The 144,179-nt window shown below is 41.7% G+C and overlaps 1 protein-coding gene and 2 pseudogenes across 9 annotated transcripts; 1 reads left to right on the top strand and 2 right to left on the bottom strand.

The window, feature by feature from the left end:
- Positions 1-53,315: 53,315 nt before the first annotated feature.
- Positions 53,316-126,830, bottom strand: TAB3 (TGF-beta activated kinase 1 (MAP3K7) binding protein 3). 9 transcript variants are annotated; one of them, XM_059679701.1, is made up of 10 exons: positions 126,666-126,830; positions 110,118-110,221; positions 106,053-106,137; positions 94,362-94,553; positions 87,283-88,708; positions 86,154-86,314; positions 77,436-77,529; positions 72,980-73,063; positions 64,618-64,716; positions 53,316-57,699 (listed from the first exon to the last, which is right to left on the bottom strand). In XM_059679701.1, exons 4-10 carry the CDS (start codon positions 94,461-94,463, stop codon positions 57,551-57,553), a joined length of 2,115 nt encoding a protein of 704 aa, XP_059535684.1. In that variant the 5' UTR covers positions 94,464-94,553; positions 106,053-106,137; positions 110,118-110,221; positions 126,666-126,830; the 3' UTR covers positions 53,316-57,550. The 9 variants fall into 9 exon arrangements, 8 of the variants coding, with proteins under 8 accessions (XP_059535684.1, XP_059535682.1, XP_059535683.1 ...); XM_059679699.1 differs by lacking the exon at positions 126,666-126,830 and adding an exon at positions 126,099-126,555; XM_059679700.1 differs by lacking the exon at positions 126,666-126,830 and adding an exon at positions 125,744-126,082.
- A 3,046-nt stretch (positions 126,831-129,876) lies between these two features.
- LOC132224106 (large ribosomal subunit protein eL32-like) lies at positions 129,877-130,566 on the bottom strand (annotated as a pseudogene).
- A 13,600-nt stretch (positions 130,567-144,166) lies between these two features.
- Positions 144,167-144,179, top strand: part of LOC132224660 (telomeric repeat-binding factor 2-interacting protein 1-like) — a 2,489-nt pseudogene continuing 2,476 nt past the window's right edge.

Below are 144,179 nucleotides of genomic sequence, written 5' to 3'. Positions count from 1 at the left end.
AGAGAGATCCAGAGGCAAGCTGAGCCTTTATTTTATAGCCAGAGGTAAACAAGGTAGTGATCACCATAGTTACAATGTTCTTGTGAATTTCACTTGTTTTGGTAGCACTTGCTGCACCTCCCACAGCCCATTAACGACCTAGGAAAGATCTAGAGAGCATCATAAGGTCTAGCCTAATTATGCTAAGAGGACTGTGCCCTCTAAACTGGGACTTGTTTGTGGCTTTGCCAACAGGTCAGTCTGAGGCTTAACCCTATAGCCACGCCCTACAGTTATATAGTGTGTCTTTTAAATATATATATATTTTTATTGATTTCAGAGAGGAAGGGAGGGGGAGAGAGATAGAAATATCCATGATGAAAGAATCATGGTGGATCGGCTGTCTCCTGCAATCACTGGGGATCGAGCCCACAACCTGGGCATGTGCCCTTGACCAGAATGGAACCTGGGACTTGTCAGTTCGCAGGCCGACGCCCTATCCACTGAGCCAAACCAGCTAGGGCTATAGTGTGTCTTTGAAATAATTAAATATCCTATCCAAAGTCTTTGAAAATGGGATTTTACCCTGTTAAAATTCCAGTAGAAGATTGCTTTGAAGTCACTGTTAATTTATAAACTTAAAATATATTTATTGTAAAGTTTGTCTGATTAGTTATGGAACTGTTGTGCCAGTGAGATATGATTATAAACATTATCCCACATTAACACTTTTTAAAATGTTTTGTGTTGATTTTCGAGAGAGAGGGAGAAAGAGAAATATCAAATCAGTTGCCTCTGCACTGACCCTGATCAGGGGCAAAACCTGCAAATCCGGCATGTGCCCTGATGGGGAATTGAATCAGGGACCTTTTTTTTGATATGTTTTTATTGATTTCTTAGAGAAAGAGATAGAAACATCAATGATGAGAGAGAATCATTGATTGGCAGCCTCCTGCATGCCCCCCCCACCCCCCGGGGATCAAGCCCACAACCTGGGCATGTGCTCTCAACCAGAATTGAACCTGGGACCCTTCAGTCCGCAGGCCAACGTTCTATCCACTGAGCCAAATTAGCTAGGGCTGAACCAGGGTCCTTTTGGTGAACAGGACTTCACTCAGCCAACTGAGTCACACTGGCCAAGGCTCATTGTACACATCTTTTACTTCCTTGGTTAAATCTATTCCTAAGTATTGTTTTTGAAGCTATTTTGAATGGGATAGTTTCCTTTATTTCATTTCCAGATGTTTTGTTAGGGTAGAGAAACACAACTGATTACTGTGTGCAGATTTTTATTTTTGCTTTTTATTTTATGATTTTATTCACTTGGAAATATGATTTAGTATCTTCAAGTAAGATTGATGAGTGTGTGAAGATTAAGGAGAAAAAAATAGGAAAACAAAATTACTGGAGAAAGTCAAAACTATTAGGGACAGTTTGGATGCAGGTGAGGAGTAGGCAGAGCCTTGGAGTTCATCAGTTTTGTGCTGTCCTCTAACTGGGTTACTTCAAAATTTCTATATTCTCATTCATTCTGTCTTTTTAATATATATATACTAGAGGCCCGGTGCACAAAAATTTGTGCACTCGGGGAGGGAGGGGGGGGGGGTCCCTCAGCCCGGCCTGTGCCCTCTCCCAGTCTGGGACCCCTCGGGAGATAACGACCTGCTGGCTTAGACCTGCTGCCGGGTGGCAGAGGGCAGGCCCAATCCCTAGGTGCAGCCCCTGGTCGGGCTCAGAGCAGGGCCATTTGGGGAGTTGGGGCACCGCCCCATGTCATGCACAGAGCAGGGAGGATCAGGAGGTTGCAATGCCACCCTCAGTCACGCTCAGGGTAGGGCCGATTGGGGGGTTGGGGCACCGCCCCCTGTCACACTCAAGGCAGGGTCGATGGGGAGGTTGCGGCGCAACCCCCTGTCACGCACAGAGCAGGGCCCATCAGGGGGTTGGGGCGCTGGCCCCTGTCACTCACAGAGCAGAGCCCATCAGAGGGGTTGGGGCGCTGCCACTCTCACACTCAGGGCAGGGCCGAAGGGGAGGTTATGGCTCTACCCCGTCACACACAGAGCAGGACCCGTTGGGGGGGGCACCGCCCCCTGTCACACACAGAGCAGGGCCGATCAGGGGGTTGGGGCACTGCACCCTGTCACACACAGAGCCGCAGAGTGATCAGGGGGTTGGGGAGCTCCCCCCTATCAGGCACAGAGCAGGTCTGATCAGGGGGTTGGGGCGCCTTCCCCTGTCCCGAACAGAGCAGGGCGGATAGGGAGGTTGTGGCCCCGCCCCCTGTCGCACACAGAGCCGCAGGGCGATCAGGGGGTTCAGGGGGTTTGGGCACTGCCCCCTGTCACACTGATGCCGGTGCCGGGAGGCCTCGCGGCTCCGCTGATCCCCGTGCACTGGGTGTGTGTGTGTGGGGGGAGTGTCCCTCAGCCCAGCCTGCCCCCTCTCACATACTGGGAGCCCTCAGGCATTGACCCCCATCACCCTCCAATCGCAGGATCGGCCCCTTGCCCAGGCCTGATGCCTCTGGCCTAGGCGTTAGGCCCGGGCAGCGGGGACCTGCAGCTGCAGCGGCCCCACGATCGTGGGCTTCGCTTTAGGCCCAGGCAAGGGACCCCTAGCTCCTGGGACTGCTAGCTTCGACCGTGCCCAGCTCCCATCACTGGCTCCACCCCTACTTCCTGCTATCACTGGCCAGGGCGGAAAAGGCACCTGATTCTCCGATCATGGCTGGGGGGCAGGGCAAAGGCGGCCCTGGGGCCCCCCTGGGTTTCCGATCACTGTCAGTGGCAGGGGGCTTCTTCCTGCTTTCCCTTTGGCTTCTCTGCATTGTGCCTACATATGCAAATTAACCGCCATCTTGTTGGCAGTTAACTGCCATCTCAGTTGGCAGTTAATTTGCATATAGCCCTGATTAGCCAATGAAAAGGGTAGCGGTCGTACGCCAATTACCATGTTTCTCTTTTATTAGTGTGTATATATATATATATATATCAACACTAATAAAAGAGAAACATGGTAATTGGCGTACGAGCTACCCTTTTCATTGGCTAATCAGTGAGATATGCAAATTAACTGCCAGCCAAGATGGCGGCCGGCAGCCAGGCAGCTTGAAACTAACATGAGGCTTGCTTGCTTCAGTGACTGAGGACTCCAACGTTCCCCGCCTGCGGCTGCAGGCCTCTGAGCGGGCAGTTTAAGAAACATTGTAACAAATACCTCCGGAGCTGTGGAGGCCTAAGAGCTGGAGCCAAGCCTCAAGGTAAAGCTGGCCCAGAATAAAAAAGAAAAAAAGGAGCAGTTGGGAACTTCAGTCACTCCCAGCCTGAAAACAGCCCTCAGCCCCTCACCCAGACTGGCCAGGCACCCCAGTGGGGACCCCCACCCTGATCCAGGACACCCTTCAGGGCAAACCAGCCGGCCCCACCCATGCACCAGGCCTCTACCCTATATAGTAAAAGGGTAATATGCCTCCTGGCACCGGGATCAGCATGACAGGGGGCAGCGCCCAAACCCCCTGATTGCCCTGCGGCTCTGTGTGTGACAGGGGGCAGGGCCACAACCCCCTGAGCAGCCCTGCTCTGTGCCTGATAGGGGGGAGCTCCCCAACCCCCCCACCACAGGCCCTGCTCTGTGTGTGACGGGGGGTGGCGCCGCAACCTCCCCATCGACCCTGCCCTGAGTGTGAGAGTGGCGGCGCCCAACCCCCTGATCGGCCCTGCTCTGTGGGTGATAGAGGGCGGTGCCCCAACCCCCTGATGGGCCCTGCTCTGTGTGTGACGGGGGCAGCGTCCCAACCCCCTGATTGGCCCTGCTCTGTGCGTGACAGGGGGTGGCGCCGCAACCTCCCCATCGACCCTGCCTTGAGTGTGACAGGGGATGGTGCCCCAACCCCCCAATTGGCCCTACCCTGAGCGTGACAGGGTGGCATCGCAACCTCCCAATCTGCCCTGCTCTGTGCATGACAGGGGGCGGCGCCCCAACTCCCCAATCGGCCCTGCCCTGAGCCCGACCAGGGGCTGCACCTAGGGATTGGGCCTGCCCTCTGCCACCTGGGAGCGGGCCTAAGCCAGCAGGTCGTTATCTCCCGAGGGGTCCCAGACTGCGAGAGGGCGCAGGCCAGGCTGAGGGACCCCCCCTCCCCCCCGAGTGCACAAATTTTTGTGCACCGGGCCTCTAGTATATATATATATATATATATATATATATATATATATATATATATATATATATATATATATGACATATTTTATTGATTTCAGAGAGAAAGGGTGAGGAAGGGAGATAGAAATATCATTGATGAGAAAGAATCATTTGATTGGCTGTCTCCTGCCCCCCACTGGGGATCTAGCCCTCGACCCAGGCATATGCCCTTGACTGGAATCCAACCCAGGACCCCTCAGTCCACAGGCCAATGCCCTATCCACTGAGCTAAATATATTTCATTGTCTTTTATTTGCTCTTCTGTACTGCAGATGCACTGTATTGCATTTAAAATTTTTTTTTACTCATTGATTTCTTTAGCTCCAGAAGTTTTGCTTTTTTTTAAAAAAAAAAAATTCTATCTCTTTGGTAAATTTCTCATTTTGAACATGTATTTTTGTGTGTGTTATCACTGAATTGTCTGTAGTTTATTGTAGTTCCTTGAGTTTCTTCAAAACAGCTCTTTTAAATTCTTTACTAGCTAGATAGCAAAATTTTGTTCTTTTCAACGGTTATTGACGAATTCTTCTTTTGGTGATGACATGTTTCCTTGCTTTTTCATGTTTTTTATAGTGTTGTGTCACTGCTTTCACACTTGAAGCTGCAGATACCACCTTAAATCTTTGTGAGTTGCCTTTATGTAGTTGGGGAATTCCGCTCACTGGCATTGCTCTTTTCTGGGGTTTTCTCTGCTTTTGTGTGAGGACTCCAGCTCCACTCTTCTTGCTCCCTCTTGTGGCAGAATTCTTAATTAAACATGTCTTTTCTGGTTCTTACAACTTAGCAGGCTGGCTGCTAAAAACCTCTTTTGTTTTCCAGAAGGTGGTGCTACAGTTCAAGTTTGTGGTTTCTCCCTTGCCCATAGACCCCATTTCCTGAGCACACTCCTTATCTACCAGATCTTGCTCTGACTGCTGCTCTAGCTGCTTGCCCTCTCTGCACAGGAAGCCAGCAGCAGAGTGGGGGAGGTGTTTGTTTAGCACTCAGGGTAGGGCGTGCCAGCAGAGCTTCTCTGGATGTGGTACCCCCCAGAGGCTCTTGGTTGGACTTCCTCCTGAGTGTAGTCAGCAGAATGGTGTCCCTTTAATGAGTTTTTTTATTTATTTTTAAAATATATTTTATTGAGTTTTTACAGAGAGGAAGGGAGGGGAATAGAGAGTTAGAAACATCGATGAGAGAGAAACATCCATCAGCTGCCTCCTGCCCACCCCCTGCTAGGGATGTGCCTGCAACCAAGGTACATGCCCTTGACCAGAATTGAACCTGAGACCCTTCAGTCTGCAGGCCGATGCTCCAACCCCTGAGCCAAACCGGTCAGGGCCCTTTAATGAGTTTTTTAAAAAATATATTTTTATTATTTTTCAGAGAGGAAGGGAGAGGAAAGAGAGAGAGAGAAACATCAATGATGAGAGATAATCACTGATTGGCTGCCTCCTGCACACCCGACATGGGATTGAGCCCACAACCTGGGCATGTGCCCTGACCAGGAATCAAGCCTGACCTCCTGATCTCAACCACTGAGCCACACCGGCCGGGCTCTTTAATGCAGTTTTATGTTCTGATCGGCCTCTTTCCTTCGCTACACCCCCGATCATGGAGATCCCATTGCTATACTCTGGGTGCTGCTTCAGCTGCATCCTGCACCACCGGAGCAGCTGGGCACTCACTCACTGCTCTCCTTTTCTACTTACTAGTAGAATTTAAGAGCTTAGAATTTAAGAGAGGTTGGTACCACCTGATAGTACAGCCCTGTGCAGTGTTGCCTTAAGCGAGACATAGTCCTGGTAAAGTTCTTACAATCTCTCATGTGTCCAAACTTGTACCGTATATATATTTTTGCTCCAGTGGCATGGTGGACTCTCCCCTTTGAAAGCTGGGCTTCTGTAATTTCTCTCTTTTTCATGGGAATTTTCCCAGGTCAGCACTCTCCAGTTTTTTTTCTCAACTAAAGAGAGGGGTTAGGACAGGTTTGCACAGGTGGGCAAGAATCTTCCCGGGTCCTTGGTGTATGGGTGTTGGACCCCACAACTCCTACAAAAATGCATTTGTTCAGGGATAGACGTCCAATTCTTTTTTAAAATACATATTTTTATTCATTTCAGAGAGGAAAGGGGGAAAGAGAGAGAGAGAGAGAGAGAGAGAGAGAGAGAGAGAGAGAGAGACAGACATCAATGATGAGAGAATCATTGATCAGCTGCTTCCTGCATGCCCCCTACTGGGAATCAAACCCGCAACTCATGCATATGCCCTGACTGGGAATAGAACCATGATCTCCTGGTTCATAGGCTGATGCTCAACCACTGAACCACACTGGCTGGGCTCAGATATATTAATATTTTAAGGATTTTATCACTGCATTTCTGTAAGCATGAATACTGTTGTTATTAAGTGGAAATGCACTCCTTTCTTTCCAAATAATGATTTGGAAAAAAATTATAATGATGAGGACAGCTATTGGCTGGTATACTATCTTCTGTGGCCAGAATTCCAGAGTACTGTTTAAAGTACTTCATGAATATGTTAATACTTCACAATTATGTCAAGTGGGGCTATTCATAGATCAAACTACCTTAGGGGGGAAGAGGTGCATCCAAATTTATCATCTCATATACACATGATTCATGAACACAAAGGTATCAGTAATGCTACCCCCCCAACACACACTCACTCACTCACACTCACATTCAAACTCACACAGACTATGTTAATTCTTCTTCTCTGCCTGGTGATCTCATTTTCTCCCACTGCAGAGAGAATTCTCCACAGAGACTACCTGGCCTGCCACATGGAAGCCCTGGGTACTCTTCTCGACTGTGTTCTGACTGTGGAAAAAAAATTCCTCTGTAGCTGCAATCCAGAATAGTCTGGGAAGAACTTAACTTTGGCCCTGCTGGGGCCATTCACCCACCACTCAGGCTACTTATTATGGATAAGGAAAAGGAGGGACTATGATTGGCATTTCCAGAAACACCCAGATGAAGTGAGGAAGGAGCAGTTCCTTAAAGAAGATCGTTGTTTTGATGAGTTAATGTTCTCCAAATAGTTTATAATCCAGTTGTGAGCCAATAGATCTAAACACAGAGAACAGAATATAAGGCAAAAAGCCTTACCAAAGATTATTTTGAAATTAGTGCCCCGGTGAGCGGATTCATGCACATTGAAAGGAAATTAATTAGAAGGTGGCCAGTGGGGCGGGACTGGGAGAGACAGGCCAGACATGCCCTAGAGTCAACTTCCTGCAGTCCCTCCCCAGCCAGCCTCACCTGGGTGGTGCTGCGGCTCGAAGGGTATCTGTGGAGTGAGTGGGGCCACTCTGTCAGGTGAGGTCCCTTGGCCTGGCCTGCAGGGATTGGGCCGAAACCGGCTCTCCAACATCCCCTGAGGAGTCCTGGATTAAGAGAGAGTGGTTCTTGGGTGACACACCAGAATCGGGCTCCTTCCTCTCTGGTTCCGGGATTTATCACCTGGGAACCACTGCTGCCAATTCACTGCAGCTCAGCATCTCCTGCATTGAGCATCTGCCCCATGGCGGTCAGTGTGCATCATACCTACTGGACAGTTGGACAGTTGGATGGTCACTTAGCCTTTTATATATATAGATTATCAATATGTTATGATAAACGTACAGTTTACATTTACCAAGAAGTTATCCTATATAATAAAGAGCTAATATGCAAATGGTCATCACACCCTCATGCCATAAACGGCTCAGACAATCAACACTGGGAGAGAGGAATGGGGACCAGCCAGGTACAAATGAGCTCGCGAGAGTAGAATGGGAAGCAGCCAGGCACAAATGAGTTTGTGAGAGAGGAATGGGGACCAGCCAGGCTGTGGCCGGAGAAAGGGATAAGCCACCCACCCCGCAGTCCTGGCTGCCAGTGGCTGCGCCTGCGCCCTGAGAGAGGGACAAGCCACCCACCCCATGGTCCTGGGCACCTGTGGCTGTGGCCCGGGCAAAGCCGCCCTCCCATGGTTCCCTGTGGCTGGCCCTGGCAAAGCTGGACCAGGTCCTAGGTGCCTGTGGCCAGCTAGAGGGAGGGAAGCCCGGGTCCCGGGTGCCTGCAATTGGTGGGAGGAGGGAATCCTGGCTCCCAGGTGCGGGGCAAAGCAGAGGTGGTTGGGCAATCAGGCCAGCAGTTAGGGGCGATCAGGCTGGTAGGGGAGCAGTTAGGGGTGATCAGGCAGGCAGGCAGAGGTGGTTAGGTGTGATCAGGCAGGCAGAGGGGTTAGGGGCAATCAAGCAGGTAAGCAGGCGAACAGTTAGGAGTCAGCGGTCCTGGATTGCGAGAGGCAGTCAGGGTCCCAGATTGTAGAGGATGCAGGCTGGGCTGAGGGACCCCCCCCCCCCGTGTACAAATTTCGTGCACCGGGCCTCTAGTAACAAGTAATACATTTATGCACTTAATGCAAATAGAATCCTATATAATAAAAGCTTAATATGCTAAGTGTCCAGTCGACCAGTCAGCCATTCAACCAATCAAAGCATAATATGCTAATGATATGCTAAGGCTGCTCAACCGCTCGCTATTACATGCACTGACCCCCAGGGGGCAGATGCTCCCACCAGCAGGTTAGCTTGCTGCTGGGGTCTGGCTGATCGGGACTGAGCAAGATTGGCCAGACATGCCCTGGAGCCCTCCCATGATCCCTCCCTGGCTGGCCAACCTCCTGCATCCCTCCCTGGCCCTGGATTTTGACTGGTGGGGTCTCTTGGCCTGGCCTGCACCCTCTTGCAATCCAGGACCCCTCGGGGGATGCCAGAGAGACAGTTTTGGCCTGATCCCGCAGGCCAGGCCGAGGGACCCTTCCTACTGGTGCATGAATTTGGGCACCAGGCATCTAGTCCAATATAATAGAGTCCAATATAATAAACTATATATATATATTCACTATATTACATAATGTATAGGGTTGGGCAAAAGTAGATTTACATTGGGAGTATGTGAAACAGTTTATTCTTGTATTATTATTTATTAAATAGAGGCTCAGTGCATGAAATCTGTGCACTGGGGATGGGGGGGAGTCCCTGAGCCCGGCCTGTGCCCTCTTGCAATCTGGGACCCGTTGGGGGATGTCTACCTGCCAGCTTAGGCCTCATCCCCCTGAGGATCAGGCCTAAGCCAGCAGTCAGACATCTATCTCTCTTGCAGTCCGGTGCTCTCACAGTCCAGGACCCCTTGCTCCTTACCATCTGCCTGCAGCAGAGGCAGGAGAGGCTCCTGCCACTGCCACTGCACTCACCAGCCGTGAGTCCAGCTTCTGGCTGAGTGGCGCTCCCCTTGTGTGAGCACACTGACCACCCACCGGGGGCAGCTCCTGAATTGAGCATCTGTCCCCTGGTGGTCAGTGCACATCATAGCAACCAGTTATTCCACCATTGGGTCAGTTTGCATATTAGGGTTTTATTATATAGGATCATTATACTATTTTTCATACAAACAACTGTAAACCTACTTTTGCCCCACCCTGTAACTTTTCAAGTTAGTGATTTCATTTTATTTGGATGTATACTCAGAAATGGAATTGCTGCATCATGTGATAGTTGTATTTTAATTTTTTTGGTATTTTTAATTTTTTGAGGAACCTCCGAACTGTTTTCTACAGTGTTCTGACTGGGAATTGAACTGGTGACCTCTTGGTTCATGGGTTGATGCTCAACCACTGAGCCATGCTGCCTGGGCAGAAGTATTTTTATTCTGAAAGTATATGCCTAACCTGGCCCCAGCCAAATAATTCCAAACAGTTGGCCAAAAGAAAAATAAAGGATTTTTTCCTAAAATTAATTCTTTTTTTTTATTGTTTTATTGCTTAAAGTATTACAAAGGGTATTATATATGTGTCCTTTTTTCCCCCGCCCTTGCTAAAAGTAATTCTTGTCTATGATCCTACCCCTTTGGCTATGGGGACTCTCTGAACCTATCCTATCTAATAGTAGACAAACATGGTAATTGACCGTACCTTTGCTACGCCTCCCATCGGCTAATCAGCATGATATGCAAATTAACCCAACCAAGATGGCGGCCGGCAGCCATGCAGCTGAAGCGAGCAGGAGGGTTGCTTGCTTCAGTGATGGAGAAAGCCAAGGTTCCCCGCCTGCAGCGGCCCGGCTCTGAGCTCTGAAAGCAACAAAGTTTCAATTATAGAAGCTAAACAAACCCCAGATACCTGCTTTCAGCAGGCCGTGGCCACAGAGCTGGACCCGGCTCTTAGCTCCAGTGACGGCAACAAAGTTTCAATTATAGAAGGTAAATAAATCCCAGAATAAAAAAGAAAAAAGAAAAAAAGGAGAGGCTGGGAGCTTCAGTCGCTGGCCAGCCTGAAAACGGCCCTCAGCCCCTCACCCAGACTGGCCAGGCACCCCAGTGGGGACCCCCACCCTAAAGAGGGTGTAGCCAGCCTGAAAACAGCCATCAGCCCCTCATCCAGGCTGGCCAGGCACGCCAGTGGGGACCCCCACCCTCAAGGGGGTGTGACCAGCTGCAAACAGCTATCAGCCCCTCACCCAGGCTGGCCAGGCACCCAAGTGGGACACCCACCCTGATCCAGGACACCCTTCAGGGCAAACCAGCCAGCCCCCACCTGTGCACCAGGCCTCTAACCTATATAGGAAAAGGGTAATATGCAAACTGACCCTAACAGCAGAAAGACTGGGAATGACTGGTCACTATGACACACACTGACCACCAGGGGGCAGACGCTCAATGCAGGAGCTGCACCCTGGTGGTCAGTGCACTCCCACAGGGGGAGCTCTGCTCAGCCACAAGCCAGGCTGACTGCTGCCAGTACACAGTGGTGGTGGTGGGAGCCTCTCCTGCCTCCTCAGCAGGGCTAAAGATGTCTGACTGCAGCTTAGGTCTGCTCCCCGCTGGCAAGTGGACATCCCCCGAGGGCTCCCGGGCTGCCAGAGGGATGTCTGATTGCCATCTTAGGCCCAATGCCCTGGGGAGCAGGCCTAAGCCAGCAGGTGGTCATCCCCCGAGGTGTCCCAGACTGTGAGAGGTCACAGGCCGGGCTGAGGGCCCCCCCACCCCAGTGCACAAATTTTTGTGCACCGGGCCTCTAGTCCTATATAATAAAAGACTAATATGCTAATTGTCCCGACTGGGAGTTTGACTGGGAGTTCGACCAGGGGATGGGGCCAGCTGTCCAACCTCCCATGTCCCCTCCCCCCGGCCAGCCTGACCTGATTGGTCCCAAAATGGGCAGGCAAGCTGGACCCCACCCATGCACGAATTCATGCACTAGGCCTCTAGTTCCATCATAATTGTGATGCTGAAACTGAGTAGTCCTAGCTCACTATGTTACCTTTGAAAATTCATTCCAAAAAGATGCATATCCTATCTAATAAATAGGGAATATGCTAATTGACCCTCACACTGTTGCAAAGATGGCGGCCCCCACAGCCTATAAGGAGGGAATATGCTAATTGACTGTCCCACCCTCAACGATGGTGGCACCCATATCCACAAGATGGCAGCGCCCAGTCCCCTCAGTCTTGCCATGCGCCTGCCTCCGGAGTCTCCCAGTCCCCTCAGTCTCCCTAGGGCCAGCCCAAGGTGCAGGCAAGCCTCAGATGGCAGTTGCCCAGCCACCCAGGGCCAGCCCGAGATGCAGGCAAGCCGCTGGCCCCAAGTGCAGCCAAGTCTCGGATGGCGGCTTCCCAGCCACCCAGAGCTGCCCGAGGCTTGTGCTGCTGGCAGTGGCAGCAGCAGAAGTGTGATGGGGTGTCACCTTCCCCTGATCACCGGGTCACCTCCCGCCCCTGATGGCTCCTGGACTGTGAGAGGGGGCAGGCCAGTCTGAGGGACCCCCCCTCCAGTGAATGAATGTTTATGCACTGAGCCTCTAGTCTATATATAAAAGCCTAAGCAACCGAATGACCGGTTGACTGGTCGACCAGACGCTATGATGTACACTGACCACCAGGAGGCAGACAGTCAATGCAGGAGCTGCCCCCTGGTGGTCAGTGTGCTCCCACAGTGGGAGTGCTTCTCAGTGGACTGGCGGATGCCAGACACCAGACAAACAGCTGGCAAGTGCAGCTGTAGAGGCGTGAGCCTCTCCCACTTCCACAGCAGCACTACCTAGTGGCAGTGGTTACCGAGTGGCAGCTGCAGGTGTAGTGGGGCTGGGATGAGCGGGAGCGGTGTGGTGCACAGCCTGGGCTCAGGCTCCTTCCTGGCCGCCTGCTGCTTCACGCACTACTACATCAACATCCCCCGAAGGGTCCCAGATTGCAAGAGGGTGAAGGCCAGGCTGAGGGACCCCACTGGTGCACACATCCATGCACTAGGCCTCTAGTTTACATATATAGATGTAGAAAGATGACCTAAACCTTCATGATGGGAAGTTAGAATTCATTTACTAGTCCTTCTTCCTCCTCCCCTCCTTCCCTCTTTCCTTTCATTAACTTAGTGAGAAACATAATGCCTCTGAAACCATCCTATTTAGATTAGTGGCAGGTCACTAAGTCAATGATGGATTTGTCATTAAGGTAAAGTTCTTTCTATTTGCCAATGTTACTTTTTTTAACCATGTGTAAAGGCTCAATAATGAAGTAGAAATCTGGTAAATTGAAACAATTTAAACTGCATTCATGTGATTCATGCGTATTTGTAACAATTTTGAATGGGAAAGACCCCAAGGACATACCAATACACTTGTTGAAAGTTCAACGAGAAAGTCAGTGGGAAATTGGTCAAGGAAGCCAAAAGTTGAATAAGGAGCACATGAAAAACCAGAAGCTGCTGAAAGAGTAGACTATAGTCTGTGTAACAACAAAACCTCTTTTAAAAAGTGATGTTGCCTTTCACTCTTGTGTGGAAGAGGTACTCTTGGCACAAGGCCCTTGTAATGAGTCAAGTAAAGGAAATGTTTTTGATTATATGAGGATTTTTTTAAAGAAAGAAAATAAAGCATATTTACTTAAAACTTGTCAATAGTTGTTAGTTTTATGGCTGTAACTTTTTATTTGCTGCCAAACAAGCAAGTGAATGTTTTCTGTGTTCTGGAGATCTCCCAACCACCATTTCTTGTGCCCTATTAACAAAAATTAAATGGTATATCAGTTAAATTGTTTTTTCTTTCAACACACAAATGCTTTGTTTTTTAGACATGCCTCCATTGATTTTTGTAGAGAGAGAGAGGAAGGGAGAGGGTGAAAGCAAAACATCAATGTGAGAGCAAAACATCGATCCTCCCCTCCCCCCACCTCCCTACGTGCCCAGACTAGGGATCAAACCTACAACCCGGGCATGTGCCCTTGAAACTAGACAACAAATGGGTCTGGGCTGCCTGTCACTACTTGAGCCAATTAAGCAGAGACAGGGTTGAATCATAAGAGTGTTTATTCCAATAATACCGGCAGTATGGGAGAGCAGCAGGTCATCTATGAAAATCTGTTCTGCCCCCCAGCATGAGCCAGCTGTTTATGTGGGGTAGAAGGACAAAGATTACATGGGGGAGTAGGCAAAAGGAATAAGAATGGGTAAAATGGTTACAGATTACAGGCAATGTGGGCTGGGGGTTGCAAAGGGCAACAAGGTTGTTAATCTTTCCATGATGATAAGCAGTTCTCCAGTAAGGAGAATGGACCACATTTTGAGGTTAACTCCCAGGTCCAGGCCATACAACTCCTAGCCATGTCAGAATGTGCTTTCTTTAATCAGAGGGGAAAAAAAATAATCACGGTTAACAGAGCATGGTTAATATTTCTTGTAACTATCGCTAGTCCCCACTATTCTATTTCTGCCTCTAATACCCTGATTTTACCTTTGGTTGTAAACTATTAACAAGATTGAAATCTATAGAAAACAAGGCTGAAGAGGAATCTGAGGAGATGTTAAGAGTGGCTCTCTCTTAGGAATGGCATTTTATTTATTATTTATTTATTTTTAAAATATATTTTATTGATTTTTTACAGAGAGGAAGGGAGAGGGATAGAGAGTTTGAAACATCGATGAGAGAGAAACATCGATCAGCTGCCTCCTGCACACTCCCCACTGGGGATGTGCCCGCAACCAAGGTACATGCCCTTGACCGGAATCGAACCTGGGACCCTTGAGTCCGCAGGCCGATGCTCTATCCACTGAGCCAAACCGGTTATGGCAGGAATGGCATTTTAGTTAATTTTACTTTAATCTTCATATTTACCTATATTTTTCTATCCTGAAGATATACTTCAAAATCAGGAGAAACACAGACATTGAAATGGAAAACATCTCTGACAAAGGCCATGTCAGAACTAGTCCTTTTCTCAGGGCAATTATTTCATTTATATAAACAGCACATGTTTACTGACATCCTTTGTTTATCTTTATAGCCTCCACAGTTCCTTATAAGGTAGTATAACAACGGATTTAAGTGTAAGGTACAATGCTAAGCACTGCAAGTGATACAAAGAATTAATATGTCAATACATATGAAGAATTACACATTATTTATCTTGCCCTGCCAGCATGGCTCAGTGGTAGAGTGTCGACCTATGAACCAGAAGGTCATGATTTGATTCCTGGTCAGGGCACATGCCTGGGTTGTGGGTTCAATCCCCAGTAGGGGGCATGCAGGAGGCAGCTGATCAATGATTCTCATCATTGATGTTTCTATCTCTCGATCCCTTTCTCTTTCTTTATGAAATAAATATATATTAAAAATTATCTTTACTAAGACTTTGTGATATAAATAGTATCTGCATTTTACAGATTAAAGAGGTGAAAACTCAGTGGGGTAAGTGACTTGCCAATTGTCACATAACCAGGAAGTGTCTGGGCTAGACTGTTGCAGTAGTGGTCCCCAAAGCAGTACATCTTGTATACACACACTTTTGTCCACACTGACCGTAGGCCATGTGACCTGCTGTATCCAATGGGATATTAGCAAAGAAGTGCAAAAGTCCTGTGAGAGGTAGAATTTGGGCTTGAAGATCATGGTTGAATAAGCTTGATCAACACACTAAGAACGCATTTGATTCAATAGAAAACCAAACGTATAGATTTCTAAGCCAAACTGTAGTAAGATGGCTCAAAAAACAAGCAATCAGAAGAAAAGAGATGGGGGATAATTGCAGCCACTTAGGGAAGAATCAAGATGATGGCCACAGTGATGGAAAGGATGCACCAGATTCAAAAGCTGAATTGTCAGGACTAAGGAGATATAGGGTGAAATCAAGGAAGAAATATGGGTGACTAACATTTTGAAAAGTGTATGAAAGGGGAAGTAATTTTTGGTGTCTGCTATGTGCCACGCACTTCACACTCCATGTCTCCTTTAATTTTGACACCAAATCCTAAATGAGGTGAATATTATTCTTCCCATTGTACAAAAGAGAAAACCCAAGCTTGAGATAGTTTGAAAAATGTGCCCCGTTTCAAGTCAGAATTTGAACCCAAACTTGTGTAACGTCTGGTTGGGTGGTGGGATGGTGGCATCCTGAACATGAGACAGCATAGAGGGAAGAGTTGAGGTGAAGTTGAAGTCTACTGCATCCGAGGCACGGGCTAGCATTCAGGTGTGAATGTTCAGCCACCAGAAGGAACAAGCACTCCTGAGGGTTTGGGGAGAGGCCAGAAGCCAGGAAGAAAATTGGGGCCAGTTGCACATGACTTGCCTCACACAATATCCTCATACATACAATGATGTATTCTTTTGTTTAAACACATTAAAATTTAATTCTAAGTAAAACTATGCATATCAATTTAGGGAAGTTATCCAAAAATTGCATCTAAGCCAACCAAGTCAGATGTGAGTTCGTTCTTTCTGAATCAAAACTAATGCCTGTTAGTTGAAGCATTTATTTTATTTATTTTTAATAAATATATTTTATTGATTTTTTACAGAGAGGAAGGGAGAGATAGAGAGTTAGAAATATCGATCAGCTGCCTCCTGCACACCCCCCACTGGGGATGTACCTGCAACCAAGGTACATGCCCTTGACCGGAATCGAACCTGGGACCCTTCAGTCCGCAGGCTGACGCTCCATCCACTGAGACAAACCAGTCAGGGCAGTTGAAGCATTTTTTAAAAAATCTTTATTGTTGAAAGTATTACATATGTACCCCCATTGACCCCTTCTAGGCCAGCCACTCCCACCCCCTGCCACAGGCCTTCACCATCCTTTTGTCTGTGTCCATGGGTTATGCATATATGCACACAAGGTTTTTGGTGGATTACCTCCCACACACCCACCCTCCCCGACCTTCCCTCCAAGATTTCGTACTCAGTTCCATGCTTCCATGTCTCTGGATCCACTCCGTTCATCAGTTTATTTTGTTAATTTGATTTCACATATGAGTCAGATCATGTGATACTTGTCTTTCTCTGGCTGACTTATTTCACTTAGCATGATACTCTCCAGGTCCCGCTGTGCCAGTGGTTCTCAACCTTGGCTGCACATTAGAATCACCTGGGAATCTTTTTAAAATCCTGATTTCTGGGCCTCATCCTCCGGAAATTCTGTTTCTTTGTTATGAGGTGAATTTAAAGAGATTCCTAGGTGATTCTAATGTGCAGCCAAGATTGAGAACCACTGATTTACATAGTCTGTTTCTTTGTTACTAATGTTGTGGCCTCACCCTATAACAAAGAAACAGAATTTCCGGAGGATGAGGCCTAGAAATCAGGATTTTAAAAAGATCCCCAGGTGATTCTAACGTGCAGCCAAGGTTGAGAACCACTGATTTACATAGTCTGTTTCTTTGTTACTAATGTTGTGGCCTCACCCTATAACAAAGAAACAGAATTTCCGGAGGATGAGGCCCAGAAATCAGGATTTTAAAAAGATCCCCAGGTGATTCTAACGTGCAGCCAAGGTTGAGAACCACTGCTCTATGCTGTCTCAAAGGGTGAGGGATTCTTCTTTCTTATTGCTGCATAGTATTCCATTGTGTAAATGTACCACAGCTTTTTATACATTCATCTACTGATGGGCACTTGGTCTGTTTCCAGATCTTAGCTATTGTAAATTGTGCTGCTATGAATATAGGTGTGTATACATTCTTTCTGATTGGTGTTTTGGGTTTCTTAGGACATATTCCTAGAAGAGGGATTACTAGGTCAAGTTGAAGTATTTTTAAAATATTTTCAAAACAGCATTGGCACAAGTAATCAAGATCTTACATTACTGATGTTGATTTACTGTCTTCTGAATTTGCAGGGAGCAAAATTGAGAGTCAAATGCAGGTAAGCATTTGGAGGACAGGATGAAATAAATAAATTACCTATATTTTGTAGAAACATTCTTCTTTTCCACCTTAGATAAGGAGTTGGCAAACTTTTTTTAAAAAATATATTTCTTTATTGATTTCAGAGAGGAAGGGAGAGGGAGAGAGAGATAGAAACACCAATGATGAGGGAGAATCATTGATCGGCTGCCTCCTGCACACCCCCTACTGGGGATCGATCCTGCAACCCAGGCATGTGCCCTTGGCCGGAATCCAACCTGGGACCCTTCAGTCCGCAGGCTGACTCTCTATCCACTGAGCCAAGCCGGCTAGGGCAGGAGTTGGCAAACTTTTTCTGTAAAGGTCCAGATAGTAAATATTTTAGACTTTGTGGGCTATACAGTTTCCATCACAACTATTGAATTCTGTTGCAACTATTTAATTCAGCACAAATGAGTATGGCGGTGTTCCAATAAAACTTTATATCCGGACAGTGGGCTGTATTTGGCGCACAGGACACATTTAGTTAACCTCAGCCTTAGATTTATGTAAGCTAATAGTGATATATTTTTTATTTAAGTGTATGTTCTAAAACTTTTCTTGGAATGAGTATTTAATGTTTGAAAATGTAGTTTACATTATTTATGGATCTGGAATATTAGAGATCATTTTAGTTTTTAAAAAAATATTTTTATTGATTTCAGAGAGGAAGGGAGAGGGAGAGAGAGATAGAAACATCACAGATGAGAGGGAATCATTGATTGGTTGCCTCCTGCACACTCCACATTGAGGATCGAGTCCACAACCCGGGCATGTGCCCTGACCGGGAATCGAACTGTGACCTCTGGTTCTTAGGTCGATGCTCAACCACTGAGCCATGCCAACCAGGCAAATTTTTTTTAAGCAGTGTCATTTTATATTTGATGAAAAGCAAACAGTTCAGTTCTAATTAGGCCAAACAGAACACTTCTAGTTTGCCTGAAAAAAAAAGAAAAGTGAGTTGCTGTGACAACCTGAAAAACAAATACACACAGATTCTACCAGAAACATTTAGAAGATATTTGCTAATTAGAGTTTAATCAATTTAGAATAAGTATTTTTCATTAGGTGTTTTATTTCTTTTCTTTTCACTATGAAGTAAAACTACTCTTGTACTATGTAATATAAAACATTTGAGACCAAATATTTAGGGAAGATTTCCATTTATGTAGTTAATGGGCCAAAGAGGATTTTAGAAAACTAGGGACAAATCTGAACGCTAGAGGAAAATGAAACAGAATCTGATAACCTGGGTCATTAATGGGACAGATGGCGATGTTAGGAAATTAGAATATAAAAATAGTGTAATGAAGCGGTTGCTTACTATTGAATTAATGACAATATGGTATCTTGGCATCATTTTACAATTTTTAATTATAAGAAGTTAATGAAATAGAGACCCAAAATATAAAAACTAAGAAAAAAAGGTAACAAGTTCATGATATAAGTAGGAGTGACAAGTTAAATGTTTGTTTTTATCTAAAGAATAAATTATTTTTTATTTTAGTGGAGAAAGAATTTTTTTTTTGGTGAATTATTCTAAGCAGTCTATCTTTCAAAAAAGGACACAATTTATGATAATAATAAATTGTTGCCTGTTTTAAATATTTTGATTTTGGTGTTTTATATTTTCTATATACCAAAAATTATTTTGGATATTCATCTCCCATATCATTTGCATTATTATAGCGTGTCTCACTTTCAATTCACGTAACGAACCAAAAGTTATGATGGACTAACAGTTTCATTGACCCTGATATTTAATCCTATAGTTGTTGGTCCCTGGATTTACATGAAAGGTTTCTATTTCAAAATTGAGAATATGACTTTTTAAAAAATGTAACCTCTAAATGTCATGAGACAATTGTAGATTCACATGCAGTTGTAGGAACTAATACAGAAAGAGCCCATGTAGCCTTTTCCTAGTTTCTTCCTGTCTTGCAAAGCTATAGTATATACAAGTATATCATAATTGTGTCACATTGCTACAATCAAGATATAACATTCCCAGCATCACAGGGATCCCTTTTATAACTATACCCATTCCCTCCCATCCTCACCCCTCCTTAACACCTCTGAGAACTATTTAAACCATGTACATATATTTAATGAAACAAGTACCTATTTTTTGTTTTTAAAAATTGATTCTTAGAGAGAGAGGAAGGGAGAGGGATAGAGAGATAGAAACTTTGATGAGAGAGAAACGTCATGGATTGGCTCTCTCCTGCATGCCCCTCCTGGGGATTTAGCCCAAAACCCAAGTATGTGTCCTGACTGGGAATTGAACCATGACCTCCTGGTTCATGGGTGGATGCTCAACCACTGAACAACACCTGCTGGGCCAACTATCTTTCCTATTTAATGAAACAAGTATCTTTTCTTTTTTCTTTTCTTTTCTTTTGATTTTTGATTTTTTAAAAATTCTTTATTGTTTAAAGTATTACATGAGTCTCCTTTTCCCCCCATTGACCTCTCCCTCACCACCCTCTCACCCCCCCGCACTGTCTGTGTCCGTTGGTTTTGCTCATATGCATGCATACAAGTCCTTTCGTTGATCTCTTACCCTCTCACCCCTGCCTTCCTCTCACCCCTGCCTTCCCTCATAGGTTGTACAGTCTGTTCGATGCTTCTATGTCTCTGGTTCTATTTTTGTTCACCAATGTATGTTGTTCATTATATTCCACAAATGAGTGAGATCATGTGATATTTATCTTTCTCTGACTGGCTTATTTCGCTTAGCATAATGCTCTCCAATTCCATCCATGCTGTTGCAAATGGTAAGAATTCCTTCTTTTTTACAGCAGCGTAGAAACAAGTATCTCTTCAAATGTGTGGACCTACAATAAAATAAATATAAGGGATCCTTTTCTTTTCCCTCCCTTATTATTAGTGAGTAAACTTGTTAGAAAGTCTAATTCTTCTTAATAAGATCATGTAAATGGCAAGCATTCATATCTTGAGCAAGGGCTACTGGGGCTTACTGCTTTATTTTTTTAAGTGTTTTATTTTGGAATAATTTTAGATTTACACAAAAGTTGTAAAGATAGTACAAAGTTCCCATATATCATGCATGTATTACCCCTAATGTGTCCCCCGCCCTCCCTTTGGGGGAAAGCTATAAAACTGAGACAGTTTTAAGTCAAATATCCAACATAAGAACAGTCTGCATGTTTTCAGCTCATCTTCCTTTAAACCTGTGGTTGCCCTTCTCCTGTAAGATAAACATAACAGTTGGGAACATTACTTAGCAGAAGCTGATTTAGATTACATTAAAGTCATGCAAAGGACACTACAGTTTTGGTTTTATAAGACAGACTTCAAGCATCTATTTTACCAATATTTTTTTTCAATTGCAGTATACATTCAATATTCTGTATTAGTTTCAGATGTATGGCTTCCCTTAATGTTAACATCTTAATAGTTATAATACATTTGTAAAAACTAAGAGATGCATATTAGTACATTATTATTTACTAAACTCCAGACTTTATTTGAAGTTAAGCAGTATTTTCACTAATTTCTTTTTTTCTGTTCCAGAATCCAATTGAGGATACCACAGTGTATTTAATTGTGGCATTATTTTAATTATAAAAATTTATCCAGCCCTAGCTGGTTTGGCCCATTGGATAGAGTGTCGGCCTGTGGACTCAGGGGTCCTGGGTTCGATCCCAGTCAAGGGCATCTGCCTGGGTTGTGGGTTTGATCCCCAGTGGGGGGCGTGCAAGAGGCAGCCAATCAATGATTCTCTCTCATCATTGATGTTTCTTTTTTAAAAAAAATATATTTTATTGATTTTTTACAGAGAGGAAGGGAGGTGAGGGATAGAGAGTTAGAAACATCGACGAGAGAGAAACATCGATCAGCTGCTTCCTGCACACTCCCCACTGGGGATGTGCCCACAACCAAGGTACATGCCCTTGACCGGAATCGAACCCGGGACCCTTCAGTCCGCAGGCCGACACTCTATCCACTGAGCCAAACCAGTCAGGGCTCATCATTGATGTTTCTGTCTCTCACTCCCTCTCCCCTCCTCTCTGAAATCAATAAAAACATATTTTAAAAAAATCATCCAGTGTGTTTGACAATCACAACAAAATTATATAGCAAGTATATTCTGATCTTAAAATACATAAATGTTAACATGATATGCAAATCTAGACATTTAGTAGATAATATTGGTTTAACATTTTCCCAGAAAAATCTGCCCTAGTACCCAGAGAAAATATTGAACCAATAAACTGAGGGGCCATTATGTATTTCAAACTGCTTAGGGAATTGTGTTCATATTGTTTGATGGTTATTTGCTTGAGAGAGACTTAGAACTGGGATATTTTTTAAAAGAAAAGTTGAAGTTTCACAAAAACAAGTGCTTTTGTCCTTCAGCTTATTCCCACTTTCTGGGTGGTGGAAATAGCATATGATAATCATTTCAGTAGAAGTTTTCTTTCAAATGTATTCATTATTTATTTAATTCAACCTTCTTTTTTAAAATGATAGACACATACTATTTTTAAATATATTTTTCATTGATTTTAGAGAGAGGAAGGAAGAGGGAGAGAGATATAGAAACATCAATGATGAGAGATTATCATTGATCAGCTGCCTCCTGTACACCCCCTACTGGGGATCGAGCCCGCAACCCATGCATGTGCTCTTGATCAAAATTGAACCCAAGATCCTTCAGTCCACATGCTGACACTCTATCCACTGAGCCAAACCAGCCAGGGCTAGTTCAGCCTTTTATCAGATATTTGTTGAATGCCTATAATATGCCATGTGGGAGGAAGAAATTTTCCTCTTCCCTCCTAGGTTCTTCTGGGTGGTCTAATAATTCAACCTGCATGAGACAGATTAACAAGAGAAAAGAACCAAATTTAATTACATGCATATATATAGGAATCCCACATATATGAGCAGTTCGGGGACAGAAAGTGAAAATGAGGTATGGTACTAGCCGGTTTGACTCTGTGGATAGAGCGTCAGCCTGCGATCTGAAAAGTCCCAGGTTCAATTCCGGTCAAGGGCACATGCCCGGGTTGTGGGCTCGATCCCCAGTGGGGGACTAGCAGGAGGCAGCTGACCTATGGTTCTCTCTCATCATGGATGTTTCTATCTCTCTATCCCTCTTCCTTCCTCTCTGATATTAATAAAAATATATTTTAAAAAAAGAAAATGAGGTATGAAGACACATTCTGAGCTAAGCATGAGGTAAAGCTCCTGGGGCTTCAGTGGGGAGGAAGCTCATTCTCAGGATGGTAAGGAGAGCAGATAGATGCTCAGTAATTGGAAGTTTGCCCAGTCCTATAGAGAGGTCGTAAAAGGTCATCTCTGGTGGTAACTTTTACTATGGGCAAGGTCCCTAATTTACATTTTTCTAGGTAGTCCAAAGGTGGGGGGCAGATATTTCTCTTGAGCTCACAGAGTCACAGTTGCCTTAAGCGCAAAATGATCCACATGCTATTGAATTGTAGAGGTATTTAAAATATATATTTTTGATATTAACTCCTTGTCAGATATATGATTTGCAAATATTTTCTCCCATTTCATAGATTGCCTTTCATTTTGTGGATTGTTCTTTTGCTGTGCAGAAGCTTTTTAGTTTGATGTGGTCCCACTTATTTTGTTGTTGTTGTTTGTTTTTATTTTTTTGCTTTTGTTGCCTTTGCTTTTGGTGTCAAATCCAAAAAGTCATCACCATGACCAATGTCAGGGGATTACCACCTATGTTTTCTTCAAGATTTATAGTTTTGTGTCTTATGTACAAGTCTTTAATCCATTAAGAATTAATTTTTGTGTATGGTGTACTGTAGAGGTCCAGTTTTATTTTGTATCTGGTGGTTTAATTTTCCCAAAACATTTATTGAAGAGACTGTTCTTTCTCCATTATATGTTCTTGGCTCCTTTGTGATAAATTAATTGACCATATAGGAGTGGATTTATTTCTCAGCTCTCTATTTTGCTCCATTGATCTCTGTGTTTGTTCTTTTTTTTTTTTTATTTTCATTATGATTATTTTTATTTTTGTCATCACTGTCTGCCTTTTTCTTTTTTTTTTAATTAAATCTTTATTATTCAGATTATTACATTTGTTCCTTTTTCCCCCCCCCCATAACTCCCCTCCTCCCAGTTCCCGCCCCACCCTCCGCCCTCACTCCCCACCCACTGTCCTCATCCATAGGTGCACGATTTTTGTCCAGTCTCTTCCCACATCTCCCAGAACTGTTTAGAAGCTGCCGATAAACTTAATGAGATCTACACGAAAACTAATAAGACCCTCGATCTTATATTGGGGAACCAACTAGAAATTAAGCACACACAGACTGAAATAACGAATATTATACAGACGCCCGACAGCAGACCAGAGGAGCGCAAGAATCAAGTCAATGATTTGAAATGCGAGGAAGCAAAAGACATCCAACCGGAAAAGCAAAATGAAAAAAGAATCCAAAAATGCGAGGATAGTGTAAGGAGCCTCTGGGACAGCTTCAAGCGCACCAACATCAGAATTATAGGGGTGCCAGAAGATGAGAGAGAGCAAGATATTGAAAACCTATTTGAAGAAATAATGACAGAAAACTTCCCCCACCTGGTGAAAGAAATGGACTTACAGGTCCAAGAAGCGCGGAGAACCCCAAACAAAAGGAATCCAAAGAGGACCACACCAAGACACATCATCATTAAAATGCCAAGAGCAAAAGATAAAGAGAGAATCTTAAAAACAGCAAGAGAAAGAAACTCAGTTACCTACAAGGGAATACCCATACGACTGTCAGCTGATTTCTCAACAGAAACTTTGCAGGCCAGAAGGGAGTGGCAAGAAATATTCAAAGTGATGAATACCAAGAACCTACAACCAAGATTACTTTATCCAGCAAAGCTATCATTCAGAATTGAAGGTCAGATAAAGAGCTTCACAGATAAGGAAAAGCTAAAGGAGTTCATCACCACCAAACCAGGATTATATGAAATGCTGAAAGGTATCCTTTAAGAAGAGGAAGAGGAAGAAAAAGGTAAAGATACAAATTATGAACAAATATGCATCTATCAACAAGTGAATCTAAGAATCAAGTGAATAAATAATCTGATGAACAGAATGAACTGTTGATTATAATAGAATCAGGGGCATAGAAAGGGAATGGACTGACTATTCTTGGGGGGGGGAAGGGGTGTGGGAGATGTGGGAAGAGACTGGACAAAAATCGTGCACCTATGGATGAGGACAGTGGGTGGGGAGTGAGGGCGGAGGGTGGGGCGGGAACTGGGAGGAGGGGAGTTATGGGGGGGAAAAAAAAGAGGAACAAATGTAATAATCTGAACAATAAAGATTTAATTTAAAAAAAATTTAAAAAAAATCAACTGGTATAAATACAGATGTAACAAGACAATAAAAGACAGAACTTGGCTGGAGAACCTGGACACAGAACCTGGCTATGATGATCACCTGAAAAAAAAAAAAAAAAAAAAGTGTGGTTCTGAACTCTATTTCTTCCATTGACAATTTTGTCCTGTTTCTTTGTCTCCGCATTTTGTTATGCTTCCTTGGTGCACCCCCTAGTGGTCTTTGTTCGCAGTCTTATAGATAAATCTTGATTGTTGTAGCTAATTCCAGGGAGGGTTTGACCTCCAGGCCAAGTGGCTATGAGAATCAGCTGTGTCAGCAGTGAGAGAACTTCTGTCCTCTAGGGAGGTGCTAATCTAGCCTTTGCCTGAGGCTATCCGGCAAATGCCTCTGTGCAGGGCTTGGGCGGGGCGGGTCGCACAGGATCAACAGGGTGGGCCGGAGAGAGCAGTTATGGTGGCTCTCAGTCCTGTCCCAAGGGGCTCTGCCTCTCTGAGTCCCAGCACCCGCTGCAAAGCTCGGAGAGAAAGCTGCACTCGCTCTGACTGAAGCCAGACAGTCCCGCTTCTCCTGTTTGAGTCTGGGTCCCTAAAGACTCGCCCGGATCTGGTGCTCAGAGTCTGCGACTCCCTCCCGATTGAAAACAACAACCGCGCCCTCCGCCGCCAGCCCACTCCACGCACTCCGCACCTCAGAATTTGACTTCAGCACTGCGCCTCCTCTGAGTGTCCGTATGCGTTTCTCTTTCCTCCTAGTTGTAGGACTTCCACTCAGCCAGCGTTCCTGTGGTTCTGGGTGATGTCCCTTCCGTTTTTTGGTTTCACTTTTGAAGTAGTTGTTCAAAGCAGCAAACTCCGGCGTTAACCTATGTCGCCATCTTGGTTCTCCTGTGTTTGTTCTTATACCAATACTGAGCTGTGTTTTTTTAAATAAATCTTTATTGTTCAGATTATTACGGTTGTTCCCCCTTGTTCCCCCCATAGCTCCCCTCCACCCAGTTCCCACCCCAACCTCTGCCCTTACCCACCCCCCACTGTCCTCATCTATAGGTGTACAATTTTTGTCGCTGGGTCAAAGGTCATACACATGGAAAATGTAGCTATTTCCATCTGCAACGTGTCCCTGGGCTTGGAAAGGTCTCTCACAACTTGTTCACGCTCTACTCAGAAAGGGTGCGGAGTGAAGTTACGGCTTTTTAAAATAATGTATCCTCCTATGTTTAAAATGAGGATTTCACTACCAAAACTGAGGAGAAAGCAACACTACAGCTGCTCTCGCCCCTCTCGCCCTTCGGGTGATAGTTGTGCGTGGGGCTGCGAGCTGGTTCACGGACCATCGACGAAGCCGTCTGGATGGCTCGTGTGGTTCCGCTGGCTTCCCAGGGGCCGTCACAGCCTCACAGGGGCCGTCGCAGCCTCACATAGCCTCACAGCGGGCGTTGCAGCCTCGCAGGGGGCGTCAGAGCCTCATGCAGCCTCGCAGGGGGTGTCAGAGCCTCACGCAGCCTCGCAGGGGACGTCGGAGCCTCACAGGGACTGTCACAGCCTCACAGAGGCCATCGCAGCCTCATGCAGCCTCATAGGAGGCGCCGCATCCCACGTTGGGGGTGAAGGTGCGAGACAGAAGCTCTGCTCGCTGTCTCCTCTGCTCCCTTGCATATTGCCAATGCTGGAAGTTTCTGAGAGCAATCTGCAGGTGCTGGACATCATACTTTAACTGGTCAACACGACGTTTGGCATTCTGTCTTTTGTTGGGAGGTTTCTTGCTGGACAAAATCTCCAGGCGTTCTTGCTGGCTGAATATCTGGTATGCTTGCTTGGATTTCGTTTTCTACTAAGTGCTCAGACTGCTTGTCTGCCATCTCCCAGCGTCCCATGTGAGACTGGATCTGGTGGATCTGCTTGTGGTTTCACTTATTTATGCATTCAATGGTTGATTCTTGTGTGTGCTCTGACCAGGAATCAAACCCGCTATCTTGGCTTATTGGGGCGATGCTCTAATCAACTTTGCTACCAGCCAGGGCTACACAGCACAGTGATGGTTTGTACCAAAATTTGGAAACTAGATTGGATCTGAATGTAGCATTTAATGAATCCCTTTGGAGAGCAGGGTTATCGTTGAGGTACCTGAAACAATTTGATTTTTTTTTCAATGTTGTGGTATCTTGTAGATCATATTGCAATTATCAGTTTGCATGTCTGTGTTCTTCTCAATTCTTTTCCTTTAATTTCTCAATTATAGTTAACATAAAATATTATTAGTTTCAGGTATATAACATAGTGATTAGACATTTATATAACTTACTGTAAGTCTAGTACCCACCTGACATCATACATAATTATTAAAACCTTTGATACCATTTAAAAAACATTTTGATGCCCTATCTGGTTTGCCTCAGTGGATAGAGCATCAGCCTGTGGACTGAAGGGTCCCAGGTTCGATTCTGGTCAAGAGCACATGTCCAGGTTACAGGCTCAATCCCCAGTGTGGGGCATGCAGGAGGCAGCCAATCAAGGATTCTCTCTCATCATTGATGTCTCTATCTCTCTCTCCCTCTCCATTCCTCTCTGAAATCAATAAAAAAATATAAAAAAGCACAAAAATATTTTTTATTTTGAAATGATTATGGACTCACAGAAAGTAGCAAAATAGTACAGAGTCCCATGAACCCTTCACCCAGCCTCCCCCCAATGGTGACATATTATATAACTGTAGTGTAATATCATGACATCATTTTATGTTTAGAGTTGAGTCAATATTTGCAGCAGAGAAAACAAACCAATTGTCCAAAATAAATTTTCTCTCAGATGTAATTTCATCTGGCTCTACTGAAGATTGCATAGGGAAGAAGTGGTGGCATGCTCTTTTAGATAAATAACCTTTAGGCTAACCAGTGTTGCTCAATGTTGAGCATTGACCTATGAACCAGAAGGTCATGGTTTGATTCCTGGTCAGGGCACATGCCCAGATTGCTGGCTGGATCCCCAGTGTGGGGCATGCAGGAGGCAGCCAATCAATGATTCTCTTTCATCATTGATGTCTCTATCTCTCTCCCTCTCCCTTCTTCTCTGAAATCAATAAAAAGAATATATCTTTTAAAAAGAGAAATAAACTTTAATCATATAAGAGGTGGTAATTCTTGTGTGCAAGAAAACACTTTAATAGTTAGAATATGCTTTGTTAAGCTTCATCTGCTTTAAATTTAACACAGTGCATAATGGTTAGTTGATCAACCTTTGATTCTTTCCAAATTCATATATCCTCAAAATTTTAGCTGAATGTTTTGTATATTCAGTTTCCTATAATTTAATGTGACAATTCTTAAGTCACATCATAGCACATTTAATTCTTTAGAATAGATTGTGCTATTCTAAGAGATAATATGGCAGTTTAAAACCTAATGATACTCCTACACATTAATATCTCAATATAAATAATCATTATATTCACTACTTACCTGCTTTAAGTGAAATATATATATAAATATTTTGGTAAAGCAGCCCATCCATGTGGATGGATGAACAGAGCTAAGATTTCCTGTGCCTTTAGGTTTATAATCTATTCTGTAGGCATCTGAAATTTGCCTTCCAGGCATGCTGAGAGCTCAGTGATATGGACTAGCAAAGTGGAAGAGAAGCTGAGAAGCATCAAGGCCAAGATGAAAAAAAACTAAATTCAACCACACACCTGGTTCTAGGGAAGCATATTTTGCATTTTTAAAACAGAACATTTTCCACAATTGAACCTTGAAACATGCTGGTATGATCTGTGCATCTGGATTTCAAGGAGAGGAAGAAAAATATATTTTGCAGGAAAAAGTCTGCAGTTCAGAGCCCATCATTTGCTTTACCTTTTAATATCCAAAACAAGGTTGGACATTTCCAACCATATATATAATGTTTTTTTAAAGAGAGAGGAAGGGTAAAGGAGGAAGAGAGAGAAACATTGGCTGCCTCCTGCATGCCCCTACGGGGGCATGTGTCTTGACTGGGAACCCATTGGTGCACGGAACTACTCCCAACCAACTGAACCACACCGGCCAGGGCATGTTAACCATTTTTAAGTGTCTAATTCAGTGGCATTCAATATATGCACAATGTTGTGCAACCATCAACACATCTGTTTCCAAAACTTTTTCATCACTCCAAACAGAACTCTAGTCATTAAGCACTTTCTCCCATTTGCCCATTCCCCTGGTAACCTCTACTCTACTTTCTGTTGCTGTTAACTTGGTTTTTCCAGATATGTCATAGAAGTGGAATTATACATTATTTATCCTTTTGTGTTTGGATTATTTCCCTTGCATAATGTTTTCAAGATTTATCTATGTGTCAGACGTTACTCCTTTAAAAAAAAAAATGTCTGGCCGAAACCGGTTTGGCTCAGTGGATAGAGCGTCGGCCTGTGGACTGAAAGGTCCCAGGTTCGATTCCGGTCAAGGGCATGTACCTGGGTTGTGGGCACATCCCCAGTAGGAGATGTGCAGGAGGCAGCTGATCGATGTTGCTCTCTCATCGATGTTTCTAGCTCTCTCTATCTCTCTCCCTTCCTCTCTGTAAAAAATCAATAAAATATATTTTAAAAAAAATGTCTGAATAATCCATTGTGTGTATATGCCACATTGTATTTATCCATTCCTCTACGGTTGGACACTTAGGTTGTTTCCACCTTTTGGCCATTGTGAATAATATGCAATGAACATTGATGTCCATGTATCTGTTTGAGTCCATTTTCAGTTCTTTTGGGTATATACCCAGGAGCAGAATTGCTGGGTCTTATGGTAATTTTATGTTGAGATTTTGAGGGTCTATCACTGTTTTCCATAGCAGGTGCCCCATTTTAAATTCTCACCAGCAAAGTACAAGTGTTCCAATTTCTCCATACTATTGCTAACACTTGTTATATTATGGTGTTTTTTTTTTAAATAGCCTTTATTAAGTTTAAGGTTCATAGTACCTCACTGTGGTTTTGATTTGCATTTCCCTAGTGACTTATGATATTGAGTATCTTTTCTTTCTTTTTAAAAAATATACGTATTTTTATTGATTTTAGAGAGGAAGAGAGAGGGAGAGAGAGATAGAAACATCAATGATGAGAGAGAATCATTGATCAGCCGCCTCCTGCATGACCCACACTGGGTATCAAGCCCGCAACTTGGGCATGTGCCCTGACCAGGATCAGACTCGTGATCTCCTGGTTCAGAGGTTGATGCTCACTCAACCACTGAGCCACACTGGCCGGGATTGAGCATCTTTTCATGTGCTTATTGGCCATTTCTATCTATATCTTTGTAGAAAGACTCTATGCAAGTTCTTTACCCAATTTCGAATTGGTTTTTGTTGATTGTAGGAGTTGTAAATGTTCTAAATATTCTAGATATTAAACTTATCAGATACATGATTTGCAGGTATTTTCTCTCATTCTGTAGGCTGTCTTTTCACTTTTTTGATCTTGTCCTTTAATGCACAAAAGTTTTTAATTTTGATGTTCACTTCGTTTTTTTTCCTTTTGTTGCTCATACGTTTGATGTCATATCTAAGAATTCATTGCCAAATCCAAGGCCATGAAGATCTATCCTTACGGTTTCACCTAAGAGTTTTATGGTTTGGGCTCTTCTATTTAGGTCATTGATCCATTTTGAGTTAATTTTTATATATTTGCTGTGGCATAGGAATCCAAATGTATTCTTTTTTTATTTTTGTTTTTTATTGATTTCAGAGAGGAAGGGAGAGGGAGAGAGAGATAGAAACATCAATGATGAGACATTGATCAGCTGCCTCCTGCAGGCCCCACACAGGGGATTGAGCCTGCAACCTGGGCATGTGCCATGACCGGGAATCAACCCGTGACCTCCTAGTTCATAGGTCAAAACTCAACCACTGAGCCACACAGGCTGGGCAGCATTTTATTATTTTAGATGCTTTTATAAATGAAATTACTTTCTTAATTTCATTTTCAGATTGCTCATTATTGGAATGTAGAAACAAAATGGATTTTTGCATGCTGTTCTTGTACCCAGCAACTTTGCTGAATTTGTTTAGTAGCTTTCATGTGAAATTTTCTATATATGGGATTATGTTTTCTGAGAACGGAGATAGTTTTAATCCTTTCTTTTTCAATATGGATGCTGCTATTTATTTCTTTTTCTTGGCTACTGCTCTGTCTAGAACTTCCAGTACAATGTTGAATAGCAGTGGTGAAAGCAGGCGTCATTCTTTTATTCCTAATCTTAGGGGAAGCGCTTTTAGTCTCTCACCATTGAGTATAATGTTAGCTGTGAGTTGTTCATAAATGCTCATTACTGTGTTGAACAGGTTTCCTTCTAAGCATAGTTTTCTGAGTGTTTTTTTTTTTTATCATGAAAGGATGTTGATTTTGTCAAATGCCTTTTCTGCATCAATTGAGATGATCATGTTTTTCCCTTTTTTCTATTAATGTGATCAACTACTCATGCATTCTTGGGATAAATCTCATTTGGTCATGGAGTATAATTCTTTTAATACTAGAGGCCCAGTGCACAACATTCATGCACTGGGGGAGGGGAGGGCTCCCTCAGCCCGGCCTGCACCCTCTCGCAGTCCGGGACCCCTCAGGGGATGTCCACCTGCCGGCTTGGGCCCACTCCCCCCAGGGGTCCTTAGTGCTGCAGTGGAAGCAGGAATGGCTCTCGCCACCTCCCCAGCAGTTGCCAGCAAGTTAGGCTCACAGCTGGAGAGTGCAGCGGTGGTGGCGGGAGCCTTTCCTACCTTCGAGGCAGTGCTAAGGAGCAGCAAGCCCTGTGGGAGCACACTGACCACCAGGGGGCAGCTCCTGCATTGTCTGCTCCCTGGTGGTCAGTGCATGTTATAGTGACCGGTTGTTCCACCGTTTGGCCAATTTGCATATTAGGGTTTTATTATATAGGATGCTGTTGCATTCAGTTTGCTAGTCTTTTCTTGAGAAATTTTACATCTATTGCATAAGGGATATTTTACATAAGGGATATTGATCTGTAATTTTCTTTTCTTTTTTTAATCCTCATCTGAGGATATTTTTCCATTGATTTTTAGAGAGAGTGGAAGGGAGGGGGTGAGTAAGAGAGAGAGAAACATCAATGAGAGACACATTGATTGGTTGCCTCCCACGCGGACCCCAACCAGGGCCAGGGATAGGTGTGTGTCCTTCACTGGAATCAAACTTGGGACCCTTCAGTCTGCAGGCCGACATTCTATCCACTGAGCTAAACTGGCTAGGGCTGTACTTTTATTTTCCTGTGATGTCTTTATCTGGCTTTAGGATCTAGCTAGCTAGCCTCATAGAATAAGTATTTTTTTGGAAGGGCTTAAAAAGGATTGGTGTTAATTTTCCTTTATAGTTTTGGTAGTATTCAACAGTGAAGCAAGCAATCTGAGCTTTTCTTTTTTGGAAGGTTTTTGATAATAGACCTATAACAAGCCCTAGCTGGTTTGGATGAGTGGATAGAGCAGTGATGGCGAACCTTTTGAGCTCAGCGTGTCAGCAATTTGAAAAACCCTAACTTAACTCTGGTGCCGAGTCACATATAGAAATTTTTTGATATTTGAAACCATAGTAAAACAAAGACTTATATTTTTGATATTTATTTTATATATTTAAATGTCATTTAACAAAGAAAAATCAACCAAAAAAATGAGTTCGCATGTCACCTCTGACACGTGTGTCAACCAAAAAAATGAGTTCGCATGTCATCCTGCATGCCTTACTGGGGATTGAGTGCACAACCCGGCCATCACTGGGATAGAGCATCGGCCTGCGAACTGAAGGGTTCCAGGTTTGATTCCGGTCAAGGGTGCATGTCCAGGTTGCAGGCTCAATTCCCAGTAGGGGGCGTGCAGGAGGCAGCCAATCAATGATTCTCTCTCATTATTGATGTTTCTATCTCTCCCTCTCCCTTCCTGTCTGAAATCAATAAAAATATTTTTTTTAAAAAATAGACCTATAACAAGCAAAGACACTAAATCAGTTAAGATTTTCTGTTTCTTCTTAAATCATTTAGGTAACGTGTGTTTCTAGGAACTTGTCTATTTCATCTAGATTATCTAATTTCTGAATGTGCAGTCATTCTATCATTACTGTCCCCATTTTATTTTATTTTATTTTATTTTTTAAAATATATTTTATTGAGTTTTTACAGACAGGAAAGGAGAGAGATAGAGAGTTAGAAACATCGATGAGAGAGAAACATCGATCAGCTGCCTCCTGCACACTCCCCACTGGGGATGTGCCCGCAACCAAGGTACATGCCCTTGACCAGAATCAAACCCGGGACCCTTCATTCCGCTCTATCCACTGAGCCAAACCGGTTTCAGCCCCATTTTATTTTTTAAAATATATTTTTTATTGATTTCAGAGAGAGAAAGGGAGAGGGAGATAGAAACATCAATGATGAGAGAGAATCATTGATCAGCTGCCTCCTGCACACCCACTACTGGGGATCGAGCCAGCAACCTGGGCATGTGCCTTGACTTGGAATTGAACTGTGACCTCCTGGTTCATAGGTCGACACTCAACCACTGAGCTATACCAGCCAAGCCCCACTTCTATTTTTTATTTTAGGTATCTGTATCTATTCCCTTTTTTTCTTCTTTGTCAATCTAGTTAAAGGTTTGTCAATTTTTTTTTTCTTTTCAGAGAGCCAACTTTTGGTTTAATTGTTTCTCCTGTTTTTCTATTCTTTAGTTTATTTGTCTCTGCTCTAGTTTTTTAAATCTTTATTATTGAGAGTATTACAGATGTCCCCTTTTATTTCCCCTATTGTTCCTCTCCACCCAGTTCCCGTCCTTCTCACAGGAGGCTTCCGCAGCCTAGATTTTTAAAAAAGCCACATGTGGGTGTCGGACTAGCCCATTCAGCGCCTCTGCCCCTCCTACCAGTATTGGTGTGCTTTCTTCTTTCCTTCTCTAGTTGTAGGATTTCCATTCAGCCAGATCTCAGGTGGGTCTGAATGATGGTTGCCCTCTATTTTAGTTGTACATTTCTTTGAAAAAATATTTTATTATTGATTTCAGAGAGGAAGAGAGAGAGAGAGAGAGAGAGAGAGAGAGAGAGAGAGAGAGAAAGAAACATCAATGATGAGGGAATCATGGATTGGCTGCATCCTGCACGCCTTACTGGGGATTGAGTGCACAATGCGGGCATGTGCCCTTGACTGGAATCAAACCTGGGACCCTTCAGTCCACAGGCTGATGCTCTATCCACTGAACCAAGCCAGCTAGGGCTTAGTTGTAAATTTTGATGTGGCTGTGGGAGGCAGCAAATACTGGCATTTACCTATACTGCCATCTTGGTTCGCCTATCTTTAAAAATATGTTTTTATTGATTTTAGAGAGAGAGGAAGGGAGAGGGATATAGAGATTGAAACATCAATGAGAGAGACATTTATCAGTTGCCTCCTGTATTCCCCCGTGGGGAATGAGCCCACAGCCTCGGCATTGAGCCTACAACCCAGGCATGTACTCTGACCAGGAATTAAACCATGATCTTCTTGTTCATAGGTCGATGCTCAACCACTGAGCCATGTCAGCCAGGCAGTAGTTCACTTTCTTAAAAAATATATTTTTATTGATTTCAGAGAGGAAGGGAGAGGGAGAGATTGAAACATCAATGTTGAGAGAGAATCATTGATCGGCTGCTTCCTGTATGCCCCTAACTGGGGATCGAGCCTGCAACCTGGGCATGTGCCTTTGACCAGTATTAAACCCGGGACCCGCCCTGGCTGGTTTGGCTCAGTGGATGGAGCGTCAGCCTGTGGACTGAAGGGTCCCAGGTTCGATTCTGGTCAGGGGCATGTGCCTTGGTTGCGGGCACATCGATGTTTCTCACTCTCTATACTTCTCCCTCATCTCTGTAAAAAAAAATCAATAAAACATATTTAAAAAACAAAACAAAACCCAGGACCCTTCATTCCACAGGTGGACACTCTATCCATTGAGCCAAACCAGCTAGGGCCAGTAGTTCACTTTAAATCTCCTTCATTGCATGCTTCATTTCCAGAATTTCTTTCTTTTTTTTTTTATTAAATCTTTATTGTTCAGATTATTACAGTTGTTCCTCTTTTTTCCCCCCCATAGCTCCCCTCCACCCAGTTCCCACCCCACCCTCTGCCCTTACCCCCCCACTGTCCTCATCCATAGGTGCACAATTTTTGTCCAGTCTCTTCTCGCATCTCCCACACCCCTTTTCCCCCCAAGAATAGTGAGTCCATTCCCTTTCTATGTCCCTGATTCTATTATAATCAATAGTTCATTCTGTTCATCAGATTATTTATTCACTTGATTCTTAGATTCACTTGTTGATAGATGCATATTTGTTGTTCATAATTAGTATCTTTACCTTTTTCTTCTTCTATCGCTTCTTAAAGGATACCTTTCAGCATTTCATATAATACTGGTTTGGTGGTGATGAACTCCTTTAGCTTTTCCTTATCTGTGAAGCTCTTTATCTGACCTTCAATTCTGAATGATAGCTTTGCTGGATAAAGTAATCTTGGTTGTAGGTTCTTGGCATTCATCACTTTGAATATTTCTTGACACTTCCTTCTGGCCTGCAAAGTTTCTGTTGAGAAATCAGCTGACAGTCGTATGGGTATTCCCTTGTAGGTAACTGAGTTTCTTTCTCTTGCTGCTTTTAAGATTCTCTCTTTGTCTTTTGCTCTTGGCATTTTAATTATGATGTGTCTTGGTGTGGTCCTCTTTGGATTCCTTTTGTTTGGGGTTCTCTGCGCTTCCTGGACTTGTAGGTCTATTTCTTTCACCAGGTAGGGGAAGTTTTCTGTCATTATTTCTTCAAATAGGTTTTCAATATCTTGCTCTCTCTCATCCTCTGGCACCCCTATAATTCTGATGTTGGTACACTTGAAGCTGTCCCAGAGGCTCCTTACACTATCTTCGTATTTTCGGATTCTTTTTTCATTTTACTTTTCTGGTTGGGTGTTTTTTGCTTCTTCGCATTTCAAATCTTTGCCTTGGTTCTTGTGCTCCTCTGGTCTGCTGTTGGGAGTCTGTATAATATTCATTATTTCAGTCCATGTATGCTTAATTTCTAGTTGGTTCTTTATCATAACATTGAGGGTCTCATTAGATTTCTTGTAGATCTCAATAACGTTATCGGCGGCTTCTAGACAGTTCTTGAGAGACCTTAAAAGTGTGGTTCTGAACTCAATATCCTCCATTGACAGTTTTGTCCTGTTTCTTTGTCTCCGCATATTTTATGCTTTCTTGGTGCACCCCCTAGTGGTCTTTGTGTGCAGCCTTGTTGTAGTTAAGCCTTGATTGTTGTAGCTAATACCAGGGAGGGTTTGACCTCCAGGCCAACTGGCTGTGAGAATCAGCTGTGTCTGCAGTGGGAAAACTTCTGTCCTCTAGGGAGGTGCTAATCTAGCCTTTGCCTGAGGCTATCTGGCAAATGGCTCTGTGCAGGGCTTGGTGGGGCGGGTCGCACGGGATCAACAGAGCAGGCGGAGGGAGCAGTTATGGCTGCTCTCAGTCCCGTCCCCAGAGGCTCTGCCTCTCAGAGTCCCAGCAACCACTGCAATCCTCGGAGAGAAAGCTGCCCTCGCGTTCCGACCGAAGCCAGACAGTCCCACTTCTCCCGTTTGAGTCTGGGTCCCTAGAGACTCGCCCAGAACTGGAGCTCAGAATCTGAGACTCCCTCCCGATTGAAAATGACAACCGCACCCTCAGCTACCAGCCCGCTCCGCACGTACCTCCGCACCTTTGTATTTTACGCACTGCGCCTCCTCTGAGTCTTGGTATGCTGTTCTCTTTCCTTCTAGTTGAAGAATTTCCCCTCAGTCAGTCTTCCTGTGGTTTTGGGTGATGTCCGTTCTGTCTTTTAGTTGTATTTTTGAAGTGGTTGTTCGAGGCAGCTAACTCCGGTGTTTACCTATGCCACCATCTTGGTTTCCCGCAAAATCCATTTCCAGAATTTCTGATGGGTTCTTTTTTAAAGTTTCATTATCTTTGGTAAAATACTTGTTTTGTTCATTGATTTGTTTTCTAAGTGTACTGAATTATCTGTCACTATTTTCTTGCATCTTGTTGAGTATTTTCAGAACTGCAATCTTAAAATCTTTGTCATTTATATCACATATTTCCATGTGTTCCAGCCTGCTTTCTAGGGATTTTTCTTTCCTTTCTGGTCATCTTTGTTGCTGTGGTTGTCCATGGTATTTGCTGTCCTCCTTTGCTTATGCATTTAACTCTGAAGAGGTGTTTCTATTACTTCCCAGTAGAGGGCACTGACTAGCAAGATTTTATACCTCTGTGGTCTCCCAGTCTTCAACCTCCATGGCTTCTGTTAAACAGTACAGTCATGCTGCTTGGGGTTGGGGCTTGCTTTGTCCTCACCATAATGGTGATCCTGATCTCCATGGGGTCCTGCCCCAAGCACTCCTCCCAGGGATCAGTCACAGAGGAAAACGGTTGTTCTCCTGCAATATCTCTTGGTTTACAGGTAATGTGTTCCTGGACCTGACTCCAAGGGCAACAGGACGTGAGTTTTGGGAGTCAAGTGGTGTCAGAACTCTTCATTTCTTTGACTGACATACCACCACTGGCCTGATAGTGGAAAGCCACATGGCATAACCCCTTGCTCTGTCAGGTGTCTGCTGGCACAGTCACTGTTTGCCCCACTTTGCTCTCCCTGTACCCTCCCCCCTGCTCCCCCCCCCCACACACACACAGCTCTCTGTTCTTTCTGGCTATTCGAAGGAAGCATCCGCTGCCACAGGCTTCCTCCCCTCTTCTGGCCCCTGGCTGCTGAGCTGTGTCTGTGGGCCTTTTGCGCTTTCCTCCCGTCTCATCTCTTCCAGTTGCCCACCTTTAGATGTTTCAGTTCATGGGTCTCTCGGGAGCACATCTGTGTTGAGCAGGGATTTCTTTGTTGAATTATAGTTGGTTGACTTGTTGAAATTTCAGAGAAATAGGAAAAGGTACACTCTCACATCACCAGCCCATATGTTCTATTTTGGAGAATGTTCCCTGTGCACTTGAAAAGAATGTGCGTTCTGCTGTTGTTGGAGCATTCTGTGTGTCTGACAGGTGTAGATGGTTTATAGTGCTGTTCCAATTCAGTTTCTTTTTGTTTGTTTTTAAATGTTATTTTTTAATCTTCATTGTTGAAATTATTACGTATGTCTCTTTTTTTCCCTATTGACCCCTTCCAGCACTTATCATTTGTTGATAGTAGCCATTCTGACAGGTATAAGGTGATACCTCATTGTTGTTTTAATTTGCATCTCTCTGGTGATCAGTGACTTTGAGCATTTTTTTCATATGTCTCTTGGCCATCTGTGTGTCCTCTTTGGAGAAGTGTCTACTCATAGGTCCTTTGCCCATTTTAATTGGATTCCTTTTGTTAAGTTGTATGAGTCCCTTATATATTTTGGCTATTAACCCTTTATCAGATGTATCATTGTCAAATAGGTTCTCCCATACATTGCACTCCCTTTTAGTTTTGTTAATTTCTTTTGTTGTGCAGAAGATTTTTATTTTGATGTAGCCTCATTTGTTTCTCCTTAGTTTCCTTTGCCTTAGATGTATCTGTAAACATATTTCTATGAGAGATGTCTGAGATTTTGCTGCCTGTGGTTTCTTCTAGGATTTTTATGGTTTCATGACTTACATTTAAGTTTTTTTTTTTATCCATTTTAAGTTTATTCTTGTGTATGATGTAAGTTGGAGGTCTATTTTCATTTTTTTTTGCATGTATCTGTCCAATTTTCCCAACACCATTTATTGAAGAGACTCTCTTACCTCCTTTGTCAAATAATAATTGAGCATAATAGCTTGGGTCAATTTCTGGGTTCTCTGTTCTGTTCCATTGATCTATATGCCTGTTCTTGTGCCAGCACCAGGCTGTTTTGATTACGGTGGCTTTGTAGTATAACTTGATATCTGGTATTGTGATTCCTCCAACTTTTTTCCCCTCTCAAGATTGCTGCAGCTATTCAGGGTCCTTTTTGATTCCATATAAATTTTTGATGTATTTGTTCTAGCTCTGTGTATCTAGCCATTGGTATTTTAACAGGAATTGCATTGAATCTGTAGATTGCCTTGGGTAGTATGGACATTTTAATGATGTTGATTCTACCAATCTATGAGCACAGTATATTCTTCCAGTCGTTTATATCTTCTTCTTATCTTTTTTTTTTCTCCAATATCCTGAAGTTTTCCGAGTATAGGTCTTTTGCCTCTTTGGTTAAGTTTATTCCTAAGTATCTTAATTTTTTTGTTGCAATGATAAGTTGAATTGTTTGTTTAGTTTCTCTTTCTGAGAATTCATTATTTGTGTATACAAAAACCATTGATTTTTAGGTGTTGATTTTGTATCCCGCTATATTGCCAAATTCATTTATTAAATCTAGTAGTTTTTTGATAGAGTCTTTAGGGTTTTCTATGTACAATATCATGTCATTTGCAAATAATGAGAGTTTTACTTCCCCCTTTTCAATTTAGAAGCCTTTTATTTCTTCTTTTTGTCTGATCGTTAGGGCTAGGACTTCCAGTACTACCTATCTATAATAATAAAAGCATAATATGCTAATTAGACCAGACAACCTTCTGGATGAAGCCAGGGCTGCGAGGGAAGCCTGGGTCCCGGGTGCCAAGGGGCCCATGCTGGGAGCCAAGGGAAGGAAGGCCTACTCTTACATGAATTTTGTGCATCGGACTTCTACTATATATATATATATATATAAGCCTAAATGACTGTTACAACCAAACGACTGTTACAACCGAACAACCAGAACGACTGGTCAACCAGTCGCTATGATGTGCACTAACCATCAGGGGGATGATGCTCAATGCAGGAGCTTCCCCCTGGTGGTCAGTGCACTCCCACAGCCAACCTCCCATGGCTGGCAAATCTCCCACGGTTCCTACCCCCAGCTGGCTGGCCAACCTCCCGTGGTCCTTTCCCCAGACCAGCTGCCCCAATTGCCCTGATCAGGGCTGGCTGACCAAACTTCCACAGTCCCTCCCCCTGGCTGGTCCCTCCCCCCGGGCGGGACGACCCTGATCCGCCTTGATTGGTGCCAGCCAACCTCCCGTGGTCCCTCCCCTGGCCAGCCAGCCAACCTCCTGCAGTCTTTCCTCCCAGCCAGCAGGCTTCAATCAGCCCAGCCCCGCCCATGCACAAATTTGTGCACCAGGCCTCTAGTATTGAATAAGAGTGGTGAAAGTAGATAACCCTGTCTTGTTCCTGTTCTTAGGGGAAATGGTTTTGGTTTTTGCCCATTGAGGATGATGTTCACTATAGGTTTGTTATATATGGCCTTATCATGTTGAGATGTGCTCCCTCTATTCTCACTTTCCTGAGAGTTTTTATAAAAAATGGGTGTTGGATTTTGTCAAATGCTTTTTCTTCGTCTATTGATTTGATCACGTGATTTTTGTCTTTCAATTTGTTTATGTGATATATCACATTTATTGATTTGCAAATATTGTACCAGCCTTGCATCCTGGAATGAATTAACTTGGTCATGGTGTATGATCTTTTTAATATATTGCTGGATACAATTTGCTAATATTTTGTTTAGGATTTTAGCATCTATGTTCATCAGGGATATTGGCCTATAATTCTCTTTCTCTGTAGTGACTTTATCTGGTTTTGGAATTAGGATAATGCTGGCCTCATAAAACCAGTTTGATAGTGTTCCTTCCCCTTGGATTTTTAAAAAATATATCTTTATTGATTTCAGAGAGGGAGAGAGAGATAGAAACATCAACAATGAGAGAGAATCATTGATCGGCTGCCTCCTGCACACCCTCTACGAGGGATCGAGCCTGCAACCCAGGCATGTGCCCTTGACCGGAATCGAACCTGTGACTCTTCAGTCCACAGGCCAACACTCTATCCACTGCACCAAACCAGCCAGGGCCCTCCTGGATTTTTTGAAATAGTTTGAGGTGTTAGTTCTTCTTTGAATGTTTGGTAAAACTCCCCTGTGAAGCCGTCCAGACCTGGCCTTTTGTTTGCTGGGAGTATTATTTTTTATTTTTTATTACTGCTTCTATTTCATCAGTTGTTATTGGCCTATTCAGGTTTTCTGATTCTTCCTGATTCAGTTTTGGGAGATAGTATTTTTCTAGAAATTTGTCCACTTCATCCACATTGTCTGGCTTGTTGGCATATAGTTGTTCATTGTATTTTCTTACAATCCTTTGTATTTCTGTGGTGTCAGTGGTTACTTCTCCACTTTAGTTTCTGATTTTATTTATTTGGGTTCTCTCTGTTTCTTGATGAGTCTGGCTAATAGTTCATCAATTTTGTTTATTCTTTCAAAGAACCAGCTCTTGGTTTCATCGATTTCTTTTGTATTGCTTTTTTTAAAGTATTATTTTTTTTTCTCTAATCTTACATTGAGTGGCCAGATTATTATGACCACCCCATTAGTACTTCATTGGGCCACCTTTTGCCTTCAATACTGTGGCAATTCTTCTTGGCATTGTCTCCATGAGATGTTGAAAGGTGATGTGAGGAATTTGACACCATGCCTGATGAATAGCACTGTCCAGTTCTGAGAGATTTGATGGTTGTGGAACCAGCTGCCTGATGTCTCTTTTAACTTTGTTCCACAAATGCTCAATTGGATTGAGATCTGGTGATTGTGGGGGCCACCTAAGCAAGGTCAAGTCTCCCTCGTGTTCTTGAAACCACTCCTGCACAATAGGAGCACCGTGGCATGGCACATTGTCTTGTTGGAAGAAGCCATCTCCATTGGGATACGCCATCAACATGATAGGATGAACTTGATCAGCAAAGATACTTAGGTATGTTGTGCTATTCAGACGTTGTTCCACATGAATTAAAGGGCCCAAATCATGCCAGGAAAACATGCCCCAAACCATAACACTGCCCCCACCAGCTTGAAGGGTTGTACTCATGCATGTGGGGTACATGCTTTCATGCTGTTTCCGCCAAATTCTTACTCTGCCATCTGCATGATGCAACTGGAAACACGATTCATCAGACCACATGACTTTTTTCCAATGCTTGACTGTCTAATCCTTGTGTTCCTGTGCGAATTGGAGACGTTTTATCTTGGTAACTGCAGACAGCAAAGGTATTCGAATAGGCCTTCAGCTTCCATATCCCATACGATGCAGTGTACGGCTAATTTACCTACAAACATCAGTTGGTCATCATAATCTGGCCACTCAGTGTATTTCCTTCCTTCTACTTTGGGCTTTTCTTGTTCTTTTTCTAGTTCTTTAAGCTGTTAAATAGTTTATTGTTGAATTTTTTAAAAAGAAATCTTTATTGTTCAGATTATTACAGATGTTCCTCTTTTTTTTACCCCCATAGCTCCCCTCCACCTGGTTCCCACCCCACCCTCTGCCCTTACCCCCTGCCACTGTCCTCATCCATAGGTGTAAGATTTTTGTCCAATCTCTTCCTGCACCCCTCACACCCCCTTCCCTCCAAGAATTGTCAGTCTATTCCTGTCTATGCCCCTGCTTCTATTATATTCACCAGTTTATTCTGTTCATCAGATTTTGTTTTATTGACTTAATTTTTAGATTCACTTGTTGATAGATATGTATTTGTTGTCACTTTGTTGTTCATAATTTTTATCTTTACCTTTTTCTTCTTCTTCCTCTTCTTAAAGAATACCCTTCAGCATTTCATACAATCATGGTTTGGTGGTGATGAACTTCTTTAGCTTTTTCTTGTCTGTGAAGCTCTTTATCTGACCATCAATTCTACATGATAGCTTTGCTGGGTAGAGTAATCTTGGTTGTAGGTTCTTGCTATTCATCACTCTGAATATTTCTTGCCACTCCCTTCTGGCCTGCATGGTTTCTGTTGAGAAATCAGCTGACAGTCGTATGGGTACTCCCTTGTAGGTAACTGACTGTTTTTCTCTTGCTGCTTTTAAGATTCTCTCTTTGTCTTTTGCTCTTGGCATTTTAATTATGATGTGTCTTGGTGTGGTCCTCTTTGGATTCCTCTTATTTGGGGTTCTCTGTACTTCCTGGACTTGTAAGTCTATTTCTTTCATCAGGTAGGGGAAGTTTTCTGTCATTATTTCTTCTAATAGGCTTTCAATATCTTGCTCTCTCTTTTCTTCTGGCACCCCTATAATTCAGATGTTGGTACGTTTGAAGTTGTTCCAGAGGCTCCTTACACTATCTTCATATTTTTGGATTCTTTTTTTCTTTTTTCTTTTCAGGATGGGTGTTTTTTGCTTCCTCATATTTCAAATCTTTGACTTGACTCTTGGGATCCTCTAGTCTGCTGTTGGATATCTGTAAATTATTCTTTATTTCAGTCAGTGTATGCTTAATTTCTGACTGATTCTTTTCCATTTTGGGGGCATTCTCATTAAGATCCTTGAAGGTCTCAATAAGTTCCTCAGTTCGTAGAAGATTCTTGAGTAACCTTATAACTGTGGTTTTGAACTCTATATCCATTAGTTTGCTTCCCTCCATTTCTTCATTTGTGACCTGTTTCTTTGTCTCTGCATTTTGGCTGCTTCCTGTGTTGATAGAGTGGCCTCGTGTGCTAGGTGTCCTATAGGGCCCAATGGCTCAGCCTTCCCAATTATCTGAGGTGGACACTCTTGTTGCACCCCTTTGTGGGCTGTGTGCACAGTCTTGTTGTAGTTAAGCCTTGATTGCTGTTGGTATCACTGGGAGGAAATGACCTCCAGGCCAATTGACTGTGAGGACCCGCTGTGTCTATAGTGGAAGAACTGCTGTGCAGGAGACACCCTTATAGGTCAGGACTTGCTTCAGTGGGGCTTTGGTGCTCACTGAGTCTGCCTCTTGAGTGTGTCACTTATGGATGTGACAAGTTGAAATCTGGTATCTGACCACTGGGCACACTGGCTCCTGGATCTCCAAGGAGGTGCAAAGTCAGCTGCTGTGTGAGTCCAACCAGCAGGAGATACAGTGAGATCTACAGATTTCTCCTCTTTGTTTGGGGTTTGGAAATTTTGGAGCTCTCTGACCCAGCTGCAGTTTTTTAGGTTTGGCTGCGGGCGGACAGGTAATTCATTTGCGCCACTGTGCACAACTTGGGTGGGGTTGTAAATTGGGTGGGGCGGGGTCTCAGAGAATCACCAGGGTGGAGCAAACAGTGATGGCTGTCCATTAGCCATCTCTGCGTCTCGGCGTCTCCGAGTCCCCGAGTCCCGCACCCCCACAGTAACAATGATCCCTGCGAGCAGCTCTGCGAGAAAGCCACCCTTGCTTTCCAACCCGATGCCAGACAGCTCAGTTTCTCTCCATAGGAGTCTGGGTCCCCAGAGTCTTGCCAGAAATGAGTTCAGTGCAGTTGGGAGCTTGTATCTCCCTTCCAATTGAAAAAAAAGTGCACCCAGGTGCCGCTGTTTTGCACGCCTCCGTACCTCTGTTCTTGGCGCCTCCGCACCTCCTACCCAATCTCAATGTGCTTTTTTCTTTCCTTCTAGTTGTAGAACTTCCACTCAGTCAGCTTTCCCCTGGTTCTGGATGATGGCCGTTTTGTCTTTTAGTTGTAGTTTTAATGTGGTTGTGGGGGGCATCACGTACAGGTATATACCTTATGCCACCATCTTGGTTCTCTTGTTGAATTTTTTTTGTCTTTCGTCTCATGAGGGAATGACTTAACACAGGAAACTGGCAGTGCCTGCCTGAGTCCCTAGTCCTGGCTTCTGCTCACACAGCTCCAGTCCACTCTGCCCTCCCTCTGCCAGAACACAAGGTGGGTGGCTCCATAGGGAATTTTGTGTGTTGGCCCTTTAAGAAAATGCCTGAATTTCCAGCCTTCGTTCACTGGTAGACAACAACCCTGCTTCTTTTCACAGCCCAATGTTAGGTGGGTACCCTTCTCAGTTCTGGTGCTCTCTGGTGGGAGGCCCAGCTCGGGGATTAGACCCCAGAGTTTTCAGTGGTGACCCCCATAGCTGAGATATCTCTCTGAAACTTCAGTTGCTGTCTGTGGGCACTCGGCCAACACTTTCATGCCTCCGCCCCTCCTACCAGTCTTTATACGGTCTCCACTCTCAGTACTCAGGTATCAGGGTTCTCTCCAGTGAGTCTTCCATTGATTGTTCAGGAAGTTTTTCTGTATTTTAGTTGTAATGCCAGTTTGTTCCTGGGAGCGTGTCCATGCAGCATCCACTCACTCTGTCACCATTTTCCACCTCCAGCTCTGTTTCTTTATTGATCTTCTGTCTAGATGTTTAATCCATTATTTAAAGTGTTATATTGAAGACTCCAGCTATTTTAGAACTAGTTTTCCTTCAATTGACACTTTGCTGTATATATTTTGTAATACTAATGGTAGTTCTTTTAATGATTTTATTGATTTTTAGAGAGGAGAGGGATAGAGAACTAGAAATATCAGTGAGAGAGAATCATTGATCGGCTGCCTCCTGCACGCCTCGCCCCCACTGGGAATCGAGCCCACAACATGGGCGTGTGCCCTGACAGTGAATAGAATTGGTAACCTCTTGGTTCATAGGTCAACACTCAACTACTGAGCCACATCAACTGAGCTATTGTGATATTTTTACAATAGCAATGGCATAATGATAATAGTTAACAAAGTTTTTGAGCATTTAGAATATGCTAGGAACTATTCTATGTGCTTTAAATATAATTTATTTAACCCGCACACCCCATGAGATAGAGTGCTATTATTGTCCACCTTTTACAGATGAGGTGACTGAATTTGAGAGAAAGTAATTTGTAGATCACTCAACAAGTAGGTTGTAGGTAGGTCAGATAGTCTACCTCCACAACTGGAATCCCTAACCATTAATAATTCAGGCACTTCTCACACTTCAAACAAAGAAAAAATACTGTCATAAGAATTTGTGTGGCATAAAAAAGTTGCGTGCCCTACCGGTTTGGCTCAGTGGATAGAGCGTTGTCCCAAACACCAAAAAGTTTCCAGTTAGGACACATACATAGGCTGTGGGTTCGATCCCCAGTCAGGACATGTGCAGGAGGCTACCTATTCATGTTTCTCTCTCTTTCTCTCCCATCCTCTCCCTCCTTCCCTTTTCTCTCCCTCCTTTCTCTCTCTAAAATAAATTTTAAAAATGTTTGGTAGATATTTGAAAGAAGATTTAGTTTATGTGAAACACATAATCTTATTATATGGAGATTTAACCAAGCTCACAACTTTGTCTATTTTGCCTGTTAAAATATGAGAGTTGTGTTTGAGTTTTACACATAGATGTAGGAGAATTCTGATATGACCTTTGTTGCTTCTATCCTAGCTGCTGTATTGATTCCTTCTGGTATCCCTTATTGCACCTCTTAGATCCAGAATTCACAATGCGTAAACCTAGAATAATTTCTCCATTGATTCAGTTTTCTAAAGTTTTACTGCCTGAATTTGTAGTTTAGAATTTCATAAAAATTATTTTTCATTTGGCCCTAGCCGGTTTGACTTAGTGGATAGAGCACTGGCCTTCAGACCAAAGGGTCCTGGGTTCGATTCCGGTCAAGGGCATGTACCTTGGTTGCAGGCTCCACCCAGGCCCTGGCCACGGCTCGTTCAGGAGGCAACTAATCAATGTGTTTCTCTCACATCAATGTTTCTTTCTGTCTTTCCCTCTCTCTTCTACTCTCCCTAAAAATCAATGGAAAAATATCCTCGGGTGAGGATTACCAAAAAACACATTACTTTTCATTTGAAGCAACCATTCCTGATCCGATTGTTCCTTTCTGAGAGGACATTACTGAAAATTTTTTTTAGAATTAAAATTAGAAATTAAAGTTTTCTCTTCTGCTCTGATTCCGTAGAATAAGGTCCTCCTTTCAGAATACTCTATACAGTCACTGATTTTTTTAAAAATATATTTTATTGATTTTTTTACAGAGAGGAAGGGAGAGAGATAGAGAGTCAGAAACATCGATGAGAGAGAAACATCGACCAGCCGCCTCCTGCACATCCCCCACCGGGGATGTGCCTGCAACCCAGGTACATGCCCTTGACCGGAATCGAACCTGGGACCTTTCCGTCTGCAGGCCGACGCTCTATCCACTGAGCCAAACCGGTTTCGGCCAGTCACTGATTTTTAAGGAATTTTTAAAACGATTATGTGGGTCATTCCCTGGCCAGGTTGCTCAGTTGGTTGGAGTGTCATCTTGGTCACCAAAATGTTGTGGGTTCGATTTCTCATCAGGACACATACCTAGGTTGTAGGTTCGGTCCCTGCCTGGTTAGTATGAGTATGGGAGGCAATCGATTGGTATTGGTGTTTCTCTCTCACTTTGATGTTTCTCTCTCTCTCTCTAAAAATCAATAAAGAAAAAACATATCTTCAGGTAAGGATTAAAAAGGGATTACGTGGGTCACTGCTTGAATAGTTTAATCCTTAATGAAAAAGAAAGCATGAAAGTTTTCTACTTTTTCCCTGTAGCTTCATGTTTCTTGATTAGAAATTACTTGGTTATAGAGTATAGGGAAGACAGGGAAGTTCAATGTTTTGCTAAGCATTTGTTTTTGCCCCTCAATAAGCAAGCACTAGTGGGTGCTACTTTAGTTGTTTACTGTGGGGCTGAAAGTTGCTCCCTGGAATCCTCAGCTAGGCCAAGCGAGTTTTCCCTCCGTGTTCACTATGGCAGCTTGTAGATACTGGGTGCATGACACCTCATAAGGATGTGGTGAAACCACTCCCACTTAAATGCCTTGCTTATTTAGTGAACCCTGGTGTGAGACAGAAAACAAATGCGAGTCTCTGTGCTTCCTGTCCAGCATACAGATCCTTCCAGTTACCTACTGCTCAGAGTTTTTTGGTCTTAATGGACTCTGTTGGGGAGTCCTATAAGACCTGCTTTTGCAGGTTGGCCTTCACTGATGGCTGGAATTGTGGCCTGGCTGACCCTGGTCACTACTGCCCTCAATACTTTCCCATCTGCATCCTGTCAATTCCAACCTCCTGAGAACACCCTTCCTTTTCTCCAACCCTTAAAAATGTTTTTGTTGTTGTTAGTTATTTCAGAATTGGGGTAGAAAAACTCAAATTGTAACCTTGAGCTTAGAGTCCACCACATGTGACCATTTGATTCATTATCAAAGTGTATAGGGAATACAAACTATTTTAATATGCTAACACAATTTCCTCTTCTCCCCACAACCCAAAATACCTTTCAAATGAAGATCTTTTTGAATCCTGCACACCCAAAGCAGACTACTCTTAGTGATTTAAATCTGTTAGTGGTTCTTTTTTTTTTTTTTTTTTAAACTCAGTCCCTTTTTTTTTTTAATATATTTTATTGATTTTTTACAGAGAGGAAAGGAGAGAGATAGAGAGTCAGAAACATCGATGAGAGAGAAACATCGATCAGCCGCCTCCTGCACATCCCCCAGTGGGGATGTGCCCACAACCCAGGCACATGCCCCCGACCGGAATCGAACCTGGGACCCCTCAGTCCGCAGGCTGACGCTCCATCCACTGAGCCAAACCGGTCTCGGCCTGTTAGTGGTTCTTGATCAAGGGAACAAAACTACCTAAAAACAGGCTCAGTACCCAGGACAATAAATTGTACAAGTAAGTCCAAAAAAAGCAGAGTATATAGTCTTATCTAATAAAGAGGGAATATGCAAATTGACTGTCACACAGCAGCGGTCAAGATGGCTGCACCCCCAGCGGAGGCAGGGATTCCATAACACAAAATGGCTGTGCCCACAGCGGAGGTCAAGTTCCCATAATGAGCCTTAACGAGCTATTAGCAGGGACCTGAGGCTGTGTGGCACTGGGCCCCCCCACCCGGCAGGGCTTGACGGGGGACCTCAGGCTGCACCCCTGGCACCAGGCAGGGGGACCTCAGGCCGCACCCCCCGCCTGGCGGGGCTTGACGGGGGCCTCAAGGTACACCCCCCGCCCTGGTGCTGGGCCGGGAGACCTCAGGCTGCTCCCTCTGCCCCGGGCCGGGGGACCTGAGGCTGTGTCCCCCCTCCCAGTGCCAGGCCAGGGGACTTGAGGCTGTGCCCCCTGCCTGACTGGGCTTGATGGGGGAGTCTCAGACTGTGCCCCCTGCCCAGTGGGGCTTGACAGGGGACCTCAAGGCGCGGCCCCAGCCCCGACTTGGGCTTGGGGACCTCAGGCCACGCCCCCCACCCCTGCGCTGGGCCAGGGGACCTGAGGGTGCGCTGGGGGACCTGAGGCTGCACCCCTCACCCAGTGGGGCTTCACAAGGATGGGACCGGCCAGGTCTGGATCTCGCCTAATGGGTGTAAGGCCGGCTGGGTCTGGGTCTCGCGTGATTTTGAGGTGCCGTGGGTGGGCAGGGACTTGACTCTGGGTCCTATGGCATGCCTCAGACTCTGACAGGAGGAAGATTTTCATATACATTTTACTAATTTTCTTTCATCTCTGACACTTCTATTATAGAGAAAGGGCAAATAGCAATATTAAAATATTTCCTCAAGCCCTAACAGGTTTGGCTCAGTGGATAGAGCGTTGGTCTGCAGACTCAAGGGTCACAGGTTCGATTCCGGTAAAGGGCATGTACCTTGGTTGTGGGCACATACCCAGTATGGAGTGTGCAGGAAGCAGCTGATTGATGTTTCTCTCATCAATGTTTCTAACTCTCTATTCCTCTCCCTTCCTCTCTGTAAAAAATCAATAAAATATATTTAAAAAATATTTCCTCTAATTAATCCCCTTTTAATGTGCACTGGTGCATGTGCACCAGTGGGGTCCCTCAGCCTGGCCTGCGGGATCAGGCCGAAACCGTCTCTCTGACATCCCCCAAGGCATCCCAGATTGCGAGAGGGTGTAGGCCAGGCCGAGGATTCCCCACTGGTGCACGATTGGGGCCGGGGAGGGATGCAGGAGGTTGGCCAGCCGGAGAGGGACCACAGGAGGGCTCCAGGGCATGTCCAGCCTGTCTTGCTCAGTCTCAATCGACTGGACCCCAGCAGCAAGCTAACCTTCTTGGAGCATCTGCCCCCTGGTGGTTAGTGCACGTCATAGTGACTGGTTGACTGGTCTACTGTCTGACCCCTGGTGGTCAGTGCATGTCATAGCAAGAGGTTGAGCTGCCTTAGCATATCATTATCATATTACACTTTGATTGGTTGAACAGCCAACCAGTCAACCAGACACTTAGCATATTAGGCTTTAATTATAGAGGATAATAACTAGCATTTTGTTTCCAAACTGCAATCCAAAACATTAGGAAACTAGGGTGTATCACCTGATTTTTCTCACAAGCCATGGAAGAGTGATCAAAAGCACACCCATCACTGTTCAGGAGATGACTGCTATGAGAATCTGGATCTGATGAACCAAAATCTTACCCACATATTATATACTCTATTAAAACCTTTGAAACCTCAGACACCAAACATCACCTGGTAATGTCCTGAAAAAAGGCCAACAGGCCAAAGTCAAGTTAGGAAGTTTTTGTAGAAATGGAGGTGGGAGACAAACCCTGGGCATCCACGCCCAGCAGTCCCCCACACTTCTGCCTGGAAAACTGAGCTAATCACTACAAAGAGAAATCATTATACAGATAATGGATTACAGATTGGTGTTTCCCTCTCACACTGTTTCTCTCTCCCTCTCCTCCTTCCTCTCTTTCTAAAACTAAAATTAATTCTTTAAAAAATGACAATACAGGATGCAGGAAACGACGACAAGGGGGAAAAGAAAAATACTTTACGTACTATTTTTTAAATTGTTGCTAGTATTACAGATATCTCCCATTTATCCTCCTTCCCCCTCTCCAGCCCCTCCCCACCCCCTAGGTTTCACCACCTTATTGCCCATGCCCATGGGCTATGCATATATTACTAATAAAAGCCTAGGTGGTTCTCACGCCGTGATGCCGTGATGCCCTCACACCATCACAAGATGGCTGTGCGCACAGCAGGCACGCGCAGGTGGGTGGGGCTGGGCTTGACCCTGCGTGCATGAGCGTGCTGGAGGGAAGTTTACCAGGAGGTGCATCGGAGGAGCCCCTCGGGCTAAACATCAGGGCAAAGGGCACCACCCCACTCCACCTCCACCCGGGGGAAATGGGATTCAGCTCCAGTGTTGGGATAAACCTGGGGTAGCGGGAGCTGCCCACACTCCACGTCCACCCCACAGCCTTGACCTGGGGTATGAACATGACAGAAAACCTCCCTGGTCACTGCCTGGTCCCCTACCCTGAGCTTCTCCCCACACAAGAGCAGTGATTTCATTCCTGACAAGAGCAGTGACCTCACTACCTGACAATGGAGCCCAACAGAACGTGGAACCCTGGTAGCCAGGCAGCCACATTCTAAAACAGTCCCTGCCCAGCTCATTTGATAGAGACGTTCCCATCAAGGCATGTTCTGCTGTTTGCCGCAGTCCCCCCGCCGTGATAGGCAAAGAGCCAGCCAGGACAGCTTCTTCCACCGCTGCTGCTGCTGCTGGCTCCACACTCAGCCCCGACGCCTCTGGCCATTTTCACGGGGAACCCGAGGTAACCCAGGGAGGCCCAGGGCGGTTTCTTAGAGCCAGGCCACCACTCTCATCCCCCTCACCAGCCCCGTGTCCCCTGGGGCACCGGCCCTGTGGGGCTGTGGGACTCTGGGACTCAGGGGAGTCCCGCAGACCCATGGGGCACCGGCTTTGACACTGTGTTCCCATGGGCACCATTACAGACTCCGACAGGAGGGAGGAGGGAGCCGGATACCCAACCCAGGACTTGGCAAATAGTGATATTAAAATATTTCTTCTAATTAATTCCCTTTCAATGTGCATGAATTCATGCACTGGGCCACTTAGTAAGTATATAAGTTTGTTGGTTTATCTTTTATCTACCCAACCCCACATAGAGGTATGTCAGTCTGTTCCATCCCTCCCTGCTTTGGGTCTTATTTTGTTAGTCAATTCATTTTGTTCATTAGATTCCACAAATAAGTGAGATGATGTGATATTTGTCTTTCTCAGTTTGGCTTATTTCACTGAGCATAATATTTTCCAGGTCAATCTATGCTGTCCCAAAGGGTAGGAAAGAGATTCCTCTTTTTTACAGCTGCATAGTATTGCATTATGTAAATGTCCCACAGTTTGTTTTTTTTAATCCATTCATTTACTGATGAGTACTTGGGCTGTTTCCAAATCTTAACTATTGTAAATAACACTGCTATGAACATAAGGGTGCATATATTCTAATTGGTGTTCTGGAATTTTTAGGATATATTCTCAGAATTGGGATCACTGGGTCAAATGGAATACATAGTATTTTTAAAAAATCAAGTCTCTATTTTTAAATTTTTATTATCTTTACAATATTTTTATTGATTTTAAAAAGGGAGGATAGATAGAAACATTGATTAGCAGCCTCTTGCATGCCCCCTACTGAGGATCGAGCCCACAACCTGGGTATGTGCCCTAACAGGGAATTGAACCAGGACCTCTTGGTTCATGGGTTAATACTCAACCACTGAGCCACACTGACCAGGTGCTTTATATACTATTTTTAAAGTTATCTTTGATCTTTCTATGCTTTACTTTACTGTAAGATGTGGTGGAAGATAACCATATACTAATAGTTGATGAGGTAAAGTATCCTTATGATTTCTGACAGGGAGGGGAAATATATAAACAGATTAAAGATGTAAGAGACATAATTTCAAGTGTTCTATTTATACCCTAATTTAGATATGCTTGTAAAAAATTCCTAAGAAAACTTTGGTAATTTAACACTAGATATTTAATAATACATTATTTTGTAAGGTGTGATGAGTATATGGTGCTTATGTTAAATTTAGATGACTTGCTATGTCTGAGATTTGCTTCAAAATAGAGAGGTGGATAAGAACTTGATGAAATAAGATTGCTTATATATGGATAGTTTTGGCAGTTGGGTGATAAATGCAGGATCATTATGATTCTTCTGTACTTGTCTGAAAATTTTCTTACAGTAAAAATTTAAAAGAAATTATTTTGACTTGAAATACATTTTTTGTTTTTTTTCAATAGGACATGATTTATCTTTCTATTGTTGAATGTATTGCATATGTCTCCTTTTCCCCCCATTGACCTCTCCCCAGCCGCTCCCACTTCCCAGCATATACCCTCACCCCCCTACTGTCTATGTCCACTGGTTATGCTTATATGCATGCATACAAGTCCTTTGGTTGATTTCTAACCCCTCCTTTCTCCCTCCCCTGCCTTCTCTCTGAGGTTTGATTGTCTGTTCGATGTTTCTATAATAAATACATAGTCTTAATCATTGAATTGTCTATCTACTATAATTCATCTGTGGTAATTTCTGTGCAGAAGCTGGGAAGTTAACTCCAAACCTTAGCAAATCGAGGTTCAGGGTCTCCGTGATTATTTGCCTTAGAAAAATTAGCTACAAATGATATAAAGATAATACTACTTTCTTTTGTGAGTAGTAAATAATGTAAGTTCCTAACATATTCTACCTTTTATATAAAATTTGCTTATATATACGTTAACCCAATTTAAAATTAATGTACATGTAATACCTCAAAATTTAACATTAGTACATATTCTAATAGAACAGAAATGTGACCAAATAGTAGGTTTCTGAGAGCATATTTCAGACCAGAAAATATAAGTGTTGGAACTAGAACAGGTTTGATACTGTAAGTCATTTCTAAATACACAGAAAAGATGCAGAATGTAAAGTTTACTTTTTGTTTATTGATTTATTTTGCAGGAATCATTGACTTTCCGAATATGTATTGTTTGGAGGTACAATGCATGCATAGCCTTTTAAATTGCCTTTGTACAATTTCACTTCAAAATAATTTGATTCACAGCATACACAGAAATCTAAGAGTCATGGTATTTACAAGATTTAATACGTTCTTGCTGTTTTAATAAAGAAATGGATAAATTCTTTTATAGTAGGAAAACATGGACATTGGGTATCATTAAGAATTCAGAATTGTTCAGTCTCAAAGTAACTTTTCATGGCTTTAAAAATTAAAATTGAGACATTCTATTAATTTCGGAATGCCCATGCCATGCAAAATCTAATTTTAAATATCTGGGGTTGCACATGATATAGGAAAAAATGCATTTCTGGTGAATGTGAAAACGTCATCAGAATTAAATTTTACAGTAAGAAAACACTGTTAATTCTCTCAGAAAGATTCAGTAGTGGTGCAACACAGTGCCTAATTTAGTGATTTTTTTAAAGTAACATTTCAGTGATCATTTTTCCTTCTCTACAGATATACAGACACACACTGTAACATGAACTCATTCAAAGTCTGAACAATGACTACAGTATTAAAATAAATCAGTTTTAACTATAAAGGGACATCTTCACATTCCAGGATACATTGTTGATATTTTCAAAGAGCAATCTTCCTATACCTTGTATTCTTTGTTTATACCATCAGACATTACAATTATCTCTTAAAATACTACATAAAACTTGAGTTGCCACAGAAAGCTGGGTATGAACCTTAGATAACTGGGACAAGGCAATGACAAAATTTTAGGGAATAATTAAAATACTAAAATTGAGACCAGCTCCTTAAAAATTATTAAACTGCTCATCACACACCCCATTTCTTTCAGGGAAATAAACAAATTAGCAACACTTCCCCCACCATCGTTAGTCTGCTCTAAAAACTACTTTTACAATGCATTTATTTCTTTAAAACCCTGCTTCTACCCTCTCCCAAACAAGGTCATTATCAATTTGAAACATTTTTACAATGCTTATTAGAAAGTTTCTGGGTCCTCTATAAACTTTTAGGACTTACTCCAAAATTTAGGGGGCCATGCACTTTAACAAAATGGTAAATGTGCTCTCCAAAAACCCAGTTTTTAAAACAGTGAAATATTTGAAATGTGTCTGGCCTGGCTGGCGTTACATGGTGGCTAGAGCATCAGCTCCGAGAGGGTGTCTGCATGAGGCAATCATTCATGTATATGTATCTGTCACATGGATGGTTCCTCCCCCCCATCCTCTGTCCCTCCCTCCCTCCCTTTCACTCTCTCTGAAAAAAAAAATCAATGGAAAAAATATCCTCAGATGAGGATTAACAAAAATAATAAAATGTGTCATTAGGTCTGTGTTAAGAAAAAAAGTTTTTAATAGAAACAAGAAGTGTACCAATTGATCCAAAGAGCGTAGGCACCCATCAGCAGGCAGGCAACATCCAATTTGTATCCTACCATTTATATGCCAATTGTCTGTATATATCAATCTAACTAGGAGATCCTTTACCTTGAAAGTTGACTGAATTCTTATTCAAACTGGTCACAGACAAGAAGTAATGGATATATGGGACACAGTTGAATGTATCAGATTTATCAGTATCCAATGATTTTGCTTATTTTAAAAACTGAATACAGCCTATGTTGGTGTATGAAACTTAATGCACAATCAGAAATGAACACATACAAAACACTTCGTTAAAATCAATCTGATGTGTCATACCCCACCCTCTATACCTATCAAATAGACTGGTTTCTCATTTTCCCTGGCAGGTGAAAACAATGATTGACTAGATATATCACCAAAGGATGGGAACCATGCATCTACTGTATGACAGCAGCTTAGTAACCTGGATGTATGTTCATGCAATAGTTTTAAAGTCATCTACATGGTTTTAATAAAGCATCAAACTGTTTTCATACATGCTACTTTCATTCTCAACTGCCAACTGCCAAGTTAGCTGCTGCCACTTGAGCATATCACTAAGAATATTGGTAAACCTTTAGCTAGAACACCAAGCATCATATAGATTTCCCCCTAAATTGTTACTAAATGCCAAGTGGGGTCCACTATCACTAAAGAGATAATGAAACCATACAAAGGCAAAGATGATGGAATATTACAGAACAGGACTGATAGACTGTTATTGGAGACTGACAGATACATGTTACAAAAGCCTTTAAAGCAGCCGTGGGCAAACTACGGCCCGCGGGGATGCGGCCCGCGGAGCCGAAAGAGCGGAGGGTTCTCTTGCTCTCCCCTCCGCTCCTTCACCAGCAGCAGTGTTAACATGGCAACGTCGGGAAACACGGCCGCAGCTCCTTCTTCTGAGTCCAGTTTAAGAACCCATTGTGGCCCTCGAGTCAAAAAGTTTGCCCACCCCTGCTTTAAAGGATGCTGTTTTCAGGTCAATGCTTTTAAGTCCATCTGCTTTCTCACCATTGTTTTCACAGTTTTGCCACAGTTGTTGTATGAGAGAGGTTTTACCAGTGTTATTACATAGCCACACTTCGTAGAGTGTGAAAGTATGATTTTGATGGAAAACTATGATGATGTGTTATGCCTTTGGTTTCATTATGGTATTAAGTGCAGCTTATTTTTCCAGGTCTGCCAGAGATTACTGCCAAATTAGAATGCAATGACAGCTTGAAGCGTGTGTGTGTGTGTGTGTGTGTGTGTGTAAGGTGGATATTTCTAAATTTATAACCCCAGGAAAAATCCTTAAGGATTAGAAAATATTTCACTTTTATTGCTGTTTATATTTACCCAAATAAGGGGAAGATTCCAAAATCCAATTCTCAACGATGGTAGAATCCTTAATTGAATGTCTTATTAAAATTTTTCCAGTGGTGCATTCTAGGGAATCACATGATTTTACATCTCTTCAGTTGTGCACACCCTAAAGTTCTAGTTTCAGACTAAGGAGTGCTTCAGTATCACTTGAACTACTTGGAGCAAACTCAGTGTTATTTCTGAATATAGTATGTTAAATTTGAAAAGTTCTTAGCTTCAAAGTCCTTTTCATTCACCTTATTCTTAATCATATTTTTTTGACTACCCTTCTCTTCCTCCCCAACTTTATATTAGCCCACTGTAATTTCCCTCTCTGGTTTATGAATGTATGTGCAAAAAAAATATTTATTGAACTAAAATTAATTTTTTTCAGCTAAGTTAGGATTATGGCACAAAGTATTATCTGTGCTGTAAACATCATGAATCCCTCACAAAACTGAAAGGAGTGGGTAGAAAAGGCCCTATGTACTGCAAATGTATCTTGTAGAACCACAGCTGAGATCAAGGTTTCCAAATGGATTTTGGAATGGATTTACAATGGGCATACATTCATTGTGCAACTGATAAAGCAGTTTTATGAGAAGGTCATTCATAAAATCATACTTCGTAAGGACTCGTTTGTTATTTTTAAAACCAATGACCTAATAAAAGCATGCAGTAGCTTCAAAAATATATCTATTATGTGGCGTAATTAGGTCTTGGTTACCAGTGTTGATATAGCTTGATGAATCATTGCACAAGCAATGATTATACTTTTGACAAAGGGCACAATATGCCTAATTCCTGACTACTGCAAATCACATTTTAAAACATCCTGTTTGTGTGTTGGAAATTACCCCTGAAAAAAAGCAGCAATTACAAATACCCTATTATTTTGCCCCCCACCCCTGCCCATCATATTCTAAGTGCTTTTCCCTGTCCTCTTCAGGAGGAAGCAATGGGAAAAAGCATGGGGAAGGGGGGGGGGGGCGCTTTGTTTTTCAGAGAGCTGTGACCAGGTAAGTCTGCTATGGGGATTCACAGTTTGTCTGCATAAACTGTAATATGTCACACTATGATTCCAAGTTCTAGTTTATAAAATAAGGGCCACTCAGCAGTAACTTCAACAACTGGATCCCACAGAAGAGCTCTTGACTTCTCTGTGTACATTCTTTCAGGAGAGAATCCTTTCCCAGTTTCAAGTATCCCTTTCTGTCTCTCACTCTGTAATGAGTTAAGAAGGGAAAAAACCTTCCCCATTTTTCCTGTAGTGAGCACAGGCAGCTACAGTGCATTCCTCCGCCCCCTATGGAATCTGAAATGAAAAGGCTGGACAGATGAAGATCCCCGCAGTTTCCTTCTAATGGGCGCTCAGCTTCACTGTCAACCTGGTGCAGACTCTTCTGAACTCAGGTGTATCGGGGCATCTCACACTGCTCACAGCGATTTAGTGCTGGGTGGTTCAGAAACGTACAGCTGTCACAATTCCATGGGGCCCCTTCATAGTCTTCATCTCGGGGCTGTGTCTGAGGATTGTGCTTGGAGCCAGGTAGATGCTCTGAGGGAAGTTAGAATGGAAAGAGAGAAAAGAGATTGATTTTTTCCCCCCAAGTATAATCCAAACTGAAATACAAAACAAACAAAAACAACAAGTCTAGCATAGATTACCTTCCAAGCTTATTATCCATAGATAGTGGTTAATAAGCTCATTATCCACAGACAGTAGTTATTCCAGCCAAATGAAAAAATGAGATGTTATATAGCATGTTAAAATAATTCTATGACCAGCCAGTATGGCTCAGTGGTTGAGCGTCGACCCATGAACCAGAAGATTGTAGTTCGATTCAGGTCAGGGCATATGCCTGGGTTGCTGGCTTGATCTCTAGCCAATCAATGATTTTCTCTCATTATTGATGTTTCTACCTCTCCCTTCCTACAAAATCAATAAAAAAGATATTTAAAAAATTAATTCTGCTTCCTCCTGCCATCTTCAGTCCTGTGTGTCACCCCCTCATACTAGCCACACTACATTAAACATCTGATTAAATGTGCAACTTCTTTTAGACCATCAGTTTCACAATATGCATGTGTTTTATAATGATGGTTCATAAATGGCAGTAAGAGTTCATAACAAAGTTTCCCCCAGAATGGTAAAAAGAGAAAGATAAAGCCCCTACAGTTACTTTTTCATAAGCTAAATTCATTTAATATAAACAATTATCTTTTATTCTCAGGCTAGAGGCCCCGTGCATGAATTCGTGCACCAGGGGGGTCCCTCGGCCTGGCCTGCAGGATTGGGCTGAAACTGGCTCTCCGACATCCCCCAAGGCAGCGGTTCTCAATCTGTGGGTCGCAACCCCTTTGGGGGTTGAACGACCCTTTCATAGGGGTCGCCTAAGACCATCGGAAAACACATATATAATTACATATTTGTGATTAATCACTATGCTTTATGTTCAATTTGTAACAATGAAAATACATCCTGCATATCAGATATTTACATTATGATTCATAACAGTAGCAAAATTAGTTATGAAGTAGTAACAAAAATAATTTTATGGTTGGGGGTCACCACAGTATGAGGAACTGTATTAAAGGGTCGTGGCATTAGGAAGGTTGAGAACCACTGCCCCAAGAGGTCCCAGGCCACATTGTGAGAGGGCGCAGGCCAGGCTGAAGGACCCCACTGGTGCACAATTAGGGCCATGGAGGGATGCGGGAGGTTGGCCAGGCAGGGAGGGACCCGTGAGGGCTCCAGGGCATGTCCGGCCCATCTCACTCAGTCCCAATCAGCCGGACCCCAGCAGCAAGCTAACCTACCAGTCGGAACATCTGCCCCCTGGTGGTCAGTGCACGTCATAGCAAGCAGCTGAGCAGCCTTAGCATATCATTAGCATATTAGGCTTTTATTATATAGGATTCTTTCCTACCTATTAGGTTTTTTTTAAATGTCTATGTGTAGGCAATATAAAATGCTGGCAACTTTATGTTAGTCCTTGGGATTTTATTTTAAAAAACCTTTAAACTAAGTCTTGGCTGGGTAGTTCAGTTAGAATGTGGACCTGATACACCAAGGTTGTGGGTTCAACCCCTGGTCAGGGCACATACAAGAAACAACCAATGAATGAATACATGGGTGAAACAACAAATTGTTGTTTCTCTCTCTTAAAAAGATAAAAACAAAACAAAACAAAAAGAACCTTGAAACTTAACTTATACTCTTCCTAAGTCCTCATTCTCTCTGGCCTTGTGCTCAAAAGGCTTCTAGAGTTAATTTGTAAATCCTGCCTTTTAGGAACAGTCCCTTCTGAAAATGGGGTCAATAACTAGAGGCTAAAGATCTCTGGATGGAATTCACTCTGGAATCTGGAGCAAGGTCAGTAGGCTGTGAAAATGCACCATAAAACACTGGAAAATCCTGTCTGTGAACTGGAGATGACGTTATAATCTAAGGTAAGCAGCCTTCCTAAGCAGGTAAAAGAAACTAAGACCTGGTAAAGTTTTAATTAATTACCATTCTGGGTTAAGTTTATCTTCTCTTGAAAGTGAGTGAGCTGACTGTGGTTTACCAATTTGTCTTTAATGACAAATGGCTGGTGTGAACATTTCCCTAGCTCTAGAGATAAAGAAAATTGGGTGTTAGACCCCTGAATCTTACTGCAAGCTTAAGGCTCAGGCTCAATCAGGAGGTGATCTTAGCCTTACAATAGAATCATTGGGTTCTCTAACCTATTCCTGAGACTATAAAAAGATGGGCTTGTCCTAGCACGTTTGGCTCAGTGGATAGAGCGTCAGCCCATGGACTCAGGGTCGTGGGTTCGATTCCAGTCAAGGGCACATACCTTGGTTGCAGGCTCGATGCCCGGCCCTGGTTGGGGTGCATGCGGAGGCAACCAATCGCTGTATCTCTCTCTGAAATAACTTCTCAACAAATATATTTAAAAGGCACCTAATTTATAATTTTTTTTGATCCTCACCCAAGGAGTGAGGATATTTTTTCCATTGATTTTAGAGAGTGGAAGTGAGCAGGGGAGAGGGGGGAGAGAGAGAGAGAGAGAGAAACATCAATGTGAGAGAGACATATCCATTGGTTATCCCCCTGTGGGGATCCCACCTGCAACCCCAGGTACATGCCCTTGACCAGGAATTGAACCTGTGACCCCCTGGTGCACAGAGTTGATGCTCTAACTATGGAGGCATGCTGGCCAGGGCTAAAAGGCACCTAATTTAGAATTATTGTTGGTCCTAAAAAAGATACTGCTAAAAAAAAAAAAAGACACTGCTCATTTCATCATAAGGAAGTAGTGTTGAAATAGAAGCATCTAAAACACAAAATACATTTTAGATGTCTACTTTCATATGACTTACAGAAACGTACAGCTTTTTATGGAACAGTTTACAAGTTAAGATAGTTCAGACTTCATGGAAAATAAAAACTAATATGAATGTTTATATATAATAAAACGGAAATAGATGTTTCCTTTAATAGGATAACTTTCCACAAAATGACCATCCTCATAAATATCACATCAATTTAATACTGTTTATATTACATAATTAGCATACAGAAGATAAAAATGCTCAAAAGGATGCAAATAAAATTTTCAAAAATTCTAAATATTTTCTACAGTTTCAAAGATAACTGGTATTTTTCCAAAATGGGAAATATGCCAATGATAAAGAAAGACAAGTTTATTTCTTTTAACTATATGAAGTATAATACAGTTTCATGCTTGGTTTGTTCTTAGGTTGGGATCTTTCCATCTAGTTAATATAATATCAAGTAGAATACTTGTACAAATCCAACATGTACAATATTTTTAGAAACCTTATTTTCACTGAATCACAGGATATAGTTCAAGAAGCATTATAAATGCTCAGTGAGAAGTTATAAAGTCCAGAGCTTTCAGGTTACATTTACTTGGCATTGCTTTCATTTTTAAAAAAATCTTTATTATTGAGAATATTACAAATATCACCTCCCCCACACATTGCCCTCCTCCACTCAGTTTCTGCCCTGCCCCAGGCCTTCACCACCCTATTGTCTGTGTCCATGGGTAATGCATATATACATACAAATTCTTTGGTTAATCTCTTCCTGTCCCCTCCCCCCTTCCCTCTGAGATTCCTCAGTCTGTTCTATGTTTCCATGCCTCTGGTTTTATTAATCAGTTTATTTTGTTCATTAGATTCCTTGTTCATTTGATTTTTTTACATTCAATTATTGGTAGATATGTATTTAATGCCATTTTATTCATATTTTTATCTTTTTTCTTCTTCCTCTTCATCTTCTTCTTTCTCTTCTTAAAGAATACCTTCAACATTTCATGTAGTACTGGTTTGGAGTTGATGAACTCTTAGCTTTTTCTTGTCTGTGAAGCTCTCTATATGACCTTCAATTCTAAATGATAGCTTTGCTGGGTAAAGTAATCTTGGTTGTAGGTCCTTGCTATTCATCACTTTGAATATTTCTTGCCACTCCCTTCTGGCCTGCAAAGTTTCTGTTGAGAAACAGCTGACAGTGGTATGGGTACTCCCTTGGAGGTAACTGTTTTTCTCTTGCTGCTTTTAAGATTCTCTCTTTGTCTTTAACCCTTGACATTTTAATTATGATGTGTCTTGGTGTGGGTCCTCTTTGGGTTCCTCTTGTTTGGGACTCTGTGCTTCCTGCACTTGTAAGTCTATTTCTTTCACCAGGTAGGGGTAATTTTCTGCCATTATTTCTTCAAATAGGTTTTCAATATCTTGCTTTTTCTCTTCTCCTTCTGTCACTCCCATAATGAGAATGTTGGTATGCCTGAAGTTGTCCCAGAGACTCCTTACACTATCTTCATATTTCTGGGTGTTTTTTTTTTCTTTTTCCTCTTCTGTTTGGCTGTTTTTTGCTTCCTCATATTCCAAAGTGTTGATTTGATTCTTGGAATACTCTACTCCTCTGTTGATTCCCTGTAAATTATTCTTTTTTTTAAAAAAATATATTTTATTGATTTTTTACAGAGAAGAAGGGAGAGGGATAGAAAGTCAGAAACATCGATGAGAGAGATCGATCAGCTGCCTCCTGCACGCCCCCCACTGGGGACATGCCTGCAACCAAGGTACATGCCCATGACCGGAATCGAACCCGGGACCCTTGAGTCCGCTGGCCGCTCTATCCACTGAGCCAAACTGGTTCGGCGCTGTAAATTATTCTTTATTTCAGTTAATGTATGCTTAATTTCTGACTGGTCCTTTTTCATGTCTTTGAAATTCTCAATAATATCCTTGAAAATCTCACTAAGACCCTGAAGCTCTCATTAAGATCCTTGAGCATCCTAATAACCATTGTTTTAAACTTTGTATCTAGTAGTTTGTTTGCTTCCATTTCATTGGGTTATTTTCTGGAGATTTCTTCTATTCCTTCATTTGTGACATGTTTCTTTGTCTCCACCGTCTGTCTTCTTCCCTGTGTTTGTTTCTATGTATTAGGTGGAGCACCTATGTCTCCTGGAATTGGTAAAGTGGCCTTGTGTAGTAGGTGTCCTATAGGGCCCAGTGGCTCAGCCTTCCCAGTCACCTGAGCTGGGCACTCTAGGTGAGCCCCTGTGTGGGTTTGTGCATAGTCTTGTTTTAGTTGAGCCTTGGTTGCTACTGGAGTCACTGAGAAGAATTGACCTCTAGGCCAATTGGCTGTGAGGACCAGCTGCAACTACAGTGGGAGAACTACTGAGCAGGAGGAGACACTCCTATGGAGCAGGACTTGTTTCAGTGGGGCTTTGGTGCTCACTGAGTCTTCCCTTGAGTGTGTTGCTTATGGATTTGTAGAATTGTAATTTGGCATGGTCTGAAGCTGTCCACCAGGTGCATTGGCTTTGGGGCTTCCTGGGAGTTGCAAGGTCAAACACTGCATGGGGCCACCAAGCAGGAGCTACAGAGAGATCTGCAGATGGCTTCTACTTGTGTTGGGCTTGGAAGTGCTCAGGCAAGGACAAGCTGTGAAGGTACACAGGCTGGTGATAGTGCCAGGTCTTGGCCCTCTTATTGATAGGTATGGGGTACACTGATGCCAGCTGCTGCTTGTTTGAGAAATTTTAGAAAAGTCTGAAACCTGAACCAGTAAAGACCATTCATATGGAAAAGCTGCTGCAAACAGCTTGAGTTGGGCTGCAAATTGGATGGGGTGGGGCCTCAGGGAGACACCAGGGCTGAGTGAACCATGCTGATAGAAACTCAGATATGGCTGCCAGTCAGCTCTGTGATGGGGAGGTCCCAGCACAGGATCAATGACCCCTGTGAACACCCCCATCTGGAAGGAAGCCACCCCAGAATCCCTGCCCTAATGCCAGACATTCCAGTTCCTCCCCATGTGTCCCTGGATTCCCTAAAGCCACTGCCCCAGGGCTGGAGCCCAGAGGTATTGTCTGAGTAAGTCCATGTGCTGGCCTTTTTAAGAGGGACTGCGTAGGTATCCAGCAGCCTCCGTGTCACTCAGCCACAATCTCTGCTGATTTTTACAGCCTAAAGCACAGGGACTTCTCTTCCTGGCACTGGAACCCTGGGCTGACCATTCTGGTATGGGGCTGGGACCCCTTGCTTCTCACAGGAGACCGCACAGCCTTGATATCACTCCCGATTTAAAACACGCCACATGAGGGTGTCGGACTAGTCTGTTCTGCGCCTCTGCCCCTCCTCCCAGTCTCAATGTGGTTTCTTCTTTACTTCTCTAGTTGTAAGACTTCCATTCAGCCAGATTTCAGGCAGTTCTAAATGATGTTCAGTATTTTAGTTGTAATTTTGATGTGGTTGTGGGAGGCAGCGAGTACTGCTTTTATCTATGCCACCATCTTGATTCCTTCTCCTTCGCCTTGCTTTCTAGACATAATTATCAGAGCAATCTGTCCAATGCGATAGCCACTTGAAATGTGGCCACTCTGAATTGAGATGCTCTGTAAGTGTAAAATTTACACCAGATTTGGAAGATTTAATATGAAATAAAAAAAATGTCGCCTTGGCTGGTGTGGCTCAGTTGGCTGGAGCATCGTCCTATCCCATGCATTTGAACCCTATTCAGGGCATGTACAGGAGGTAGACGATTGATGTTGCCCTCTCACATTAATGTTTATCTTTCTCCCTTCCCCTTCCTCTCTCTCTAAAATCAATAAAAAACATGTCCTTGGAGGAGGATTTAAAAAATAATCTTTAAAAGATGTAAAATATCTCATAATAATTTATACTGATTTCATATTCAAATGATAACACCTTGTATATAGATTAAAAATATACTAATTTTACTGGTTTAGTTTTTAAATGTTTACTAGAATGTTTTAAATTAATGTAGATAGCTAACATTTCTATTGGACAGCACCACTTTAGAAACTCAGTAGAGAGAGTAATTTTTTAAAGCAAAAAAAAGTTGGTCTTTACTTATGATAGCTCTACATGGGTTAACACGTGTCTTTGGACATTTTGCACAAATGCTAGACACACAAGTACAAACCACCTGCAGCTGCTGCCTGGGTGTCATGGACATCCGCCTGTACTTTGGAGGTCACACTAATTCTTCGGGCTTTCCTCTCAACTGTGCAAGGGTCTGATGAGTCTGCATGAGACAAAGTGAAGTCACTTAGAAGGGATCAAGCCATTCATTTAGAAGTATTGTTGGGCGCACAAAAATCTCTCACAGGATATGCACAGTTGAGTGCTTACCCCTTCTACTACCTCATGTTACCTTTAATTTCCCTGTGAGGACAAGTGCCATATTTAATACTGCTTTTACAGCCTATACAAAGCAGTGGCTTTTATGACTTTTTCTATCCTCTCCAATTATATGGAGTACATGCCTTCTTTAAACAGTTTCCCACTTGCTGGTTGTTTAGGGTTACAAACTCAGTAATGAAATGTCAAAGTGAAAGCAAAATTTGAGATATTATACTTTAGCAAATCCCTGATTAAGAACTAGTTATTGGAAAATTATGGGTTGAAGATAAACTTCCCATGTAAGGCTAACCAAAGAATCGGTTAAAATAATAACAAACTACAGCATTTTATAATTAAGGAACAAGCAGGTATGCCCTGGCTGGTGTGGCCAGTGGTTATAGTATCGGCCCTTGAACCAAAGGGTCGTGAGTTTGATTCCCGGTCAAGGGCACATGAGGGAAGAAACCAATCGATGTGTCTCTCTCACATAGATGTTTCTCCCTCTCTCTCCTCCCCTTTCCCTTCCCTCCGCCCTTTTACTCTCTCTGAAAAAGCAATGGAAAAAACATCCTCTGGTAAGGATTAACAACCCAAAAAGAAAAATAATAGCAGTATTTGAGCCCTGCTGGCATGGCTCAGTGGTTGGGTGCAGACCTATAAACCAGGAGGTCATGGTTCGATTCCCGGTCAAGGCACATGCCTGGGTTGCAGGCTTGATCCCCAGTGTGGGGCATGCAGGAGGCAGCCATTCAATGATTCTCTCTCATCATTGATGTTTCTATCTCCCTCTCCCTTCCTCTTTGAAATAAATACATATATATATTAAATAGAATATATATATAATAGCAGTACTTGAAAAATCAGAACCAATTCAGAATAATACTATGTACTGACAATAAACGCTCCTCAGTCATTTCATAAATTCCAAATACCTACATGTTCAAAAGTCCAGCAGATACTTTCCAATAATGGACGTCAGGCACTCCAATTTTGTATTAGAATCCTGCATCTATCAATTTATAGTTTATCAGTAAGTAGTCCTTTGTAATAATTAAAAACAAGATACAGCAAACTTCATATTATTTGCCCCTAAGAACCGAAAAAATATCTTGCATTTTCTAATCCATTCTTAGCCCATAGGCAGTTCACCTAGTACAGTGGTCGGCAAACAGTGGCTCGTGAGCCACACGCGGCTCTTTGGCTCCTTGAGTGTGGCTCTTCCACAAAATACCACGTGCAGGCGCGCATGTACAGTGCAATTGAAACTTCATGGCCCATGTGCAGAAGTCGATTTTCGGCCTGGGCGAGTCTATTTGAAGACGTACTGTTGATATTTGGCTCTGTTGACTAATGAGTTTGCAGACCACTGCCCTAGTACAATCCACTTGGAAATCAGTGCTCCAGAATCCTAAGTGTGTTGCTTAGGCACTAAAGCACTCCATTATCAGCATGAACAAAAGCAGAGTAAATTTCTCCTCAGGCTCCAAAGACTAAGGTCAAGTTCCACTTCTTAGATTTGTAAAGTACTTAATAGCATCACATGCCTCCTTCTTACTGACCCTTACTTGGCTTATGTATTTTACAGCACTGATCACCTCTCTGGTGCACAGACTGGATCAGAACAAGGTCAGGTGGCCAAGACAACCAGGAACAGCACTCAAATCATGGGACACCAAGGTCAGTGCTCTTACCACTGTGAGTTACCAATGACAGGGTGGGGATAGTGGGGCTTTCTGAATCAGCTGAGGAACTCATATGCACACTGCACTGTTTAACTACAAAATCCAGTGCAAATTTCTGTCTCCCTTTCTATCTCTCATTCTCTCTCTTCAGTTATCACACTTATTCAGATAATCAGAAAATGTCTATATTCCACTTGGATTTCTAATATGTAACTATAATAACCCCAATACATTTATTCTAACTAATAAAACAATTCTACTTGTTATTTACATTTTACTTGCTTTTTTTTTTTTGCTTTTTAAATTTAAGTGGTAGACAAAATTTTCATCAAACTAGGTAAATTTAGTTTTAGAAAAAAGAGAGACTCTATGTGTTTAAAAGAAAACAAATTTGACTTCATAGAGAAAAAAACAAATAGCTTTTATAAATCTGTTATGAAAAAGCTTCCTAAAGAATTATACAATTTAATCAAGTTCTATTTATAAACTTTAATAGAAAAAGGTGAAAAGTTTAAAAACTACAGGATATAGAACAGCATCATTTTATACTCTCACCAACAGTCTCAGGGGGAAAAGGAGACATATGTAATACTTTAAACAATAAAATAAATTATTATATAATTAAAGCTCAATTAGATTTCTAAAGTAGAGATCCATTTACAGTAAAGATGTTACTTTAGAGGGCTTTCTAGTCTACTTTTTATTAAAACTGTATACGTAGAGTACAAGCCACTTGGGATAGGAGTTATGTCTTACCTTTGTAGCATCAAGCAGCTATCTACATAATCCATCTATGTATTTAAGAAAATGACTGTAATTGGAATCCCATTACAACTAACTCTAAGGGACTATTCAATATCAGTTGTAGCAAATTTTGTTAGAATTAAAAGTACCATGGAAAAGAGCCTTTTTAGTGTGAAGGTACTTGTAGGGAGCTAGATGAAGCTTGATATTAATGGAATATTAATGCAATCCTTGCACAATTCCCAGCTGAAAAGTATACCAAACAGGAACCTCCCACCTCAAATACATGGTGTTGGTCTCAAAGACAGAGGCCAAATGACATCCTCAAAAATTCTGTCACCACTGGTAGAAAACTCTGAGTATACTGGCTCCTTACCTCTAAGAAATTTTCCTTTTATTTCTTTGTGAATTTTTGAGGTAAAATGTGTACAGTGAAATACAGAAACTTTAAGTGTACCATTTGATGAATTTTAACAAATGCACCTGAATAATCCAAATTCCCACCAAGATTTAGAACACTACCATGAGTTCAGAAAAATCTACCCATATCTTTTCTCAGTTATTCCTCAAACCCAGTTTCCAGAGATAACCACAGTTCTGAATATATATATATACACACACACATGTATATATATATACATATATATACATATGTATATATATCCTAAATTCAGCTTTTTCTATCCTGAATTTCATATAAACAGAATTATATACTATATATTCTTTTGTATTTGATTTCTTTCATTCAGCATTATATTGTTGAGATTTATGTATCAGTAATTCAGTTTTTTTTTTTTTGCTTAGTATTATTCCATGGCATGATTATATCAGTGTTTATCCATTCACATTTTGATGGATACTTGGGCTATTTCTAGTTTTGGGTTATTGTGAATAAAAATGGTATGAATCTTCAAATCCGAGTCACGGCACCAAAAAGAAAAAAAAATGGTATGAATCGTCTAAAAAACAAGTCATTTGTAGACACACATTTTAGATTCTTGGATAAATCTTTAGACGTAGAATTGTTGATGGGCTATAGGGCAGGTGAATGGTTTTACAAGAAATAGCCTGTTTTCCAAAATTTGGGATGTTAGCCATTCTGGTGGGTGTAAGGTGGTATCTCAGGATTTTAATTTGTGTCTCCGTAATGTCTACACAGGTTGAGCATTTTCATGCGCTTATTGGAGATGTATATATATATATATACATACATATATATATATATATATCCCAGAGCACGAAATTCATGCAGGGGTACAGTCCCTAGTCCTGGCCTGCAATCACCTGCAATCAGGGCTGAAACTGGCTCTCCAACATCCCCCGAGGGGTCCTGGATGGTGAGAGGTGCAGGCTAGGCCAAGGGATCCCACTGGTACATGAAGGAGGGACGTGGGAGGTTGGCCAGCCAGGGAGGAACCACGGGAGGGCTACAGGGTGTGTCCAGCCTGTCTCGCTCAGTCCCGATCTGCTGGACCCCAGCAGCAAGCTAACCTAGCGGTCGGGGCATCTGCCCCCTGGTGGTCAGTGCATGTCATTGCGACTGGTCTATCAGTCGCTTAGGCATTTATATATATAGAAGATTCCTTTGTGAAGTGTCTGCTCAAATGTTTTACCTTCTTTTTTATACTCTTGATACCAATTCTTTATCACATATATGTATTGTGGATATTTTCTTTCTCCTTTACTTTCATATTGTATTTTTGAGCTAAACCCAATGAGGTCATGATGCATTATCTTTTTTATAAATTGTAAATATGTTATGAAGGATTTTTTGCTTTTATGTCCATGAGTGGTATTGATCTATAATTTTGTTTTCTTTAGGGGGTAGTGGGTAGGTAATGTCTTTACTGGGTTTTGGCATCAGGGTTCTGCTGGCTCCATTTCAAAAAGAGGGAAGTTTCCTTTTCCCTGTATTTTCTCAAAGAGTTTGTGTAAGACTGGTATTATCTCTTCCTTCGATGTTTGATAGTCTGGATTTTTCTTTGTGGGAAATTTTTTGATAATAGATTTAATTTCTCATAGACATAAAGCTATTAATATTTCCTATTTAATCTTGTTTTCAGTTTTGTAGGTTATATTTTCCAAGGAATGTGTCAATTCCATCTAAGGTGTTGCATTTATTGGCATAAAAATGGTCATCACATTCCCTTATTTGTGTTCTCTTTTTTAATAAGTTGACTTTAGAGCTTATTGATTTTTATCTTTGAGAGATCAAACTTTTGGCTTTATCTGTTTTCTATCTCATTGACTATTCTTATTTTTCCTTCTTCTTTTAAGGTGGAATATTAGGTCACTGATTTTAGATCTTCTTGTTTTATACTAGCATTTAAAGCTATAAATGTCCTTCTAAGCACTGCTTTAAGTGTTGTGTTGTAAAGAATTTGACCTTGCCCAAAGAGAAGTCTAGCTTTAGCCCCAGCTCCTGGGATCTAACCTCTAAAATCTTGAAGTTTCCCAAGTGATAGAAGTGTCTTTGCTATTTATGGAGGGACCTTCAGACCATACCTGAGAGTTTATGCTAATGAGGTGGCTCAAGGTGGACATACTGTCCACCATTTCTTACCAATTTGGTCCTCTGTTGCCAGGTAACAATTTTTCTTTAAAGGTTTTTTTAATTTATATTTTTGAGAGAGGAAGGGAGAGGGAGAGGGGGAAACATCTATGTGAGAGTTGATTGGCTACCTCCTGTACATCCCCTACCAGGGATCGAATCCTACAACCTGGGCATGTGCCCTGACCAGGAATTAAACCGGCAATCTTTTTTTAAAAAATATTTTTATTGATTGCAGAGAGGAAGGGAGATGGAGAGAAATATAGAAACATCAATGATGAGAGAGAATCATTGATCGGCTGACGCTTGCACACCCCACACTGGGGATCAAACCCCCAACCCGGGCATGCACCCTGGCCGGGAATTGAACTGTGACCTTCTGGTTCATAGATTGACGCTCAACCACTGAGCAACACTGCCTTGGCTGAACCAGCAACCTTTTGGGGCACAGGACAATGCCCAACCAACTGAGCCACAACAGCCAGGGCTCAGGTAACAACTTTTTAATGCACTCCCTTAAATAAGGGATTCCTCCATGACAACCCTTGAATCAATTAAAGTTTATCTGTTGTATTACCATTAAGTAATGCTTCCTTCGTAGACATTAGCACAAACTCAAGTGTTATTTAACCATTTGGATAAATATATTATTATTATACCAAATGGTTAAAATGATCAATGATATATAACCCAGTGACTTTCAACTTGAAGCTGTATATAATGTTTCCACAGTGCCATATCTGGAATTGGGCAGTCATCTACTAAGATTCTTCTTTGTGCCATCTTTAGAAATTAGTATGCTATTTAAAATGCAGATGAGATGAAATAGCAATGGTAGTATCTAATCTAATAAAAGAGAAACATGCAAATTGACCACACCTCCGCTATGCCCCAAGCCATGCCCACCAGCCAATCAGAGCGACTATATGCAAATTAACCGAACCAAGATGGTGGCTGGCAGCCATGGAGCTGGAGCAAGCAGGAGGCTTGGTTGCCCCGGTGATGGAGGAAGCCAAGATTCCCACCTGCCCTGGCCTGCTGTGGCCTCCACTCAAGGCAACAAAGTTTCAATTATACAAGATAAATAAATCCCAGATACCTGCGTCCAGCCAGCCTCCACTGGGAGCTTGGGTGGCTGGGGGCTGTGGCCAGCCTGAAAACAGCCATCAGCCCCTCACCCAGGATGGCCACACCCTCATGGGGTGAGGGTCCCCGCCGGGGGCTTGGCCAGCTTGCAAACAGCCATCAGCCATTCACCCAGGCTGGCAACACCCTCATGGGTTGAGGGTCTCCACTGGGGGGCTTGGCTAGCCTGCAAACAGCCATTATCCCCTCACCCAGACTGGCCAGGCACCCCAGCAGGACCCCCCTCCCTGAAGGGGGTGTGGCCAGTCTGAAAACAGTCCTCAGCCCTTCACCCAGGCTGGCTAGGCACCCCAGCAGGGACTCCAACCCTGAAGGGGCTGTGGCCGGCCTGCAAACAGCCATTAGCCCCTCACCCAGGCTGGCCACACCCTCATGGGGTGAGTCCCCATTGGGGGTCTTGGCCAGCCTGAAAACAGCCATCAGCCCCTCACCCAGGCTGGCCAGGCACTCCAGCGGGGACCCTCACCCTGAAGGGGGTGTGGCCAGTCTTAAAACGGCCCTCAGCCCCTCACCCAGGCTGGCCAGGCACCCCAGCGGGACCCCACCCTGATCCGGGACACCCTTCAGGGCAAACCAGCTAGCCCCCACCCATGCACCAGGCCTCTATCCTATATAATAAAAGGGTAATATGCAAACTGACCCTAACAGCAGAACGACTGGGAATGACTGGTCACTATGACACACACTGACCACCAGGGGGCAGACAATTCAGAAGCTGCCCCCTGGTGGTCAGTGCACTCCCACAGGGGGATCTCTGCTCAGCCACAAGCCAGGCTAACGGCTGCCAGTACAGTGGTGGTGGTGGGAGCCTCTCCTGCCTCCTCAGCAGCACTAAGGATGTCTGACTGCAGCTTAGGCCTGCTCCCCGCTGGCAAGTGGACATCCCCCGAGGGCTCCCGGGCTGCCAGAGGGATGCCTGATTGCCAGCTTAGGCCCAATCCCCTGGGGAGCAGGCCTAAGCCAGCAGGTGGACATCCCCCGTGGGGTCCCAGACTGTGAGAGGGCACGGGCTGGGCTGAGGGGACCCCCCTCCCCAAGTGCACAAAAATTTGTGCACCAGGCCTCTAGTTAAACAATAAAAAGAACAACAGATATTGTGCTGCAACCTATAAATGAAATATTTAAAACACATAGAAAGTTGTTTAACCAAAATTTAAGTAATTTAGCTCAGGTAAAATTATTTAGGGAGAATTTATACATTCCCTGATTAATAATAATTCTGATGATATTTTAAAATATTATACTCTTAGGTAACTTTTTAAGTATTAATTCTGATGATATTTTAAAATGTTATACTCGGGTAATTTTTTTTAAGTAAGACATTCACCACTATTACATGTATATGTCTTCATGAGCAATCTTTTTAAGTTGCTTAAAGCCTTAAGGATTATGCTCTCAAATGCATACTTTATCTCAGTCTTATGAATTATATTTATAAAATAACATGGGTTATTAGTAAGAATTGGGCAGAAAGGGTTTAAATTTAAAGACATTTAAATTTAGTTCAAATCCATTTTTAAGATAACTGGAATGTCAAGTAAACAATTGGTACACAAAAATAAGAGATTTGATACCTTTGATATTATATGGGAATGAATGAACAATTATTCAAAAGTGATTTCTTTAAATCTAGGATTTATATAGGATCTAACTGTTATGCTCCCCTGTGAAATAACCTTAGATCAACGGCAGATCAAACTTTCCATTCTAACACAAGACCTTTAAAATTCTCATTATTTTGTAAGAATTATCTTTTAGGATTATAGTTTTCACAATAAATTTTAACTATATAATACAGTTTTAATTTTAAAAAGTAAATTATATATATACTATTTAATTACTTTTGACAGTAATTCCAGGAGTTAATTAATTTTAAACTTTGGGGGACATTTTACTATTGCCATAGTAACATCAATAGGGTAAGTTTTTTTGCTGAACAAATTAATGAGTATCTCTAGTGGAAATTTCTTCAGATATAAATGTGAACTCCCAAAGAATTTTCATATTTATTTGTGTGATGTTTTTTACATTTCCCTACTCACCTTTTTTAGATGGCTTGGGTGGTACCACTGGGCCAGGTTGTATGTGGTCATAAAAATTATTCATGGCTTTTGGATCAAAGTTTCCTATAAAAAAAATAAAATCACCAGGTATTCAGAGTTCTTTATCCTATTATTTGAACTTTTTGTTAAGGAAAATATGAAAATAAAACATGTAAGAATGGAAATTGTTTTCCAGGGTTTCAAAACTCATATTACTCTACTCTTTCCATTGAAATTGTTTTATCATTCTGAGAAAAGACCCAAGCAAACTGGCATACCAGTGTCTATCTACAGTGTTTACCTAAAGGAATATTTTTCTAACTGTAAAGCTAGTCTTTTTAGGCAGTGTTAAGCATGTGGCGCAGTTAGGGAGGTAAATGAAGGAGAGAAATGAAAGGCTGGCTGAACTGTTTTTTCTTTCTGTTTGTTTTGATTTTAATGAACAAACCATAAGAAAGAAGATTTAAATAGCGAAAGTTCACCATATCTTTCATAATTTACCTTAAAATTTTATCTATATTTAAACTCAACTGTCAATGAACCCAAATATATAAATTTACAAAGATTTTTCAAGTTTTATGTGATCAGCAGCTCATGGATTCCTATCTTCAAAAAAAAAAAAAAGGAGAATCTTGTCACCTACAAATTTGCCAATTTCAGAATAACAGAACAATCCCTAAGAATTTTGTCTTGCCACACAATTTTCATCTGTCTTAAAATGTTCATTCATTCCTTGATCTAGTGTCTATTTCAGCCCCATCTCCTGCCAGGACTCCTCCAAGGTCAGTTTTGATCCAGGGCCAGCTTTTGGTCCTACCTTCAATTCTGTGAACCTATCACTGCAATCTGCTTATTCTTCACAATTCCAATTAAGCATTACAACTGTATACATGCTTATTTCCAGAGGATCCTATATGGCACCGATGAAGTCCAAATGGTTTTCCTCACCCAAACCAACAATAAAGCTGCTTTTCATCACCTCATGCACTGCCCTGGACAGTGTGGCTCAGTTGGTTGGGCATTATCCCGTCCACTGAAGGGTTGCTGGTTCAATTCCGGGTCAGGACACATGCCTGGGTTGTGGGCTTGGCTCAATCACCGATCCCTGGTAGCGGGTGTGTAGGAGGCAGCCAATTGATGTTTCTCTCTCACACTGATATTTTCTCTCTCATATTGATGTTTCTCTCCTTCTAAAAGTCAATTTTTAAAAAATCATGCACTGATTTACATCTAATCTAAATATTCTCCCAAATGTCTAGATTCCTTCTCTCATTTAAAAATTTAGATTAAAGCCCAGCCAGCATGGCTCAGTGGTTGAGCATCAACCTATGAACCAGGAGGTCAGTTTTATTCCCGGTCAGAGCACATGCCCGGGTTGCCGGTTCGATCCCCAGTAGGAGGTGTGCAGGAGGCAGCCAATCAATGACTCTCATTGACGTTTCTATCTCTCTCCCTTCCTCTATGAAATAACATATATATATATATATATATATATATATATATGTATATATAAAAAGTACACTAAAACACTAGAGATGTTCAACATCAACTAGATTAAGATAGAAGAAAGGATGTGACCTCAAAAATAAGGTAGTAGCCTGGCCAGCTTGGCTCAGTGGTTGAACTTGGACCTATGAACCAGAAGGTCATTCGATTCCTGGTCAGGCACATGGCCCTGGTTGCGGGCTTAATCCCGTGTGGGGCATGCAGGAGGCAGCCGATGATTGATGCTTCTCTCTCATCATTGATGTTTCTATCTCTCCCTTCCTTTCTGAAATCAATAAAAATATATTTTTTACAGAAAAAGAATATATTTTAAAAAGTTTAGATTAGAAATTAATATAAAAGGAATTCATATAAAATGTTTCCAGAGCATGAAGAATAGAGATTTGGAAATGCTTAAGCACCAAAAAGAGCTCTTTGTTGCTCAATGGAGACCAAAACACAGCTCTTCACTGAACAAATCTTAATGGTTTCCCTTGCAGATCCTATTACAAATGCTTTTATCCATTTGGCTATGCTATTTTAAGATATTTTCTGAAAATAACTCATATGATGGCCCATGAAAGCCACAATGCTATTTGATATGTTAATTGGATCTTTTTATGCTTTAAGATGCTGCATATGTATTTCTTCAATTACTTAAGTTACAGCTGATGTTCTAATTTCTAGATCCCATTAGGCTTACTATAAATATCCTAACCAAATGTTTAAGTGTTTGTTTTGCTTCAAAGAACACACAAGCAAAAAAAAAAAAAAATCAATGTTGTCTTCTAATACAGTAGCAATAGTTTGTATAGCCCCCCACATTATACATAGTAATTCTTTCATTGCTGAAAAATAGTAGGCTGTAGAGTAACTATGTTTCTGAAAATAACTAAGGGCAACTACATAAATTGTTCAACTTTCATATTCAAATTTACTTCTATTCAGATAAGTTCCATATCTTTTTAGGTTCCCCTGCTTCTACTGCTTAGGCTTGTCTAAAAATGGCAATGCAGTACTTTTATGTATATCTCTTAAAATACAGTAGAAACTCTTTTAGCTGCCATAAGTAAGAACAGTAAGGGGGCTGATTAAAACACGAATTGTTAAGAAAAATTACACATCAACTTTAATGTAACAAAACATATAAATATGGCAATATTTTAATGACAGACCAAGACTCTTTCTTTACCTGTCTGTTGACTGAAGGTTCTATATTGTCTTTCTTATATAAGCTACACCTGTGATGACCTAAAGTATGGTGGGCAAACTTTTTCTGTAAAGGGAGATGATAAACACTTTAGATATTGTGGACCTGTAATACTATAGGTCTCTGTTGCAAGCTTTCAATTGTACCATTAAAGCACAAAAGCAGCCTGGCGTGGCTCAGGGGTTGAACATTGACCTATGAACTAGGGGTCACAGTTCAATTCCTGGTCAGGGCACATGCCTGGGTTGCTGGCTTGATCCCCAGTGTGGGGCATGCAAGAGTCAGCCAATCAATGATTTTCTCTCATAATTGATGTTCCTATCTCTCTTCTTCTCTCTTCCTCTCTGAAATCAATAAAAAAATATTAAAAAACACACAAAAGCAATCCAAGGCAATATATAAATGGGCATGGCTATGTTCCATTAAAACTTTATTTAAAAAGACAGGCATCAGGCCCTGGCTGATTTCTCTCACATCGATATTTCTCTCTGTCTTTCCCTTTCTCTTTCACTCTCTCTTAAAATCAATGGAAAAATATCCTCACGTGAGGATTAAAAATAATAATAAAAAGAAATAAATAAAAAGACGGGCAGCAGGCCAATTTGCTAACCCTGATCTGTAATTTCTTGTTTTTGTTTCTTTAGAATAGAGCAAGAAAAATACTGTAAGAACATTTAATTTGAAGTCAGAATCCTCTTAGATTTTTAACTTGCCCCTTAACCCTTTACAGTTACTTCCACCCCTAATTCACAGTCCCTATGTGATTTGCCTTTGAGTCTTTAAAAGGTATTTACCACCCTAGCTGGTTTCCGCTCAGTGATTAGAGTGTTGGCCTGTAGACTGAAGGGTTGTGGGTTTGATTCTGGTCAAGGGCACGTACCTGGCCCTGGGTGGGGGTGTGTGTGAGAGGCAACCAGTTGATGTGTCTCTCTCACATTGACGTTTCTCTCTCTTTCCCCCTCCCTTCTATTCTCTCTCTAAAAAAAAATTAATGGGAAAAATATCCTTGGGTGAGGATTAACAACAACAACAAAAAAGGTATTTGCCTTTAATTTTTATAGGAAGAGCAGCTTCTCCTGCCTTCATGCCAGTTTAGTAACTGGCATAAAAGGTTTAGGAACTGGCACAAGTAACTCTTGGTAAGCAGACAATTCCACTGATGGGAGCAATAGTAAGAACATTTTGACCCTGGTGAGCTGGGTAAACAAAAGTCAGTTAAGAGAGCTTCTACTGTAGTACACTTCTATAAGAAAGCAATAAAAACCCAACAAAAAACCAAACAAACCCCACCACAACAAACAAAGACCCCCAAACTCTAAGATATAGCTGGATGTTTTAATGTAACAGATAACATTAAAAATGGCAAATGGAAATTACTTTAAGACTGAGAAATTTGATATTCTGATTTGGGGTCCCTATTTTTACAAATATTTAGATGATTCACATAATAGGAACCTACTAAGTTTTAGAATTAAAACTTATAAAAAAATCAACTTGTAAAATATTTACAGTAAATGACTAAAAGATAAATACAGAGTTAAAACAGAACGGTCTTAATGATGAAATTACCAAAGTAAAACTATTTTTTGATGCCCCCCAATCCGATCTATGACCATGGCTGGAGTGATCTCTTTACCAGGACTGTAATCTTATAATGGACAAAAACTATTTCTTAAGTCTATAAAACCAAAATGATTGCTATTTAAGCAGCTTAAAACACCACACTATTTCTTATGGTTTACCAAATAATCAAGTCTATACCTCTAGATTGAAGGAGGTCAACTTCTTTCAGTGTACAGTCAACATTTATCTGGAGTTGTCTGTTCATGCTTCTCAATCTTGTCATTTCCTCAGGCTAGTAAGAAAGGACCCAAAATAGCAATTGTGGGAAAGTCATTATCAAGCCCAACATTTAAGAACTGCTATTCATATTAATTGTTCTGATTGGTTATTACCAAGAAGATGGCCTTAATCCATAAGAGGCCATGATTAAGAAGTCTTCTAGTTTTCAAGGAATGGTTAGGTAAAATGGGGACATTAGTATGGCCACATATAAAAAATCTGCATATAACATGGCAGGCTATAATACTAGACTGGTCTATCATACAAAATACCATTTTAATCAGAGAGCACTGAGAATATTTTATTTCTATGTTTTCATAGTAAGGGAAACTGTAGTAAGTAGGAACCTTTTAAACAAGCCACATCCATGAATTTTGTCCAGGATAGTTAAAATTATAACAGTACTGCTCAGCCAGTATGGCTTGGTGGTTGAATGTCGACCCATGGACCAGGAGGTCAGGGTTCGATTCCCAGTCAGGGTACATACCCGGGTTGTGGGCTCAATCCCCAATAGGGGGCGTACAGGAGACAGCCAATCAATGATTCTCTCTCATCACTGATGTTTCCATCTCTCTCTCCCCCTTACTCTCTCTGAAATTAATAGAAACATATTAAAAACACATTACAACAGTACTAATTTTAATTAACACTGAGTGCCAGGTACTGTGTTCACCAGAATTCTCTAATTTTTCTTCAAAAACAATCTTTCAAAGTAAGTACTAATATCACATCCAATTTATACATGAGGATAGCGGAGGCACAGGGGTTATATAATTTTTCCAAGGTTATAAAAGAGATAGCACTTATATAAAAGTCTTCTATATAAACTTATGTAGAAGCAATTAATCTATTATGTGAAACTTTCAGGAACAAATGGATTCCGTTCCTCCTCCAACTTTGTTTCCTTCTGTTTCGACCTTTCTAGCTCAACCTACTCCTTAGGCCTTTCAGGACATACATGAGACACGGAAATGTGAAGAGAGCCCTATTCTTCAGTTAAAGCTTTTTGGAAGCCTTCATTTCCTTTGAAATTCAGAATTCTTATACTATTTTACATATATGTACAGTAAAAAAGTTAGGGTTTAGACTCCAGCGGCATGGGTTCTGAAGCTTTCAGCACAGCCTAGATATAACTCAGTTTCTAAGGTGATTCTGTAAAGTAAAAGATAAAAATCTGCTATGATAGGAAGACAAAATAAAATCCCACTCTGTTAAAAACACATATTTTGCTAAAAACTAAATACATTATAAGAGTGAAGAAAAATGAGCAAAAAGGGTTATTTTCATTCACAAGATCTTATGCTTAGGAGGTATTACTAGACTAACTGGGAATGCTCTCTAAATTAGCAGGTATCAAACGTTTAAAATAAGAGCTATTTTAGAATGCCAGGGGAACTTAAAATGCCAGGGGAACATAAAAGTCATTTAGAAACATCTATTAGGGATTGCTTTTCTTTTCTCATTCCTATGGGTAAACAATGTGACATTAGCATGTAAAGTGTTTATAACTTGTCTATCAACCAGGCAATATTAAGAGTTTAAAACATACCTGAGCATTTGTATTAAAGATAAAGCACTTGTTCAAGGATTTCAAAGAATGATGCTGTCTTCCTAGGAATATGTGAAAGAACCTATTTTCTTTGTAGAATCATATCAGCAAAGTCAAGTACCTGAAGGAGCTGATCTTACCTATATATTGGGGTGGGAGGGAATGTTTTAGCCAAGGTTTCCCTGAATAGTCAAGCTCTGTAACTAAGTATGCAAATATTATAATACACTTTATAGTCAAGAGACTACTGCACATTTGCTTATAACAACAACAAAAGCTCTTATCAACAGGCTCATTTCTAAAGACAGCACTACCACTGGAACTCACTAAACTAACTCTTTAACTGTAATATTCCTATGTACTTTTCCAAAACTTCTCATTGAGGGGGAAAAGCCATTTTTGCACGTCACTACATTTGTCAAAAAGTACAGTTTTTCATGGCGAAGGAGCTTCGAGATTGGCTGTGCATAATTTACAGTTGTTTGTAAACTACCAGGATGTTTATATCTACACTTTTTTCAAAAGGTGACAGAAATACCTTGAGCCTACTATGTCAGCACTTTAGGAAGATGTCTCACAGAGACCAATGTTGAAGACCACTGATGGTCTTTGGTGGTTTGGCCCCAATTATGCATCTGAAACTCAAAGCTGTGGGTTAGTTCAAAAACCCAGTTAGTCAGAACAAGATGAATGGGAGAAAAACTTGGGGGAGCAGGTAATTAACAGCTCTCTGCCTATTAAAATCTTACTTATCTGTCAAGATATAACTTAGATTTTCCCCTTCTCCATGAAATTGTCTCATCTTTGAACATTACCAGCAAAAAATTAACATTTCTATCTCTGAACTCGAAAGCATTTAATATTACTATTCAGTTGGCAAGCGCTGCTGATTTACTGCCTATCTTTTCTCTTACACACACACACATACACACACAGATTCACAGACAGATATATGTATATCTTTTTACATACAGATCTCTTTAAGAGATGGCATCTCTCACAGCATTTAATACAATGCTTTGCAAATAGTAGATTGAGAAAAATGATGGTGGGCATGCATCTTGTACTTTTACCCTCCTCCTTAGCTCCTCTAAGTTTCTGCAACTGTACACAGAGTTGGTCAGGAATGTTCATTCCAGTCTCATCAGTCACACCTTTAACAAATTTTTTATATACCGCTTGATTAAAAAAAAAATTTGTTTGAAAACATGAAGGTAGCAATACAAACTCCATAGCAAAAAAGTCAATTCTCTATTACATAATCCTATGTGAGTGGGACAATGGTAAGTAAGGATAGCTGTTTACTGAGCACCTACAACATGCCAGCCATTTTATATACAGTTGTCTTTTTATTAAAATGTACTTGTTATAATTCCCTTTTCTAGTTATGGAAAATCAACTGCAGAGAAATTAGATATAACCTGTGAGTGCCAGAGCTGTTTTGGCTCCAGAGCCTATGTGGGCACCCTTTCAACTATGTCATGTGCCTCAAATGAGCCTGTATGAACAAAAAGGAGATTCTGACAAAATCCTTTGTTTTCAAATTAATTTCCTACATATAATATGCCCTTGTGTTATGCATGTTCCTAAAGTTAAAAAGGAAATCATTTTTACAAAACACTTCCGATTTGTGTATCTCAAGCATATTTTCCGGTATCTTGCAACCAACATACTGGGGAATCACACACTCAAAAAATAATACTATTTTTTGAACATTATATAAATTGTTTAATGTGTTATTTAATCCTAACAAAAAATCCCATCAGATGGGTACTGACATATATTATAGTAAGAAAACAAGCATTGCCCTAGCTGCGGCTAGAGTGTCGGCCTGCGGACTGAAGGGTCTCAGGTTCAATTCCAGTCAAGGGCACATGCCTGGGTTGTGGGCTGGATCCCCAGTAGGGGGTATGCAGGAGGCAGCTGATCAATGATTCTCATCATTGATGTTTCTCTCTCCCTCACCCTTCCTCTCTGAAATCAATAAAAATATGTTTTGAAAAAAAAGAAAACAAGCATAGAGAAGGTTACTTATCCAAGGATATATGCGTGACATGAGAGCAGCAGAAGTAGGTTTCAAGTTCACACCTGAATTGAGAGCTCACTGTCTTAGCCATAATTGTCCCTCAGCCATGCACTCCTAATAGTCTTCCATTTTACTGTAGGCCTGGCAGCAGAAACACAGGGGAATCACACACTCAAATTTCTCACTTCTCAAATATTATCGCCCACATGAGTTATCAATTTCTGAAGTTTGGTGATGGCTACATGAGAGTTCACTGTTTTATTTACCTTTGAAATTCTCTATAATAAAAAGTTAAAAAAAAATTACAGCCCAGGACAGCAGTTTTACCAACTTCCTCTTTTTTCTAAAGAAGTGTCATCAATAAAAGCTCTCATCTAGCCCTAGCCGGCTTGGCTCAATGGATAGAGCGTCAGCCTGCGGACTGAAGGGTCCCAGGTTCGATTCTGGCCAAGGACACATACCTGGGTTGCAGGCTCGATCCCCAGTGGGGGGCGTGCGGGAGGCAGCCGATCAATGATTCTCTCTCATCATTGATGTTTCTATCTCTCCCTCCTCCCTTCCTCTCTGAAATCAATAAAGAAATATATATTTTAAAGAAGCTCTCATCTAAAATTTGGGGTTTTTTGAAACACTAAATAACCTATGCTACATTAGACAGTTCTCTACTTCCAACAACAACAAAAAAACAATAGGGCTTTATTTAGTAGGGGCTATCACATAGCAAGCGGTTGACAATCAAATCTTATATGGTTTTGTTAGAGAAAATAACTTCTTTGCTAAGAAAGTTTGTTTATGCCCTACAAGTACCTAAAGGACTCCCAAGTGCCCAACAACTACAGGTAGTTTCCCGTATGAGTTACATTCTTCAGTATCTCCCCTCATCAGAGGACTCAATTAAGATTTAAAGTGAGAAAAAATGAGGCAGAAATATCACCTTTCAGTTATAGTTTTGTAATATTCCAAGAGTTTTCAATATTAGAAAAAAATTTCACTAAATTATTAAATACTAGAGGCCTGGTGCACTGATTCGTGCACCGGTGGGGTCCCTTGGCCTGGCCTGTGGGGATCGTGTGGAAACCCACTCTCTGACATCCCCCGAGGGGGTCCCAGATTGCGATGGTGGTTCTTGGGTGACACACCCCAGAATCGGGCTCCCTACTCTCTGGTTCTGGGTGTGTCACCCAAGAACTGCAGCTGCCAAATCACTGCAGCTCCTGCGTTGAGCATCTTCCCCCTGGTGGTCAGTGCATGTCACAGCTACCAGTCGGAGCATCTGCCCCCTGGTGGTCACTGTGCATCACAGCTACCAGTTGTACGGTCAGACACTCACTTAGGCTTTTATATATATACTAGAGGCCCGGTGCACAAAAATTTGTGCACTCGGGGTTGGGAGAGGAGGTCCCTCAGCCTGGCCTGTGCCCTCTCACAGTCTGGGACCCATCAGGAGATAATGACCTGCTGGCTTAGGCCTGCTCCCGGGTGGCAGAGGGCAGGCCCAATCCCTAGGTGCAGCCCCTGGTCGGGCTCAGAGCAGGGCCAATTGGGGAGTTGGGGCACCGCCCCCTGTCATACACAGAGCAGGGCGGATTGGGAGGTTGCGATGCCACCCTCAGTCATGCTCAGGGTAGGGCCGATTGGGGAGTTGGGGCACCGCCCCCTGTCACACTCAAGGCAGGGTCCATAGGGAGGTTGCAGTGCCACTCCTGTCATGCACAGAGCAGGGCCCATCAGGGGGGTTGGGGCTCTGTACCCTGTCACACACAGAGCAGGGCCGATCAGAGGGTTGGGGCTCCGCACCCTGTCACACTGATCCCGGTGCTGGGAGGCCTCGCTGCTCTGCTGATCCCAGGGCCAGGACGCCTCTCGGCTCCCCTGATCCCTGGCCTGGAGGCCTCTTGGCTGCTGATAACCATGGCCTGTAGGCCTCTCGGCTCCGCTGATAACTGGGGCCTGGAGGCCTCTCGGCTCCGCTGATCATGTGTCCGGGAGGCCTCTGGGCTCCGCTGATCACCGGGGCTGGGAGGCCTCTCGGCTCCGCTGATCGCGGGCCTGGAGCGGGCCGGGAGGCCTCTTGGCTGATCACCTGGGCGGGAGGCCTCTGGACTCCGCTGATCACCTGGGCTGGGAGGCCTCTCGACTCTGCTGATCACCTGGGCTGGGAGGCCTCTTGGCTCCGCTGATCGCGGGGCCAGGAGCGGGCCGGGAGGCCTCTCGGCTGATCACCGGGGCCGGGAGGCCTCTGGACTCCGCTGATCACCGGGGCTGGGAGGCCTCTCGGCTCCGCTGATCACCGGGGCTGGGAGGCCTCTTGGCTCCGCTGATCTCGGGGCCTCCGACTCCGCTGATCGCGGGCCAGGAGACCTCTCGGCTCTGCTGATCACCTGGGCTGGGAGGCCTCTCGACTCCGCTGATCACCTGGGCTGGGAGGCCTCTCGACTCCGCTGATCACCGGGGCTGGGAGGCCTCTTGGCTCCGCTGATCTCGGGGCCTCCGACTCCGCTGATCGCGGGCCAGGAGACCTCTCGGCTCTGCTGATCACCTGGGCTGGGAGGCCTCTCGACTCCGCTGATCACCTGGGCTGGGAGGCCTCTCGACTCCGCTGATCACCAGGGCTGGGAGGCCTCTCGGCTCCGCTGATCACCGGGGCTGGGAGGCCTCGCGACTCGGTTGATCACCTGGGCTGGGAGGCCTCTCGGATCCGCTGATCACCGGGGCCGGGAGGCCTCCGACTCCGCTGATCACCGGGCCGGGAGGCCTCTCGACTCCGCTGATCACCTGGGCTGGGAGGCCTCTCAGATCCGCTGATCACTGGGGCCGGGAGGCCTCTCGACTCTGCTGATCCCAGGCCCTGAGGCCTCTCTGCCCTGCTGCTTCAGGGCTGTTTGGCTTCGCTCTGCTTGGAGCCTGAGTATGCAAATTAACCGCCATCTTTTAGCTTCTATAATTGAAACATTGTATCTTTTGGAGTTGTTGCTTCAGGAGCTCAGAGCCCCGGCAGCTGCGGGGATCCTTGACTTTCTCCATCGCTGGGGCAACCAAGGCTCCTATTCTCAGCTGCCTGGCTGCCGGCCGCCATCTTGGCTGACAGTTAATTTGCATATCTCACTGATTAGCCAATGAAAAAGGTATCGGTTGTACGCCAATTACCATTTTTCTCTTATTAGTATAGGATAGATGCCTGTTTCTCAGCCCTGGCTGGTGTGGCTCAGTTGGTTGAGCATCATCCTGTGCACTGAAAGTTTGCCAGTTCAATTCTGGGTCAGCACACATACCTGGGTTGTGGGTTCGATCCCTGGGCAGGGCACGTATGCAAGGCAGCCAATAGATGTTTATCTCTCTCTCCCTTTTCCTCTCTCCTAAGCATGTCATTGGGTAAGGAAATAAGAACAAACAAAAGCCCTAACTGGTTTGGCTCAGTGGATAGAGCGTTGGCCTGTGGACTGAAGGGTCCCAGGTTTGATTCTGGTCAAGGGCATGTACCTTGGTTGCGGGCACATCCCCAGTAGGAGGTGTGCAGGAGGCAGCTGATCGATGTTTCTCTCTCATTGATGTTTCTAACTCTCTATCCCTCTCCCTTGCTCTCTGTAAAAAAAAAATCAGTAAAATGTATTAAAAACAACCAAACAAAAAATATGCCTGTTTCTCAAAACATCCACTGGTTCCACATGACCAGCAGAATAAAGGTCAAACACTTCAACCTAGTGTTCAAGATCTAAGCCCCATTCCACTTATGAACATGAACATGTTAAGACATCAGAAATCTCAGCTTAAGTGAAAAAAGTATAAGTGCTGCCTCCTGAAAGTCTGTCTTGATTTCAAATCTCCATTGCCTCATGTTCTTTTCCCTTCTAAAATGGCTTCCCCTTTCCTCTCTGCTTACACAGCAAATATTACACTGTTTAGGGCACTGGTTCCTTACCCTTTTTTCCTTCAATCTGTTTGTAAGAGGCCTGACATATATGCCCACTTCTCTAAACTTATAAACTTTGAGCGAGAGATTACCCTTAGTTTACAGAGAGTAAGAAAATGAGGAATGGTTCTGTGAAAAATGTAGAGATTGAAAAACAGACAGGATTTGTACATGCAGAGCTTTAGAATGGCATTCCAGCAGGAGGAATGTGATAGAGCAGAGAAGTACACTGAGTATATACAGAAACTAGTTAACATATGAGTTCTCTTATAGGTTGATGGATCTATTCCTCCCACTAGCAGGTATGAAGTAAGCACCTAACATTGGGCCATAATCACAAACAATGAAATATGGTCATTGACTGAACATTAAAAGGTAAAAATGATAGGTGGTTGGATCAGATAAAATCTGTGATGTCCCAAGATTTTAGAGACTTGTTTCAAATTTTTCAGAATTGTTTAAGATCTTTATTAAATACTAGAGCCCGATGCACAAAATTCGTGCAAGGGGCTCGGCCCTCCCAGCCACGGCCCTCGCAGCCCCGGTTTCGTCTGGAAGGTTGTCCAGAAGGACATCCGGAAGGTTGTTTGGCTGTTTGGTCTAATTAGCATATTACACTTTTATTATTATAGATTAACCAACATGTTAAAAATATATTATCCAAATCTTTTTATTAGAGTAGTTCCTGTTAGGACTGTTGTCAGTACTGTTATCTTAGTTTCTACAATTATTTACACGTAAAAAATTGCTCTACCTTAATAAGTCCATAGTCAACACTCCCAAAATTCATACTGATCTCACTGTAGCTCATTTAAATTAACATCTTAGAAAAATAATTTTTTTAATGCTTGGAAAAATATATATGCTTAGAAGAATACATGAGAACAATTTATAAAATATTTGCTCAGGGTGCACTCTTCATTTCTATTTTGACACAATGCAACTTTTGTAAATGAGATCTATAGCTTGATTATAAAAGTCAGTATTCGAAAATACTAATGAGCCTATGGAATTCATACATATGAAAAAATAAAGCATCAAATTATTTTGATGAATTATTGAAGGCGAAAGTTCTTCATCCACTGTTTAAAAACAAAAACTCTGTCAGAAATAGAACACCCCCACCTTCCTATCCAACACATCCCAACTTACCGTTGGAATCGGAGTGGTGCAGCTGACCCTTCTGAGCCGTCTCTGCATTAGGTCATGCTCCATACCGTTAACTTCAGCCTTCAATCGTTCTAACTCCTCTTTCTCAAGTTTCAATTGCTTTGCTAACCTCTCCATCCTTGCTCGCTGATGCAACAGCAAGGCTATAGCATTACAGATAAAGTAATTGCAGAGAATAACATTGAACAAGTGAGCAGGAAATTTCTATATGCATAGCTAATGTACAGAATACCTGTAAGGAACCCTGTCATCTAACTTCAGTTGGCATTAATTTTCATGTCTTTTTAATGCTAGCCTACACTCATATCTGCTTTAGTTTAGCTTGTAACTGCTGCCAAAATGACATTATCTATATGTCCCTCTTGTTCTGTTATCCAGTTTCCCTAAGATTCTCCTTGTTTTAAATACCAAGCATACTGATATTATTTCCCTTCTTATATACTAAAAGAACATTAAATTCTCAGATGTCTTAAAACAATCTGAATAGACCTTTTAGAAACTCTATTCTATATACTTAGTTCCATTTTTAAGAAATAATTCTTTACTGTTGAAGGTATTACATATGTCTCCTTTCCCCCCCGCCACTGACCCCCTCCAGACAGCCCCTGCCCCAAGACCTCACTGCCCCATTGTCTGTGTTGAAGGGCCATGCATATATACTTAGGTCCATTTTTAATATAACACTGTTCTTCATTATCATTCCAACTTCTTATAAATATCATTGCATCCTTCAAGCCATCCTCTTTTAGAAAAGATTCAAATTCTTTCACCTTGATGAACTTTAGCCTCTATAAATCTTTTCCCCCACTCTGTAGTTTGTATTTTTAACAGTATCAATTTCATTTAAAAATTCTATATTTTTCTCACAATGACTGTTCTTCCTAAAAACCTTATTAGGTCACTACTCTACATTTTCATATTTTAAAATTAAGTCTGTAGATGGCTCTCAAGCACTAACCCTATTTTTAATAGCAATGCTACTGCCCACTATTTAATAAATAACTACTAAACATTTAATTAAAACTAAATAGGTAATATTAATTCCCCCATTTTGAATAGGAGTTCCCACCCCAACCATAAAGATTAATTTTCATAAAAGGGATAAAAGTACCTTGTGTATAGGCATAGTCATCTGATCCAGAACTAGAACTCCTGTGGTATTTATGGCTTCCCTTTTCTCCCCCAGAGCCTGGTATCATTGAAATGGGCTGAATAGGTTCTGGGGCTGCAGAAGGTTCTTCTTGGTCCACTAAATTTAAAAGATTTTCAGTCGTTGCTCGGCCTACGGTAATTTTAAAAACTGTAGTTGGGTTTGGTATTACACGAGGAGATGGTGATGGAGCGCATGAAGGTCCAGTTGGCTGTGTATATGTAATATACACAGGATTAACACTAAATGGAGGTTTTGGTTGACTGGATATCCCTCTTGAAGGAGAACTTGAGGGTGGAGTGGTGGCTGTGTACAGCGAGTGCTGATTCCGTGGAGACTGCTGATTACTGATAGGTGAAGGACTCCTTTGAGAGGGTTCAACTGTAATTTCTATCTTCTTCATGGATCCTTTGGGTAAGCTAGATGTTGTATATGGGAGATAAGCTACTGAATGGTTTCCCTGTTTGTGATAGCTAGAAGGTCCTTGTTGATATGGATGAGGTGGAGTAGTTGAAGGACTAGGGGGCATAAAGACGTGGGAACTCGGGTGGCCCAACGGTGAAGGTTGCACTTGATGTTGTGGAGAGCTGAAGGGTGAAGGACACTGAGAAGGAGGTGGCGAATGGTAAGCAGGCTGAGGGATCTGTTGTTGTTTGGGAGAATACTGAGAAGGTTGATAGTTCTGTTGATGTGGATAAATAGGTAGAGGACGTTGGCTATAATGAGACACTGGGCCCTGTGGTGAGGACTGCCATGGGGTACTCTGAGGAGTTCGTCTTCCTGATGGACTCTGAGATGTCTGTCTAATATAAATAGAACCAGGAGACCCATAGAGATTGCTTGGAATTTGTGGAAGAATTTGTAAAGCTCTTGGTACAGTCTGTCCAGAAGGGAGGTTTTGGGATACTGTAACAGTAATTGGATTTGTACTATACCGAGGTATGTGCATGTATGAAGGAGGTGAAGGCCCTTGCATAGCAGATGGACTCATTCCTGTTTGCATCGAAGATGGCTGTTGAGGTGGCTGTGAAGGAGGAGTAGCTGCACTTCTGTTCTGTTCATTCATAAAAAATGGATTGTAGTTTGGAGTAGCAGCCACAACAGCTGGAGCCGAGTGTGGTTCCGGAACTAAACATATCAATTGTTTACCTGCTGCATGCTGTGGATCAATATGTCCATCACTTGAGCTATGTACCAGTGTTCGACCACCATTAAGTTGTGCTCCATCTCCTGGGTGGTAGCTACTAGGAGAATGGATACCCAGGTTAATATGCAAAAGGCGATTTCTATTCATTCTGTTGTCATCTGGACTATGGTATTCCATATATAAGTATTTGCTACTCTCCTGGGAAAGGGCTCGGCAACAGGCTTCAAGATTGTTGTTATTCTAGGGGAGAAAAATGGTTAAGGTAAATTGGCAAAATTAAAAAATCCTAATAGTGGAAGTCAAGCTTTGCCAGAGAGTTATGCAAATATGATTGTTATGGAATTACCAGAGAACAGTATTTTAAGCACAAAATTCTTCATGGTCATCTATCCTTAAAAGGAGATCTCAAACAATTTTATAGACATTTAGTTTACATGACTAGTGCTACCACTATTGCTACCAAAATATAAAGAAGCTACTAATGAACATTGTGACTCAAGCCCAACTTTTCTGACTCCAATTCCAGGACTCATTTATACTTGTCACATCTCAAAAAATTAAAATGTTGGGCTAATCTTGTATTCACCACAATTGCTGCAATATATAAGTATAAGTAATAGCCATCATTAATATTTAAACATGAAAATAACCATGCTTTCTAAAGGCACTGAAATCACAAAAGGAGAAAAAAATTATAAAGCAGCCTTCACTTTTCTTTTAACCAAAGTTATCCCTATATAACTTCAACTGTCTCTATCACTATGAAAGATTAAGCTAAACAAAGAAATAAGTAAAAAAAAAAAAAAGTCCACTTTTTGAACTATGACTCCATGACTTTGCCAAAGTTGGTATTGGCTGACTTAATGAAATTCTTCATAATCCTACAGTCTTGAGTTTTTATCTGATGAAAGGTAGCTTGATAAACTTTCAAAATCATTTAAGGATTTTAATTTTTTGAGTTATGCACACACAGATATGATAATAGCAAACATTTTAGATGTTCCAATCGACAGTAATGAAACTATTAACAGGTTCCTTCTTTTTTAAGATATAAGTTCGTTTCCATTAAAATATAAAATTCAGCCCTAACCAGTTTGGCTCAGTGGATAGAGCGTCGGCCTGCGGACTGAAAGGTCCCAGGTTCGATTCTGGTCAAGGGCATATACTTTGGTTGCAGGCACATCCCCAGTAGGAGGTGTGTAGGAGGCAGCTGATCGATGTTTCTCTCTCATTGATGTTTCTATCTCTCTATCCCTCTCCCTTCCTCTCTATAAAAAAACCAATAATATATATATATATATATGTGTGTGTGTGTGTGTGTATATATATATATATATATACACACACACACATATTTCAGACCTATGTTATTAGCCTAAAACACTATTATTCGTTGCCTTTGAAATAATCTATTTTCTCACCCTGGCCTGTGTGGAGCATCATTCTGTGCACTGGAAGGGCTGGGTTCGATCAGGGTGTGTACAGGAGGCAACCAATAGATGTACCTCTTTCACATATCTCTCTCTCTCTCTCTGCCCCCCCCCCTCTCTAAAATCATTTAAAATTTTTTATTGATTTCAGAGATGGAGGGAGAGAGAGATAAAAACATCAATGATGAGAGAGAATCATTGATTAGCTGCCTTCTGCAGTCCCCTTACTGGGGATCGAGCCCACAACCCGGGCATGTGCCCTGACCGGGAATGGAACCATGACCTCCTGGGTCATAGGTTGATGTTCAACCACTGAGCCATGCTGGTTGGGCTCTAAAATCAATAAAAAAATTTTTTTTAATAAATAAAAAAAAGCCTGGCCAGTGTTGCTCAGTGGTAGAGCATCTACCTATGCACCAAGAGGTCCCCAGTTTGATTCCTGGTCAGGGCACATGCCCGGGTTGTGGGCTCAATCCCCAGCAGGGGGCGTGCACAAGGCAGTTGATCAGTGTTGATGCATCAATGGCTGTTTCTATCTCTCCCACTCTCTCTAAAATTAATAAAAACATTAAAAAAATTTTTAAAGAAATAATCTATTAACGTTTCTTAATTATCACTACCTTCTCTGTAGTTCATAAATATGCATACAAATATGTACATTACATACTTATTACCATATATTTGTTTTAAGGAAAAGTACATTTTATACAAAAATGAAACATTATACTTCTGCCGAGAACCAACTGAGGTTAAACCTAAGATAGGACATACAACGCTGCAATTTTATTTATTTATTTTATTATTTTTAATTTATTTCAGAGAGGAAGGAAGAGGGAGAGATAGAAATATCACTGATGAGAGAGAATCATTGATCGGCTACCTCCTGCACTCCCCCTACTGGGGAATCAATCCCTGATCTCCTGATTCATAGGTCAGTGCTCAACCACTTAGCCACACCTGCCAGGCAATGCTGCAATTTTAGAGCTGGAAGAACTCTTAGGTTTCATCTACACAAGAACAACTCATTTACAGATAAGAAAAGAGATGCCTGGAAAAATTACATGGCTTGACAATAAGCACTTAACTAGTTAACAGGAGAGCCAGGTCTAGATTCTTGGTTTCCTGACTTCCAGTGCTCTTTCCCTTAAAACACAAAAATTTCAAGGGTGAGGATGTTAGGCCAAAAGTACATTACTACACTTAAAGCTTTAGGGAGTAAAAGAAGATTTGGTCAAGCAAATCTTTGCAAAATGAAGTATCAGAAATTTAAAGAATTGATGTTTTGAACATTCCACAAGTAAATTTTATCCTTTTCCTTATATAAAGCTTTTTATTTTTTAAATTCTTACCAGATAATATTTTCCATTGATTTTCAGAGAGAGAGAGTAGTAGTAGGAGAGAGAGAAACATCAATGTGAGAGAGGCACATAGATTGGTTGCCTCCACCATGAGCACTGACCTGGTGGGCGGGGATTGAGCCTGCAACTGAGTTACGAGGTACCTGCCCTTGACCAGAAATTGAACCTGAGACCCTTCGGTCTGCTGGCTGACGCTCTAACCAGTGAGCGAAACCAGCCAGGGCATATAAATCCTCTCTGAAATCAAATTCAAATATTTTTAAAAATACTTTATGATCCACAGAAAAAACACACATAATGTTAAAATTTAAAAAGAAAATAATTAGAATTCAAAGTCTGGGGTTTTTCTTATCTTTCTTGGAAATCATGCTGATCAAGGGAGGAAAGCTAGATATTAAGCAAATTTGGAGCCAAAGGATTCATATGTCACTGACATAGCTGAAGAAAAAAAATATGAAAAGTGAAAATAAGACTATCTCCTTAAAGTATTTTTATAAACCAATCGATTAAGAGAAGACCAACTTAGAGAGTTTTATTTGAAACCTAAAGCAGTTATGGACACTTCACTATTTGACATTTGTATTAATGATCTGGAAATTTCATATTTTCTACACTGAAAACAGGTAGCCTAATTAGTATTGTTGCAAAAAGGATCCAAATTCAAAATGATACAAAGTTGGTTTTGTCAGCTTATTTCAAATATGTCTACAGTGACAAGTTGAGTAAATTTTCCTGAAAAAAATTTAAAAAAAGATATTTAAGTATTTTAAAAAGAATACCACCAGAATAGACTCAAATGTCATATTTAACCTGGTAAATATCTTAAAAAGAAAAAAAAATGGATAAAAAACGTTTCAACCAGTAAGCATGAAGAATAAAAAAATCAAAACTGTTTAAAGAGGTCATAATTTTTATGAAGACATATATGAACTCTCTGGAAAGGACCGATGCAAAAAAAAAAATCATACTTTCAAAAAGTGATCCTAAATTGAGGGATGAGAGCCCTGAGATAGGAAGTAAGGTTTATGTTTTAAATGCAAACTACTGAGCATCATATATTTTCTGACTGGTAGGAGGTAAGTTCCCTATCAATTAACTATTAATTCCAAAGGAACAAAAGAGTAAAAGACTAATGACAGTGTAAGTTATCACCAAATGTTCATTGAGTTGAATTTATAGTTTCATTCTTTCAGTTTAGTAAGTAACATGAAAACGACTAAGGCATGAAAAATTACAGGTGATAAAGAACTAAGTAAAATAAAATAAAAAGGTCAGAGCTAGGTGGGGCCCTAGGAGATTGCTAATGCTTTAAACCAGAGCTCCACTTGGTTTCACTGCAGTGGGAAATACTTTTGATACCTTAATAAGCTAATTATTAATAACTAGAGGCCCAGTGCATGAAATTCATACACGGGTAGGGTCCCTAGGCCTGGTCAGCGATTAGAGCCAATCGGGGCCTTCTGGCTGCCGGCCAGGGCCTTCTTTCCCCAGCTGCTGGCCGGGGCCTTCCTGCACTCTGCGTCACCCCCTGGTTGTCAACGCACATCATAGCAAGTGATCAAGCTCCTGGTCAAACTCCCAAGAGGACACTTTGCATATTAGCCTTATAGATAGATAGATAGATAGATAGATAGATAGATAGATAGATAGATAGATAGATAGATAGATATAGATAGGAAAGGAGCAAAGGGAAGGCCAGACATTTATGCATGTTCCCTGAAAAACATTGGAGGAAGGGGACTAGACAAAGGGAAGACAGACGCATGCCCAGTAAAGTTGGGATGACTAGGGAAGGTGATTTTCTGTCAGTCACACCTGGGAACAGAGGTCTTTGGCCGGAATGGATGAGGTTTGGCTCATTTGGGACTCCTGTGACTCTGGGCTTGTGGATCTTGCTTCCTTGCATTCATCCACATAGCCATGCACACAATGGACTAATGGACTGCAACTGGACTGATGCTGAACTGAAGCTGTCTTCAACATGGAAAGGAAACTCTGGACCCTGGCTTTGCTTCTAGCTCTACTGAAACCCCAGTTATACTTCTTCTATGACTGGATAAAGGAAATGAGACTTTGGAAATCTAGAGACGTAATTCCATGAAAACAACACTCATCCTCCTGTGCAAGTCTCAGAAAATTTCTTTTCTTGGGATATCGCAAGGGCTCCACCCCCGGCAGCACCCAATGGGGAAGAGGACCCCACTTTGTCCGGTGTCACCAATACACCACCGTTAAGTTGTGCTCCATCTCCTGGATGGTAGCTACCAGAGACCGAATTGGGAGGCTAAAGTAGAAATTCAGATGGAATGTGTGTTAGAAAAAACAAAGACAAGCTGTTAACACTAAAATAATTGACCCAAAGTTCTAGACCTAGTAGAAGGGCTTGCAAACAAAGGAAGTACTTCTGTTACCACCACTGTTCTGTGAGTCTCTCTTTAATCGTCATTAATCTCAACTGTATATAGGCTTAGGTTATATTCTGAGCCACTCATACTGTAGTAAGGTAGAGTTTGAATTGATTGTGTGAAGGAATCCAGTGGGCAAGACAGAAGTGCTGCTTCCCAATGTCAACTAAATATGGAAATGGTATAACCCCAAACACTGAGATCCTCTGAAGGATGATATAAAAGTCTATTGCCTCTTGAGTGGAAGACATGGTCTATCAGAGATGAAAGACCTTTATTTCACTAGAAGACAAGACAAAAGGAATGTGATTAAAGAAAGTGGCCTTAGTGGCATTTACTAAGTAGAAAAACAGTAAGAAAGAGTGAACTCTACAAATTTTCAAAAATAGACTCAAAAGTATGTAGTTCAACAAGTTATAATTTGAGACTCAAAATTCAAGTCTACATTTTTGGGGACTGATGACACAGCCCAAGAAATTGACATATGAGGAAAATTTTATTTGCTACAATTTTTTACCACCACAACAAAGATTATCCAATCTAAAATGTTGATAGCACCAAAGTTGAGAAATCCTGCTCTAAGTGTCACCCTTGCCCCCTACACAAGAAAATTTAACAGAGTTCTAGTTGCCACAACACAAAGCCAGCTCTAATAAGGTAAAATGTAGCTTAATATCACTATCATTGGTGGGTAATCTACCTGTAACATGCATTGAGACACCACACCCTCTGGAATCTCAGGGAAACGTTGTCGGAGGTCAAGGAGAACCTGCATATCAAGCTGTGGACTGCTTTGCGCCATGCCAGAGCAAATGGTGGTCAAGTTTCTCTTAGGAAATGGATGCTAACCGGCTTTCCAATAGCAATGGTCTTCCAACACCGCAGTCATTTTCTATTAAAAGAAATTAAGGTATGGTTAAATTTAATTACATATTTCATTTTATTCAAAGAGAAACCATTAATATATTAAAATGGAAGGTTGGAAATTGACAAATTCAACCTAGCCAAAGGCTTTTCTGATGTAATATAGCCATTACTAGTTTAAACACAAGTAAGAAAAGCCAACCCCCCCCCCCTTCAATTTCAGTTAATTGTTAAAAAAAAAAGCTGTTACATTAAAAATACATAGTAGTATTATCTGGCAACCATACTTTCCCAGCCTTGAGAAATCCTACTTATATATATAATCAGTCATGTTTTCCCAAGGGCTACCACATCACTTCTCTAAAGCAGCACAATTATTTTGATGTCTGAAATAATAAAATAAGAAAACAAGGACTTGATAATATCACCACAAAGCATGCCTGTCCTGTTTGCCTTATATTCTCCCTGTACTTTGAAGCCAAAAGGTTTGAATTTAAAGTCTGAGTGAAGGAAACCCAATATCTAAATAAAATAACTGGGCAAAAAAAAGAGGAAATATGCAATCCTTTGTTTTAAAAAATGATGCTGGTGGCCCATCAATAGTCAGACCTTCCCAGCTAGGCTTTCACCTAGCTCTGATGCCACTGGGACAGGTACTAAAATGGCAGGATGTGGGATTACAGTTTAAGTAGAGGAAAATGACCCCCAATCATACTGACACTAGTTGAGTTAAGCACCAATGTAAATAAAACAACTTGTGCAGTGATAATGAAATCATAAATCAACTAGCAGCACAAGGGTCAATTAACCAACCTACTTTTTAATCCTTATTTCCCTTTTATTTAAAAATTAGAGGCCCAGTGCATGACATTAATGCTCCTGCATTGAGCATGTGCCCCCTTGTGGTCAGTGTGCATCATAGCGACCGGTTATTCTGCTGTTTGGTAGATTTGCATATTAGCCTTTTATTTTATAGGAGTGATTGAGAGAGAGAGAGAGAGAGAGAGAGAGAGAGAGAGAGAGAGAGAGAGAGAGAAAGAGAGAAACATCAATGTGAGAAACATACTAGTAAATTGATTGCCTCCCACACGGTCCCCAATGGGGGACTGAACCTGTCACCTTTTGTTGTATGGAACGACGCTCCAACCAACTGAACCACACTGGCCAGGGTTTATAATTTCCCATTTTTTACTATTTTGTTACTATGGATATTTTAGAGAGAGAGAGAGGAAGGGAGAAGGATAGAGAGATAGATACATCTATGAGAAACATCAATTGGCTACCTCCTACACACTCCCTATTGGGGATCAAACCTGCAACCCCAGACATGTGCTATGACCAGGAATCAAACCATGACCTCCTGGTTCACACGTCAATGCTCAACCACTGAGCCACACCAACCAGGCAATTCCCCATTTTCAAAAGGCAAAAAAACCCTGAAACCCATACAGTGTAAACCATACATTCTCATAATATTTCTGCTGTGCTCAGTCACTAGATAGTCAAATATTTTTAAGAATGAGAAATAATCACCTGCATCTTCATAAGATTCCATGGAAGTGATAATTGTAAGACGCATGTCTAAATCACACACATAAGGGAGACTTATCTCACACCCAATCTTCTATTTCTTGCAAATAGTTCCCAGAACTGTAAATCATATCATTCCTTAAAGCAATGTAGACTACTACACAGAATATTTTTCAAAATATATTTTTATTGATTTTTTACAGAGAGGAATGGAGAGGGATAGAGAGTTAGAAACATCGATGAGAGAGAAACATCGACCAGCTGCCTCCTGCACACCTCCTACTGGAGATGTGCCCAAAACCAAGGTACATGCCCTTGACTGGAATCGAACCTGAGACCTTACAGTCCACAGGCCGACGCTCTATCCACTGAGCCAAACCGGTTTGGCTACACAGAATATTTTACAAATAAAAAGTATTGCCCCAGCTGGTGGGGCTCAGTTGCTTGAGTATTATCCTGTGCACAGAAAGGTTACCAGTTTGATTCCTGGACAGGGTGTGTGCAGGAGATAACTGATTAATGTTTCTCTTATATCGATGTGCCTGTGTCTCTCTCTCCCTCCCCCTCCCCCCTCTCTGAAATCAATTTTTTTAAAAGTTAAAAATAATTAAAAATAAAATACTGAATTACTTTTGCTGGTTTATAATTAAGTAGATAATTAAAAAGAAATTTATTGAACTTTTTATGGAATCTCTAATTTGACTTTCATTATATGCACAGAATTTCATTTTGCATGCAATCTGCTGACTTTTACTGGGCATCTAGATGTCTTTTCTTCCTTCCAAACCAAGACTATCAAGAGTTAGGTACTCTTTGTATCTACAAGGTGTTCACAAAGCTCCTATGTATAAGACTCTACCTAACCATAGGTAAAAAGAGCCATTAGGGACTGCTTAATGACTTCCAACCATCTATACGAAAGATGTCTAAGGAACATGAGAGAAAAAAGTAAAATGTGGGTGAAGAATATAGATCACTTCCAGTGTGCACATACATGGGCCTTCTGGCCACCCTGTACTATTCCGATCCCTGAAATTCATTCTAATGTGGCTCATCTCACTGTTCCACTGAAATACTCTCTCCATCATCTCTCTTCCTCTAAATCCAGATGATATATCTTCTGGTCCCTATGCCACTTGACCTCTGAAGCATCTGACACTACCAATCACTCCTTTTCATTGTCTCTGTGACATCATAGTAGCCTAGTTTCTTCCCACCTCTTATCACATTAATGTTTCCCTTGTTTTTGCCCTAAACTGCCTCTTCTTATTCTACCTGTTTTTGCCCAGTGATCACACCCACTACTAAGGTTTCAAAAACTTTTAAAGGCTGATGATTCCCAACTTGATATCTTAAGCATCATACTCTCTCCAAGACTCCAGATATAAAGCCAACTGCCTAAAACAGCACCATAAGGATATACCCAAAGATATCAGTCACTATGTCCAAAAAGGAACTCCTTACCACAGCCCTTCCCCAAAGGCTTTCTGTTCTCTCCATGAATGTTACCACTCAGTTAACAAAATTAGAAACCAGGGTGTGATCCTTGACTTCCTGTTCTTGCACAACCAACTAAACAGTGTGTGAGATCAAGTGGGTCATGGTTTACACCCTGGTTCTGGCATTTATTAGTCTGTAGAAAAGATATTCAATCCTTACAACTTTGAAGCTTCATTTGTAAAATGGCAATAACAGTAGTATAATTTAAATGGAAAACAGTCATAAGTCATGAAGCACTAGTTACTATTATTCAGGGCATGTCTGAATATTATTCTCATCAACTTCCTGCTGGTCTCCCCATAGGTCTTGCCTTCCTCCACGTCACAGCTAGAGTATTTGTTTTCTTAGATGCAAATCTGATCTTGTCTCCATCCTTTGCATAGATGTCCTGTACTGCCTTTTCTCAGGGCATTAGCCTACAAGCATCTATCTGCCTGAGACACTTTTCTATTGGCCTCCCTCCCCTCTGCTTCCTAAAGTTATACTGATACCCTATATGTTGGCACCTTCCAATGACCCCCGCTTCCTTAGTCCTACTGCCTTGCCTCTCCTCCTACACTGGGCTAGAGGACCGTCCACTATGCTACCACAGCAGGCTGTGCTTATCCTCACAGGAGAGCCAAACACTATACTGAAGCCACTTGTGTACCTGAAGGTCTCATATAAAACTGAAGCTCCACCTGAAATGTGCTGTTATGCCAGAAAGCGAGGAAGTACTCAAAAAATAATGGGAGCTGGTCACAGGACTTGTGAGTCAGCCTAAAGAGGCTCCCACTGGCCAAATCTGTGACAGTTTAAGCACCACATCAATTAAGGATATTAACGGGTTATAGGCCTGTAGAAGAGAGGAAACTGTAAGTCCATATCAATAATAGTTAAAAATACACACTTACATAGGTGGAGAAGGGAGAGCTTTTGCTTACAGTAGAATCCAACTGGTAAACATGCAGATACTAGAGCTAGAAAAATCATTTTGTAGCTATTACAGTATACAAACTGCTTCAAGCAAAAATCATCAATGGTTAATAAATCTAGGGAGGGGAATATGAATTAGGAGTAGGATAGATAAGTGGTCTTAAAGTATCTCCCCAAAGACTTTTTTATTAGTTGCACGGGGGAAATTTTTAACTATACAGTGGATAAACTGAGCAACATCTTGACTGGGTGAAAAAATTAACATCATCAATAAAGGACAGATAGCGTTCACCTCCAGATGTGATACCCCAAAAAGAACATATCACTTGATAGAATTCCAGTCATGGATGCGTAACCTGAAATGGCTCATGAGGAAAAAGACAAACCCTGAATGAGAAATGTTCTATTAAAAAAATGTAGAGAGTAGGAGAGGGTGAGAATGTCATCTTAAAAATGCCAGTGTCATAAAAGATTTAAGGCTAGGAAAATATCAGAGATTAAAGGAATAGAGCCATGACAACTAAATTGGATACCCGATCCTAGACTGAATCCTATACTAAATGCGGAAAATATTTTTTAAAATGAATGGATCAATTGAAAAAATTGAAATGTGGATGGTAGATCAGAAAAAGTATTCTATTAATGTTAAATTTACTTAATTTACTGACTTGAATTAGGCAATGAAGCATTTAGGGGTAAAGGGTATGACATCATCATCGATGTTTCTATCTTTATCTTCCTCCCTTCTCAGAAATTAATAAAAATAACCAAAGGACTTGTGTGCATGCATATGAGCATAACCAATGGACACAGACACCAGGGGGTGAGGGCATGAATGGGAGTGGGGTGGGTGGGCAATAGGAGGATAAGGGCACACATGTAATACCTTATTAATAAAGAATAAAAAGAAATCTCAGGACAGATCACACACACACACACACACACACACACACACACACACACACACGTTAAAATTAGCCCTGGCCGGTGTAGCTCAGTTGGTTGAGCATTGTCCCATGCACCGAGCGGTCCCCTGTTCCATTCCTGGTCAAAGCACATGCCAGGGTTGCGGGCTTGATCCTTGGTGGGGGTGCACAAGAGGTAGCTGATCGATTTTTGCTTTCACATTGATGTTTCTCTCCCCCTCTTCCATCCTCTCTCAAAAAATCTTAAAAACACACACCAAACACTCAAGTTTTACAGTAACGTACTTTTGTATTTAAGCCCATAGAATACAAGGAAAATGAAGCATTGTCATATACTATCTTATAGACTGGATATGATACAGGTCAAAACATACAATCTATTCTTGTCCATATATAGTTGACCCTAGACCAACATCCCACGCAAGTCTACTTATATGCAGATTTTTTTCAATGAATATACAGTTGGCCATATGTATCCTTGGCTTTCCCATCTGAAAATTCAACCTACCTCAGATAAAAAATATTTTTGATCTTTGGTTGGGAATCTGCGGATCCAGATGGCTGACTGTATGCATTGTTCTATGCCATTTTATATAAGATACTTGAGCACCTGCAGATTTTGTTTATCTGCAGGGGGTAGGAGTGGGGGGAGTAGTCCTGGAACCAATCCCCCATGCATGCTGAAAGACAACTGCAATTAAGTTTTGGGGGAATCAAATGTTATACAGATATTCAACTGCATGGGGTCAGCAACCCTAAACCCCCCACATTCAAGGATCAACTGTTTATCAGTGTATGCAACAACTATGCAAAGTACACATGGAGTTTGTCTCTTAACATTATACTGGGATGCTAGTTTTTATACAATATTAAAGTGATTATTTGATGATTTGACACCTTAAAACCAGGCAGAGGACTCAAGCACTATCTGAACTGTACTGGCTAGACTAGGATGTGACCAAATTCCTGAGACACCCTTGAAACACCCCCACTAAAAACACAGATGGCCACAGCTGTGGACTGTGGAGCTGTGTAGGCAGTAACCCTAGATCAAGAAAGAAGAAATAGTGAAGGCATAAATCACACAGTTCCAAAGCCACAAAACCCAGGAGTGTCTGTGGGGTCAAGCCCTTATTTCTGAAGGCAGGATGAAGACTGGGGGCTTAGAATAGTATGCTTAGCGTGGAATCACTCAGGCTTCCTCCAGTAGTGCAGCTACACCCTCCCCCAATTCAGGAGTGCCAGCACCACAAGACACAGCAGCTGCGGGGATTTCTCACAATAGAATTCCTCCTTCCAAAGAGAGTAAGCTCTTCAAGAGCTCTCTTGTGATGCTACAATTCTCCAAACTCTAGAAAATGACCTTGACACCTAGTGCTTTCTTTCCACAAACTTTTCTGAGCCCAGCAAATATGGTCAGTGCTGTTATGGCCCTGTTTACCTGTGCCAGAATTTTAGCTAACTTACTAAAATGATTACATTACAGGTTACAAACCAATGGTCTGTCAGCTGAATCCAGCCCACCCATCTGCTTTGTCAGAGTTAAAAAAAAGTTGAGCCACACTTTAAAATTGAAATTTTACATAAAAATTTGAATATCTAGCTTTCCTCTGAAAAATCAGATCTAGCATCTGGTTGAGGCTAAGCAGTCACTCCCTGGTTTAGAAAGGACATATACTCTCCATCTTGCCTAGTTTCTACAGTGTCCCAGACACTGAGGCCTGGTCTTGCTTTATTCATTGACATACTTACTGGATCTGTGACACCCGAGAAGCTTATAGATAGTACTGTATTAGTCTAGTCTAGTGTGTCTTAATGGTATGCTATTGATGTGGTAGTCTGGAACACACTTCTTCATCATGCAAGCCTGTTCCATGTGTTACGAGATCTTTAGCATCCTGGCCCCTCCTGTAAAATCCCAGGAATACCCCAAAGTGGGGCCTAGGGAAAGCAACAGTATTCCAGGCTGACAACTACTATTACCATGCTAAGTTTGATGAGGTGTGCATTTCCCAGGTTTGAAAAAGAGTTAGCCTTGCCTTAAGAGGACTTTCAAGATTAAAAAAGAAAAGAATCGCGAGGCTGCGGTGGCTCAGTGGTTGAACGTCAACCTATGAACATTGTGGTCGGCAAACCACGGCTCGTGAGCCACATGCGGCTCTGGCCCCTTGAGTGTGGCTCTTCCACAAAATACCATGTGCGGGCGCGCACGTACAGTGCGACTGAAACTTCGTGGCCCATGTGCAGAAGTCAGTATTTTGTTGAAGAGCCGGTATTTTGTGAAGAGCCATACTCAAGGGGCCAAAGAGCCGCATGTGGCTCGCGAGCTGTGGTTTGCCGAGCCGCGGATTGCCAACCACTGAACTAGGAGGTCACGGTTCGGATCCAGATCAGGGCACATGCCCAGGTTGTAGGATCAATCCCCAGTGGGGGGTATGCAGGAGGCAGCCGGTCAATGGATCAATGATTCTCTTTCATCATTGATGTCTCTATCTCTTTATTCCTCTTCTTTCCCCTCTGAAATCAATAAAAATATATTTTAAAAATAATAATTTTAATCATTTTCCTGATTGGTCTGGTCCAAATAATAGCTGTTGAACAAAGAGATATATACTAGTATAAATCTTTGGAACTTTCATCCATTTTCTTGCTGCTCTGCATGTTTTGATTTTAGATCATATTTATTGAGCCTATGTACTATGTACTGTGCTACATGCTTTATCTCATTTAATCCCTACTATAATCCCATAGGAGAGGTAATATCCATCCATATTTTACAAATGAGGAAATATGAGGTACAGAGAGGGTAAATAATTTGCCTGTGGATCATACAGTTAAGCAGCAAAGAGGATACAAACTTGAAGTCTATGCTTTAGCCTTTATTCTCCTGTACTGATGGATACATGGTAAGACTTTGTTAATGTCATCACTTAAAGACAGTGTAAAATTTAACCCCAAAATTGCTTTACAACAAAAGAGTTTTTGTACCAGAATGTGAATTCTTCAAGGTAAACAACAACAAGAAATGGCTGATATTGTGGCATAACAAATAATCTTTTACTGGAAGAGGTAAGAGTCCTAATTTCAGGATTTTTCATGTATATGTATGTGTTTGTGTGTGTATGTATGTGTGTGTATGTATGTGTGTGTGTGTGTGTGTGTGTGTGTGTGTGTGTATAAAAAAACCCAATGGCCCTAACGCCATAATGACCAAAGACCGGTCACCAGGAGGCTGCATGCGTGGTGAGGTGCGCGTGGGTGGCTGGGGCTGCATGCACGGCGAAGTGCACGGGTGGGCGGGGACTTGACTCTGGGTCTCCTGGTGTGGCGGGACTCGGGGGAGTCCTGATGCACGGCAGGGTCCGGGGCCCTGGGTCTTGCACGGTTTCCTGCAGGTCTGGTCTCACATGATTTCACATGCTGGGTCACTAGTATCTTACTAATAAAAGCCTGGGTCAGTGGTTGGCAAACCGTGGCTCGCGAGCCACATACGGCTCTTTGGCCCTTGAGTGTGGCTCTTCCACAAAATACCACGTGCGGGCACACACGTACAGTGCGATTGAAACTTCATGGCCCATGCCCAGAAGTCGGTTTTTGGCCTGGGCGAGTCTATTTTGAAGAAGTGGCATTAGAAGAAGTGGGGGGTGTCGGTTGGTCGGGCGACGGGAGACACGGCGCAGGCGGCCGCAGGATATGCAGCACAGGGGAGGTACATTGTTCGCTTCCAACTCTCTCATCCACACTCGTCTATCTGAAACAAGTATACAAGACGAGTGTGGATGGGAGAGTTGGAAGGGGTCGACCTCAGCGAATGTACCTCAATCAAATTGAGGACGTTTTTAGCAAAGGCCAGCTTAGGAGTACCCTAATTAAGTTAATAACAATGTACCTACCTATATAGTTTAAGTTTAAAAAAATTGGCTCTCAAAAGAAATTTCAATCGTTGTACTGTTGATATTTGGCTCTGTTGACTAATGAGTTTGCCGACCACTGGCCTAGGTGGTCCTCACGCCATCACACTGTCACAAGATGGCTGTGCGCACAGCGGGCACACACAGGTGGGTGGGGCTGGGCTTGACGCTATGTGCATGAGGTCGCTGGAGGGAAGTTGACCAGAAGGTGCATCAGGGGAGTCCCACAGGGCGCCGGCCATGGGGTGGTACTCGGGGGAGTCACCCCTCAGGCTAAACATTAGGGCAAAGGGCACCACCCCACCCCACCTCCACCCGGGGGAAATGGGATTCAGCTCCAGTGTCGGGATAAACCTGGGGTAGCGGGAGCTGCCCACACTCCACGTCCACCCCACAGCCTTGACGTGGGGTATGAACATGACAGAAAACCTCCCTGGTCACTGCCTGGTCCCCTACCCTGAGTTTCTCCCCAAATAAGAGCAGTGATTTCATTCCTGACAAGAGCAGTGACCTCACTACCTGACAATGGAGCCCAACAGAATGTGGAACCCTGGTAGCCAGGCAGCCACATTCTAAAACAGTCCCTGCCCAGCTCATTTGATAGAGACATTCCCATCAAGGCATGTTCTGCTGTTTGCCGCAGTCCCCCCGCCGTGATAGGCAAAGAGCCAGCCAGGACAGCTTCTTCCACCGCTGCTGCTGCTGCTGGCTCCACACTCAGCCCCGACGCCTCTGGCCATTTTCACGGGGAACCCGAGGTAACCCAGGGAGGCCCAGGGCAGTTTTCTTAGAGCCAGGCCACCACTCTCATCCCCCTCACCAGCCCCATGTCCCCTGGAGCACCGGCCCTGTGGGGCTGCGGGACTCTGGGACTCAGGGGAGTCCCGCAGACCCATGGGGCACCGGCTTTGACACTGTGTTCCCATGGGCACCATTACAGACTCCGACAGGAGGGAGGAGGGAGCCGGATACCCATACCCAGACTTGGCAAATAGTGATATTAAAATATTTCTTCTAATTAATTCCCTTTCAATGTGCATGAATTCGTGCACTGGGCCATACATATAAAGAGGTAATATGCAAATTAGGCCGGGATGCCCTAATGGGTCACAATCAGACAGGAGGAGGTTGTGCACGCAGGTGAGGCCTGGAGCGGAGATGGAGACAGACACAGGGGTCCTGCCCGAGCTGGCGCAGTGGCTCTGGCAGCCCAGAGTGGACACAGGCAGGGGGGCTGGGGTGGCCTGGGGTGGAATTCAGGCGTGGGTCCTGGCCACCCGAGATGCCAGTCAGGCCTGACTCCCGTGGCAGCCCAGCACTCCATGAGTTAGGCTTCCGGCCGCCCGTGATGCAGGTCCAGCTTGACTCCCGCGGCAGCCTGCGGGGTACCTCCTTGCATGGCGGGAGGCGGGGCGCCTCCTCACGCAATTTCAATCGTGCGCTGGGCCTCTAGTATATATATAAAGGTGCTACCAAATAACAAGGGAAAGATATGGACATGAAAGTTATTATTTTCCCTAAATGAGTCTTCTAAATAATTTATAAAACAATCGACCTCTATGATTTTCATTACAGTGGAATCCAAACAGTCACATAAATGCTGCATCTATTTCATATTCTTTTACATTCTAAAGAGAGATTCATGAACCCAAACAATATTCACATTAAAAGAATCATCAAAAGCATTGTCAAGCCCTAGTTGGTTTGACTCAGAGGTTAGTCCTGGTGAGGATGTGGAGCATAGGGAACTCTAGTACACTGCTGGTGGGAAGGCAGACAGGTGCAGACATTATGGAAAGCAGTATGGAGTTTCCTCAAAAAATTAAATATGGAACTGCCATTTGACCCAGTGATCTCACTTTCAGGATGACTAAGAAACCCAAATCAGCAATCAGAAAGAATGTATGCACCCCTATGTTCACAGCAGCACAATTTACAATAGCTAAGATCTGAAAACAGCCCACATGTCCATCAGCAGATGTGTGGATAAAAAAGTTGTGGTACATTTACACCATGGAATACTATACAGCAGTTAAAAAGAAGGATCTCTTACCCTTTGAGACAGCATGGAGGGACCTGGAGAGTACTATACTAAGCAAAATAAGCCAGTCAGAGAAAGATAAGTATCACATGATCTCACTCATATGTGAAATCGAATGAAAATAAACTGATGAACGAAATTGATCCAGAAGCATGGAACAGACTGTCGAATCTCAGAGGGAAGGGGTGGCTGGGTGGGAAAAGATCAACCAAAGACCTTGTATGCAATTATATGCATAACTCATGGACACAGACAATAGGGTGGTGAAGGCAGGGGGCAGGGGTGGGCTAGAAGGGGTCAATGGGGAGAAAATGGTGACATATGTAATACTTTGAACAATAAAGATTTAATAGAAAAAATTTAAAATACACATATTAAAACAAAAAAAACCTGACAAGGTCATCAAAACAAGGGAAGTCTGAGAAATGGTCACAGCTAAGAAGAGTCTCAGGAAACAAGAAACAGAAAACACATTAGGTAAAAACGAAGGAAATCTGAATTAACTAAAATATGAACTTTAATTAATAACAATGTTTCGATACTGTTCAATTAATTTTAACAAATGTACCATGCTAATGTAAGCTACTGATGAGAGAAAATGGGGTGCAGGGTATATGTGAACTCCCTGTATTATCTTCTCAATTTTTCTGTAAAATTAAAACTGCTCTGAAAAATAAAATCTATGTAAAAATTTTTTTAATTACCTTAAGGTGGTTCATGAGCCCCGGCACAGGCGTCTTATTCACATCCCCAGTTCTGAAAGCACCTTCTTTTCAGTAGTCTGGAAGTCTAACAAAATGAGATAGTTATCCTTCTGCTAACTTCCAAACTCAACAGGGAAGAATGACAAAAACTCATAAACTTCTGGTGCCTTAAAGTAACAGGAGACAGAAGGCTAGAACACACTTTTAGGGCATGTGGTTCTTCCCCAATTATCATCACAAGCTGAATCTTCTTTTCCTTTAGGTTACAAATATCTTCTACAGCAGCAGTTAAAAAGACAAAAAGATAGTCCACCGCTCATTTTCTTAAGGCTTTTGCAGCACATCTGGTTGTGCTTGCCATCCTAAGCACCTCAATTCTTTTTAGAGAAGAAAGGATGAGCCTGGGCCTATCAAACAACTACAACATTTTCTATTGCATAGTTAAAATAGCATATAACTTTTCTAAAAATACTATTATATAATCCATTTTTGTTCTATGAAGAACAATTATATATAGAATAGTAGCACCTTTATTGGGTTATTTTGACAAGTGAGCCTTCTCTCTCCCCATCATTTAGAAACTATCTTCATTCCGGGAAACCTAGTAATTCAATGTTAACTTTATCATTTTAGGGCAAATATTGGCTTATAGCAGAGCCATGATGCACACAAGTTTCTAAGTAATCTCCTGACTCCACCTCATTTTATAACCACAGTAGAGCTAAAATAACATATTTTGTTTATACTGTATAATTTCAGCACTTTACTATACTTTTAATCTTAATTTCTGTTACTTTATCTTAAACATTACCCAATAAATGAACTTCAAGCATGAGCAAGAAGGACTGTGCACCTACATGAATGCTGTCTTCTAGCATATGTAATTGCTTTTTCCAATCTTCTAACACATGACAATGCAAAATCCACCCCACATTCATGTTAACCTTCTACCATCAAATCCTCAATCTTTCTACCCTTCCTAAATGCCTATTAAAAGTCATGGTGTGTTGTTATCACTTTCATCACACTTAAAATACTGTTTATTAATTTTTAATTCTCTAGATTTTATCACTATAAATCTTGAGAATAAAAACCAAACATGCTCTTTCAGCTATAGTACCTTGTCCACATTAAATATTTTGTAGGACTTTTAAATAATTGAAAAACTAATTTGTTCTGGTTGTCGGGTCAATTATTAAATGATATTATTTAAAAAAAAAAGACAAGTCAGCCTGTTGGAAACATATACCAGAAGCAGATCATCTTCACATTTTATTACTTAAATAAAGAGATTACTTAGAACAGTAGTTTTCAAATGGTGGGTTGTGACCTCTTAATAAATTATATAATAAATTTATAAGGTGATGACAAGTATTTTTTAAAAATAATAAATAGAACAGAAAATATTACAGTGTTTCAAACATAGTGATGGTAAATACTGATTCAAAAAAATTGTCTAAGGGATGTATATGTTCTAGATCATGATTATAATGTATTTCTTGCTGTGGGTTGCTTTGCAAAATATTGACTTAGAATATGGTAAGGTATTCTAGGTTTTGTAAGAAAAATATTTAGCACCTTTTCTGTTTTTATCTGGATAGCAGTTTTAAATTAACAAAATGGAATTATTTGAGAAACTTCTGGATATGAAAGTTGAAACAATTCTGTTATAAAATGTTTTTAAAATATATTTTTATTGATTTCAGAGAGCAAGGGGGAGAAGGAGAGAGAGCTGGAAACATCAATGATGAGAAAGAACCATTGATTGGCTGACTCCTGCACGCCTCCCTACTGGGAATCGAGCTGGCAACCTGGGCATGTGCCCTGACTGGGAATTGAACCATGATCTCCTGATTCACAGGTTGACCCTCAACCACTGAGCCACACTGGCTGGGCTGTTAAAAAATTTTATATGACATTTTCCAAATGCAGCCTTGCTGTGTTTTGTGCAGCTCCCGCACATTCTATTTGAGGTTCCTGCCTTCTAAATTATTTTAAAAAATGAGTTATTAGTCTCACTAACCTAGAGATTCAAGATCACAAATTGTGGCCTACTGTAAGGGTATAAAAGATTTACAAAAATGCCACTGAGCTCTAGCTGGTTTGGCTCAGCGGATAGAGCGTTGACCTGTGGACTGAAGGGTCACAGGTTCGATTCCGGTCAGGGGCGCATGCCCGGGTTGCAGGCTCGATCCCCAGGTGGGGACGTGCAGAAGGCAGCCGATCCGTGATTCTCTCTCATTATGGATGTTTCTATCTCTCTCTCCCTCTCTCCCTTCCTCTCTGAAATCAATAAAAATATATTTTTTAAAAATGCCACTGATAATCATTTATTTAACAATGTCTAGCCTGACAATACTCCTGAATCCCTTGTTCATAATAGAGTAGGGTTTAGTTCTATAACACATTTTCAGAAAAAGAAACAATTAAGATAGGACAAGGAAAACGAGCACCGAGGAAAGGTTCATGGAAGAGATGACATTTAAGCTGGGGTGCAAAGAAAAATAAAATTAAAAAATAAAAAGTATGCTATATAATAAGAACCTAATATGCAAATTGTCTCCTCAGGCAATCGTTCAGACTGGGAGACCGGGAGTTCGATCGCTCGCTATGACACGCATTGACCACCAGGGGGCGGCGCAGAACACTACGGGCGTCGGTGATGCAGCACTGGCAGCAGGTGGCAGTGGAGGCGCTGCCAGCCCTGATGGGCCCCAAGGAGAGCGGGACTGCGACGGGATGGTGGAGCAGGTTAGAAGGCGGCACCAGGCCAAGGTGGGTGCAAGCGGGGGCCCAATTGCTCCATAGATGGTGACCAGCAGCAGCAGCAGGGGGCGGGGCTGCCGCCCAGCTCCTAGGTGCTGAGAGAGCCCGGGGCGGGGGGAGGGGGGGGTCGGCCCCAATTGGTTGCTCCACAGGCGGGATGGTGGAGCAGGTGAGGGGGCAGTGCCAGGCCAAGGCGGGGTGCACTGTGGGGCTGCGGGGCTGCAAGGCTGGGGTCCAATCTCTGCAGGCCACCCCAAGGGACCCTACCCATGCACAAATTTGTGCACCGGGACTCTAGTAAAATTATAACGCTGGGTGGAACTCTACACATCATCTAATTCAGTGGTTCTGAACTGGGGTTGAATCTGTCCTGCAAGGCACATTTATCAATGTCTGGTGGCATTTTTGGTTGTCATTACTGGGGAGGGGCACTATTGGCATTTAGTGGGCAGAGGCCAAGGACAATGCTAAATATCCTACACTGCACAAGAAGCTCCTAACAACAAATTATCTGGCCCAAATGTCAAAGTGTCAAGGCTTTCTCCGAACTCACCTTTGTTTTACTCAAGAAGGTAACTGAAGGCTAGAGGGATTTAAAAATTTGCTTAAAAGCCAAGATTATAAAACCGGCCTCATAACATCTTGTCCAGTGTTTACGTTAAAACACACACCCACGCATGTTTTTATACTAGGAAACAGCTGTTAAAAAGAGTGGTAACATCTTTATAAGGTGGCAAAACAAGTTATCTAAAAATCAAAGCTGATATTGTTAAATGGCCTTTCTTGGCTCAAAGAAAGAATTATGCTACATTAAAAAAATTATACCCTGATTTGTTCATAATATCATATTTATCATTGATACAACTCGGTTATTGAACACATATCTAAGAATAAGAAAAATTACAATAAAAACTAGGAAGTTGGAAGACCAGCATTTGCATGCACAACCAGTTACTCCATGGGACAAGTCTTTTAAGCTCCACCAGCTCCACCCACTGGGGATCTGGGACCTAGCTAGGATTGATTAGCATCCTTTATTCAAAATCAACTCCTGAGTTACCCTTCCATTTGCTGCTGAGCTTTCTAGTAACAAATTAATTGTACAAAAAACTTGCTTAGAGTCCTGATTTAGGATCTAAATCTAAACACGTGAAATCACCTGAACATCTTTTCCCTGCTCTTAAATGCATAAAAGGGATGGGGATAAGGGAGTGAGGTAATATCAATAACATGGATTAGTTTTCAAAAAAGTTTTTAATATATTACAGGAATACACAGACACAAATATACACTCCTTACCTCCAATTTGTCAACTGGTGAAACTTTAACTATGGTAAGTTGTCCAGTTTGACATGTGATAATTCATGATAAAAAATCTTGAAGAAAAGGCTGAAGACACTGTCCTAAAAAGAAAAAAGACCAAAGAGGTAAAATTCAAACTGTGAAAGGTTTAAAGAAGACAGCATGAACATAAGGTCACAAAAAAGAATGTAGCCGTTTACACATCTTTACTACCCGAAATTTCAGCAAATGAAGTTTCTGTTGCTAAATACTAACAGAAAATTCATCTGACTGCCTTTATCAGCCTGCTCCACTTCCCAGTCAGTCACTTCTAGTACCTAAGGCAGAGCTGGCAACAACAGAGTGGATGGCTAAAGCTTTTCTGAGGTTTTGGCTTTAGAGAAAGCTAGGAAGAGGAACTTTAGTTGCACCTCTGGCAAACCATTAGGGGTCCCCACGGCTCCCCTTGATGTTCTAGTTATTAAATTTTAATAGGTTTGATTACAAAACTGCACCATAGCCATTAAAGGACTGGAATTCAAAGAGGTGAGCCAACCATTCCAGAAGAAACTAGAGGTTAAACTGTACCTGACAGCCTGATAGGCAGAGGGACAAAAGGAAAACCCTCTTCCCCTACCGTCAGGTTAGGAACCTGAAGGGCTGCACCTTAGAAATAGGGGTGAACCAGAACATACACTGAATGCAAATTGGCCTTGAGTCATCTGATTGGCCCTGAAAAATCTCAAAAGTGGAGATCAGACTAAGTAATCTTGGATTCCCTCAAGGAGATGCCACCAAAAAAAAAAAAAAAAAAAAAAAATTCCTTTCTGGAAGACATTCTTGATCTCAGATGATTTTTTAAACAAAATTTTCAGCACACAATTAAAGATAATCAGGCATATAAGGAGACAAGAGGACAAGATTAAAAGCTGTAGAAACAACAAAAAGAGACTCACAGGCACTCCAAATATTAGAATTATCAAGCATAGATTTTAAATTATGTTTACTATGTTCAAGGAGGTGAAAACCAAACTTGATCTCAGCAATTAAATGGAAACTATAAAAAGTGACACAGCAGACTTCTAAAAAGAGCAAAAAGTAATTTTTAACTGTAAAATACAAAAACTGAAAATAAGAATTCAGTGAACAGGTTAACAGCCAATGGACACAGTTGAGATAGTGAATCAGAAGATAGGTCAGGGGGAAAAGCTCAGAATGAAGAGAGGGTAAGAAACATGAGGATACAGCGAGGAGGTCTAACATCCAACTCAGTTAATTGGAATCCCAGAAGGAAGAGAGAGAGAGAAACATTGTGTGAATGGCTGAAATTTTCCAAAAACAATGAAAGATGTCAAACAACAAACTTAAGGATCTAAATGAATTCCTAAATGAAAATCGACAAAGAAAAACTTAAAAGCACCCCGAGGGTAGAAAAAATTACTTTCAAAGCAACAGATGGATAGCTTAATTCTCAACAACAAAAATGGAAGCTAAAAGACTGTAATGGTATCTCTAAGGAGCAGAAACAAAAACAACTGCCAACCTTGTATTGTACTGCAGAGAAAATATCCATCAAGAATGAAAATGAAATATTCTCAGACAAATAAAAGCAGAGTTCACATCCAGCATACCCCTACTAAGAAATCATAAAGCAACAGAAAACTGACCCAAAATGAAAAGTTACAGATGCAGAAGTAAACATGTAAAAAATCTAATGGGACACTGACTGTGTAAAATGATAATGTCTTAAGGGAATTAAAATGTGTATTATTAAGTTATATACATTAAATCTGTACAGCTTTCGAACACATACACACATCTACACATACACATATACATACATATAGAAAATTAAATTACAGCACAATAGCAAGTATGTCAGGAAGTAAGTAAATCGAATTAAGGTATTTTTAATGTTCTTGCTTCAACCAGGAGAAAGGTAAAAGTATCAACACTAGACTCTGGTAAGTGAAGGTAATCATAAAAAGAATTAAAATGTATATGTGCTATCTGAACCAATAAAGGAAAAATTGACATAGAATAATCATTCAAATGAAAGGAAGAGAAAAAGAAATACAGAATGGAAGGGGCAACAACGTGATGCTGTATATAATATTAGTAGTTACATTAAATATAAATGAATTAAATATTCCAAAAAAGAAAAAGATTATCAGACTAGACTTTTAAATATCTATAAATATATGTTGCTTTCTAGAGGCTCATGTAAAACATAATACAGAAAGGTTAAAAGTTAAAAGGATAGAAAAATACATCATGTAAACATTAGCCAAAATAAAGATAGTATAGGTAAATTATTTTCAGACAAAATAGAAAAGCATCACTAGAGTTAAAGGAGTCACATTAAGAATAATAAAATGTTTACGTCACCAGAACACTATAATTAGCTAAATTTGCATGCACTTGATAGCATGGCCTCAAATTATATATACAGCAAAAGTTGACAGAACTACTAGGAGAAATAGACAAACATCAGTATCATTGTGGCTGATTTTAAGATATCGCTCAGTAGTTGAAAGAATAAGCAGACAAAATAATCAGTGAGGACACAAATACACACAATTAACAATATATAACACTACATCCAAGAGCTGCAGAATATATGCTTTTCAAGCACTTAACATATTTACAAAAAAACTGACCACATGCTAAGCCATAAAAGTAAATCTCAAGAAGTTTTAAAACTTCTTGAAATCACGCAAAGAAAGTTGTGATAAAACTAGAAACCATTACCAAATATACAGAGTTAGAAAATTCTCATATTACTGGAAATAAAAAAATACATTTTCAAATAACTCGTTGATCAAAGAAAAAATTACAATGAAAATAAGAAAATGTAAAATTAATAATGAAAATATTACATATCAAAAATTATGGGATGCTGCCCAGCTTCTGTGGCTTGGTTGGTTGAGCACTGTCCCATGCAGTCCCATGCATTGAGAGGTCACTGGTTTGATCCCCAGTGTGTGTGGGGGGGTGGGGGAGAACGTGCAAGAGGCAGCAATTGATGTCTTTCTCTCTCTCGCTCTCTCTCTCTCTCTCTCTCTCTCAAAAGTAATAAAAACATTAAAAAGTATTTTTAAGTTAAGGGATGCTGGTAAAGCAATGCTTCAAACTGAAAGGTGTGGTTTTATATGCATGTTGGGAAGGAAATAAGGGGGCAAATTAGTACCTAACTACCCCTGTTAAGAAGTTATAAATAAATAAAAGGAAATAACTTAAAAGCAGATATTTAAAAAAACAGAAGAACACCCATACAATTGGTTCTTTAGAAAAATTTTTGTAATTGCTAAACCTCTAGTAAGATTATCTTTTAAAGGAGAGGAAAAAGATACATGTGTCCAGCATCAAGAATGAAAAAGGTCCATGAGTAATAAAAACATATGTCTGCACAAAAATTTGTATATGGATATTCATGGCAGCATTATTTGTAATAGTCAAAAAGTGAAAACAACCCTAAATGCCCATCAACTGATGAATGAATAAATAAAATCCCAGAAATAAATCCACATTTATATGGGAAAATAATTTTTTTATCGTCTTCATTTTTCTTCTTATTGATTTGTTATTCTTTTTTAAATTATTATTTTTATTGCTTAAAGTATTACAAAGGGTATTACATATGTCTCCTTTTTCCCCCACCCTTGACAATCCCCTGGCCTCCCCTACCCCCCAGTGTCTTATGTCCATTGGTTATGCTTATATGCATGCATACAAGTCCTTCGGTTGATCTCTTACCCTCCTCCCTCCTCCCTCCTGCCCCCCAACCCTCCCCGGCCTTCCCGCTGCAGTTTGACAATCTGTTTGAGGCAGCTCTGCCTCTGTATCTATTATTGTTCATAAGTTTATAATGGTCTTTATTATCCATGAATGAGTGAGATCATGTGGTATTTTTCCTTCATTGACTGGCTTATTTCACTTAGCATAATGCTCTCCAGTTCCATCCATGCCGTTGCAAATGGTAAGAGTTCCTTCTTCTTTACAGCAGCATAGTATTCCATCGTGTAGATATACCACAGTTTTCTAATCCATTCATCTACTGATGGGCACTTAGGCTGTTTCCAGATCTTAGTTATGGTGAATTGTGCTGCTATGAACATATGGGTGCATATATCCTTTCTGATTGGTGTTTCTGGTTTCTTGGGATATATTCCTAGAAGTGGGATCACAGGGTCAAATGGGAGTTCCATTTATAAAGGAACCTCTTTAATAAATGGTGCTGGAAAAATTGGAAGGTCAAATGCAAAAGAATAAAATATACTGTTTGTTTTCATATACAAAAATTAACTCAAAATGGATTGAAGACCTAAATATAAGATCTGAAACAACAAACTACACAGAAGAAAACATAGGTACTAAACTAAACTTATGGACCTTGTTCTTAGAAAGGATTTTATGAATTTGACCACAAAGGCAAGGGAAGTAAAGGCAAAAATAAGTGAATGGGAGTATATCAAACTAAAAAGCTTCTGCACAGCAAAAAAGAAACCAAAACAAAAGGCAACCAATCGCCGAAACCGGTTTGGCTCAGTGGATAGAGCGTTGGCCTGCGGACTGAAAGGTCCCAGGTTCGATTCCGGTCAAGGGCATGTACCTGGGTTGCGGGCACAACCCCGGTGGGAGATGTGCAGGAGGCGGCTGATCAATGTTTCTCTCTCATCAATGTTTCTAACTCTCTATCTCTCTCCCTTCCTCTCTGTAAAAAATCAATAAAATATATTAAAAAAAAAAAAAAAACAAAAAAAAAAACAAAAGGCAACCAATCAAATGGGAGAAGATTGCAAACAACAGCTCTGATACATGGTTAATATCCAAAATATATAATGGCCAAATTTTTATAAACATGTAATTTATCAAACAGTTGTTAAAAAAAACCAAAAACATCAAGCATCTTTTCTGACCACAATTACATAAAACTAGACATCAATTACAAAAAGCAAACTGGAAAATGCACAGATATGTGGAGATTAAATAACATGCTACTGAACAACTAATGAGTCAATGAAGAAATCAAAAGACAATTAAAAAAAACCTCAAGACAAGTGAAAATACACCATACCAAAATTTATATATTCAGCAAAAGCTAAGAGGAAAGTTCATAGCAATAAATGCCTACCTCAAGAACAAGAACCGTTTCAAACAACAAAACATTAAACCTCAAGGAACTAGAAAAAAGAACAAAGCCCAAAATGAGTAGAAGGAAGGAAATAACAAAAACCAGAAAGGAAATAAATAAAATAGAGATGAAAAAGACAACAGAAAAGGGCAATGACACTAAGAGCTGTTTCTTTGAAAGGATAAACATAATAGACAAACCTTTAGACTCAACAAGAAAAAAAAAAGAGGACTCCAATAAATAAAACCATAAATAAAACAGGAACCCTAGCTGGTTTGGCTTGGTGGATAGAGCATCAGCCCGCGGACTGAAGGGTCCTGGGTTCGATTCTGGTCAGGGTCACATACCTCGGTTGCAGGCTCAATCCCAGGCTCGATCCCAGCCTCATGAGGGAGACAACCAATCAATTGCCTCCCTCTCACACATTGATGTTTCTCTCTCTCTCCTACCCCCTTCTATTCTCTCTAAAAATCAAAGGAAAAATGTCCTTGGGTGAGGATTAACAAACTAAAAACAGGAGGCATTATAAAGATATCACAAAAATATAAAGAATCATGAGACTACAATGAATCATGACACTACATGAACAATTATATGTCAATTCCTAGAAACACAGAACCCACCAAGTATGAATATTGAAGAAATAAAAAATCTGAACAGACTGACTACTAGTAAGGAGAAAGAACGACCAATACCAATCCTTCTCAGACTCTTTACAAAAATAGAAGAGAGAAGACTTCTAAACTCATTTTACAAGGCCAGCATTACAAGTGTTGGCAAGGATATGAAGAAAAGGGAGCCTTGTGTACTGTTGGTGGGAATATAAATTATTGCAGCCACTATGGAAAACAGTATGGAAGTTCTTCAAAAATTAAAAATAGAACTACTATATGATGCAGCAATTCCACTTCTGGGTATTTATCCAAAGAAAATGAAACCACTAATTCATAAAGATATATACACACCCATGTTCATTGCAGCATTATTTACAATAGGCAAATTAATGGAAACAACCTAAGAATCCATCAATGGATGAATGGATAAAGAAAATGTAGTATACATATACAAGGGAATATTCAGCCATAAAAAATAATGAAATCTTGCCACTTGTGACTACATAGATGCACCTAGACAGCATTATGCTAAGTTAAAAAAAGACAGAAAGACAAATACCATATGATCTCTATTATATGTGTTATCTAAAAAATAACAAGAAATAACAGGTATATTCCTAACTCATTTTACAAGGTCACCTAAACCTGACTAGGACAGTGTAAAAAAAAAAAAACAAAATAAAGGCCAATCTCACTCAAGAACAAAGGTCCAAAATGTCTAAGCAAATAAAAAGAAAAAATGTGGTAATAACCAAACTGGATTTATTCCTGGAATGCAAAGTTGATTTAACATTAGGATATCAATCAATATACTTTAATTCAAGGAGCAAGAGTAGGAAAAGCAATTGATAAAATCCAATATTATTCATGATATAAGCTCTTACCAAGTCATTAACAGATTGAAATTTCCATAAGCTAATAGAGTAACTAGGAAAATTTAAAGCAAATATCATATTTAGTGGACAAATGGTCAGTTTTCCCTTTGATTAAGGGAACAGACAATGGTACCCTCCATTATCACTTTAGTCGCTATTATAAGTACTAGTCAAATAGGCAAGGAACTACCTGACACTTTTGAAGGAATTCTACCCAAAATAGTTCTGAAATCACAAACCTTGTTACCTAGAAGATTTGGTTATAAATATTGACCCTTTCTCTGAGATTTACAGAGTAAAAGATTTTACTACATATTAACATTTAAAAAACTGCAGATGCTCCTATTAAAATAAACCAGTTCTACCATTCTTGCTCTACTTAAAACTCTAGAACACATTACAATTAAAAAGTCCTGTTTAAGAAATCTTTGCCTACCCCAAGGTCACAAAGACATTCTCCAGAAACTGAGACCTACCTACATATCCATCAACAACAGAATGATATACAGTGATATATTCACAATAGAATATATAGTAATGAGAAGGAATAGTCTACAACAGGGGTAGGGAAACTTTTTTCTGCCAAGGGCCATTTGGATATTTATGATTCACTTAATATAAATTTATGTTGCTATGAAAGAAGCTCCTTGACATATGCAAAACTTTCAATAAAATCTTTTTAAAAAGCTCCTAGATTTATTGAATTTTGAGTCCTTGGTAGGACCAGACCAAATGATTTCGCAGGCCTTATATGGCCCGCAGGCCGGACATTCCCAATCCCTGATCTACAACTACACACAATATAGATAAATCTCATATTCATAATGCTGCACAAGGGAGTACAGTAGGATTGCATTTGTATAAAGTACAAAAGTAGGCAAAACAAATCTGTGATGTTAAAAGTCAGGGTAGTAAGTGACCAGAAGAGCAAACAAAGGATCTTCTAAGTGGCTGGTAATGTTCACTTTCTTGATGTGGGTGCTGGTACACAGTGTGCTCAGTTGGTGAAAACTCACCAAACTGTTCACTATTGATCTGCATTCTCTGCATACATATTAGGCTTCAATAAATTCTTTTAAGTATGAAGGAGTACCTATTTTTAAAAATTGGCTAGGGGATATGAGAGCAAAAGGTTTGAATTTTACACTGCTCAGGTCAAAGCATAGAAATCAGCTAACAAAAACTTAAAAAGCAGTTTTATACAACATGCTGATTACCAAAAAATATTCACAAATATCAAACCAACTAGTGACTCTCAAACATTAGTTTGTAAGAGATTACCCGCTCCAAATAAATTGATTCATATTTACCTTTAGTGACCAGTGTTGATTTACAAAGGTCTAAGACAAGCAACTTGGTCTTACAGGTTTTTATTAAATATGAGGGTCTTTCAAATCTCAGAACTGAACTTATAAAATATCTAGTCAAATCTCCTAATTTTACTAATGAAGAAACCAAGGTCCTTTGCAGTTTGGTGATTTGTCCAAGGTCATAAGCAGCTCTTGATAAGTGGACACAACTGAAATTATTTAACTTCACCCCGCTACTAATTTTCTGGAAGTTCTAGGGGATTTCCACCCACCAAGAGAGTTAGTTTACTGGCAGTGCTCCTATTCAATGAAAACATTTTCATCCAAATATTACCAACTCAAAATTAATATCTTTGCCATCCATGACTAATTGCCAAAAGCTATTTCTGGGGCAGAAAAGATAAGGTTGTTTTTTTTTTTAAAGTAAAGTTCATGATGTGCAACCTAACTGATAAATTTCTGTTTACACTAAATGACAACTTCGACATAAAATTTAGGCATTTGTGATAATTTAGAATGACAATGGCACATATAGTATATAGTATCCTTGAAAAATACTTTAAAAAAATCAATCATGACCACAAACCAACCAGTACATATAAACAAACAAATACACTAATTAGGGACAATAACTTATTGTATATACTAACAATATTAATTTATTAAATCAACCATAATTTTAAGTATTAAAAAACAATTTATCCAATTCATTCCAATTAGCTTCTATCTCCAATATAGTATGAAGTATGCATTCTACTAATTTTAACATTTTTAAAAGAATGACATCATTTTGTAGCTAAATCCATCATAAGTGAACAGTACGTAAAACAACCCAATTTAGTTCTGTAAAAACATTTTTAAACTATAAAAATGCTTTTGTTTCCACTCCATCCCCGTACCAGTCTTTCCTCTATCATTGGACTCTCTCCTTTTATTTCAAACTATAAAGTTCAGTGCCAAGATGAATCCCTGGACTTGTCATTCCCAGGGGAAACACCTGGTCTTTCAAGGACCTGCAGAAAACTTAAATCAGAAAATGTGTTTATGGCCACAGAAATTTATTTACTAAAGAACTGGAGGTCTCAATGACAATTAAAAGTAACTTAAGCCCTAGCCAGTTTGGCTCAGTGGATAGAACATCGGCCTGTGGACTGAAGGGTTTTGGGTTCAATTCCGGTCAAGGGCACATGCCCAGGTCGCTGGCTCCATCCCCAGTAGGGGGCTTGTAGGAGGAGCCACTCAATGATTCTCTTTCTCATCATTGATATTTCTATCTCTCTCTCCCTTCCTCTCTGAAGTCAATAATATATTTATATATATAAAAGAAGTAACTTAAAGCCCGGCCGGTGTGACCCAGTAGTTGAGTGTTGACCTATGAACCAGGTCACGGTTTGATTCCTGGTCAGGGCACACCCCAGGGTTGCAGGCTCAATGCCCAGTAGGGGGCTTGTAGGAGGTAGCCAATCAATGATTCTCTCTCTCTTCCTCTCCCTTCCTCTCTTTGAAATCAATAAAAAAACACTTAAAATTTTGTTCTCCTTTAAAAAAACCCCCAGTAACTTAAAAACTAAATATAACATGGTATCCTGGATCAGATCCTAGAACAGAAAAAGGGTATTAGTAGAAAAACTGGTGAAATTGAATAAAATTGCAGTTTAGCTAATAGTAAAGTACCAATGTTAGTGACAAATGTACCACAGCTATGTATATCTGGGTGAAGGATATATGGAAACTCTGTAGTATTTTTGCAACTTTTCTGCCAATCTAAAATTATTCCAAAGAAGCTTATTTCTATTAGAACAGTAAAATTTAGTAAATATATAACATTTCCTATGCACTCACCTATGGGCCAGGTGCTTTAAAAAGTGCTTTATATAAACACATTTAACCCTCCCAAGAACCCTGTAAGGTAGGCATTACTTAAAACTAAATTTTACAGATGAGAAGTTCTGTGATAGAATAGAGATTTGAAAGCAACCACTATACTACATAGCCTTCTGAGGAGCCAGACCAAGAAAACGCTCCTGCCTTCTAGTAACTAGGTCACACTCTCACCCTGTCCTCAGCCTCCACCAGGGAAGAAATTCCTCTGCTCAAAGCTTGGGAGTCCTTGCTAGGATTGTGAAGGAATGTGACTCCACCACATTGTGTTCATAATCTTTTAGTACTTGATGCACTCAGTGCTCTTCTTATTGAGACACTATTATACACAGAAGCTGGTTTTTATGGTATTATCAGTTTTCAAATTCAGACACGTTGGGTCGGCCTGGGAATCTGAAGGCCACATGTGACATTATTTCTATGGGAAAACGGAATTGATTTCCAAAAAGAAATTCTTATAATTGGATCATTTAGAAATTGAAGATCCCTCTACACAGTTCCCAAATACCAACATAATATATACAAATTTTAATAGAGACACTGCAGTTAATCAAAGTGGCACCGTTCCTTATACCTAACATAATAGGAATGGTGTTACTGGAAAAAAATTGGCTGAATATTTTATGGATTTCCTTCACTATGGCCAATTTTGGATGTATCCAATAGTTAATATAATATACTTCTCTGCCTGGACCCCCAATAAGCTTTATATCTAGAAATTAATACCAAATAAACAAATATCTTTCACACACACCCAGAACAGAAGAGGTGTCATCTCCGAAGGCAGCCAAAGTAAAAATAGTAGCATCAATAATGACGATGACAAAGGAATAATAACAAAAACAACTTACTCTGAGCATATTTACCTTTGCTTGGCATGTTCTAAATATTATACATCCTCTGGCTCCTTTAATCCTCACAAAAATCCTATGAAGTAGGTATTACATTATCACAATTTCAAAAGTGAGGAAGCAGGTCGGAGATTGAGCAACTTGTCCAAGATCACGGAGCTAGTTAGTGTCAGAAGGAAGATTTGCCCCAGCCAGTGTGGCTTGGTGGTTGAGCATCAACCTATGAACCAGGAGTTCAGGGCACATGCCTGGGCTGTGGGCTCAATCTCCAGTGGGGGGTGTGCAGGAGGCAGCTGATTCTCTCTCATCACTGATGTTTCTATCTCTCCCTCTCCGTTCTTCTTTGAGATAAATAAAAACATATTTTAAAAGATAAACGTAAGATTTGGATATTTGAGCATTTTACCCTTGGAGATCATGCTTTTTAACCATTGCACCGTATGTGTAATTAAATAATTTGGTAAACTCTCAAAATAAAGGAAGCTGACTCAAATTCATTTTAAAAACAAGAGTGGCCCTAACCGATTTGGCTCAGTGGATAGAGCATTGGCCTGCGGACTAAAGGGTCCCAGGTTCGATTCCGATTAAGGGCATGTGCCTTGGTTGCGGGCACATCCCCAGTGGGGGGTGTGCAGGAGGCAGCTGATTGATGTTTCTCTCTCATTGATGTTTCTAACTCTCTATCCCTCTCCCTTTTTCTCTGTAAAAAACCAATAAAATATTAAAAAAATAAAATAAAAACAAGAGTGGTTTGGAGACACCTCCTCCCAGCCAATGAAAAACCTCATCTTGCCTTTTTTTAGTAATATGTCCTGCAACCAAGCTAAAACTGAGCACATTTATGGAGAATAAATTTAAAATATATTTTGCTTTGCTTTTATCACTTTGAAATCCTTCACTTAATTGAACACTACAAACAGTGGTAACTGCATCTAACTTCAACAACAAACAAATAAAAGTTTACTTTAAAATCTTCAGGTAAAACACACTGTCCATGTTTACTGCTCAGTAATCTAGGGTAAAATAACTAAGAATTCCAGTACCCTTGAAAAGTTTCAAAACAGCAGCAAGATACAGTGGGAACAAGATATTCCTTTATGACAAAGAAAAAATGTTCTTTCCACAACACTATCATCCGCTTTAATGACACACATTAACTTGGGATGGTCTGAACTCAGAACATGTGCCTGAATTCTTAGAAGAGTTCAGAAATTCTCCACTGACAATCTAAAAAAGCTATCAGTTTATCTCCCAGAAGAACCATCTGATCCACAGAAGACATCTAATTTAGGTGAACTAAAGGTGTGCTCCCTACCATCCCACCGAGTAATTAACAAAAAGCATGCAACCCCCAACTTCTGGAGCACAAGTGGCTTTTTAAATCATCTATTTGAACCTCAGAACTTTCTTTCCCAGGAAACAAAGGTCTATGTGCCAGGTTTCCAAGCCAACCCACAAAAACTTAAACACCCATAAGGTTACAGAAGTATAATAAATTACCGAACCTATAGGAAAACCCATTTAGCATTTAACTTTGAATAAAAGCAACTACCCCTGCCCCACTCAGTCCTGGAAGCAGAATTCTCCCCTCCCCCAACTGGGAGTCTGGACTCCCCTAGGACCAAAGGCCCAGGCTTCCATGATCAAAGCAGAGCACAAGGAAAGGCATGAAGGAGGTTGATAGGCAGGGCATTAGACCTCAGGGTAAGGAAAAAAAGTGCTGCATTGGGAGGAGATCCTGGGATAAGGAAGGCAAGACCTACTTGGGAGAGAGGGATGAAGGGCGGGATAGCAGCTAAAAGGAACAAGTCAAAAGTGTGGGGTTTGGGGTGGGCTGCAAAAGAGGACAAGAGAACAGTGCCTGCTCCTGGAGCAGATGGGCTTTTAAAAACTTTCCTCTTTAACACTTAGGAGAGGGAAGGAAAAGAAAAAGAGAAACCGTGGCAGTATCACGGCCCTTCCTCCCTCACTCTGGCCACTCTTCCTCCTTTCAAGAAAAAATGGAAACATGGCCAGGGAGGTCAGTTGGTTAGAGGGTTGTCCCAATACACCAAGGTTGTGGGTTCGATCCCCAGTCGGGGCATATATAAGAGTCAACTGATGAAAGCAGAAATAGGTGGAGTGGCAAGTCAATGTTTCTCTCTCCTGTCTCTCATCAATAAGTTAAAAAAAATAACAAAGTGGGTTATGGGGTCTTGTCCAGGTCTCGAACTCCTCGAGCAGAGTGAATTGAAGGGAAGAGGACTTTAAGTTTTGTTGCCCTCCTTGTCAATATCCACTCGTGTCAACTGAGAACTATAGGAAGGCTCCATGCACCATCAGTAACAGTCAGAAAGAGAAGAAGGAAAGTAAGAAGAGAAATTTGAAGCAGGAAGGAAGTGGGATGTTGCAGGATTGAACAAATTAATAGACCTACCAATGAATTAAACTATAATAAATATTCTTAAGTATTTAGGATTAATTCATTTTGACAGTTCCAAATATTTCATCAGCTCCATTTCACTCTTGGACAAATGAATATTTGTGGCCATGAGGTTTATTATGCAGAAGGTATGAAAATAAGCTTCTAAAAACATCGGAGACAATTTCCTGGTGTCTTTTATTTATATAGAGGCAATATAAATCATTTCAGAAAGGCTTTATTTACTTGAAGAGTACTCACATTATCATTTGTCGATTTTTTTCACTCCAATAGCCCAAATACAATGAGTAATTACCTTCACAAATAAGGAAGTGTATTTAACTCTTTCTTGGGAGTCTGCCTCTAATGAAAATCTTGCTCATTCAGACCAAATATTGCCCATCAGGATTCCAAGGTTTTATTTCAAGCAAAGCTCCAAACTTCATGTATCACGAACATGCAGGCACATCCTGAGGAACATAGGACTTCTTTTCCCTCTGCCTCTAATGCCCATGTTTCTGAGACAGAGCTATTTAACTAAAGACGTCCAATTTACTTCTTAAAAGATGGAGCAGCAAATCCCAACTTCCATAACTTCTCCTGAAATTCCAGCCAGGGATAATTAATTTGACAAGTAAATCTAATCAAAGGACCTGCAAAGGATGAGTGCCAGCTAGCATCGCTCTAAAAAAAATTTTAGCAGCTACTCTTCCAGTTGAACTCTCTTAAACAGAGATAATGACTGGGATGGCAAGCTCAGCAGAACATCAAAGGTGCAAGAGCAGAGACCAATGGGGGATAAAAGTAACCAATGGCCGTGGCACTAGCAAGATGTTCCTGCTGTTTCACTTCATCTAAGATACTGCTTGGAATCTCGAGGTCTGTTACTCCCTCACCCCACAGAAGATTATGCTGGATCCCAGAATAGCTACTGTGTTTTCTGTAAACCCCAAACTAGGTCCAAAACTTCTGCACTAAATGAAAGAGAAGAAAAACAGTATCTGTTATCAAGTACTCCACTTGCAGGTCGGTGTATGTACTAGTATACCTCCAAGCTATGATAAAGCAAATTCAAACCCCTATAAATAGTTGGTATTTTATTTTAACAATATTATTTGAAAAACTATTCAGGATCAGAATAAACAAAACATTTAAAGTACATTGGGCATGCTGAAACTGGAGACAAAGATAGTGAAAACTATCTTTCAGATAGGTCACTTCGGCTACTAGGAAATCTTACTAATCAGCGGACCTGCTAAAATGTTACCTCTGGCTAGAAAATGAAGACATCTGGGGGGGAAAAATTTAAGATTATCTTCAGCCAAGAACACTGAAAGCTTTCAAGATTAGCCACAGAATTGAAAGGTCTCTTTGTGACAAAAATTTCCACTTTCATAAAATTTGTATCAGTCAGCACATACACTTATGCAGAGCATAGTAGAAAAGGCACATTCTAGAATCAGACACATAAGTTCTAGCTCTGCAATTTACCAATGATATCACCTCCTCAGGAAAGATACTGAAAAATACTGTACAACAGGGATAATGTTATCTTTGGCACAGGGTAGATATGAGGATTAAATACAAAAGTACATAATTCACCAAGCCCAGTGCCTGAATACAATCAATGTTAATTCCCTTTGTTCCAACACAAACTGTACAGAGTGTGGTATCTATAACTGAGAAGACTATCAAATATGTGAAAGAAAATTCAGTGACAGAATATAGATTACATTCCTATATTCTGCCCAATGTAAAGATGAAGATCACATATTTAATATTTACCTTCACATAAGTTTTTCCCTTGATTAAGCCATAGGCAAATGGGTGAGGGGGAGAGCTCAAGGTGAAAAACTTCATATCATACACTGATTTAAAATTATGTATGTGTTTATGTTTGCAATCTTCCAGTGTTCATAAAAAACATCATCACAAAATATACCATGAGTGATACCCTTTAAAATTTAATACTGTGAAAAAGTAAACTCTCATCTCAAAAGCCCTTTTTTTGATCTAAATGTTTCTTTCTTCTTACAATGTCTTGTAAAGCATTTGCAAAGAAAAAAAGTAAATCCCCTTATACTTTCAAAATAAAAAGTGTGCAAAAGGAGCTTTACAAATTGTCAAATCGTTTTTCCCCATTCAGTCTTGTTTTTACAAACCAGAAATAAATACATCACGTGCCAAAAGTATTGTCTGTTTGACAAACGTCACGGAAGAACACATGGAATTGACAAGCCCTGTCTGGACCAAAGGTGACAAGTTTTATTGAGCAATTTTTAAAAAATTGAAATTGTCCTTACGTTTCAGTAAGGACAAATGCTTTTCATCAACAGAATGAACCTTTATATGCAGCTTACTTTATAACCCAACTTGTTCCCTATGCCACCCCTCAAAATCCTGCTTTTATGAACTTTAATGAGCACTAAACTATAGAACTCCAGTGATAATAACTCTAATCCGTTGGCCCTCAGAGGACTCCTCATGTGATCTTTAAATGAACGTAGACCATGTTTTCCCTTACTCTACACCTGCCCACAATCATTTGCAAACCTCTTTCAGAACAATTACTACTAACCTTCCCCGCGATCTCAACAACTCCAACCTTGGTGCGTTTGTTTTCATCTCATCCCCAAACGCTCTGCTGGGGCTTCAAAGTCCAGGGTCCAGCGTGGAAGGACATCATCCCCTCCTTTCGGGGGCCAGGGCTACCCCTGGCCCCGGCCACTCCCTCTCTCCTCGGCCGCCCGGGACGAATGCGCCAGGCCCTGCGCAGACCTCGGCAGCCCCGCAGCCCCAGGCCGAGCCAAGCCCCGGGTCACAGGCAGTCGCGCACACGCCCACCGCCCGAACGCGGGGTCACCAGGAGGACCCCGAAGCCATCCCCGACGCCCCAGTGCGGGCAGGTGCCGGGCCTCCTCACAGACACTCACCGGGCAGCCGCTGCTCCTAGTCCGCCGCAGCCGCAGCCACAGCCGCAGCCGCCGCCTCTCAGTCACTCCCGCCGCCTGTTCCCGCGGGGGGTCCGGGCCGGCGCTGCTTCCCCGCCCGACCCCCCCTCGGGTGTGCGCCGCGCGGAGCCCGGATACGGTGAGAGCCGCCGCCACCGCCCCCTTTCCTCCCTCCTCCCTCAGTGCGTCCCTCCCACCGAGGCCCGCCTCGTATTTCCGGGATCCGCTCTCAGCAAGAGCTTGTCGTGCGAACTGCCGGCTTCGGGTCTCCCAGCGGGCGCCGTCGCTCGCCAGGCACAAAGATGGCGCCGTCGGAGACTGCCGAGGGCGATCTCGCGAGCCTTCCCCCCAGTCCCGGGAGGGCGGGGGCCACTGGAAAGGTGGTCAGTTAAGAGGAGTCTGAGCGGGCTTCTGAGCGACCGCTCGCCCTTATCGGCCAAGGGGCAGTGCTCCTCACAGCAGGTTATTGCGCGTGCGCGGGGGCGGCGGGCGGAGAACGCATGCCCAAAAAAGCCCCTTCACTAGCACCCCCAGTGCTCCGTGTCTTACCTGTTTCCTCTGGAGCGCGGAGCGGAGAAGGAGGGGGCGGAGGAACCAGAATGAAACTCCGGAAAGGGCTGGGCGCGACCCGTTGGCGAAGTGAGAGGCGTCCCTTAGGGCTGGGTCATCCCTCTAGAGCCCAAAGGGCGAACACTACTTTGATGTCCCCGGGAGTTCTCCAGCCTTCTTACCCTCCCTGTCACCGAGTATGAGTATTCTTTGCGGAGTCTCAGCTGTACTTTCATCCTGTGGTCGATGCGCGTTATTTATTGAGAACTTAATATGTGCTCAGAACTGGGCTCGCAGCTGGCAGCCACAGCCCTCCTGTTTCTCACAGCCCCATCTAACTTTCTCTTTCATTTTGGCGTTTTGTGAACCTTCCAAATCCCATACTATTAACTGCTTCTGTTCCTGTTTAATTTTTCCTCGCTCATTCATTTGTTCATTCATTCAAACGTGTGTCGTTCAGTTTCCTATATGCCAGGTGATAAGGAAACATGTGCTCTGACCTCAGGGAGCTATTGGCCTGAGATGGGGATGGATGAGAAAACAAACAATGATGACAGTTCACAGTAAATTCTTTGATTAAAAAAAATGAGTGCAGGGGAATGAAGATACTGGGAGTGGGCTGTCATGAAATACGTCAAACAGAAAATTCTTAAGGAGAGTCTCACAGGCATAGGATTTACTACAGTGAATTAGGGTGCTGTCAGGAAATAAACCACCTTGATTATTTTAACAAAGAGTTTAATATAAAGAATTGATCATTAAATAATTGAAAAAGCAAGAAGAGAGCTCAATGTATTGCGAAGATAGCAACTGCAGGAGGCAGCTACTATGCCTAGAGCTTGGGGTACTAAGGGAAGAGGTAGGGATTATTATAATTTAGACATTTAAAGGACAGCCTTGTGGAGCTGAAACTCAGACCTATGAGGAGGGAGCACTATCTTATGGTGCTGGTGTCTCTGAGGGGGACTCAAGATGCTGTTTCCACTAGTGTGGGCAAACTGGATCCAATTGTTGCTATGGGAAGAAACCACCACTGTCCTGAGAGCTTCTAATCTCCTCCCTACCTGGTGATGAGAATGACACATGTAGGGCAGAGCTGAACTTGACCCACATCTTGAAGCAGAGCAGTTTGGGTGTTAAGAGCCACTCATTTTGGAAGCTGGATGTGGTCAGAAAGGGGCCATTCACTCCTGTTGCACATCCCATACAGTGGGGACCATCATGTTAAAACATTTGTAAAAAGCCTGCTGCAAATTCAGGGTTTCATATCAAACAGAACTGCCCAGCCAACTCCCAAACCCACGAGTGAGAAATAAATGTGCATTGTAATATGGCACTGAGAGTTTTGCCTATTACATGGGAAAAGCAACTTTGTTCCACAGAGTGAGCAGGAGTTAGTCTCCTTCTGTCTTCTTGCTCCACCATCCCTAAACTGTTGTCCTAGTTTATTTGGTCCAGAAGGGCCCAGCGCTACATCACATTCCTGTCATTGAGAAGGAGAAGGCCTACCCATTTCCTTCAAGAGCACAATCCAGAAGTTGTTAACATCACTTGTGTTCACAGCCCATTGGCAAGAACTTAATCAATCACATTACTGTGTTTACCTGCAAGGGAGACTGGGGAATGTGGGCTTATTCTAAGCAGTCTTGTACCTAGCTAAAATCTTTAGAAAAAAAGGTTGGGGAGATAACCAGCAGTCCCATAAAATAATCAAAACTCAGATCTTTATTTAAAGTTATACCTCGTTCTCTCTCATCAGTGAGGAGTTTAAAGTCAAAGAAGCAGCCCAGCCAGTGCAGCTCAGTGGTTGAACATCAACCTGTGAACCAGGAGGTTACAGTTTGATTCCAGTCCAGGGCACATGCCTAGGATTCAGGCTCTATCCCCAGTAGGGGGCATGCAGGAGGCAGCCGATCAAATGATTCCTTCTCATCATCGATATTTTCCCTCTAATCATTGATGTTTCTATCTCTGCCTCTTCCTTCCTCTCTGATATCAATTAAAATATATTTTTTAAAAAGTCAGAGAAGCAAGTATAATCCTTCTCTTTCTGTTCTATAGGCTTCTATATTTTCTTCCCCATTTTGCTAACCCCAGTTTCTTCTCCAAGGATGAAGAGGGTGGGATTGGAGGTGGGCAAGATACTGCTTTACAGATGCAGTCATAAAATGCCTTTGTCTTCTCTGCACATGGCAGATGCCTAAAATTGGCTCTTTCTCTCTTGGTTTCATTTGGGGATTCTTCTTAGGCTTCCACTGGGATGGTTTGATAGCACATCTGAGGACACAAATAATGCTCTTTCCTCTGTCTGGCCTCTCTTTCCTCAGTCCCTGGTCTCTTTTACTTTTTGATACTGCCATAAGTTCTCTTGACTGTGAATGCCTTCTATGTGACTGGCACCCAAATGCTGTCTCTCTCATGGGGTGAGCATGATTCTTCAGCGCCTTCTTCAAGGTACAGTTCTTTGATATGGACTCAACCTTTTCTAACTTCTTCTCAGTCCCTACCTCTTGTGGAATACTCACAACTTTTTACTGCCAGGATCCCCTCATCCATTGGCAAGGCACAAGCTTATTTGCTTTCTTTGATATTCGCTTGATCCATGAGAAACTCACATGTCCTTGCCATGCTGAACAACAGACATGCCACCCTGTCTGCTGCCCCAGCAATCTTCCTCTCTTCATAATACTGATGACAATAGGCAGGCAACTGTGTGTCTGCTGACTCCAGTCTCCAAACTCCAAGGATATGTGGCCAGCTCTCCCTCAAATTATCTGCCTGGGTTGGACCTATAGATAGCTTATATATTTAGTAACTAAGCTAGTAGGTGTTACATCTTTTTAAAAAATACATTTTTACTGCTTTTTTAGAGAGAGAGTGGAAGGGAGAGGGAGAGAAAAACATCAATTGGATGCCTCCTGCATGCCCCCTACTGGAGACTGAGCCTGCAACCCCCCCTCCCCCATGTGTCCTGACAGGGAATCCAGCTGGCAACATCTCGGAGCATGGGAAGACACTCAACCAACTGAGCCACATCGTCCAGGGCGAGGTGATATATCTTAAAGACATTCCTCACTCAGCTCTTGGAGGCCCCCTTCCTTGGCTTTGCCCTCCCTAGTGGGAGAGAACATCTACATTTCCTCAAAAGTGGTAAGTAATAAAATCTCCCTTCTAGTCTTCTTTTTTTCTGGCAAAATTTTATGGTTTTATTAACACAAATGCAGAGTGCACACAAGCTGTCTATTCATATTCTTCACTGTGTAGCCTGACATTGGGATTGGTGACTGATGACCAGCTGGGCTGCTTTTTGCACAATGGCTTTGTGGTTCTTTCAGGAAATGTGAGCAATCTCAGCACAGTAAGATTTGTTGCACATCAGCAGCACTTCAAGCTCCTTGACGTTGTGGACGAGGAACTTCCTAAAACCACTGGGCAGCATATGCTTTGTTTTCTTGTTGCTCCCATAACCAATTTTGAGCATCAAGATCTGGCCCTTGAATCTTCTGCTCACACTATTGTAAATGCCTCTGGGTTTCCTCCAGTTACGCTTATTTTTAAAAAAATATGTTTTTATTGATTTTTTTTAAAGAGAGAGGAAGGGAGAGGGATAGAGAGAGAGAAACACTGATGAGAGAGAAACATCATCAATTAGCTGCCTGTCCCCCTACTTGGGATCGAGTCTGTAACCCAGGCATGTGCCCTGACTGGGAATTGAACCAGGGACCTCTTGGTTCATAGGTAGACACTCAACCACTGAGCCACACTGGCAGGGCAAGTTATTTTTAATTTTGACAGATTGGTCTGACTGGTGCCAAGTGAACTTCTTGGTCCTCTTTTTTACAATCTTGGTTTTTATGAGGGGTCTGAGGGCACCCATGATGCTGAGTAGGAGATGGCTGCCACCTCCTTAGACAGAGCTAGTCTTTTTTTCAGGCTGGAGGAGGTACTTGGGTGATAGTCGTAGAACTGGTTTTGCTGCCTTTTGGTGAAACTCTCTTTAGAATGTGATAGAACTTTGTATTTTCTTAACCTGTATCAGATATATCTTATGTACCACTTTAGATATTTTGGGCTCACTTTTTGTATAAATAATTGATTGCCACATAATAAACCACTCCAAAACGTAATAGTATAAAATAATAACCATTGTATTTGTTCATTATGCAGTAGGTTAGCAATTTGGGTTCAGCTCAGCTGGACAGCTCTTCTTCTGGTCTCATCCAGAGTCACTCATGGTGACAAGAATAGAGGCTATTCATGAGACCAACAAGAACTCCCTCTTAGCAAGTCACCCCAACTCCACAGGGTATGGTCTAAAGGCTAAAAAATTAGCTGAACTTTTTTTAATATATATATTTTATTGATTTTTTACAGAGAGGAAAGGAGAGGGATAGAGAGTTAGAAACATAGACGAGAGAGAAACATCGACCAGCTGCCTCCTTCACACCTCCTACTGGGGATGTGCCCGCAACCAAGGTACATGCCCCTGACCGGAATTGAACCTAGGACCTTTCAGTCTGCAGGCCGACGCTCTATCCACTGAACCAAACCAGTTTGGCTAACTGAACTTTTTAAAAAAATATTTTTATTGATTTCAGAGAGGGAGAGAAGATAGAAACATCAATGATGAGAGAGAATAATTGATCAACTGCCACCTGAAACCCAGGCATGTGCCCTGACCGGGAATCGAACTGTGACCTCCTGGTTCATAGGTCGACGCTCAACCATTGAGTCACTCAGGCTGGGTTAGCTGAACCTTTAATGGGCTATTTCATCAGGCTATCTGCTTCTGAGTGATGAGGTATATGATGAGATCAGTGGTTCTCATGGTCATGTGCAACTCCTTTGCAGTAACATGGGTCCATTGGATTTAGGCAATACAGTATGGGATACCACATCAATAGATGACCATTTTGGAAGCTCTTCAATGGTGGTGCTGCTGGGGGAAACATGGATAGGAAAGGCAAACTCATAATGTGAATATGAATCAGTTCTGGAAAGAATGAATTGCTTCCCCACAGTCACACACACCCCATGTGGAAGGGATCCAAAGTAATCAATTTACCCAAGTGGCTGGCTGGTTTTCTTGAGAAATTATGCCATACCATGGCTCAGTGTTGGTTTCTGTAGGTGGTGGGTTGGGCCAGTAGTAGCTAATTGAACTTTGGTGAGAGGTTCAATTGTTGGGCCTAAAGGGTGATCCTGGGTTCTCCCTTCTTGTAGAACAAGCCGATGAGGAACCTTGTGGGAGATGGATTACTTGGGCTGCTTAGTGCCAGGCAATTTGGATTTAGGGTGCCAGCTGTTTATAGGCATTGTCTGGAACTGAATGGATATTACAGTTCTCCTATAAGGGAAGGAAGTCCCATGGGAAGCTAAACTTGGGGGCAGGCCATCTCTAGATCCCTCGTTCCAGTTAGCTTTTTGCCTGTAACCTAGCATGAGTTCTCTCAGGATGACTTTCAGACAAATGTGCTCTTTGTACTAAAATACTCTGTTTAAATTACATTAATTTTTACTTCTTTGTAGACCATTTAATTGACTTTTACCTTGTGATTTGGTGATTCTCAATGGGAAAGGGGTTCCTCATAATCTAAATTTTCCCCCTGTGTTCTATACCTTACTTTGCTTCCCACCTAACAACCCTCGTTTAGCACTTTTCCCTGTACTAGACAGTACCCTAAATAATGAGTGTGTCAGAATGCCTTCTGAGTTTGCTAGAAGAACTAAATACAGCCTATTTTACTAGGGGACTGTCTAGGGCGGGGGGATAAAATGGATACATATGTAATACCCTTTGTAATACTTTAAGCAATAAAAAAAAAATACAGCCTATTTTAATTTTCACTTTTATAAGCACAAGGAAACACAAAATTGAGCCCTCTTATACCAAGACACTTAAAGAGGAGAAATAAAATTATTAAGTGCAAAGGATAGAGAAGGAAGAGACACCAGTTGCCCATCACCTCCACCCTTTCAACCGTGGGGATATACTCATTGTCTCTTGGTTCGGCATTCTCTCACCTGGGAATTGTGTGTCTGGTGATAGATAATGGGTTAGTACTCCTACTGGAACACAAGTCACCTATACTCAGCAGGCTCTTTTGGGAACAAGCCAAAGGAATTGGATTGGGTCTTGGGCCATTACCTGAACTAGATGGATATAGTATACCAATTTCAGTAACTCCAGCTGGTGACCAGGATCAACCTTTTCCCTGCTAGTTTCCTACTCTTAAACACCAGTGCCCCCACCCAGTGGTCAACTCCTCACTGGCTCATCTCTACCAAAGCTATCATCTTGGGAGTGGTAACCTTTCTCAGAAGAAAGAGCTTAATTAAAATTGGTTCAACATCTTTTCCTTGTTTGGACTCAAAGTTTAATTAATAATTGGAATAAAAACATTTAGGGGGCCAGTTTTCTTGACCAATACAAAGTAATCTCTAATTTCTTTCCCCCAAAAGTACATTTCAGATAGAAAACATGCTCAATATCTACTTCTAAGTAAATTCATTTTTTTATTATTATTAGCTAAGGTATTACAAATGTGTCCTCATCCCCCCCATTAACCCCCAACCTCCCCCCCCCCGCCCCACACACTCATGCTCCCATCCCCCTGTTGTCCATGTCCATTGCTTTGGCTTATATACATGTATACAAGTCCTTCGGTTGATCTCTTCCCCTTACCCCCGCCCTCCCCTACTTTCCTTCTGGGGATTGATAGCCTGATCGCTGTTTCTCAGTCTTTGGGTCTGTCCCTTTTCATCAGTCTATGTTGTTCTCTATAATCCACAAATGAGTGAGATCATGTGGTATTTATCTTTCTCTGACTGGCTTATTTCGCTTAGCATAATGCTCTCCAGTTCCATCCATGCTGTTGCAAAAGGCAAGAGTTCCTTTTTTTTTTTTTTTTACTGCAGCATAGTATTCCATTGTGTATATGTACCACAGTTTTCTAATCCACTCATCTGCTGATGGGCACTTAGGCTGTTTCCAAATCTTAGCTATGGTGAATTGTGCTGCTATGAACATAGGGGTGCATATATCCTTTCTGATTGGCGTTTCTGGTTTCTTGGGATATATTCCTAGTAGTGGGATCACTGGGTCAAATGGGAGTTCCATTTTTAGTTTTTTGAGGTAGCTCCATACTGTTCTCCACAGTGGCTGCACCAGTCTGCATTCCCATCAGCAGTGCATAAGGGTTCCTTTTTCTCCACATCCTCTCCAACACTTGTTGTTTGTTGATTTGTTGATGATAGCCATTCTGACAGGTGTGAGATGATAACGCATTGTCGTTTTGATTTGCATCTCTCGTATAATTAGTGACTTTGAGCATGTTTTCATATGTCTTTCGGCCTTCTGTATGTCCTCTTTCAAAAAGTGTCTATCTAGGTCCGTTGCCCATTTTTTTTATTGGATTGTTTATCTTCCTTTTGTTAAGTTTCATGAGATCCCTGTAAATGTTGGAAATTAAACCCTTATCGGTGGTATCATTGGCAAATATGTTCTCCCATGTAGTGGGTCTTCTTGTTGTTTTGTTGATGGTTTCCTTTGCTGTGCAAAAGCTTTTTATTTTGATGTAGTCCCATTTGTTTATTTTCTCTTTAGTTTCCATTGCCCTAGGAGCATTATCAGAGAAGAAATTCCTTCGGCATATGTTTGCGATTTCGCTGCCTGTGGATTCCTCTAGTATTTTTATGGTTTCCCGTCTTACGTTTAAGTCTTTTATCCATTTTGAGTTTATTTTTGTGTATTGTGTGAGTTGGTGGTCTAGTTTCATCTTTTTGCATGTATCTGTCCAATTTTCCCAACACCATTTATTTTCAGTTTATCTTTCCTTAATGCTAGATAAGCTCAATGATGCTTTAAGAGAATCCTCTTACAGCGGCTGACAGTTGCCCACCTTCCTCAACTCTAAAGTTGAGAGAATCACAACTAGATTTCTTCAAAAAATCTCTTGTCTAGTGAGCCAGCAAGGTATGTTTGCTACAGATCCACTGGATGGATAACAGTGGTAGAAGACAGGAGAGAAAAACACTGTTTTTGGCTAAGCAGGCAGAAGAAAATGAGTGGGTAGGTGAATTAGAAAGAGTTCATATGGAGCTGTGGCCAGTGTGACTCAGTTGATTGGGCATCTTCCCATGCACTAAAAGGTTGTTGGTTTGATTACTGGTCAGGGCATATGCCTGGGTTGTAGTCTTGATCCTCCAGTGGATGTGCAGGTGGCAGCCGATTGATGTTGTGCTCTCACATTGATGTTTCTCTCCCTTTCCCTTCCTCTCTCTCTAAAAATTCAATAAAAATATTTTTTAAAAAGGAAAGAGTTCATATGGAGTGACCTCATTAAGCTTTTAGCAAAGATAGAGAGCATTTGTAGTGGAAACTGATGCTCCACCAAGATCCCCTCTTCAGGGCAATGCACCTATCCCTTAGTTGCTGGAGCTATTGATTCCTGACAGTTTACATCTATGTTCCTCCCTAGCAATTGCCTTTGCTTTGAGGAATCTGCCTCACAAAGGTTAGGCACTCTCTCAATAGGTGGACCACAGCTACTGATGGGCTGCTGTGGAAATACACAGTCTTTTTTTTTTGTTTGTTTTTTTTGTTGTTTTGTTTTAGCTGATCCTCACCCGAGGATATTTTTCCATTTATTTTTAGGGAGGGCGGGGGGGGGAGAGAGAGAGAAACATCCAGGTGAGAAAGACACCAACCAGGGCCAGGAATTGAACTTTAAACCCAGGCACATGCCCTTGACCAGAATCGAACCTGCAACCCTTTGGGGCATGGGTCGGAGCTCTAATCACTAAGCCAGGACAAATTAATTGTCTATAAAATATATTGAGCCCGGCTGGCGTGGCTCAGTTGTTGAGCATCGACCTGTGAACCAGGTGGTCAGGGTTTGATTCCCAGTCAGGGCACATGCCCGGGTTTCGGGCTCAATCCCCAGTAGGGGCATGCAGGAGGCGGCTAATCAATGATTCTCTCTCATCATTGACGTTTCTCTCTCCCTCTCCCTTCCTCTCTGAAATCAAATTTTATACACACACACACACACACACTCTGAGTGGCCAGATTATTATGACCACCCCATCAGTACTTCGTTGGGCCACTTTTTGCCTTCAATACTGCGGCGATTCTTCTTGGCATTGACTCCACGAGATGTTGAAAGGTGATGCGAGGAATCTGACACCATGCCTGATGAATAGCACTGTCCAGTTCTGAGAGATTTGATGGTTGTGGAACCAGCTGCCTGATGGCTCTTTTAACTTCGTCCCACAAATGCTCAATTGGATTGAGATCTGGTGATTGTGGGGACCACCTAAGCAAGGTAAAGTCTCCCTCATGTTCTTGAAACCACTCCTGCACAATACGAGCACCATGGCATGGCGCATTGTCTTGTTGGAAGAAGCCATCTCCATTGGGATACGCCATCAACATGAGAGGATGAACTTGATCAGCAACGATACTTAGGTATGTTGTGCTATTCAGACATTGTTCCACATGAATTAAAGGGCCCAAATCATGCCAGGAAAACATGCCCCAAACCATAACACTGCCCCACCAGCTTGAAGGGCTGTACTCATGCATGTGGGGTGCATGCTTTCATGCTGTTTCCGCCAAATTCTCACTCTGCCATCTGCATGATGCAACTGAAAACGTGATTCGTCGACCACATGACTTTTTTCCAATGCTCGACTGTCCAATCCTTGTGTTCTTGTGCTTGGGTAACTATCGTGGTAAACAACCTGCTTCCCTGTTTATAACGGTCTGGCCCTCTAACAACTTCAGCTCGAAATTATAGCCAATTTGCCTACAAATGTCAGGTGGTCATAATAATCTGGCCACTGTGTGTGTGTGTGTGTGTGTGTGAAAATACACAGTCTTATCATCCTTGCATTAACTTGGGAAAACTCTGAAGGACTATCCAGCTTCAGAGCTTTATGTGAGATGGGCTTAAGCCAGCCGTGGGGAAACTATGGCCCGCGGGCTGGATCCGGCCCATTTCAAATGAATAAAACTAAAAAAAAAAAAAAAAAAAAAAAAAAGACCGTACCCTTTTATGTAATGATGTTTACTTTGAATTTATATTAGTTCGCACAAATACTCGATCCATGCTTTTGTTCCGGCCCTCCGGTCCAGTTTAAGAACCCATTGTGACCCTCGAGTCAAAAAGTTTGCCCACCCCTGGCTTAAGCTTTGGTTGCAGCTTCATACTGGGTCAGTGTCTCCTTCTGTCCAATTTTGTTTTCCTTGGTTCCTTACAGGTGTATTTCCCAAAAGAATTTATCAATAAACCTTCTGCACTTAGGTATTCATCTCCTTTTAGTACCTAAAAAATCACTTGTTTACTTTCAAATCTCATGCTCCCAGTCACAGAATGGTGGCATCACAAGAATTTTTTCTAAACTTTCCATTCTATAATCTTCTGACCCATTGTCATGAGCCTAGTAATGTGGGAGGGAAAAGCTGGGAGATGGTAAATCAGGGTGCATGAGAGTGTGTCCTTGTAATATTATGATTTATAACAAGAAATATATCTATAGATATAGATATATTTGGGCTTTGTTAGCATTCCTGGCATAGGCTTTTAAAACCACTGGAATTTCCTTAGTGACATGAGCTATAGAAGTGCCTTTTGTTACTCATAACAAGCCCCTTTCCATCACACCTGAGTTTAGGATAATGGGTGACTTTTGGAAAGCCCCTAAGGATGGCGGCTGGTTGCCAAGGAGGCGAACTCTGTGATTAGAGGGTTGGAATGTTCTTCCCCACCCTCCCTCTTCTGGGGAGGGGAGAGGGGTTGGAAGTTGAATTAATCACCAATGGCCAGCCCTGGGCGGTGTGACTCAGTTGGTTGGAGCATCATCCCATACACCGAAAGGTGGCAGGTTAGGTTCCTGGTCAGGGCACATATCCAGGTTTGGGTTGCATCTCCTGTTGGGACATGTACGGGAGGCAACCGATGGATGTTTCTCCTCTCTCTCTCTCTCTCTCTCTCTCTCTCTCTCTCTCTCTCTCAAATCAATAATAAAATAAAATGAAACTCACCAATAGCCAATTATTTAATTAATTGTGTCTTCTAATGAACCCTCCATAAAAATGCAAAAGGAGGGGCTTCAGAGAGCTTTTGGGTTGGTGAGCAAGTGGAGGGGCTAGGAAGGTGGTGTACTAGAGAGGGCATGGAAGCTCCATGCACCTTCCCTCCCATACTTTGCCCTAGGCATTCCTTTCATCTGGCTGTCCCTTAGTTATATTTTTTTTATAATAAACTGGTGAGATTATTATAAACAGCAAATAAACTGTTCAACTAAATTCTGTGAGCTGCTCTAGCAAATAAATCAAGCACAAGGAAGGGGTCATAGGAAACTACAATTTATAGCCAGTTAATCAGAAGCACGGGTGACAGACTGGACTTGCGGATGGTATCTGAAGTCAGGAGGGAAGGGACAGTCCTGCAGGACTGAGCCCTTCACCTATAGGCTCTGACACTATCTTCAGGTAGATTCTGTCACTGACTAGAACTTAGTCATATGACTATACCTAACTTCATACGCCCAGGAAACACATTAGAATGGATTTTGGTGGACCACTAGCAGACTCAACCACAATAGTGTATGCAAAATTTTTTTGTAGATTCTTATCATTATATAAAACATTTTTCATAGTCTTGATTATTGTAGTAGATGTTATTATTGTTGAAAATCTTTGCTGCTCCTTTCCTCTGAGATCATGTCTACAGGGCCAATTCCTGGTGGGCCTCCCTGTAGGAGTAGTATCTGCCTCACTGATATCAGGCTTGGTCATACAGCTTGCTTTGGCCAGTGGAATTAGAATGGAAATGACATATCCCATACCTGAGTATAAGCTTTAAGAGCTATTGTATAATTCTATCCTTGCTCTTTTTCCACTACCTTGAGATCAACATGGGGCTGGTCCTTCCAACTGGGTCCTGGGATGAAGCAGAGTTGCAGCTAACCTGCAAAAGATAGGAAGCTAAGTGAGAATAGACGTCATGAATCAGAGATTTGGGGATCAGCTGTTATTACAATATAATCTAGCAAAAGCTGACTGATGCTGTTATTGGATAAATTGGGGTGTCCTCTTCCCCACTGAGTGCTAGGAATGGGGTCCTGATGATATCTTGAGAAAAAGAATTTTCTGAGACTCACACGGGTGGATGAGTGATTTTTATTTGCATGGAATTACATCCATGGGTTTTCAAAGCCACATTCCAGCCATAGAAGTATAGCTGAGGTTTCAGTAAAGTTAGAAGCAAAGTCAGTATCCAGAGTTTCCGTTCCATGTTGCAGCCAGGTCCAGTTCAGCATCAGGCTAGCAGCAGTCCATTAGTCCATTGTGTGGGAGAATGCCAGGAAGCAGGGATGAGAAAGCCCCAGGAGTCCAGTGAAACATGCCAAGAGCATGAACTCCTTTGTTTAAGGGATTAAATATCCCAAATTTCTGAGTGCTTGCAGTGGTGTTCCCCATTCTGGCCTGGGTGTGACTGACAAGTACCTTCCTAAAGTCACCTCAACTTTACCGGGCCTGCATCTATTTTTCTCCCTGTCCAGTCCTTTCCTCTAGTGATCTGTGGGGAAGAGACCAGTGGTTCCCTGGGGAGTGTAAAGTTGTAGCTTCCTGGTGAAGCTGCCCAAATGACATGCCTATAATATTTAGCCTTCCTTTTGCTCCTTTCTTGTTATTAATAACTAGGTTGATTACAATGGTATCAATACAATAATTAGAATGACTGCATATTATTCTATTGTTATGTACCCTGAATTTTGTCCAGTCTCCTAATATTGAACATTTATATGGTTTCCAGTTTTCTGCTATTATAAATAATACCGAAATATACATCTACTAGTGGCCCGGTGCACAAATTTGTCACATTGAAGTTAGCATATTAGCCTTTTATATAGATAGATGTGCAGATTTTTGTTTCTGTTAAATTATTTCCTTAAGCTGCATTTTTAAAAGAATTTTTATTGATTTTTAGAGGGAGGCAGGGAGACAGAAACATCAATTTATTGTTCCACTTATTTATGTATTCATTGATTGATTCTTGTATATGCCCTGACCAGGGATCGAACCCACAACCTTGGCATATGGGGATGACACACTGAGCTATTCAACTGGGCCCTTTAAGCTAATTTTTTAGGGTAGAAAAGTGGGTCAACATGTATGATCATCATTATTGCTTTTTTTTCACTTTTTTTTATTGCTTAAAGTATTACAAAGGGTATTACATATGTATCCATTTTATCCCCCCGCCCTAGACAGTCCCCTAGCTCATTATTGCTCTTATTCCCCAAAGGGATCTGTTGTCTGTATATTAAGTTAAGTTCCACCAAAACCCACAGAAAGCACACTGGTACCTTTAACAGAGAGAGAATAAAACATGAAATTGACATAAAAAGTAATGGAGAAGCTGAGAAGTCAGTGGTGCAATAACGCAGAGATTGGCAACAGTAGAAAGATGCGGTGGCCCCTAGGACTGGAGGGACATCTGGATCAGAAACCAGGGTTGTCCAAAGGGTCCTACAACCATGACTGGGTCTGCCTACTCAGAACTGCCTGGTACTAGCTGGGACCATCAAGGGAGGTTTGGCCTGGCAAAAGCTGAACCCATGGAGGAGGTGTTGTAAGGAGCAGAAAGAGAGAGGGAGAAAAATACTTTGAAACTCTTTCTTCTTTTTGCTCTCCAATCTTATGCAAGTACTGTCCATTGGGCAAAAACTAAAGGAATAAAGGAACCTGGAAAATTTAGTTTCCTATGATACAGAACAGAGCCAGAGAAGAGCAGTGAGGTATCTGGGAGCAAACTGTACAGTAATGAATGAGTAAACCACTTTACCAGTCTTTTCAGCATTGTGTGTTATCATTATAAATGCTATTTTGGTATGGGAGGCAATATAGTTTAGTAGTTGAGAGTACTGACTCTAAAGTCAGACACCCCTGGGTTTGAAATATGCTCTGAGCACTTCCTAATTATATGACCTTGGGTGATTTGTTTAACCTGTTCAAGTCTCAGTTTCTCATATATAAAATAGTGTGAAGATTAAATGATATAAAATATGTAGCAAAGTGCCTAACATGAAATAGGTCCTCAATAAGTATTAGGTAATATAATTATTAGGTGTAAACTAAAGTCTTTAGTTTAAGTTTCACTCCTTTGATGTCTGTACAGGGAAAACATTTTCCAAGTAATTTTCTTTCACTGTATTTCCTCAAGAATTAATTGACTATTCTCTTAACTATAGGTTTTAGGTGTCTTTCTTATAAATTTGAATGAGTTGTTAATATGATATAGTTATTAATAATTTTTATCACATTTTATATTTCATATTGCTCAAAGCTACAGAAGTTGTCACTCTTATACAAAGCTGAAAAATAGTCAATTTTTTGTGGTGTCTAGAATTAGATTGTGATATGTAATTACTTATTAATTAAGCTATAAATATGACTCTATAAAAGATAAATAAAATTTCTCCTATAAAAATCTAGGGTAGTATGGTGCTCTATAGTGTCAGAAAACTAGGCTCCTTCTATTTTGTTCTGTCATCCTTAGAATGCTTTCATGGTCTATTGATTCCAGATCCTCTCTACCACCTCCGTAGTCTAACTAGTGGGAAGAAGGAAAGGAAAAAACATGTGCTTAGCGTTTAAGGGCACAACCTGGAAGTTACACACATCACTCCCTCTCACATGCCATTGACCAGAACTTAATCCCATGACCATATCTATTTATAAGGGAGACTGGGAAATAAAGTTTGTATTTTAGGTAGCCACATACTCAACTCATGATTCTATTATGATAGAAGGGGCAAAGAGACATTGGGGGAAACCATTAGCCTTTGGCATTCTGCTATTCTGGCCACACAAACATCTATGCATCCCTTCATTTCCACACAAAGAATATACTTGTTGCCAGGGGAGAGAACTCCCAAGTACAATCCTATTATTAAAAAAGGGAGCAGAAGTTGCCACCCCCAAAATATGCCTTTTTGGCCTATTGATTATCTTGAGCTGCTTATTTTTAAGAAACAGCAGACACAGAAGAAGCTCTGAAACTAAGTGGGGAAATAGAGGTTACCCTTTTGTAAGAAACATAGACATTTATAAGGGAAATCTCCATTTGTAAATAGAGATTACTAGGAAGAGGAGGATGACTAAATCTCTAGAAACTCTTATCATTTAACAACCTTACCCTTCTTTACTGTGCTTTCCTGATAACCTGCATAACTGGCCTCCCCCACCCCCAATATCTTTTATCTTTAACTGAAAGTAATTAAGTTGGTGGCTGGGACCATTTGGGGGAATTAGTCAGTTTTCTTGGGTATCTCCCTTGTATACAAGAGGTACACATATACTTAAACTTTTGTTTTTCTCCTGTTAATCTTTCTTTTATTACATAGAAGGTGGGGTCGGGTCTCAGCCAAGAACCTAGAAAGGCAAAATAATTTTTCCTGTCCTATACCACATATATCTCAAAGTTCACAATCTCTTAGTGATGTGTGATCCCCTATGTCAGGTTTAGATGTCTCCTTGTGATCCTGCAATCTGTAAAAAATAAGACAAGTGTTGTGCCCCATGGACAACATAATAGGGTAATAGAATCAACGTAACAAGAAATGCTGATTCTGAAAAGGGAGAATTGGAACTGATACCGTTATAATAATCTAGTTATTATTTAACAGGAATGGAGTAAAGGGAAGATTAGATAATATAGGCATGCCATTTTTACAGCTTTGCTAATTTAATATTCTCCAAGTCTGTTCCCTGCTGATCAGTGGGGGAAGAGACTGGACAAAGGCAGTTTGGGCACATGCCCAGTGAGGTCTGAGTGACATGGGAAGGTGCCAACCTGTCTGCCAGTCACACCTGGAAATGAGTCAGTGGCCAGAATAGGCATGGCCACTGCAAGGGCTCAAATCTTGAATATTTAAACTTCTGAACAAAAGGACGTTTCTCTCTCTCTCTCTCTCTCTCTCTCTCTCTCTCTCTCTCTCTCACACACACACACACACACACACACACACACACTGGGCTCCTGACTCTCCTACTGCAGGGGCTGTGCTCCCCTGCACCCATGTGGCTCACAGCCATGTGGGGCTCCACACATGGACTAATGGACTTTAATTAGCCCGGATGCTGAACCACACCCGGCTGCAACATGGAGCAGAAGCACTGGACACTGGCCTTGCTTCTGGCTCTACTGGAACCCCAGCTGCACATCTTTCAGGACTGGCTTAAGGGGCATGGGGCTTTGGAACCCGAGAAATGTAAACTGCACACAAATGAAGCCTTTTATCATATCTCATTCTCCCCTAGGGGTTTCTGAAAATGCTTATTTCAGTGGTACCTCAAGAACCTCAAACCTCATGCCCACTCGTGTCTAGGAGATCTGGCCTATTAACTCCTCCAACAACAGAACCACCCAGTCATCAGTTTATGGCAATTGTTGCATCCTACTGGTTTGGAAATGCAAAAACTCCTTGTGCTAGCATTGGATTAAATTCCTTAATTAGCTCATCAGACTGCCCTAAACTCTGTTCTGTTAAGGGTACCCCATGTCCATTGTCCTCTGTGGCCCTAGTCTCTGCCCTCTCTTTATTTTTTTTTATTTTTTTAATATATTTTATTGATTTTTCACAGAGAGGAAAGGAGAGGGATAGAGAGTTAGAAACATAGATGAGAGAGAAACATCGATCAGCCGCCTCCTGCACACCTCCCACCGGGGTTGTGTCCACGACCAAGGCACATGCCCTTGGCCAGAATCGAACCCGGGACCCTTCAGTCCGCAGGCCGACGCTCTATCCACTGAGCCAAACCGGTCAGGGCTTCCCTCTCTTTAGAAGGTTCATTTCCAGTGATTATAATGGCCTCATCTGCCTGTAACTGACTTCCTACCCCCAACATCTTCTTTTGTATTTAAAGGTGGTGGTGGCTTGGATCATTTCCAGGAGTCTCTCAGCTTTCCTGGGTCTCTCCCATGTATACAGGAGGTATACATGTTATTAAACTTCTGTTTTCTTTTCTCCCTTGTTAGTCTGTCTTTTATTACAGAGTGGTCTCAGGCAGGAACCTAGAAATATAGAGGGGAAATTATTTTTCCTTCCCTATAGAGGCCCTAATCATATCGGCATTTGCAAACCAGGTTTTGATTTCTTGGGCTTTCAGACTCCCTCTAACATTTAATAGGCTTCTGATCTATATGCTGCTTGTCAATTACATGTAGAAGTATTAGGCAGGATCAGCTTTCAGGTGCTGAGAATCTGTCTTGGCCATGAACTCCTCTGGTGGAAGGAGGCAGGAAGCAGCAGGGCCCAGGGGTAGAAGGGCTCACCGACCCTAAGAACCTGAGCAAGCCTTGCGCCACGGGCCCTGAAGCTGGGTCTTCCCATGGGGGTGAACAGCTTTGTGTCCCTAGGCACCCTCCTATAGCTGACCAGGTTTCTCAGATTTCCAGCTGAAGATGTGCAGTGCATTGTGGACAACAATGGGAAGCAGCA

The sequence above is a fragment of the Myotis daubentonii genome, chromosome X, assembly GCF_963259705.1.
Source record: "Myotis daubentonii chromosome X, mMyoDau2.1, whole genome shotgun sequence".
NCBI lineage: Eukaryota > Metazoa > Chordata > Mammalia > Chiroptera > Vespertilionidae > Myotis > Myotis daubentonii.
The sequence above is the reverse complement of the archived record's forward strand: the minus strand, read 5'-3'. Positions and strand labels throughout refer to the sequence as shown.

Bases quoted from the DNA above. Each gene is read 5' to 3' on its own strand.
- TAB3 (XM_059679701.1), bottom strand. From the start codon at position 94,463: ATGGCGCAAAGCAGTCCACAGCTTGATATGCAGGTTCTCCTTGACCTC. The intron at 64,717-72,979 runs GTGAGTAGGGAA...TGTCTCATGCAG, and splicing joins ACCCAAGCCATCTAAAAAAG to ACTCATCAGACCCTTGCACA. The intron at 57,700-64,617 runs GTGGTTTGTACT...AACTTCCCTCAG, and splicing joins CACCCAGGCAGCAGCTGCAG to AGCATCTACCTGGCTCCAAG.